Raw genomic sequence first — 141,921 nt, forward strand, 5'->3', positions numbered from 1 at the left:
AAAATTAAACCATACACTTCACTAAATTTTCCTTTAAATTTTTTACACGGTTACGTCATCCCTAAATCCTAATACTTATTTGCTATTCAGCTAGTGTTCAATGTACGGAGCCTCACACGATTTGTTTTAATATTCAGTGTCACAATTAGTGTCGGAGTACCTACCTTGTGGAGTTAACTGAATGGGCGTTGGCACTTATGAGGCCTTGATGTGAATGACTGGACTAACGTACTTGCTATATGTACACTATAGGTACCTATATACATAGGCTTTGACCTCTTTATATTGTTCTTAGTATTAAAGAGCACCGGTAATATGTTTTTGCAGGACATTATTTTATAATAACGTGCTTTAATATTGCTAATATTTAATAAAGCTGACGTGGGATATTTTATAATTATTATAACTATAGTGTTATTTGCGTTAACTTCATAATTATATATGAAAAACATAAACAAGTATGAAAACGTCTATAACTATAAACCATAATACTCAATCCACTATAATTATTGAGTAGTTTCAGGATCCTATCGCGTTCCTTGTTATAAACGTAATTTACTTGATAATTTATTATGTAGGCGCTTTCCATTACTTGTAACCAAAGATGATGGCATGTAACGTATCCGCTTCGGTACACCGTCTAATTTAGAAACATGTAATTTGTGATGAAATTACAGATAGAGTTTCTCCAATTACGAGATTCTTTTCACACCCTCAATAAATTCCCCTTTCTGTGTTCATTAGCAGCATGCATCTTCCTACACGGGTTTGACAGCTTCAAACCAACGGAGAGTTGCATCTTAAATTATTAAAATTGGTTTTTATAAATAGCGCTATTGTTTGAATGAATTAATACATATATATTTACTTGCACATATATAATAATGTATAATGCAAATATCTTGATTCTAAAGGTAATAAATACAGTGGTACCTACAATGTGGTATACAACATTATCTGATATTCATTGTTATTTTAGTTCGGCCTTATATTGAAAAATAACCTCCGATTTAAATGCATAGTTACTATTTTAAGATCAGAATAAGAGCAAGAGCAGTGGTCGCGTTGGGAGTTAATTCGGATTTGTGGATTTTCGTCCCTCTATTTATAAACTCCTAAATGTAAGCAACACACGCCTATCATCAATTTTATTTAAATATATTTTGTAACATGAACATTTAATTTTTGTCTTGATTCAAATGTTTATGTGTTTAAAATAACAAGTTCTTCACAACCAATGGTAATCTTAATTGATAATCAGGACGATATAAATAATATTATTTGCTATTAGCATATTTACCTATTCATCTGTGTAATTATACGAATAACGGCTACCGAAAACAAATGCACTTGCTAATTAATTTATTATGCACATAATAAAACACTTATCACTCTTATAATATATAGCACTGATGACCTCACTAATTAACTGATTAACATTTTCGTACACAAATATGACTCCTCTCTTTGAGCTAAAAATCAAAACTAAACGTGAATTTCTTGAAAAGCCACACTGTTATTTTTATAGAGCATTAGTGTATTCAATGTCACAGCTATTGTAAAATTATATTACCCTATAAACGATGCCCCTATTGATATTTTAACAACCCTTTTTTCATAAAAGTATGTAGATTTTTTATCAAAACTTTTTGCTTTAGTTTTTGCGTAACCACAGTTACAAAATAACGACTTGGTCATTATTAGGTTCGGCGACACGGTGTAAAAAAGAGTTAAAAGAAAATGGTCAGTTTGTTACTTTAGTTTAAAGTAATTACCTATATACTTAACATTTTTACTTTTGAACTACATATTTCTGTAATTTGGAGTATAATAATTAGAAGTTAAATGATATGATTTCGACCTCGGTATTATGTTTGTTTATGAAGAAATAGGTACCTAATTGCTTCCGTAATTAAAAAATTAGGTAGGCAATAATTAAGGTCATAATTTATGTATTATGTAGGTACATAATGATTATATTAACTTGTTACCTACCAAACTTAATTAAAACCAATTTTAATCTTTCTTTTAAGTTAAGTATATAAGAATATTATCTACTTAAACAGTTTATTAGTTTAGATTTTTTTTCTGTTGATACGGTCTATGTAAGGTAAAAAAAATACCTACCTAAAAGGTTTAAATATATGTACTTACCTAAATATTTTATGAATTAGATAGGTACTTAAAAAATTTTGTACGTTTCATGATACCATAATATTATAATTTCGTAAATAATTACCTAAAGTCATTCTGGTAGTAAGTACAGTTTATAAAAAAAACTCTATATAAAAAATGTATAACAGGAATGTCTCATAAGCGGGACAAGAAGTGAAGAGGGAGGGGAATGAAAATGTGAATGTGTGCGTTGAGTGTTAACAGTTCCACTATTCGATACAAGATGGCGCTAAAAGACTTGTAAAAACAAACAGTTGTAGCTTACGGTAAGTTGAAAATTATGAAATTATAACTAACTGTAAATGCATAAATTAAAATAAAGAATATAAACTATCTTTAATGAACTCATATTAAAAAAAGAATCTTAATAATAATCCGGAAAAAGTGTAGAAAGTGCTGCCACAGTAATGGTGGATTACGTCGGAACTAAAACAATTTTAATCAAGTTGTAAAGCTTATGTGGCGTCTTTTGTCAAAGTGTATTAGAACGTACGCAACACACAATAAGAAATATTCTCGCATGAAGGTATTGTTCACTAATATCCTTTTCATGGAAAGTTGTATTTTAATGTTAACATACCTTTTATGATCCTGTAAATTGTTTTCGCGTCTCTAGGTTGCGATACAATACATAAAGTAATTAGTTCGAAAGTTTAAATACTGTTCTGAGAAACTTTATAAGTAGGTATGTATAATTTAATAAAAACAAACTTTCAAGCACTTGTAGGTACTTTTGTTACTGAATATAGTCAATGAGAGCATTTATGATTTTATTAAATATGCAGTAAGCTACAATCAAATACAGGTAGTAAATGTATAGGCATATTATGTGCTTACCTACTCTTATAATTAATCCATACTAATATTATAAATGCGAAAGTAACTCTGTCTGTCTGTCTGTTACTCAATCACGCCTTAACTACTGAACAAATTTGCATGAAATTTGGTATAGAGATATTTTGATACCCGAGAAAGGACATAGGCTTCTTTTTACTCCGGGACCTAGGATAGGTTTTATCCCGGAAATCCCACGGGAACGGAATCCTGCGCGGGCGAAGCCGCGGGCAGAAAGCTAGTGCATAATATATTTATCTGTTAATCCATACTAATATTATAAATGCGAAAGTAACTCTGTCTGTCTGTCTGTTACTCAATCACGCCTTAACTACTGAACCAATTTGCATGAAATTTGGTATAGAGATATTTTGATACCCGAGATTTAGTCATACTCTAGGTAGAGAACTCTTAGATTTAATCAGGGTTGCAAAAAACAGTAAATTATGAGAAAAAACATGTTTTTTTTGTTTTTTTGGTTTTGTTCAATGTTTTATGTTTTATTCTATGTTTTTTTCTTTGTACTTTTACTGTGTTTTATTCATGTTTAAAACATTGATTAATATGTTTTAATCACCCATAGGCTTTATGTTTTTTGGACGCGATTACAGTCAGCGATGACCGCGATTGCAATCACTCATGTCCGTAGGTAGGGACGCGCCCAATATTATCGTGCGCGCGATATTATCTAATACAGAGCATATTCTTTCCCGTTTAATGAGTACTTATCTTCTTATGAAGTATGCATTGGAAGTGCACCCACTAACATGGTAGCAATCACTTAAGGGGAAATTAATTAATTTCGGACATGAATTATCTAGCATGCCAACTGCATGCTGCAGTTGCTTCCTCTGCAGGAGTAGAAAGACTTTTTTTCTACATTTGGGTTGGTACAGTCCAGATTAAGAAATCGTTTACCAAATGAAAAAACCGCGAAACTTGTTTCAGTTTTTAAAAATATGAATATAAAAATACAATCTCCCAGAGTGGCCAAAATTTAGAGCATTTGGAGGAATCCTAAATAAATAAATAAATAAATAATCCTTATTAGTTGACTAAGTATTATGTTAAATAATTATAATAATGTTAAAATTAAAGTTTTTTATTTGAAATGTTTAATTTAACTTATTAGCTGACTGACTACCTAATCTATAGTTTTAATAAAATAGATATGCAGAAGAAAATGGGAAAACGTTTTTTTCCATCTAAGCCTCTTATGTTCACAGAAATATATTAAACAAATACAATTTAATTAAACCTCAACTATATTATTACTGAAAGATTTAATTAAATAGGGTAGTACTTAGTTATACTAGGACGATGTTATAGTTTGGCAAAGTTTCAGCTAAATTTGGGTCAGTCAATCGCCACCATTCAAACTATGAGACACTCAGGGCTCCCATAAACCAACGTGATTTCATATCATTGTATATCAGATTGTGAACATTAATAAACAGCATCACAAAATATAATTTCTATTAAAAACACATTATAAGCGAAGACTTCGTTAAATTATTATTATTTGGAGAGATTATTACTAAGATATTTTTAAATTTTGAAATTCACAACCAATTTTCACAAATAAGTAATATTCTTTTATTTATATACCTACACCTAGATAGAGAAAAGAAAATATCAAAGAAAGCATAAGGTGAGTAACACTGTGGAGATCTAAAAACGATTACTCATTGTGGCGTGATTATTTTAATTGAACTGCATCTAGATATACTGAAAAGAGAGTATATTAGCTCGGATATTGAACTAATTAATAATTTCTAAATGTAATTGAAGCAAGTGCAAGAAATGGAGAGACTTTTATGAGTCAATTACCTATTTAATAAATCGTCTGTGTGTTGCAGACCGGAAAATTTATTCTTAGAAGTATTGAAAAAGTAGAAAATAGTGAAAATGGTTTAAGTTTATACACAATTATTATAGTTTGACTTATAACTTTGTACGATTGTCTACTTACAGATTGATAAGGACTTAATATTATATACCTAAAGCTGAGAATAATATTCTTTGAGATGGTCTGTTTTATAATGTCTGGTGTCTAATAAATAAGCCCTACGAGCTTCTATAAGTGTATACTAAAGCAAAAATTAATTATGAAACCTGAAACTGTGTTAGATTTTTTGATACAGCTAACGATTAAAAAAATCCACCAAACCTGTGGACCACTACGAGATAGATGTTGCAACAACAAATGTAAATAAAAAAATAAATGTACCTAGCATATTTGTTAGGATATAAATGGTAAGTTGTCACGCATCCAGAAAATATTAGTGTGCTATATGATATAAATTATTAATGCACTAATTATAATGTTATGGATTACGTATAAACGGGTCCTCTACACTTAACCAATTTTCCATAATCCTAGGACTAAGATTTTCCATAATAAGGTCCAGATCCGTCTAAAAATAAGTACCTATCTAGTTATGTATATTATAATATAGCTAAGATTTTAATCTTTGATATATCATGATTTGACCATTTTTACATAACATTCCGTTAATAAAGATAATTTTAATTTTGAATTAGATTTTTTCATCTTCCATTTAACAAAAGAAAGAAAAAATAAGTTCTGCTGATAGAGAGACACTTCAGATGAAGAAGACATCTTTATTGATATACCTACAATAAATATATAATACCTAAGCTAGCTTAGTACCTACCTAACTCACTACTTATTCTTGCATCAATTCCTAGTTAGAACCGAATAAGATATTTTCCTATCTAATAAGCTTTGTTCTAATGTTATAAAACTAATGGTCATCATCAGATCTGTGAAAACAAAAAATGCAAAAAAAATAACCAAAGATTGAATAAAATAGAATTCTAAAATTCAAGTTATATATCTAATAAATAATATGAGTTTCACAATAATTATTATGATACCTAAGCTTATATGCTGAGCCAAGGTTTGAATAAAATCCGCTAATAGGTAATCTATACTGATATTATAAAGCTGAGTTTGTTTGTTTGAACGCGCTAATCTCGGGAACTACTGGTCCGATTTGAAAAATTATTTCGGTGTTAGATAGCTCATTTATCGAGGAAGGTATAGGCTATACGTCATCACGCTACGACCAACAGGAGTGGAGCCACGGGGGTGAAACCGCGCGGAGCAGCTAGTAATATATAAAATGAAAACCGATAGTTTATTTTCCATTACTGACCTATATAAAACAGACAAAACGCATGTAACGAAAAACGCTCTCGTAGAGTTTTTTTTACAATACGTATGACATAACTTATAATGCCCACAAAAGCTTTATTTCACTTTATAGTTCAGGGTACATCGCCCATTTTTGCAAGTGACTACTATCAAGCTAATTTTCCGTTTGTAGCTTTATTTTGATGAGACGCCCAATAATTTCGTGTACGAAAGTCTCGATTGTGGTAGCTAACAGAGATAACAAGGATAAAAATTTTTGATTTGATGGTTCTCAAATATTTATTTATTTATTTAATTTAGACATACCAACAGAGTACACATGAAAATTATCACAATTAAAACTAAACAACTATCGAATATTATTATGATGTATACACCAATTACAGGTATGCACAAGAAAACTTATAATATAATTACGTTACTGTTGTTTTAAGTGCTTAAATAAATTTAATTACAAGAATAGAAAAAATAAATCGTTAATAAAACATAATTTCTTCTACTGAATTTTTGTGCAAAACAAGAAATTTGTAATTTTTTTGCGAAAAACTATAATTGAATCAAAATTTATGTCTATTATACCACCCAGCGACTTACATAGGTCATTAAAAGTACTACATATGCGAGTTACTGGAGAGTTTCTACCAACATTATTACGACAATTTGGAAGGTCAAAAACTTTGAAAACAGGATAACGTGGTAATTTATTTATTTATAACTAACTTTAATATATTTATTACTAACTGAATTTTTTTTTGTTCATTCTCAAGATAATTACCTAAATTATTCGAAAAAATATTTGTCCTACAAAATCTATGGTTTGTTCAAAGAGTCCCCCTTTCCAAAGTGTATCGATAACGAGGTCATCATAAATGATTACTAACAAGCTGATTTTTTTGTTTTCACTTAGTTAATGTTTATATAATTCAACAGACATATTGTCCTACACATTGCGTAATAAATATTTGAGAACCATCAAATCAAAAAATTTTATCCTTGTTATCTCTGTTAGCTACCTACCTCAATCGAGAGTTTCGTACACGAAATTATTCGGTGTCTCATCAAAATAAAGCTACAAACGGAAAATCAGCTTGATAGTATCTAGTCACTTGCAAAAATGGGCGATGTATCCTGAACTATTAGTAGGTAGGTACCTACTTGAAAATATATGTCGAGAAGAAACTTGCCTGTCAATAATCCTACGAAGCCTCAATATCGGCCAGTCAATAAAAATAATCTCACATTTACACTCTAATCCCATACCGACCTAATCTAAAATATAAGGTATAAAATAAATTTGGAGAGACATTTCTTTAATATTACCTAGTTATATCATTTTCGGAATAAAAGAGACGAAAGAAAAATTTATAAGTAGAATGTACAATGTACATAATAGATAAAAATATATTTTAAGATTAGTGCTAATTAAGACGTTACTTAACCATTAACATAATCATTAATTATCTTAATATATTATATTAACAGATAAAATTCTTTATATTATAAAAAAACTCTACCTCACGTTTTTTCTATGACTGGGATAATAGGTATATAAATTATTATTCTTACTGAATACCAGTTATAGTCATAATTACCTATTACTGATCATAAAAATATAATAGTCGAATGAAAGAATCATTAATTTTATGTAGGTAAATATTCTAGACAAAATTTTATTATAGGTAATTACAAGCAATATGTCATTGACAGTAGGGTTGAAGGGTTATATAATACTAGCGGTCCGCCCCAGCCTCACCCGTGGTACATATTTCGCAATAAAAGGTAGCCTATGTCCTTTCTCGGGTAACAAAATATCTCCATACCAAATTTCATGCAAATTGGTTCAGTAGTTTAGGTGTGATTGAGTAACAGACAGACAGACAGAGTTACTTTCGCATTTATAATATTAGTAGGGATAAGATACAGAAACACAATAAATTCTAACATACTAATAACATTTCAGTAATAGGTAGGTAATATATTAATCTGAAAATTGTAATGCTGTTCAATAACTTTAAGATAAGTAGGTATGTAGAGCTGATTTCCGATTGATTCTGAGTAATCAGTTTTTGACATCATCTTAAAAAAATAGTGGAAAATGTATCTAGCTACATCATTATTTTTTTTATTTTCAGTAGATAGAGTACCTACCTAGGAGACAATGTTTGTTTGTAGGAACAACAAAAAAGGTATGAAAATACGTAGTACGTATACCTAATATTTTAAATGTACGTATAATATGTTTCACAAAATAATACATATAGGTAGGTATACTTTTAATAAGATTTTTAAATAGTTTTCCCAATGAATGTAATGAAATCCATCGAAACCATCAATGACATGAGGTAGGCAGGTATGTATGTATTTTATTTTCATTCCCTAAAGGAGTTATTAAAGTTCTTCAGGTAAGGGTAACTATTTTTAAATTTTCACTGTTTAAAATTTTACCCTTCCGACTGTTTACCACATCTTTGAATTCCAGTATACCTACATATTATTGTTTAATATATATTAATACAGATGATCTTAAAATTATAAATGGTAAAATAAATATTGTAATTCAATTGGAATCTTACTATGTATTTAGAGAATATTATTTTCAATTTTTTTATAGGTTGACAAAATCCAGAGGATAATCTAGATAGAGTTACAATGACTTGTTAAAAAAACGGTAGATAAAAACGCATGAAACAGATGTAGATGTAGAGTAGGTTATACCTTTATTTCCTTATTTATATTTTTAATTATTGATCTTACAAAACAACGTCTTTGTTATTAATTTTTTGTTCATACTCTTGTGATTCACTGAGACTCGTCTTTTTAATATTATGAGTTATAATATTAATACGAGTAGGTAAGTATGTAAAGGCAATTATGGTAAGTTTAATCCTTATTACAGTTATACAAAGAAACCAAAATTACCATATCTAGATTGAACCAATAATAAATATAATTTATATCATAATATCATACACTTTAATGACTCTAGGCTCTACAACAACACTTATAGGTGACTTTGATTAAATGAAAAATTATTTTATTAGGTATATAGAGCAAAATCGTTGCATTTTTATACTGTTTTTTTGGTGAAGGTTCCAAAAAAGAACCTTTTGAAAAATAATAAAGACATCCTAATTGAATTGTAGGTAGGTAACTACCTATATAATCATAGAAGTTAATTTAGAAAATTAATTATTATCTTAGAACAATACTGAGAAATATAACAATGATTGTATAAAAATGTAGAGCACTGTAGAACATTTGTGTAATAATTGTATTTATTAACATACTTATACCTAGGTAGTAAGTCATGTGACTAAGAAGTTAGCCTATTATTGCTTAAATAAAGAAATATATTATTATTTACCTATGTTAAGCAAAATATGTCACCTACCTAGACTACCTTACTAATAAGAATAATATGCTAGAAATTAGAAAACATATTTTTTACTAATAAAATTACCACCATAGATAATATTTATCAAAAATAAGCACTGACTCTACAAATAAAAAATCTGGGTATAATATAATAAGCCTAGTAGATAAGGTAGGCTGTCCCAAAATAATACGTCCTGTGCCTGAATAAAAATGTAGTTTTTTTTTAATTACTTAAACCTTTATCTTTAAGATACATAAAAGTACCTACCTACTGTACCTTTTATTACATAAACTGATACAGACATTATTTTATCAAAACAAGAATATTATAAAAATGTACGTCTCCCAGGTTATAAAAGAACGAAATGATCAACTTAACTGCACGCTCCGCCTTTTTCATCATGGTGGTACTACTACCTTTTTAACATATCATACAAACTGACAAAACTAACACACATACCTTTATCGGCTTCAGAACGAGATATCTATATGAAATCTTACATGTATCAAACAGAGATACGGTATAATGCTAGAAAGAGATAGTTATATTTCTTAGTGCATTTCACTGGATGAGATATTCTAAACTCGGCGTGACGCAGTTTCAATGCAACTGCACCTCTATTACCTGAGCAAAAGAGTTGTATTTAGATTGTGTTTTGACGTTTGCTTGACATGTGAGGGCTGAAGAGAAAAGATTGGATATATGATTTACGTTGAAGTTAAATAAGGATGGAATACGAGGAGACTACACGGCCAGTCCATATAATATTTCAGATGCATATAAAAAGATGGCGCTAGATGTGCCGTTTGAAAGAAAGTTTTGGGAGAGCAGAGATGTAGAGTTTTAATATATTAGGTATTTCAATATTAGACAGAAGGTTTAATAAATATAAAATTCATATTCTAAGTTACATAATACATATAAATACTTATATAGGTACTTTCAAGTAATAAAATTGGTATCCGACATCCGTTATGTTATTGATTGAAGTATCTACTAACTAGGAAGTTTTAATTTAATTATGACTTTTCTTCTTTGAAAGTGTATTTTATAAACGGCTGCATCTGAACTTTAAAAAAATTGACTCTTTAAGTAACTCATAATTAGCTTTGTATGTATTTTATATCACCTACTTCTATCAGATATTTACCTACTTAGATATTAGATATTATTAGTTAAGTAGAATAATGGATCTATGAATGAAATAATGTTAGTAATCGCCACATAGTTTAGTATGTACCTATTAAGTTCTAATCTGAATCTAAAGTAACAGATACCTATTGGTAAATTTTTATTGACTAGGTATATGAAACGGTATTGCCTAGGTAGGCGTAGGTATATTTAAAGCGTGGATGTCAGAGCTTTAAGTTGTAAAACAATAATTATTAAATGAAATCACATGAATCAAAACATTGAACAATTAAATAATCTAGAAGGCCTGTACATATATCACTAATATACCTACCTAGGTATTAGGTAGGTACCTATTCTTACTGGGTATCATTCATTGCCTGTTATTTGTCGTATACCTTTTTTTTAAAGATATGATAGAGCTGTAGATTTATATTTTAGGAAATGATTGTTAATTTTGTGAAGTTAGTAACTTCTTAGGATTTTAAATCAACGCTTTCAAAGTTGACGTCTAGTTTAAGTTATTGAATAGATATGTACATAATGAGTTTATCTTGATTGCAGAATCATGTCAACGCGTAAAGCCGTATCAGGTTCCGTAGCAGAATGAAAGAGATAATGAGATTCAATGTCATTTCAATGTAAAATATATTCAAATTCACCACTTACTTTGAAAGGCGCGGGCGTGGAAACGTCAAATCGGTGACATCGCGTGAGCGAGCACGGCGGCGCGGGAACTCGAACGCGCGAAAATGAAAAACCGCGGGTTTTCCGACGAAAAACACATAATTTCACACAAAAAAACAACGCCATATTTCGGTAAAAGTACGGAGCGATCTGAGATGTGTCGTCCGTGGCCGCGTTCGCATCTAAACGGCCCGAGTTTTATGTTAGATTACAGACGTAACTTTTATAGATCCTCGGTGCTATATAACGCGGTGGGCGTGTTTAGGGGACAGTGGACCTTACGTGGTAATGTTAAGGAGTAGATTGGTGTGGGGGTTGTAGTGCACGGGTGTCATTAAATGTCGCGCGACGAGGGGCGAGGCGGGTGGAGGTGTGTGGGTAAAGTTTTGGGTATTGATTGAATATGAGACGGATTAGTCACTAATGATCAACAATTGGCTGGCGCGAGTCTTAATTGATACGGTGTGCGGTGTGACGGAGGGATCGTTGCTCTCAGTTATTTATACTTATTTACATAATTTTTGTGAGGGTGCCTATATTTGAACTCTGTTTCATTAATTTTAACTATTGAAAAGGCACCTATGCTATTAAATTGAAGTAATATGCATGTTTATATCATACTTATACTTCTGTATGGTTCTTTTTAACAAAACTAAACTAAACTTTTGATATAAGGTATTTTGATGAATGAAGAGACTAATTAAAAGAAGAGATTAATATGCAACCGATTTCATTTTTAGTACCTAAGTATTTAAAAGTAGGTATATTGAACAATTAAAAGCATAGGTACCTACTTATATTGATATTCGTCTAGTTACTGTAGTAGGTAAATAAATGAACTGAAAAAGCTTAACGGTATTGATAACAATCTTGTTATCATTATTACTAAGTTCAGAAATACCTACTTGCAACTTATGACTAAAATAGAAAAAAAAACTCAAGCATGTCTTGATATATTTATTGTTAAGGGGGGTTAGGCGGTCAGCGAAAATTCAGCTATTCGGACCTGAGGTAAGCGGTGAGGGGGTCCGCGTTTAGTATGGAATCAACGTGCTCGAAACTAAAAATCGTAAGCGCCATTTTCATTTTTATAAGAAAGTGAATATTTAGTAGGTATTTTCTAAATCTAAAACAGTCACGAAATCGAGAAGGTAAATACCTATGTATTTGTGATTTTATACGAATTATTATCGTAAAATACGGTTGTAATGAGCATTTATATGATATTTTAGAGGTAACTTCAGGATTTTTTTTATCGAGCAAAATTTTTCCAATCGTGTTTTGGAAACAGTCATTCCATCACACATAGGTACGTTCTGTAATACATATTAGAAATTTCAGTGCGAAAAAACTTCAATATTTTTAATTATAGCTCATAGAAAACAGTCCATTTTGCCGTGTTCACATATCTACTAAGGGCCCTTAATAAAGGTAGGTAAACACAATATGTGACCAACACACATCTAAAAGGTAAGTGTACATCATTTCTATCATTTCTATAAGACTTCTGACTCTAAAAGTACTACAAAATACCTAGGTACCAAATCCATTGTTGTCTAGATGTAGGTACTGAACCACCCAGGCGCATTTTACTATCGCATTACAATTACAGCTTTTTGTCACAACAAAAAAGCTTAGGAAAAGTTGGCAAAACATTTGTTAAAGCAGTTATAAAAATAAGTTATAATTAATAAACAGTTGGGTCGATATCATAATTTTTATCAGTAACTGCCTATTGGATATTAAATGAAGTAGGTATGTATCTACGATATTCAAGAAAAAAATATGTAACATATTATGTCACTTACCATATACAGGAATTATTATATAATTTTTTTATGTTGGTAAATTAAGGTAGGTATTTGAAAAAAGCTGATCAAATTTTGATTTTAAATATATTTTTACACACATGTACCTACATATACCTAAGTAGTAACTAGTAACGTTCTTTAACCCGCGGGCGGCAATGGAATGTGAAAATATGTACATATATGCATGTCAAAAGGAAAGTTTTTTTTGGTCTATTTAAATAATATTTAATGAATATATCTAATATATCTATTAATGGGTTTAAAAGGACTACTTAGCGAGGATTAAACTTTATTGAATTGTATTACCTATAGTCAATATACCTACCTAAGTGCCCTTACGCACTAGCGGTTAACCGCGGGGGCGGCTAACCGCACGGTTAGCCGCTTTCCCATTTTAAATATGCAACCGCTTATGATTGTACGCACTAATCATAAAAGCGGTTGCATATTAAAATGGGACCGCGCGTTTAGCCGCCCCCGCGGTTAACCGCTAGTGCGTAAGGGCACTTATAGTACATACCTAAGGTACCTACAGACAAAATTGTTAAATTTAAGTATAGGTAAACTACCTATATGGTTTATTTAATATGTCCGGCTAGTTTTTATAAGACGAAGCCTTCTCAATACAAGCTTGATATCTTATTACAACTGACCACACGCATTTCAACCTCTTGTATTCGATATTTCCGCCTAACAAAAAATAAATAAACTTTAATCGCAGTACAAGACCAGTTTTAGAAGATATTTATTTTCAAATCTCATGTGTCTCTTACATACAAGTCATTAATTGAACAGAAAAAAAGGTAAAAGTCATTAGACTTTAGTCTATAGGTATGTTATGTAGACATTTTACTTGGCAATTGGCAGGTTCGTGTATCTCTGCACTACACTATTTTTATTTTATAAATAAAATTGCATATGACCTGCATTTAAAAAGTAATGCAGAAAATGTACCTAATCCACATAATCATTTCGATGTCTTGGATTTAGGTACCTATGCATTTCTCATTTGTTTCACTGATCGATTTTAAGAAAATATAGAAGCATTTATTTTTTGGAAATAATAGTTAACAAAAGATATTCAAATATGATGCCTTATTCTATCAAAACATGTCTATAAGCTTGTCTAATTCTGAGCATTAATTTAATCTCGGTCTTAGGAATGTTCAAACTTAACCCTTGCAAGACAAAGGGAAGTTACCGCAGAGCATTAAAAGGTCTTAAGGTTTGCGCAGTTTCCCGGCTTTTGCCAAAAACAAAGCCAGTCGGGAGGCATGGGAGGTAGTAACAGTTTTACGATCGGATGTTCAGCGGGCGCATGCGTGCTGCAAGCGAGCTAGATATTTGCATTGGGTAATTGATACATTACCGTCTGATATTAGACAAGTATTTCGGAGCGGTATGGACTATGTAATAAGCTATATGTTAAATGTATAATGTAATGTGTTTTTTTTATATCATTGTCTCATGTAGGTACATTACCTACATGAGACAATGATATAAAAAAAACATAGAAATATAGTGTAGATAACAACTAGGTACTTTAAATATCCAATTCTCCTTTCAAAAAATTAATGATGCCATCCCCTTTTGTTTGATTTACAAAGTTCGTGTATTTAGACAGTACTTTAATAAAACATTCGATTATAGTTTGCTATAACTCACAATAAAAACAATTGAGGAACGCCGCATAGAGCAATGCCGCGTTACTATTATGCTCTAGGGGGCAATTATATGGAGGTTGTATAAAGATGAATCAATGCTATAAATAATATCACGCATGAAATGTTTATGTAAAGTAATAACGCGCATCAATGTTGATTCATAAATGTATATAGTTCATTTCGAAAATAAACGTAGAATCTAGTCTCTTTTAAAGTTTAGAGGCGCTATCAGAGTTGAAACATAACATAGTATAAATGGCATATTGTAGTTAAGCCAAAAGCTAAAGCATGTATTGTGTAAGTAAGTCAAACCTACAATATAAAACAGAACATAGGCAAGTGGGCGATGCACTCCAAACAACATTGTAGCAACGAGAGTGCGTGGTAAATTCTCAACTTTATTTTAATTTCAACCGATCATTTGACATAAAACCGATACAGAGTGGGCATTCGATTATCTATATGTACTTACAAAGAATATTAAACTACAATTTATCACAGTGAAGCAACCGAATACATTGACAAAACGAGGAAAGAGATTCAACTGACCTTAAGTTAGGTATAAACATTGAATGTGACTCGACTTATACAGACAATTTAAGAGACAACTCAGATACAGTCAGCCATACATGCAACAATCTTGCAAGCATCGATATAGATTTTATATTCCCGTTGATATTAAAATTTTTAATATAAAAACTGTTTACTTGCTTCTTTAATCGCGCCGTGTGCAAATAAGAGGTTTTATTGGGCTGAGTTTATCTGTGTAAAATTTAAATGTAGGTATCCACTTGGGAAAAATGAATAAATTCCTTTAGATTGTATTAAAGATCTTATAAAGCTTCTGTAATATAAACAATTAGAGTCATTTTATAGACATTAAAAGCAAAATGATATTCAATAGAATTACATAGATATCGATTTTATACAGAAATATCTTACCTACCAACTCTATACACGTAGTAGAGATTATGATGCAAGATATAAAAAATGAAGTTAAAATTTATCGGTAGCTGTTTGTAATTTACATAATATTTAAATGTAAATCATGATTTAATTAACAGATTAACTTCAATTAATATGCAAATTGCCCTCGGAGTTTTATATCTACATACTCAATCGCAATGCAACTTTGTAAGAAATAAATGAAATCAAATATTTACGAAGTCTGCAGGTGTACGTGTTATCTTACGTGTATCTTAAGGCTCTACTTTGATTTTCTTGGCTGTATAAACGAGAATAAAATGTAAATGAATAATACGAATACCTACGTCCTACACGTTTACAAGATAAATTTTATAGTCAAAGTAACATACCTGTACTTAAGTACAAAATGTAAACCTTAGGTTTGTAAAATTGTATTTTACAATACCTAGCTGCTCCCCATATTTATCTAAGTAGCTTATCATGGCCCATCCCATTGGCTATGGGTTTTAAAAACATGTATGGGTTTTGTTAGATATCCACCTATTATTTTAAATTCAATTCCCATAATAATTCTGATAAAGAAATCAAAAAGCTTACCAAAGATCAAACTTCACACTACTGAAAAATCACTGAACATGTAAACCATGTAGGTATATAACTTTCATTTCAAACTTCATATTTTACACAAAACTACACAAATACTTCACAAAACATGCCACCGGTGTTACTTACAAACAACAAATACGATGTCTGTTGAAACTCCAGTATTGTTAGCCCAAGTTAGTCTATTTGCATGAAAATGACAGCGAGCCCTGCGACGTGAAACAAAAACAACACCGTGCGACTTTCCAAACTCTTTGTGTATTGTAAAATTTGCATATTTATCGTCGACTTGAAAGTTTAGGATTACTGCGCTTTGTCAGTCAACCGTAGGTAGGTACTCCTACGCTTTAACTATACTAAACCCGTGATTTATCTGCTTTATTTAGTGCTCTATACTGCAACAATTCTATTAGTTAAACCAATGTGACGAAATTTGTTTTACTTCATAATTTCAGTTAAGTATGGGTTACTGAGGCCTATGTCCAGCAGTGGACAAACATGGGCTGTTAATGATGATGATGACGATGATGATGGGTTACAATGTTAAAAAAGGATTTTTTTTAATGTATAGGTATACAATAATAATAAAAAAATAAGACATTATTTTGTATTTTTAACGTAGATACCTAGTAAATGGAAGGTATAGACATGTTGGGTCAATTTTCGGATTTTTAAATAGTCTAGGTAACAGTAGTTATTAATTATTATAAGTGAGAGAATTAATTCAAGATTAAATAGGAAAATAAATGCTGGTTTATATATGAATATTGAATAAGAGGTACAAAATATTTTAAATACAGTCATAATATGTTGGTACCGACAACTAAAGAGATTTGACTATGCAGGGACATAAAATATGTCTAGGTTCGTAAAATTGTAAAGTCATATAAAATCGAATTCGTATCGAGGTCTGATCAATTTTTATTGATCGGTATATGAAATTTGAATCTTCAAATAATATAAAGTAAATATAGGTAGACTAATTATTACTACATAATATATATAAAGAATGTTTGAAGAGGTTAACAAACAAAGTATTTTGTGGACTACGGAATCTAGCATTAGATTATAACTAACTAGGTATAGGTAAGTTCGACCTCTCTATAAGCGGATCGACTCATTTCATATACTTAATCATTTAATCATAATAATTTGTCTGACCTTATGTCGTAATCCAATTATTAACATTAAATTATAAACCCAACTATACTTACCGTTTAATCTGAAATGATAAATACAATATCTACCGGTAAATGTAAATAATAAATAGATATAATAATAAATAGGTAAAAATAATGTAATAAATAGGTATATTTTATTCGAAAACAATGCGTTTTTAAACTTTTCAAAGCAAATATTTATTTCAATAAAAATTGATCAGACCTCGATACGGATTCGATTTTATATGACTTTACAATTTTACGAACCTAGACATATTTTATGTCCCTGCATAGTCAAATCTCTAGTTGTACCTATGACTGTTAGTATTTAAAATATTTTGTACCTCTTTTATATGAAAATTTTAATTTAAGGATTTTATTGAGATAGCACATAACTGTTTCCTTTTAAGTAAGTAAATAGATTAATAAATTATTAAATTCTATGCATTTCTCGATTATTATTATCACAAGCGATAATCGACTAGTTTTATATAAAATGTAGGTGAAATATCTGAACCCGCCTTTCGATGGTCATTGGTCAATACCCTTTGTTATGTTAATAAGAGAAACTCAAAATTCATTCCTTGGCCTGTCGATATTTATCAATACAGAGACAATCTCGTAAGATTATCTGCTCCGGGTCGTTTTACCCGATACAACAACCAAATGTATTGTTGAAGATCAAGTTTATATAATAAGCTTAAAATTTCGATCCGAAAATTTATGGACGTCTATTTTATATACTTACACGTACCTACTCAGAGAAGAAAAGTATCTATATAAATATAATGTAAGGAAACTGTGATTTCATGAAAAAGCTTAGCGAGTTTTAGGTATTTTCTTGTTATTGAAAAGGAATAATTCGCAAAGGAATACTATAGAGACGTACCTATTACCATCTATTTTATGTGTGTATATCCTAACACAATGAACGGTATACCCACTAGGTACAATCTATTTATTCCAAAATTTCAATGACAAATTGTATCAATTATTATTGTCTATATATATACTCGCTACAATTTATTGGGAAATTTTAAAATAGTAGTACATTAATCCATTTGTTGCATTCAAGTATCATAATATGATACTTTTATTATAACTATAGTAAATCGAATTATTAATACATTCATTAACTAAATATTACTAAATAGATTTATTTAGTAATTTATTTATTAAAATTACTAAATAAATTTATTTACAGAGCTTTTTCGGCTTTAGCTTTTTTTATATATCTAATATAGGCATTTAGCGTCGACAGCTCTACATAATATTCGGAAGCTTCCTGACTATAATAATTATAATGTCCTCAAACCTTGTTGCTTTATCAATCCTCAATTCATAAAACCTCACTTCAGTTAATTGAAGCTATAAACAATCTATTGAGTAATTAATTCTCATTGCAAAATATATGCTTGATAAATTATGATAGTTATTAAGTTACAAGGTAAGGTAGGTATCTGGTTAAATCTATTTGAAAAACACAACACATATACATTTTATAGGAATTCGAATTCTGTCTACATTACCTATAAAACATTATTGGGACTTTAGTACATAATTTATCTACTTGGTTTGGGACAAATATGCTAATGAGATCTCAATAAGGAAAGCTTTGTGTGACTACAAAAGGATTTGGAATCTGTCAATGGTCTGTTGTGATACTTGGCCCTTGTTATGTTAATTTAGTGAAAGCTTGTCTGATTCTATAGGATATGAAGGACTGATTTTATCTTTTAGTTATTTGAGAATGAAAAAAAGCTGTGCCAGCAATAATAATATAGTACGAAATATATCTAGTAATAAAAAATGTTAGTAGATATTCGACAGTATTTATGACACAATTATTATAAGCTTTAAAATATATTACTATTCAGTTAAATAGGTTATAATTATAATCAAAAAAGTCATTTAAATCTACGATTTCGTTAAACATAGCCTAAGCCGTTAGTAGGTAAGTATTTGTTTTGTAAACATACTCACAATGAATAGCTATATGTATCTTTAGGTATATGATGCGTCAACAGTTTAGAATAAAGTCTGGCAAGGCTAAAAGTTACCTAACCGGTCTCCAAAGTGCACTCGTCTTCACAACTTCAGTATCACTTAGTCACGCTTGCTGAAATGACGTACTTACGACTCTACATAAGATAAAGTACATTAAAGTCGGCTTATTCAAGATTAAATAACCGTCAAATTACTTAACATATTTAAGTACTAATCTTAATTTAAAAATAAAAATCTAGTCAAGTAGAGACTGTATTTTTTTTTTTTTTTTTTTTTTTTATTTATAATAAGGTACCTTACAGCTAGTGATACAATTTTTGAGATGAATTAATACTAAGCTACGCCAATTAAAAGGTACACCAATAGGTAGTGAAATAAAATATGTATGTGAACAAAGACTAATTATAAGAATTTTACAAAATATGAATATTACTTAGGGGATTTGAATTTTTTGAAGGTAAGCATTGATCAAGCCCAATAAGTATTTATAAAGAAAGAAAATGTTATAAATATCTACAAATTCATAATAAATTAAAACCAATTTAATGTAATATTAAGTAAGACCTGGTTAGTAGGATGTGATTGTGTGTGTGAGTGTGTGTGTGAAAGTGCATGTATGAGAATGTGTGAGTGTAATAGCAGTGAGTGTAAAATGCTAATTTATTATATTATTATGTGAGCTGAGATTCAGTATTGATTAATTGTAAGATTTGCTTTTTAAAACTAGTACGTGATAAATAGAAGGGATCCACAGAAGAGAATTTTTTATTATAAATGTCCGGGAGCCTGTGGAATGGTGACATTTTTAGATAATTAGTTGATGTAGCCGGCACGTGGAATAGGCGTGTGTGGCGAGTACGCTGTGTGGGTACAAGATACTTTATATTTTCCAACGCTGTGGAATAGTCAAACTTGTTGTTCACAATATCGTATAACAACATAATATCTATTATATCTCTTCTATCCTCCAAAGTATTTAACCCATAGTGGGAGCAAGACTGTTCATAATTCAACGAATATTGTTTTGTTTTATAATTCATTTTAAATTGTTTGAAATTAAGATTGGAAAAAATGTGTATTTAACAAAGAGTTTAAATTATTTGATTACGTAAAAATGTATTGATGAATAGTTTAGGTACTCTGAAAAACTGACAAAAAGAGTTGACAACTAAAGCTTATGGCATTCTATGCATTTGAACACATGTAGCTGCGCTTCACTTTCGATTTGTAGAGCCTCTTCAATGACAGCTAACGGATTTACAATAGTACAACTACTTAGTAAAGTTTACTTACGTAGCTCGAACGATGCATTGTATCAACAAGTAGCGGGGCACGTCTCGGAATACCGGTACCACAACACAACAGCTTACGCTACAAATATCCTTCCGTCTTGTCACTATCACTTGCGTATCTACGCTCGCGAATGCGAACTGATTTTTTCTCACGTAACAGCCCATTAAAGTCGGCGATTTCTATCTCGCTCGACACCGCGTCGATATTAAGACGCGAGACAAAGAAAGGTTGCGGTTTATAGGTTGTTGATAGAATTGGTATCCGCTTCGTAACGTACCGACGCGACGGCGTGTTGCATATTTTCGCGATGTGACCTTGTATGTGCATCTATATTCAGACTATTTCCTTATAGCTGTAACCTCACCTTACGCGTCATTTCAATTTTAAAATAATTTTAAAAAGTGTGACTTAATCGTATAGTAATTATTAAACTTAAATGGTGACTTAAACTTAAACTTAAATGGTAAATATGATTTATATTTTTAAGTTTAGGTACGAAAACTAGGACTTAGAACTAAGTATGAATATGTCGACATAATATAAGTCGATTACTTTTGTATCAAATACCTATGGCATACTTTAAAATTTTACACATACGCAGATGGGAAAAACATCCACCAACATGCACAGTTGCAACAACAACATTAACAAAAATTTGGCATAAGAAAATTGAATTCAACGTACTTACAAGGTCACATCGCGCGGCACAATACCACCAAAAGATGTTTAGGAAATATAGGCGTCGCCAGAGCGCAGCCGTACATCTTACGTTATATGGGCTCTGCCAGCATTGGAGAGCAGACCATCAAACGGTGGCACGCTCCCCGACGTGCCGCAGGGGTGCAAGGGGAAGGGATTTTACGAATTCTTTTATTGTTTGCTATACAAACACCATCGTTTGGCACACCCATGCGAGCTTTCGAACGATACGGTGGCAAATATTGAATGATACAATTAATGATATTTTTAATATCCATAATGAACCATTGATACCTACTAGCGGAAATTATATTTTATAATGAGAAATAAAAAAAAATAAAAAAAAAATACAATTAATTAAAAGATTTGTTTAAAAAATTTACTGCACAGCTAAAAAGCTCTACATACTTCTGTTGTATCTACCACACTTCGTCAGTCGTCTTAGTCAGTTTTATCATGAAACAGAATATTACGTGAAGCATGTTCTGTAACTAAAACTATTTACTAATTACTATTAGGTACCTAGGTACCGCTTAAAAAGACCTGAAGGCATCACCAAACCTTTTACGACAATTTATAGATGACGTTTTATGCTCGAAAAATCTTTGTTAAACGTTAAGGTAGGTTTCTTCAATGAAATGTAACCTATATGGTAAAATAGGTGTAGGTATTTTATTACACACTTATTGATATTTCAGCTCAGCGCCTTTCTGATATAATAAATCGAGATCCCAAGTACTTCGCTGACAAGCGTTTTATTTACAGGCAAATTGAATCCTTGGTTACGCGCCAAGAGGAAACTCTTTCATATACTTATTCATCACTCGGGAGTGCGGAGTGAGGAGATTCGATTTGCCTAATAGCTGCAAGGGTGGCTCACTCAATTACGTAGAGTGAGCTGAGGTGTCCCGTAACACTCAGTGCGTAATTACATTATCTGATAAACTTTTACAGCTCGGCATTCTTGAATTTGTTTAGTTTTCTAAGATTGTGAATGCCTATAGGTCTTTATACTAACAGTTATCTAGGTGGTATTCCAAAAACTCTTTATCACTCTGCATTGTGTGTTTTATAAGATACTAACTACATAAATATAAAACGAAATCATATTGAAAGTGGTTCTATAGAGACAATATTATCTTACAATATGGTACGTGAGTAGGTGTAGGTAGGTAATAATTATTACCATAATAATTATAAGTGTATTCCCATAGCGAGAAGTGTATTGGGAATTTATAACCTTATAAATTTAAAATCCAATTCTTAACTACAAATTTGTGATTTATAAGTGTAAAATTACAATACCTACTTACATACAGAAAAGATTTGGTTGAATAAGGTGTCAATTGCGTGTAAATGTGATAATTAGTTATGTAAACACATAAGATAACAAATCATAAAATATGTGCTCTATTAGCACTGTACCTGACCTTTCTTATCCATGCATTCAAATCACACTGAAATGTCATGATTATTACTGTTGCTATTCAAGTTGGAACGTATAGGTAGTTGCCTTAAAAGCTTAAAGAATTCGTTTATAAATAAGACAAAAAATCAATTTTATATACTCAAGTTACATTGTTGCATTAAATATCACTGCTTAAGATGTCAGTATCACATGTAGGTCTAGACTTGTAAAATATCAACTACATTTTACGATTATAATCAGGCTATTGGCGCAGATTAACTAGGAAGGTGGTATGTTATGCTTCACCAATCGCAATGCTCACGTAGTGAGAGTAACAGGAGTTCATCCAGTTTTCCTTGACCCGTGCTATTCTGATACTTCACACAGCATTCGTCCCATTATTACAATATAAGGGGAGGTGTAAAGGATCTTTAACAATGGTAAGAAATATAAAGTTGTTTCGGTCGGGTTCATTTATATGCTAATTGGCGTGGAGGCGGCTTATTTCAGAACCGGTAGAGCGATAGAGCGCAGTCGCCTGCCGTATTTATAGTACTTAGGTTACTTTGTAAGTTTGTAATGTATTCAGGTTTTAAATAATACCTACGTATCATGTGTTTGCAGTAATATATGTACTAGTAGTAAAAAAATTGTTTGTAAACCGATAAATTATATTTACCTAGAGTAGTATGAAGGTAAAACATTTTTAATAAAGTTAGCATTGAAATAAATTTAAATTAAGGGATATTTTTTTCGAATTGAGCATGTTATTTATGTAAATTTATAATTATATTATTAATCTTTACCTTCCTAAAGAAAGAAAACTTTTGTATTTAAATCAATTTTAAAAGCTGTCCACTAGATGGCATGGTAACAAAATTGTAAATATCATTATAAAAATGAGCTCAAAATTAATCAAATTAAAAAAGTAGTTTTTTTATATTTCTATGCATCTATGCCAATATGCATAAAAGTTAGAAAATACATTTTATATAAGGATTACATTACAAATTAAGAATTACCTGAACTCTAGCTAAAATGTAGAGATGACTTACACAATATTTTGTAAGGGAAAATAATCGACTAATCATGCTCTTTTATTTATTACACAAAATTTTGTAAAGTACATGAAAATAACCTTTCAATGAAATGTAACTTTTGGTTCGAGATGAACAAAGCAACGTAGATGGCGCTAGTGCCGGAATTGTTTAGAATTTAGATTAATACCTATAGGAACCAATATTTCTGTAAAAACTAGGAATCCATAAATAGTTAGTTTATTAGTAGTATCATAAGTATATTCATTAATAAGTATTCGATGATTCATACATATATAAGAAAATATTTTTTCCTTTCACACCTCTTCATATTTAACATTATCCTTCAGTAAAAGAAAACAAGTTTGTCCATTAGTGTAATGATATTCATTTTTATAGCTTCTATTATTCGTATTCCTTTATTAACTTTCTTTTAAACCTAAGTAGGTACCTATATGTAATAAGCAAAACGAATTTTTTAAATATTGAACATTTAAAAAATTCGTTATCAAAGAAACTCACTCAAAGAAAATACCTAGGTACCCACCTAACTAGCTATCTCCAAATAGAAGAAATTTAAAAAATCGATTATATCTGATACCTACCATAATAAAAAAAAATTATTATAATATTTTATAGGTAGATACCTTATAGATACTATTAGCTAATAAGGTAAACTAAAAAATAGTTCATTATACCTATAGATACAAATAGGTGCTGAATCTAGTAATTGCGAAACTTTTGAATAGAAGGATCTACCGCATTAATTTTGAAGACATAGACCTAATTTACGAAATACCCTAGTTTGCAATAGGTAACAATGATATCAATTTTCATCTCCATTTCTATTGCTGATGTAGTTATGTATTATAACGATACACGATACAGTTGAACAAGTGAAGGCTCGAAAAATTATAAAATTGATATTATTTGTCAAAGCATTATATTGTCATATTCACAGGTTTTAGAGAATACCTAAAAGAGAGAGAAAAAAATAAGTTGGAGAAATTAATAAAAATAAGTAAATCTGTTGGGTAAATTAGATGTTTTAGTTTCATGCTATAAACAAGTTTTCATCTCTATTAAAATTTGACAAAAAAGAAATAACTAAATCAAATCTACCTACTGATATTGAAACTTGAATGATCCAAGGATATTTTCAGTTAGGTGGGTACCTCCTTCTACATTCGTAGATACCTATCTATTTGTTTCCATAGGTTACAAACTCAATAGTGCCTATTAAAATTCTACTGCTGATGTAAAATCGACCAATGAAACATAATTAATCGTAATATTCATTAAATTGGTGATTTTGCCCATTTAAGAATAAGATCTTTCGCAATTGTTAGAAACTTTCATGCCCATTCCCTTTAATTAATTGCTATAAATAATACCTACTTACCATCTAATTATATTGAAGTTAATATTTGAAACAGAAGCTTACCTACCTACCTATTAACTTTTGACTTATAACAAAAAATGAAAAAAAAATGCAATTTTTCTTTATGCATAGAAAAGAAGGTTTAAACTACCAAGTACCAAGTAGGTACATATCAATATTTTATTGCAAAAAAGGATTACGGATCTTTTGTACAGCTAGTACCTACCTATCTTACTTTATAATTTATATGATGATCATCAATATAAATTATACTTTAAATTGAGTAGGTATCTATTGATAAGGATAAATAAAACATTTCTGTAAACTCAGAATAACTGGGACACCGCAGACAACACAGAAATAAAATAAGCCAAGACACGACGAAATATTTATTTTTTTCCCTTTCATACATTCTTTTTCTAAATTCGTCAAAAACTGTCGAGAGCACATTCATTTTAATTATACTTACATCGTTACTGAATAAAACTTCACACTTCATGCGTGATGTTTAAATAACTAAATTAATTAATTTATCTGTACAATGTTTATTTCGAGACCTTTATTAGTTATAATAAGAAGAAAATATTATGTTACTATCAGAAATTTCTACTGAAGTTACAGTTTGAAATATATGGAGCTTATAATTAAGAGAGCCTGAAAAGCAATTATTTTTTGTTAAGTTTTTTTGTCAAATTCCATAAAAGAAATAGGTAAGTACTTTGCCAACGTTCTATACGATTATTTTTTTAATTTTTGTGAACACATTCATAGATAAAGATAAATATGCAGGGTATGTGTTGTAATTATTTCCAATAGTTTATAGAAAGGTATTCATTCACAGGTATAAATTGCTTTTCAGGAACGAGACCTCTGTTAATATTAATTTTAATACGAAGATAAGACCGCACCTTTGTCTCTATTTGAATTTGCTTCAATCATTTTAACACAAATTATTTCGATTATCAGAAGAAAATTTTCACAATTAATATAGTTATAGCTGTTCTCTGGTTTATAGTCCATAAGATTTGAGTTTCACACAAAATAATAATATGCGAATCTCATTTTTATGGTAAAAATGATTCTAAATAAAATGGTGTGCTCTTATCGTATTAGCTGCAGGTCGACACATAAATAAGCAGAGATGCGTTGCGCTTATGTAGAAATTCGGTTACCTAGACGAGGTCGCCATTTTGTACAAAACACCTAATCATCTAAATTATTACAGAACAATAAAGATTTAGCGATCTACTAGGTTTACGATAGAACATTTATTACACAGATATACGATAAAATAGGAAAGATGTACGAATAAGTAGCTAAATAGTAACATGACAATTTAAGACTGGTATGACTTTATTCATATCACTATCAATGAATATTTTATATCGATACTTACATTAGAATATTTTCAAATAACTGTACAAAGTACACCTACGTTTTCACGATTTTATTCGATGTACGAAAAGACGAAACTTATTTATGACAATAGTATTAAAAAGACTGTTTACATAAATTCGTATATAAATAAATAATAAAATATTTAACTAAAACAAAAAAATATATAAGCAATAGATCGGCTTAAGCGAACAGTACAATGAGTCAATAGAGGACAATAGTAATGCACTTGCCCATATTACCTAATTAAATTGATTACAACATCAACTTCAATATTTTCAAATAACAGTAACTTAATTTATATATCTACTGGAACTGAGTTAAAGCTTTGTCAGAAATCCATAATTTAAATAACAAAATGAGATAAGAAATTAAACAGTAATAAATATTTGATCATAATTAGGTATATATGCTTTTCATAATAGCTTAATTTATGAGAGAATAATAACCATTCTTTTAAAATTTTAAGTATTACGATGCACTTATTTCCCTACATGGCTGCTCTCTTATATTTAACTCTACGTCCAAAGAACACGTCGCAAAAATATTAATAACTGCCACCAAAGCAACCCGAGTAATTCAACAATTTGGTAACGAAAATAAATGTAACTGATTAGGTCTTAAACACTTTCCAAACAGCGTTAAGAATACAACAATAAAGCAGTCTCACAAAAATATTTTACAAATTTATTTTAATAGATAAACTATCTAGAAATCATAATTCATGAGCTGAAAATATTATTTGCATTATAGATACTTAAATAAACTTTAAAATACATCTGTATTACACTATATTCTATCAATATCAGGAATCGTAACTACTACTCATACACTTAGTCTGCTTAAAATTACAAGAACATTTCGTAATTAATACTATACACAAATCGACAACACAATGATTATCTTACTATGAGATTCTCTGGGACTCGCGGCGCACCGGCACCGGTCCGGCGAAGCGTCCGTTTTACGTAAACCACGGTACAGCTCAATCGCAATATCTATTCGGGTAACAAGCGCTGGACGTCAATCCTCTTAAGTACGACCATCAAACACAACACACTCGAGTCAATCGGAACTTGGCCTTCCTCGGATTTAGCTGGCTATACCGTGATGAAGGGGGTAAGTCCCAGAGAAGGGCGCGGGTCACTGATGGTGTTTGGCGGGCGCCGCGTGGTGCAGCGCCACATGGTGCGGCGCGTGGTGGTGGCCGGCGTGGTGGTTGTGGTTGTTGGCGTTCGAATTGTTGTTATTGTTTTGGGCCGCCTGTGCCGCCTGCCTCTGCGAATTCTTCTTATTTTTCATTCGTCTGTTCTGGAACCATATTTTCACCTGCCTCTCAGTAAGATTCAAATTTCGTGCCAGTTCCCACCTCTTCTGCTTCGAGACGTAAGCGTTGAACAGGAACTCTTTTTCTAGTTCCAAAGTTTGGAACTTTGAGTATGGTTTGCGCTTTTTCCGGACGGTCACTTGACCTGTCCAGTCCAAGGGATTTGATGAGCCACAGCCTACTCCAACACCGACTGACATCGACAGCGATCCTGCACAGAGAAAATTGAATTAAATATTTTGTTTTTAATTAAAATGTTCTTTGTAGTTAAATATCAAATCGTGCCTACTAAATATGAAGTATAACACGATCACCACTAATATTTGAATGAGCCATTTCTATGCAATGGTGACAAATAAAATTGAATGCTCATTAGATTTTCATATAGCGTGATTGATTACCACAAGCGGTCCTTTTGATGAGATCACTAACTATAACTTTGTATGCGACCGCCAACCTCCTCGATATTCGATGCAGGCAAACTGCACCATTTCCTATTATTCAAACGGTACTATATGTGAGCGTTGTGAAATAGATGCCTCATTGTCTAACAAATGAATGCTTATGCTCTGTCGTAAGAACCTTCACAAGAAACGTCCAATTATTTATTTAACTCCGACGTCTTAGTGGGTTTCAATCATATTTGACACACTTTAAACTCGTTAAACAATTAAATTAATAAAGGAAACTAATAAAATATGTTACTTGTTACTTTACGTGTTAGGTAACGCTTAGAAACAATACATTATCGTTTATAAGTTATGTTGCTATAATTTATCATTGTAAATGTTATTTTGCGATTGTCTAATAATCCATTTAATGTATTTACATGTTTCGCATTTTATGTATTGGCGTAATTTGACGAAAGAATTAGATAAGAACTATTATTTTTGCGTCATAGATTTGCCTACATTACTCAGTTGGTATTTTATTTTACCTACCTATACGAAAACAATGAGCAGTGGTGGCTCAGTGGTGAGACCTCGGACTTCGAATCGATAAGTCCGTGGTTCGAGACCAGGCGAGCGCGCAGGAAATAAATTGATTTTTCAATTTATCTGCGCATGTTGTAACATCACCACTGCTCGAACGGTGAAGGAAAACATCGTGAGGAAACCGACATGTCGAAGAATTAAAAAGTTCGACGACATGTGTCATCCGCCAACACGCACTTGGCCAGCGCGGTGGATTATGGCCTGTACCCTCATAGGAGGCCCGTGTCCCAGCAGTGGGAACGTATATGGGCTGATGATGATGATGATACGAAAACTGCTCCAAAAGGATTTTGAAAAAGACTACCTGCTCGACACGTAGGTACTTGTGAAGTTATTGCATTATTAACCTTTAGACTTTATACGTATGCACTTAAAGTATATTATGGCAAGACTAAAGAACTTCATTGACATTTTTGTATTTAAATTTCGTTGATTCTTATAATATGTCATGTATTAGTGTAAAAGTGAGGAATTCACTTTAGAGCTACTTGTAGATTTAATTTTCTGTATTGACATTTTTCATAATTTATGGAAAACGAAATGGCATAAAATACAAGCAAGTAAAATAATTCGATCTGAAACGCGGTCATATGAATTTAGCAAAAGTAGGACAAGGCATAATTTAGCAAACGCTGGTACATCCAGTTGTGGTGTTTCCACGAACAATACAATTGTTTAAAGGGAACATAATGACAAGTTGAGTTGTCAATTAAGAGGGGATAGGTAGCGATCATCGGTAATAAAAGTGCGGGTTCCGTTCGCCCATAAAAGTTACCTACCCGACCGCGGGCTCAGCGATCTTGTGAGAACTTGTCAAACGTCAAACTTTTTCCTTAATGCAAAGCCACAAGGTTGAAAATCATTCACAGTGCCTTCAACTGTTATGACTTTCTGAAATTTTAGGTTAAGTGTCAAGAATTCGCGATTTTAAACAAGATGAATTTAGTTTTATATCTGAATTAAAGCGTCACTTTATCTGTGTATTGTTCGACCTTCAATGATAAGTTGTTATTACGAACGAGGAACTAATTTGTTAAAACATTGTTATGAATTTGATATTCATGCCCAATTTGATGTTTTTAAAACCGTAAAATTAGATAAATGCTGATAAATTGCAATTCTTTAAATAGCAAAGGACGGCAAACGTCAATGCTTTTAATTGATTTAAAGCTGGCTATATGATATTTTTATAACAATTAGGTACAATAATATGACAGTTAAACTAAAATGAAACTACACTAATGAGAGTCATTCTTCACTTTGTACAAAGTCATAAATGTTCAAATCAAAGTCAATGTCAACCTCAGGTGGGCCGTTTGGCCGTAAACATACAATCATAAAGTGACGTGAACACCTCGTATAACTTTTTCAACAATTGTTTCCTTTTAATGGGCCATTATATGCACGTTTTACGCAAAATTATGTCAAGTTACACGTCTGCTGTAACAGAGGCGCGATAAACTCATCTTTATAGTTAGTCAGCAATCGAAAGTAAAGCAAACTGTATAGCGTGTACAAACGTTTTATTACTATAATTGACCGTTGTTTTCTAATTACTACTACATTTTCGGGGACGAAACCGGTGTTGTGGCATGCCAAATTAGTAACGGTTTATGATATCATAAAACTGATTGACAAGAAGGGAATAAATCTCGAACGTTTTGAATAGAATGCATCGGTCCCGTCCATTCTAAGATATGGTTTTATAGCCTCATCAGCTTCTAATCTATTTATTGAAGCACAATGTTTGGTTTATTGCTAAACACCATTTATTGTCTTACGCTCAGGTATCGTGTTCATTTATTAGTTATACTATACCTACCTACTTTTTTATTGGCGTCTTATTTTACGTAAAGTTTAATTTATTGTCGGTAGTATAGCGCCGTTTTACATTGCCTATAAAACGGTGCTTACGGTTCGTTTTTAAACATTTGTAGCACGTGTTTCGTTCATTCATCAAATTTATGGTGCTGTGTGGGAAAATGTTTTTATTGGTTGATTCTTTTGGTATTTAAACTATTTTATCATTATTGGTATGCGACCTACTATTTATATGAATTATGCTGATTTTTCTTTATTTTTTGCAAATGATTTGACTGTAAGAGTGCTAATTATTGAAGCTTAAAAAATGTTTATGCGCTATTTTAAGCATATTGATAATAAGGGTCACAATCATTTACAATCTACTCAGAGCAACGATCACTGCGCTATACGCCATTTTACATTATGAGTGCAGCAAATGCAACGATAGCTGTGTCGCACTCTTGCAACGCAGTGATAATACACTCCCACAAGCACGATTGCCACGCGCCTGTGAGCGTGAGTCACGCAAACATCTTTAAAGCGTTGTTGCTGTGTGCGTGTGTACACCGCCCTCTAGTGGCAAAAGGAGTACAACTTTACGTGTAGAGGGGTCAAGGTTGACAAATCCACTAAAATGATTATTTCAAAAGAAAAAAATCATCTTCACTCCATCATCAAAAAACAATAAAATCTTTTTTTTTATATAACTATAAAAATTAAACAGCTCTGCACAACAATTAAGCAGTATGTATTTAAAATAGATGTCGAACTTAAGGCCGTGTACGCGGTCCGTGCGCTGTTTGGCTCAAATATGTGATTTTCCAAACCAGATTGTCCATCAACCACTTATCTTACAAACATATGAATAACTAATAATTTTAGGAAATGTTATTGTCTATATAGTTAGTTAAGAGTTTATTTCAATTAATACAGTATTTGTGAATACCATCAACATAACTGAGCCGATGATTACTTGATTTCACTTTTAGTGTCAATTTCGAAGCTAAAAATATCTGAAATTGCTGACAGATCTAACACACATTTTTTTTTAACTTACTGCAAAAATCCTTATTAAAATAGTTAGTTAAAAGATTTTTTTATTTTGGACTCCTAACTTACGAAATTAAAATCCGAACAATGTGAATTTTTTTAGAAATTATAGTCGACAAAATGATTATTTTCACCAAGATATTTGACTTAGTTGAATATAATTTATACATATTGCAATAAAAGAACGTCTTACTTATAAGATAAAATTTTAAAAATCAACTAAGGTACCTCTATTATTTTTCTACAATTTTTTTTAAAGTACTATAAAACACTGCGCGCGACCCGAATAAAATCAGTCGGCAGCGAGCCTTTCCAGAGAGAGGACATGTTGCTCGGCGCTCTCCTGTGGACGTATGCTGTTCATAGTAAAAGGATAGCGCAAGCCGCGATCTATCGTAATAGATCGCGGAGATTTTGACTTGCGTTAAATTGAATAAGCCCTCTTAACACTCGTATCTATTCGTATACAGGTATTTGTTTACAAATTAAAGAATGTTTTGGCTGCACATGTTCAGGGCGATATGTTAGTTAAAAGATTACAAACATGATGTGAGGCGAACTAACGTCAGAAAACGTGACTGTAAATTCGACATCAGACGAAATAAAACGATAAATAAATAGAATAAATGTAATTACTAACCTGGTAATGCACTAGGAGGCGGATAAGGTGCACTCGATACTGTGTCAGGTGCATAGTTACGTAGGCCATAAGCATCATGTGAGAACCCGGATGCTTCTGAAACGGCAGCTCGGCGCTCTTCTCCCCCAACGTAGGACAGAGGCTGGTCTCCTCGCGGAGCGCCATATGGATAGTTCCAACAAGGTTGTGAGAAGCCCTGATGACAACCATCGGCATAAGGCTTGTACTCTCCACCGCTCGCCGGCCAAAATGGCAAAGCAGATTTGCGCTCTCTTTCAACCGGGAGGTTATAATACGTAGGACCAGCTGGATACTGGTGCTCGAAGGAGGCAGCTGCATCAGGCGGGTAACCCCACGACTGCTGAGCGTGTCGTATGACGCCCGGTTCGGGTTCATATCTTTTGGCTGGTATATGCAGAGGTTGTGGTGGGTTCGAACCCACGGAGGCCGGGGACGCACTGGAAGCAGAGGGCGGAGCCGCAGCTGGGGCCGCTGGAGGCGAGCCGCCTGGTGGTGACGGGTGCGGCTCCTCGTAGAGCGTGCCGCCGACACCGTTCATCATGGTCCACCAGGCTGGCCCGGCGGAGTGCCCGGAGGCGGGCGCTGGCGACGCGGCAGCCGCGTCGCAGGGCGCGCCGAGGCCCCCGACATGGTTGTCAGGGTACAGGGTGGCGGCCGGGCAAGCCACGGGGGAGCAGGAAAGGAGGCCGGCAGTTCACGCGCGCCGCGGGCACATCGCAGCACGCGCACACGCGACCACAGAACAGCGGCACATGAAAGTCAAAACGCGGTTCCCAATTTAGCCAGGCGACCGGACGAAAAACGACCGCAACGGTCTGAAATACTACTCGAGCTAACTGGAAAACTATAGGAACGACGCACGTCAATGTTATGACGAGCTCCTGCAGCTGTAACCTTATAGAAATAAAGTCCAAATAACACTTCAACGTATGTTAATTAATTTAATAATATCTATGATTATTACTTCTTATTGGAAAAGTTCATAGGAAGTTAAAAAAGTTCGTATTAGACACTAGTTGCGAAGTAGTTTACAGCGAAGTAAATTTTATGAAGTCACGAGTGTATCGTAAGGTGTCCGCGTGAACAGAGAATAAAATATACGCGAGGCGCGCGATCAGCAGCGCGGTCGAGCGCGGAGTGGCGGCGCGCGGCGGTGTGCGACGCTGGGAGCACACAGGCGCACGCCGAAACTCCATCTAGTAGCGGGCGGCTGAAGCGAGCGTTATTCTTTCTCTACGCCCGCCCGCCCGCGACTCACATTCCGTTCGTACATCGACTAATCAAATATTCCTTTTTTCTCGATTTGATATTTTCTTTATATTTTTAAAACAATTACAATATTTTATTATATTATTTTATTTAAGAAAAAAAAACGAAATATCAGAATAAATTATAAATATAATCATGGTTTTATAAAAATTATATAGATATATTATTAAATGCAATATACGACGAATTTTATAAGTAAGTATTTAATTTAATAAACTACCTATTAGACATTAGTGTAAAAAGAATTGAAAATGATCACATTCGACGTCAATGTTCCTGCTCTACGTAGGTAGAGTTGTCACTATCTACTGGGTGCGGACGCGGGTGCGTAGTAAAGCGATTAATGGAAGCAAAATAGCCATAAACTGCCGTTTAACCAAACTGCAAGCGTCACTCGACCATCGTCGAGTTACCATCAATAAAAAACGCGAGACTTTATGACGGCGACTCACTCACGTTTTATTGTGAATATAAACTTAATTTTATCGTCTGTTAATTTCACCACGAACAATCCTAGACTGTAGACATATTAAAATTATAATTATAATCTGTGTCAATGGCAAGGTCGCGGTCTCTGACTCATATTTTTTACTACTTTGGTGTACTATCTTATAACTTTCACTTACGATGCAATCATTATCATAACTTCCAAGTTTCCTACTATTATACTATCTTTATCCCTACCCTTACATATTATTAGTCGTAATTACAAGGTATCCACGTGGCTTAATAAATTCGACCTTACGAGCGTCAAAATAATTCGTAAGACACCTCCCCTCAACACCGTACAACCCTCATTGAAATACCAAAGAGAAACGAACAATGTAGGACACCCAATAAATCGGCTTGCAATATTTCACACCTATACAAAATGCATGTTCTGTTTACACAAGAAACAGCTATAAAATATGTCAACTTAACAAAGGAAAAACATACATAACAAGCTAAGTAATGTTATAACTCTTATTACTCTTGTACGTGGATTCTTTCAACACATTATGATAATTGTAACCGCCTTGTCAAAATAATATATGTGATCGGGTCAAAGAATTAATTTCCCACACTTAGCGAATGAATAAAAACAATTATATGGTTACAACAATACTTAAACGACTAAGTAAAAACGTACATTGGCTATTCGTATGGATATCCGTGAACTTTAATTTAAAAGGTTAACATTTTACGACGATATCAGTAAATGTAAACGATAGCTGTAGAAAATTTTGATAAATTAGAAATAATTATTAAATTCTATGAATATTATATAGAAGGGGTAACCCCATGCTTCTATTTATATCTAAAATTGACGATTTAATGTAAATGTTTTATTACTTACAACCCAGTGTGAGCATATAGCTTTCGTGAATAGTAAACAGAAGGCGACGTTATCGTAATTTAATCTATGCGCAGATGAGGCCGAGTACAGACGCGTTGAATGACAGACACAAACATAGGAACAAGTGCGCCTGAGCCGCGCCCGTCTATAAATATTTACGTTAGGAAATTCTCCAGGCCAATGGTCGGTGCGCTGCAAGTAAATAAGAACGCTCTCTTATCTGTACATTTGCGTATGAAATTCATGTACCGTGTAAATATATTAACTACACGATTCAAAGAGCAATACTATGCGTCTCTAAATGAAGCATGAACTTTTTAATCTAAATACAAATGGATTTAATATTAAAAAGCATATTACCTGAAACCATTTAGTAGTATCGAGATTATTAGATATTAAACGCCTGCATGTGTGCGTAAATGATTATTAAAAATCAGGGCGCAATTTAAAAACTCGTTGCACTCATTGTGCATTAATTTCTGTTTAACAACCTTTCTCTTATCACTACATAATATCATAAATTCATGGTTTATGTACCTACCTACCCTAGATCTTGTTATTTATCGACCAGCCTACATGATCTCCGAGATTAAATTGTGTCTAAATTATTTAAATTGTTACGTGATATTTGGACTTCATTTCTAGGAAAGCTTTTATGGTGGGTAATACAGATAAGTCAAAAATGAATTTTAGCTATATTATTTGAAAATTTAGTATTATCTAATGTTATATTAAAAATGTTTATTCAATCAAAATATCATACATTTCCTTCTATGGTTAGATAAGAGTCAATTTTTAATTATCATCTCAAGGTTTTTACTATGTCATGAGTTCACGACCAAGTCAAACAAACACCATTGCCAAGATAAAATTTATCGTGGCTTAGAAGAGTTATTTATTCTCTTTTTCATATAATTTACTGTGATGAAATACATTTAAATGTCTACGATAGATTTATCACGTAGCATATTTTAAACTACAGAATATTTTATTATTTAAACCTTTTATCAAAAATATATTTACGCAACATAACACAACGAGAGTAAAAACATGACTCTACATTTATATTTCTCAATATTTCCAACTATATTATCTCCTATGATTACATAGAATCCATTATTTTATTAACATATTTCCTATATACATTATATACACCCACATTTAGCATATATTAATGTATAATTATATTATTTCACAATATTCACCTTGTCGTAAACTAGCTAGCGACGTCTGCGTGAACGGGCACTGTAACCTGTAAGCAAAATGTTAAACACAAAGTTATAAACAAGATAACTATTTATATACGAATAAATTTTTAGTCCATAGACATAAACATTTGTTTTTCTAATATTACTTAATTGTTCAAATGTATTTAAATTATAGTTCGCTACATAATAATAATACATAGTTACGCAATATATAGAGTACCATAGATTTAAATAAAGCTCTTAGGGAATATTGGTTAAAAAAAACAATGTGTGTTCTGTATGTATTAAATAAATTTTGAAATCAATATGTAATACGTAATAAGGTTAAAAGTAGAGCGTTTTAAATATACTCATAGTTACAGAAAGGTGAACACATGCCGGTCTATTTCGAGATGCCGTACTCCACCCATCACTCGCATTGACAAAGCCCTGCGATTCCCTATTTTATTTGTTGGCCTTACTTCGATACGAATATAAATAAATCCTTTCTAAGTCATTCGATACGGCGGAAAGTCACGAAGTTTACATAAAATAGGTGATTTGCGCCGAATGCCACGGTTTTTTCCAACCGTCATCGGGGTGTGGAACGCACCAACCCACTTATATTTGATCGAAAAAATATGTTTACAGGATTTTTTCTTTAACGATCAAGAGACTTGGACGTGTTAGCGATCGTAAATTCTGTTTTGTGTTTTGTAACAATTACCCGTGTTTCCGTAGAGCTTGATTTTAAACAGATTTTCACGTGCTTCGAAAATAAATGGCTCTATGATTAATGATCTTCCTATATACCTTTTGTTTACTGAGTAACTATTACATAAACTGAGGTAAGTTAAAGGTCCAATGTTTATTTTACAAGAATACCAATTTCTACAAAACAACCTTGTCTACAAGTTCAATTTTGAAGCTCTACATAATGTAAACTTTGTTATCGACCTTTCAATTCTATATGCCACAGCCACGCTCCTATCACGATCGTAGTCTAAAGTATTTTTTTGTTATTTTGATTCAAGTATGGGTAAATAGCAGCATAACTATGGCACGGAGCACTCGACGCGACATTTACGACTCAATTCCAAAGCAAAGGCAGCCGCAGCCGGCGACTATTTTCATTACCAATTTAATTAGATCTATCGCCATCGCTACGTTAAAAGAAAAGCTGCACGATATTGAAGGGTCTTCTTACATTGGATGTATAGAAAGGTTCAATGGTGTGGTGACAGGACGAGTTTGGATGCACATATGCCTGTCTGTTCTCGTTATCTTAACAATTATTTTTGTTTTCTACAAAACGCTCCCACGCTTATACAAAATGATATTTTAATATTGTACCTTCTGTTATAATACTATCGGCTATCATAAGAATGTAATCAATACGTTTGCGCAAATTTGAATATTGCGAATAACACGGGATGATATATCGTGGCGTAAACAGATCTGTTTACGTAACATAAAGACATATTAACAATAACAGTAGGAGGGGAGTGTGAGACTGTCCGAGAGTTTAATGGCGCGAAAACTGACTGGATCATATCCCTGAGTTTACGACATGAAAGCAAACGGCCGATTCATTTGCAATTCTAACTGCGATTTAGCAACGGTTCAACGGCGATCTTCCTACAAACATCACAAACGAATTTAATATTGAACATTATTCCTGAAACCAGACACAAGATATTTGGACTCTATCGTAGCGAGTACCTACTCCGAGAATTCCCGCGTAGCAAATATTTTACTACGATGTGATATGATTATATCATTATGTGTATTGATTCATGCGATTAGTTTATCCACAGATTAGTTCCACCGCATTTTTCATGAATAAAAATATTTTTTTTATTATAGAGTCCAACGAATTAACATATACATATCGTAACGTATATCTTAATTCATTCGACTCGACATACCTACCTGATAGCTTGTCGTAATATAATTTATATCTTATTTGAATAATAAAGTAGATGCAATGAATTATTTAATAGCAAAAGCCATCGACCACCTAATGTATACGAGCGCAGAAATGAAATTTCCCATCGGAACTCCTTCGATCACTTACCTACCAGATTAGGTTCTACGCACTTGACGCACATACTAAGCCATGTGTTACTCGGTGGTCTAGCCAATCTGTATTCGATTCACTCATGCAGCTGATATTATCGTCAAGGACAAGATTTGTGATTCGTTCGATCGCCCGGAATAGATCATCCGTTCGATATACGAGTCAACTGATGAATTAGAATGTCAGTTTTTAATATTATACTACAGTGAATATATTTTCATGTGAATAACCCAATTTCAAGCAACAATACCAAATCAATAATCCAAAAATTAAATTTTACAGTGAATGCTAAATATATAACTAGGTAGGTCGTATCCTTACTAGAAATAATGTATCTTTTTATAAAAAAAAACTTGTTTACCTAATTATCCTTCTATATAATAATATATTTTATTAATACCGGAGCTATTTGTGTAATTTAACAATTAATATGCTGATTTATTAATATTTGTCTGACTCGTTCATGCACGACGATGTGATTAAAATGTCCCCGTCGACATTACAATCGCTACAATGTTGTGTGACTTTTTGTATATAATTTGCTCGGCGATAAATTAAAGCATTAAATTAACATGCCGCGGCAAACATAAACAGTATAATGGTACCCTTTCAAACCATAATTTCCTTAAGATATTAACCATGTGATACAATAAGTTCCATGTCTTACAGAGGGACGGCTTTTTGTCACACATGATTAATATACAAGCGTAGTTGTTATATACAAGTTTTACCTATAAAGACATGCACGTATTCCTCATTCAGATTTTACGTGCATTTTAAAGTAGGTATATAAAAGGTCTTTAACCTTAAAACACACATATAAAGTAAATTTTAAGGCGTAATCCTAACGTAATAAAAATGCAAAAAAAGCACAAACTTGACAACGAGCACACGTCTTCTCATGCACATTTTATGCATTTCGTGCTTCTACCTGACCGTTTTATATCCACAGTACAAATACTCGTGTGAACAAAATATTCGTTGACATATTTTAATATCGTCCCAAGTTTTGCAATAAAAACGAATAAATTTGGAAAAGGGAAGTGAAGGAAAGTAATAGTTCACCACAAATTGAAATATGTACGCGCTGCGTGTTTCATGCAAATAAACTACCTATTTTTATTGCTAAAGGAAAGTTGTAGCATGTTTGTAATCTCCATACTATTTTATTTTGTTTATGTATTCAATATTTATATGTATTAAGCAATACAAGTAATAAATTGCCCCAATTATTGTTTTCCAAAAAACGTGTTCATATTATACGCATCCCGATCAACTGTCTAGATAAATATGAAGCCATAACAGAAAGCAAAATAAAAATAAAATATCAAATCCAAACCTTAGTATCATGTTCTGTGTGGCGTCGTCGCCTCACCTGTTAGTAAGGGCCGACCGCGAGGCTCACCGCGCTCGAACCTTACCCCCTACACGTCTGGAACAAAAAAACACCATAGTAAGCTTATTTATTATATAAATCATATGAAATAAATGGTAGAAATGAGGTCGAAACTCGTTAATTTATAAAAGCTTTTCAAATGTAGAGAGTATAGACACATTAGGTACGTCGTTTACGTATTAGCGTCATACATGCCGACAGTTTGGAAAATAATTTTCGTAACAGAAGCTAAGTATAAGAATAACTGAACCGAAATGTCAAAATATTTTACTTAAATAGTAAAAAAAAAAAAATATTAGAATAATAGTTTATTCTAGATAATGTCAAATCTACAAACCTACAAACATAACTGTAACTTTGTTATATAACTATTGAAATAAATTAAACAAATTTTACAATATATGACGTTACAATATTGTAAACAATGATTCCTTTAGTTCGTTCTTAAAAAGCCTACACAGTAGGTACACAGTTAATACTCATTTATAACCAAGACGCTATTTCACTAGTAACTGTTTAAAAGGGTTACTCATTATTTGCGACATTGTATTTAATGGAATACATAACAAGACACGGTTGTTTTATTTTTTCTTTAAGTTACAATGGTAAGTATCCATATTATTGAAATTAATACGTCGGTAACCTAAATATATATTATATTACCTATATTATAAGATCTAGACAGGGAAAAACAACTTTATAAGTTTAACATACCAACAATATATATATTTGAATCATTTCGGTGTTTTAACTAGGTATATTAATAATGTTTAAAATAGTTCATGTCTTCTTACAAAGATTCTGTTGGGGTGAAGTAATTTTAAGAACTGGTGGGGCACGATATTTATCTGATTCTTCAACACAGATTATTGTATCTGTGGGGTAATTATAGAGTGGGTTATGAATACGTGGTGATATGACTGTATGATTATTTTTAAAATATGAAGCGAGATAGATGTCATAATCACAAGAAATAGGACTATTTTAAGCTCGTCTTCGTATGACGGTGGCAGATGAAACGTGAAGATTTCATGCTGTTAATGGTAAATATATAATAAGATATAGGTATATTATACCTATAACTGATTGTTAAATAATACGTAATTTATAAAATTGTATACTTTATAGATTAATTGTTTGAATAAATAGGATCGTTTTAAACTTCCTTACCATTTTACAATACATTCCAAACGCTTCGTAAAAAATGAAGTGAATTTAAAGAGGGTCGTAGAAAACTCAAGAAATCTCAGTAATAAATGCACACGAGAGCTGAATTTATTTTATCGTTTGTTCCACTCAAGGAATAAGACTGTCAAGCATTCCCAATATTTTCTCGTAATTTGTCTTCGTATTTTTTCGTTGTGGTCATAAAATATTTACGGGGTTTCAATGAATACAGGAGTGGTGAGGTACACGGTTTCCACTTCAGTAAATTAATTTATGTCCCGAAGAAAATATTATTGTTTACAATCTTTATTTTGTAATCTAAGTTTACAATATACTTAATCAAGGGAAAGCGGTTGTCAAATAATAATTAGAATAATATGCATTTATTTTACACCTACATGGTAAAATAATTGTGTGACTGAAGTGACTGAAATTTTACCACTAGCATTTGTTTCAATCGGGATTATATATGTATTTGAATGGAAAAGGTTTCATAAAAGTAAATAAATTGTATATGATGAGTCATAGAAATGAAACCATAGAGAATGATAAATGGCTCCACGTCAGTATGTAGCGAATTGCATCCTTATTTGGGTACATAATACATTGCACTTGAAGGTTTCGAAGAACTGCAGTATCAAGGATCTTGCAAGTCGTTACAGATGCAACGATGTGCTTTTAGATAGCGTTTAGCCTCGCCTCGACCATAATAAATTAGACAGGTTGTTGACTGCGATAAACCGTGCCTACATGTTATATATGTTCTTGACAACATAATAAGGTATTTACTATAGCAGAACCATTTCATGCAAACCACCACTTATACACATCCTGACTTGTTAGCTCGCATTAAAATAATGAAGACAACTCATTACAAAATACATTGTTAGTGGTCGAGCTTTGTGATCAGTCAGATCGAGAATAATAGGTATTAGGTGAAATAATACCTAGGTACTCATTAATCACTATAACTTGTCCATGCTCCTATTATAATAAAAAAGCGAAAGTTTATTACCTACTATGTAACTAATCTACACGGTTATGAGAATAATTATTGTAGAATGTAGTCTATAATAATCACACCTACACGAAATAGTATTTTCTTTATTAATAATTGTAAATAATGAGAATAACAATAATAGTTAAAAAGATCATTATTTAATAATATGGAGCGCTATAGTTAGGTAGGTACATATTTTGTTAATTAATCCTTAATATATTAACCCATACCGACATGTAATTTCTCGCTATTTCATACTATTTTAAAAGCTTATGCGAATTTCTTATGCACATATTAAATGAAATTAAGCAATTTGTTCTGTGAGCCAAGATACCTTAATATTTATTTTGGCGAGTGCAAAAGTGCATTACGTGAAGTTTTTATGGAGTTGAATGTCATATTTAGGGGGCGGAGATAAATGCATCTCTTTGTTTTGCAGGTTTATGTCCGAGTTTATTACGACGTCGCTATGTAACCGCTCGCTGATCTTTATATTTACATAGAAGTAAATGCTATAAAAATCCAGAACATGCTGTCTTTTAAACGAACAAATTATAATATAGGTTCGTTAAATAAAATATTTTATTATCTACATTTTATCCTATAGGTATTACTAATCAGGAAATAGGTATTTCAATACATGTGCCACACATATTGTTTCTATTGGCCTAACTTTCAAATGTGCAAAGTAATTTCTCTTTATGGAAACACATTAATTATACCTATAAACAGTTTTCTAAATTTTATTTATGAAACTGTTTTATTAGGTACGTAGATATGTAGCCAACTTGGCATACATTTCGAAATTTAATTTTCAGTGAATGCGAAACCCAAGAAATTGCATTATATCGGTTATTGCACATTGCAATATGAGATAAGCAGGGAGGGAATTTGACCGCCCGCTACGTTTCAATATATTCTGACGACATGTGTCCACGAGTGGTTTTGTACACTTTTATTAAAACAACTCACTTTGTTTATTTTGGTTTATATAATTAGATAGTAGATATTCCTTGTTATTATTTTGATCACGTATGTTTATTGCCTTGCATAGATATATATAAAATAATATTGCGTATAATATTTTTTATGAGTTAATGACAGAAAGTAGGTATAAACAAAATATGTGATTTACATTCTAATAAGAATTAAAACGAAGAAGAACAATTAAGAAACATACACTATTTATTAAATGGGAGCATTCACAGAAATCTTAAATTATCTCACCACCATGGCTTGTGTGAAAAAATCTTGTTACGTTGGTTACATCTGGCCTGAAAATGATTTTAGCCGCGCTCCTAATTCTGCTACATTTGCGATGAGCTTAACAAGAACGAGCGAGCGGCGCGCTTTTCATCTCAGAAGCGCAACATTTACATTTTCGTCTCATTTATTTGCTATTTCGGGCCAACTCAGCCCTCCCCTCCCCTCGCACACCCTCGACCTCCCTACAATGAATAAGTCTTTCCGTGCGTCAGACGAGAGTAAAAACGGAATTGGGAAGGAACGCTCTATAAAGTCTAATTAACTTTGAAGTGAAGGCACAAATGTAAGGAAATATAAAAAGGTCCGTCGGAGAGATGAATTTACAACGAAGCTTCCTCACAAATTCTTGTACACAACACAAATTAGACAGGCAACAATGAACATCCTTTTAAATAAAAATAAATCTTGTTAATAAATAAACGTAAATCAAAACGACAATATTCATTTAGCTGACGCTTGCTAAAAAAGGAAGCGGGGGACGTGATAGGAATTTAATGCATTTCTGTTTATATTGAGATATTTTCAAAGAAAAAACCCTACGTTGTTATTCAGCCGTCGTCTCATATAAAAGTAATGTATCCCTTTTGTCTCGGGGCGGCTCCCGTTTCCTAATAGAAATTATTATATTGCCACCCCCTTGCTTGTCATTCGCGGCCTACCTTTTAGCAGGAAGCAACTGTTTTTCGTGATTCAACTATAAATTCGACCATTGAGTCACTTTTTAAAATCATCAAGCTTCCAAACTATAATGGCATAATTAAAGATTACAAAAAAACATAATATGTAGAAAGCACATACCTACCTACCTACCTAACCACTGTAATTTGTAACAAAACACAAACAATGAGATTAGGTGAAAGTATCTTGAAGTAGGTAGGTAGGTATATACGAACCCATAAGGGCATACCTAAGCATAGGTAGTTGTTCCTACAGGTAATTTTATACCTGTATATATTTTATTCATTTTCACTTCTAAATTTACCTTCGTACAGGTATCTAATATACTTAAATAGGTATACTTAAATAGGTATATATTTTACAATATATTCTACAAATTACTTCAATATCTGAATGTTACCTACATATATTTTTATGTTGCGCGCACCACTCGGGCCAGATTTCTGATAGAAAAACGAGTGAGGCCCACACCGCCCCCGAATATAAATCGCCTTGTTATATTTTCCGGGACATTGGGATTCATGGAGTTTGTGAGCCCTGACGACAAGCTTCTGCGAGAATAGCTACGTTTCCATATATTAACGTCAGACTTTTTTTCTATTATTTATGATAAGAAAATTTATCAGTTGCAAATTAGAATAAAATTTGCTTTTCATATTCATTAATTTTCATTAGGTACTTCTTTTAATTAATATTCACGTTCTGTTTTATCATTGCGAAGACATTGTCCACCATTGCCCCAAAATATTATTCAGAAATATACCTAATGCAAATACAAACATCGTCAAAATATGCATTTCAATGTATTTCTTCCCTCTTTAGGCGAGGGTGCTTAATAGCCCTTATTTCGTCCATCTCCTTTGTAATTATAATGCAAAATTATTTCATAAATATACAGCATTGAAATAAGAAATGTTTGTTTTTTTTTTTCGGATTAGGTAAACGTAACATAAAGTCTAGGTTTACCTGCATTATACCTTATTTTGGTAAAATAATAATAACAGTATCTTAATTATGTTATAACCCATTACCCATTAATTAAATATTATAGTGAGGTGCCAACAACTCAGATTGCTTTTAATCCTGTCAAGTAAGTTAAAAACAAGTTCTTTCGTTGAAATTAAGAAATAACAATTTGCATTTAAATTAGATCGTCGTTTTTCTATTAGGTAGGTTAGAAAACAACGACTTCAACACATTTGAATACATTTTTAAACGTAGTTAGTGGGTATACTTCTACATTTTTTCTATTAACATAGACTCTAACAGTGGGCATAGCTACATTATTGTGTTTTGAACTGACTTTATTACAATGTAGGTAGCTTATAATCCATACAAAATCGTTCCATATTATTCGATGTTTTAAAATAATACAGAATAGGACTTTGGGCAAAAGTAATTTTGAATGACAATGAGTTGATAGCGGGTTACAAATGAACAAAGAAAGGTACAAAGGACGGTTACGCAACACGACAAAGGGTGAAAGGCTCTATGAATATGAATGAATTGCTTGGCGAAATTGGGCCACATTTCAACTTTCCCATTTTTTGCCGACATTGTGACCTATTGTTTACAATTTATCTGGAACAATCTGAAGAACAGACATTGCAAAAAAATGGATAAAGATTGTTGAATACAAATAAAAGTATTCGGTCACTTTTAAGAATTTCATTCCATTTTATTCACCAACTTAATTGGAATAAAAACAAATAGAACAACAAAAAGTGTCATCGCCGCATCTACAAAATTAACGACACTATTTAGTTTAAATGTTTTATAATAGATAACATTCAGCCAGCTCCCTAGTGTGAGAAAATCATTTCAGTAGAAAGTTTTACTGCCGCTTTTGTGATTCTCCGGGCGCCTAATTTTCTCGATTTTCCCAGTTCCCTCGACCGTTTGGACTGGGTATTTATTAAACGGCCGGGTAAGGGCGTAACTTTGTGCGGACCGCAAACTAAGCCCGGCTATGCTCTTCTAAATGAAGATTTGGCTTAATATCGAGTGTACGTTGAAACGTATGTGTTGTTACTTGTAGCCACTGAATATATTTCTAGTTAGCAAAATATTTTTTTTTGTTCAACTGTTATTATCTATTTAAATAGCTTTTTGTTAAAAACAGTTCGTAAATATAAATAAATACGGCATTATTCTCATATTTTTAAACTCTATCTTTACCTATCTAAGTATATTATTGGTAAGCAGTATTAGATAGAGAGTAATCTGTAAAACAACTATAGATTATATATACCTACTTACAAAATATATTAGCTGTTAGTTAGAGAACTGTGTATTTGAATGATAAATGAGAGTTATGAATAAAGTTTTAATTTACCTATCAAAATAGCCCATCTTTCAAAACAAAGGATAACTTCTAATAGAGCATATATAAATAGTTATACAAGAATATCGCATCCATAGCTTCCAACTCGCCGGAAACCTTATCTCAACTCAACTTAAACAACTTACATCGTACAACTTTCGTCATAACGAATCCCGGGATATGTTTTGAAAGCTCTACACTAATCTCGATTTACTCACGTCCAAATAAAGTATAAATTCCAATGAGCTACATAGGTGGATACAGCCTTTTTAAAAAGGCATATAAGCTGAGCTAGATACGTCTACATAAGTATAGAAGTTTCAGTTTGTATAAAACTTAAACCGACCGCATTATAATCTTATAAGTCCACATTCACTTCAGACCAATGATAAAAAATAACTAGATGAGCAGGTGCTTAATTACACTAGTTATTATATGTAAAATAATGTTCAGCGATAAAATTAATATCTATTTGATGTTATCATTATAAATTTATAATTTTAGCTATCTAAATATACCTACCTATTTAAATACATGCTACTGTGATTAAGATTTTCGTAGTAGCAACGTCTTTTGTATAAATTGGGCTGATATATTATGAATGTTGAAAAAAACGATTTAATTCATAAAAATACGAGACAGACGATTGTCAGATATGTTTGCGGAGGGCAAATGTGCCGAATCGCTGAGCGAGTACGACGATCGTAAATCGTCGAACCGCCGGCGGATGAAAATAAGCGAGCGACACGATTCACTTGGAATCACAAACAATACTGTCTGTTCTTGTTTATTTTGCTTTGCTGGATATATGATTGTTTTTATACGTTTTAAGACTTGAATGAATCAGTGATAGCCTTGTTGCCATTCCTAAATGATACCTATATATTATAATTAATTTAGTAATTTGTGTCTCTATTGACGTCTCTACATGAAAAAAAATAATAAAGACGTTTTACTTTGTTTAAGAGGAAAAACATGTTTATAAAAAAATTTAAGCTTAATATTAATTATTAAGTATTTAAAATATTATTGACATCTAAAAAAATATAGCTTAATTCTTACAACTACGGAAAATAAAATTGGTTTTATACAATTACGAAATTTAATGAGTTTTATGGCATAAAAAACGAAATCTCTTGCAAATTTGTATTTTCCAATTTAATTCCACACATAAAAACACAGGTGTTTTAAACAAAATACGTTATATCGATTACGTTCAAAATGACATTGGATTATAAAAATGCAATAATCATAATCCGTAAGAAGTAATCAAATTTCACCGTTATGTTATTAAGATAAGGTGGATATTAGGTTGTCAGGTTGGTCGATTAGTTTGAAAAGCTCCAATCGTGCCGGTTCGGACGCGCGGCTTTTATAAATACACCGTGCGGCAACCATGTTGCCTTGCGCGCCAATCACAGAGCATCCCGGTGAGATGGAGCATGGCGGATACCTATGGGCATTATCACTCCCTATTATTATATCAGATCAAAGGATGGCCGTCTGGATTCGGCTTGGACCACAATCAAGAATTTTAAAATGCACTGAGGTCAACGGCGACACTCAACGATCATTTTACGGTGTTTACAGAGAGGAAACATGGATTTCGTTTCAAATTTATTTTTAATTCACATCAATTGAAAAATTCTGTATCAGAATTGAGACATGTTGAAAATAAGTTATATTTCTTAGCTATGAAAACATAGTTTATGTAAAATACTAGAATGTAGAGACTCTCATTAATAGATCTAATATAATATTACGTTGTAGAGTTTTGAAAAAGTTTTGTTATATTATTCTTAGGCTGTACCTACAATAATACAAATGTCTCAAATAAATGAATTTATTTGCTATTGACCCATTTGTACGTTTAACAAGCGAGCAGAATTTTAAACGTCCACAACTGGTTTTAATGAATTAGGTGTTAACTACTTACTCATGTATCGATAGAGCTAGTTTAATAGTTGTCTAATGACAAGATAACGAGTCGAGTATGAGTGCAAGTAGATATTTACATTTAAACGAGCTTGATAAGTCTGTGACTGAAATATGGTAACAGATGTTTAGGGTGAACGACCCTCAGTACACTCCCGCGGCCCGCCCGCTCGTCCGTGATTTATACATGCGCCTACGCAGCTTGTAATCGATGTCGAGGAAAATTTCTTAATTTGGTAAGAGTAATGGTCCCTGCGGTAAATGAAGTCATTAACTGAGGTAATTAATTGAATCTGTTTGTAATGTTACGATATACAATATAACGCGGGCACCTTTTTAATTTTATATCGAAGCTCACTGCGATCTGCATTATCATAAACTGTCATTAAAATTTTAAATACAGCCTAAAATTCTTTGAAAAATTTTACCTCTCTTAATATAGCTCTTTTATTCAAGAATAATGCGGTAGTTAAGAAGATAAGTAAGGAAAATATAAAAGAGAAAAATTCCTTCCTTTGTTTCCATCGCGTTATTATTTGGACGATTTAATAGACAGGTTGGAGGGCCGTGGATTGCTCGAGGTGATTTAAGAAAATTACATTATAAAAAGTAAAAAACGAATGGCTAGGGTGGGCGCGGCGTCTCTCAAAGACATTATTATAAATTTACCAATTTAAATTCAAATATGAGCTCGTCCATCCGATGCTCGAATCGAATTGTATTATGATCAAATATCTCATATTTCGAACCCATTGTTGTTGTTAGGTATTTTATATAATACCCGTGCTACTTGTATAAATTGTAAGTTTAAATGAAAACACGGTCTTTAAACAACAATATGCTAGTCAGTATTATTTACGTTTTACTACCGTCTATTCTCAAATTGGAAAGAAAACACGAGTCGAATCTACGAGTAACTGAAGTTAAACAGTAAAAACTTTCTTTGTTACCCGATACTATCGGTAACTCCTCGAACTTAATTCTCATTTCAGAGGAAAACTGCGAACGAAGGGTTAAATGACATTTACGAGACCCAATATCTACCTTTACCTACATTACTTTAGATTAACGTTATATTAAAACATGGCAGCTGGATTAATTTGATCAAAATCGTGGGCGGTATGAAAACTTTTTAAATTAAAGTCAGATACGGTTAACGCTGGTAGATTTAATCTTTATTCGGAATATTAATATTCGTTTTATAACTTTTTGTGGGTTTGCGTTATGTAAGTTTATTTTAGGAATTTCCTAATGTATTGGAAAATAACGTATCAAATATCTACCAGTTTCCATTACTTATAGAACATCATGGGATTTTACAATAGGGAAAATAAGTATTTGTTTTTTTACCGAAATTCACAGGAAAGACGAAGTTTTTTAAGTAACTACTTCTAATAGATACTTTTACAGTTAACTGTTTTAAGGAGTTTCTTAACTTTATTCTTTTTTTTATATAGCTACCTATATTCCCTAGTTAGTTATGAACATACAACATAATTTAAAAAACTAAATGTATTTTAAATTCAAGACTCTACATTTTGCTTTACCAAAGATTTTACGTTATATGAGCACAGCTAAAGCGGCGTTAAATTATAAGTCTGATTCCGAGCTCCGGGTTGCAATTACGAAATATCCAAGCGATCCAATTAAAACGTTTATCCGCAGAATTCCGCAGGCAAGGAAACTTTCCAAGATTCCTTCATCCACGCTTCGTCGGCTAATGACTTCGGAATTCTTAAGATATCTCTCACTCGCAATGTCACTCGCTCTACGGCACGTTGTTATAGCACTTATATCGATGTAGGTTATTACATTTTTATCGTACAATATTATTACATGAGTATTTACATGCATAGAATCAATTAGTTATATGTACGCCTTTATCAGTCTACATCCTGTAGTGTCGTTTAGTTTTAATCGATTTATGGATAAGAAAATTATTCAGAACAATTTTGCGTATCTTGTTCATAATTACCCTGTGCATATGGTAGGTATAAATTATTCAAATAATGAGATGTAAACATGGAAAAACTGACTTAACGATGTTCTATGAAAGTAAACAAATGGTTTGGACTAAGTAAAAGGATAAGGAAAGTAAAGCTATTGCGGTGAGAGGGGCCATTATCCTAAACGCAGAGCGCTCGGCACGCATCCACCATATTTAACTAAGAGTAATATAAAACAATATGAGTGTATCGCTTAAGAGTTCGCTACATAAAGCTCGCCCCGAGAATAAATGGATTACTTATGTCCGCGGTGCTCCATCTAGCGGGGGGCTTCCGAACTGTATGAGTTATTGTTATTGCGTGGATTTCCCCGCTTCCGATGTGTTGCCACTTACGCCCCTATCGTGAGGAAACTCGTAAAAATCTGAACGTCTTATTAAATTGATTACATTTACAAATGTGTACAAAAAGGTATCTACCAGTAAAAAAGCATTTAAATCATGTAAGTATCAATCCTATACTTTCAAATTATACCTACATATAAGTAGGTATAAGTATTCAAATGAAATAGATTGTAACTCTATAGGCTATAGACTAGACTATAGTATATATTCTCATTTGTAGATCGTGCCCTAGATTTATGATTATATTGAAGTTAAAGTACCTACAAGCCGTTATGTTTGTAAAATAATCTATTCTGGGAGAGTGATAGTAAGGTCTTATTAGTGCGAGGCCGTAAACCCTTCGTTACAAACGCGTATTTCATTGAGAACATTAGAACACCCGCGTAGACGCTACTGCATCAAGATAGTTAAATGCTTACATTGATCATTGTACTGATATCACTCAACTACTGCTCATATAAGGGATCTTCAAGATAGTGCGAATAAAAACATACATAATGATACGATAAATCAATGTAAAACAAATCTACAAATATAAGTAATATATTATCTAGTTACCTAATGGTAAGCGCACGCGAGCTCTATTTATTGTCGTTTTAATAGCGCAGATTTAATTATGTTGTTGAAAATTTTCAAATAAATGTAGTCATGTCTGATATTTAATTACAACTAGCAAACCGGGCGAACTCCGTTTCGCCACCAGCCTTTTCTTTGCTATAAACCTCACGGAGCCCGAGACGTTTCCAATGAATGCAAAACCGTGGAAATCGGTTGGTGCGTTCTGGAGTTTTAGCGTCAGGAAGGAAAACCCGACTTATTTTTATATAGTTATATTATCCTACCTAGACGGGTAGGTTCTCTATGGTTACCTATTCGATTTATGACAGGAAAATTAATTATCTACCTATTTACAAAGAAAGAATTTTACCCATACCTACCTACTATTTAAAAAGGGTAAAAATTAAAAGAAATGCTTCATATAGATAAGTATTATGAAATATGAACACTGCAAAATAATAACATAAGTTTATCGACAGTGTTCTATTACATGTTTACCTTTTTTTTTTAACGTTGGGAAATGCATTTACGCATCCCCTTTGGCAGTTTTGCTGTCCAAGGGGGTATGTGGGACTCGCTGAAAGCCATACCCACTAAAACCCAACGGTGGCCGTCTTTCGCCCTGGGCGGCGGGGGTTAACAGCCAGGCCTTATACCCCCGCCGACCGTGTGGCGACTGCCGCTTCTTCGCGGCTCATCGACGCCCGGAAGTGTGCAATGGCCGCCAATATTGAATAATATCGCCGTCCATTTCCGGACCTAACCATCTTATGACGCGAGGGGATTCAGTTTTCTTGCCGCGAGCATAACTACAGTATGCGCGTATCTACGAAAACCTCCCCCCGTGTTTTTCCCTTAAGTGTTATGTTACGGCTGGCGCTGGTCATATAGACGTCTGCGCCTACCGGGTCTGCGCCGTCGCAGAGGGTCCGCCGCTGGGTCATTTTCCCGGGCCCTCTCTGCGTCCTCCTTCCTTTTCATTACCGTCGCACAGAACGTGACGACGGTCTTCCATGAATTGTCAGTTTCGTCCGTGACCATTGCCTCTACAAGAGCTTGTAGGGTAAGCTGGGTGTCTGCTCCCAGCAGGCTCTGGAGGGACCCACGTTCGACTGTCCAGGAAGGGCACTCCACCAGGGTGTGCAAAGCCGTATCTTGGAGGCTGCTACAGTGATGGCAGACGGGAGCCGGCTCACGACCTATCCTGTTCAGGTAGCTGCCGAAGCACCCGTGCCCAGACAGAACCTGCACCAGTCGGTAGTTGATCGACCCCCATCGCCTTTCCACCCATTCTCTGAGTACTGGTCTGATTGCATTCAGAGTCCAGGCCCCCACGCAAGACGAGTCTAGTTCTCGACGCCATCGGCGAAACACCGCGTCGCGAGCTTCCCGTTTCCATTCTTGGAGTGTTTCGAGAGGCAGGTTCTCGTCTCTCCCTCTTGCCTCAGCTCTGCGCCAGTAAACCTGTGAAAGGGCAGCGGCTTCAAGGTGCCAGGGTGCCGTTCCGGCGATGACGCAAACCGCATCGTAGGAGACGGTACGGTACGCCCTAGCAACTCTTAAGGCTACCACTCGTTGTGCCCGCCGTAGTACGATTGTATTGCGCGTCAGCAGTTTGTCCGCCCATATCGGACACCCGTACAATGCTTGTGATCGCACAACACCAGCGAAAAGTCGGCGACACCCCCAACTCGGCCCTCCAATATTTGGCATAATGCGGCAGAGAGCCGCTGCCGTGGTGCCGAGCTTGGTGGCCAGTGCCGAAAAGTGAGCTTGGAATGTCCATCGCGAATCGAGCACCAGACCAAGGTATTTCAGTCTGGGCCCAATTCGGATGGGCACTCCACTCACTACAATCTCTTCCCCCGGTGGTGGGGCCCTCCGGTGGCCATGGAAGCATATAGCCTCAGATTTTTCGAGGGCTACTTTTAGACCGAGACTTTTGATTCGGCCGACCACCTGTGCCACTCCAGCTGTGGCTCGGAGACGCGCCTCCCTGAAATCTCGGCCCGTGGATACCACTAGGGTGTCATCGGCGTAGCAAATAGCGCAAACTCCTTGCGGCAGCTCTCCTCGTAGTACGTGGTTATATCCGATGTTCCACAGAAGAGGCCCCAATACAGAGCCCTGTGGAACACCGCATGCAACTCTGTGACTACCCCAGCCGCCTTGCCTTTGAAAGGTAATTTGACGCCCACAGAGATAAGAACCGATAATACGGCGTAGATACGGCGGTAGTTGGTGTCGGGCTAGGCCGTCTAAAATTTTGTCCCAAGGCAGGGTGTTAAAAGCATTGGAAATATCCAATGATATTGCCACTGCTACCCCACCTTGGGAGACGGATCCTTCACAGATGTCTCGCAATCGAGCTATTGCATCCACTGTAGAGCGTCCCTGCCTAAAACCAAATTGCGATTCCTGCAGATCTGGTCCTATCTGTGACAGGTGGGTCTGAATGCGGCTGGAGATTATGCGCTCGAAAAGCTTGCCGGCTTCATCAAGCAGGACGATCGGCCTATATGCTGATGGTGAATCTGCTGGTTTGCCACTCTTCTTTAACAGAACTAGGCGCCCCGTTTTCCAACGCTCTGGAAATCTACCGATCTTAAGGCATTCTGTTAAAAGATCGCAGAAGCGCTGATCCAATCCATGAGACAAGGCATGGGACCATACTCTACCGTGCACTCCATCCGGGCCCGGGGCGGTAGTCTTCCTTTTCAGACGGTCTACTGCTGCATTCAATTCGGCTAAGGACACGTCCGGAATGGGTTCGCAGGTCAGCTCTTCTTGATCAACGCTTCCGACTCGACTTGCAAGATCAGTTGCATTTTGTCTATGACCTGGAAATAGGGTTGTCACCACCTTTTGAAGCAGCGCTGGCTCCAACGTAGATGTTAGCGGTGGGGCCCAGGGACGCAGCTTATTCATTACCAGCCTGTAAGGGCGTCCCCAGGGATTCAGGTTCAGCGTGTCCATCAATTCAGCCCAGGCTCTTTCCTTCGCGACCGCAATGGCATCTCTGAGAGCCTTTTTGGCATCCTGATACATGGTATATCGTTCAGTCTCCTCAGTAGTTGAATAATCCGCACGCCTCCTCCTTCGCCTATATTTGGTATATCGGCGTCTCGCGGTTACACAGGCTAATCGGAGCCGCGCATGTTCCGTCGACCACCAGTAAACTTTGTTATGTGGGAGATATCTTTTCAGTCTAGACATTGCGGCATCCGATATTTGCCGCATTGTCTCGGCAAACCATTCCGCTTCTGTATCTACGTTTTTAGCGTCAGGTTTTGGACACCACGCCCTGATTAAAGACGCTAATTCTAGCAGGTTTCTATCTAGGCTTTTAAGGGACCATCTCGGATTGGTCTCGACAGGAGCATGGTTTGTGTTCCTAGCAACGCCTGTCGTAGGGAGAACCTCGAATCTGATGTATTTGTGATCAGATAGGGTCTCAACCTCCGACAGGACCCGCCAACCTTGGACACGACAGGCAAGAGAGGGACTCGCGAAAGTCACGTCTACCACTGAGCCTCCCCGCATTCGCACACATGTGTTTTCGGTGCCTTGGTTGAGCGGAACCAGATTTTGGGCCGCGAGCCATTCTACTAGGACATCTCCACGGGCATCCGAGGCAGAAGAACCCCAAGCCACAGACTTAGCGTTGAGGTCTCCAGCAACGATGATTTTATGAGGGCGGCCCCATTGAATCAGGGAGCCCACTTCTCCCAAAAACGCTTCAAACTCAGGAAGCGTTTTATTAGGTGAGAAGTATGTGCCGATAACAACCGTGTCGATGAGCCTAACAGCCACGCAACCGTGACCCTTCACCTGTGCGCGAACCGGAGGTGATCCCTCCGCCTGTGTCATCACTATGGCAGCTACTTCATCGAGGTCTCCGATCCAATTATCACGCCCGCTGGGTACAGCGTAGGGTTCCGATAATATTGCAAGGTGTATTGACCACTGTGCCAGGCTCTGGATCAATAAGTCCTGAGCCCTGGCACAGTGATTAAGATTTGATTGCAGGAAGCGTAGAGCCATGCTATACTGTAGTGGTTTCCATAGTCTCCATATTATTTGATGCTTCTGTCTGGGAGCCCGCAGTAGGTTTTATGGGCCTCTTTTTGGGCCCCTTGTCCGCTGAGCAGCCGTTGCCGCCTAAGCGATGGTCTGCTTTCCTGCCAGCAGCCGCGCATACTGTGCAGTTGGGCTTAGCGGTACAACTGGCGGCTTTATGGTCTGGCTGCCCGCAGCGGTAGCACAGCTGGCTGCGGTCACATTCCGCAACACAACGGTTAGCAACGTGACCAACTTCTAGGCAGCGAAAGCAACGTAGCTCCCGTGGTTTTTGCACCCTTACCCTCGCCGCAACCCATCCAACGAGGAAACGTGCCTCGCTGACTTTTTTGGCCGCTGTTACAGGGCAGTTTACCCAGGCTGCGTACAATCCGGTTTTGTCCTTTTTTATCTGACTCACTCTTATCTGTTCAGCCGAGCATTCACCTTTTTTGACTATGGCTTCCTTCAGGTCGTTCGCTGTTATAGACGCATCTAGACCTGACACCCGTAGATCCGCCATTTTTACGGGCCTAGAGACTTTGATATTTTTGTCCTTAAATAGGGTCTTCAGTTTAACCGATAGCAGATCAGCCTTCTCGTCGCTTCCCGGTCCAGAAATCTGTATGATTGTGGCTCCCGTGACCGCTTGGCGAAATTTCACACATTCGATTCCGGATTCCTTCAAGTCTATTTTGGATCTCGCCTCTTGGATAGCTGTAGCATACGTTACACCGCTGGTCTGGGCCTCGGATGGAATTGTCAGAACGACTGCCGCGGACCTCGGAGCCCTTAGCTTAGGTTGTGCTGACTGGGGGTGTTGAGACGCTTTTCGCGATTCCACCGTGTGCTTAGTGAGCCCGGCCTGCTGCACTTTGTTTGCACTCGCTCTGCCCCTCTTTGCAACAACTGACCATCCCTCCTCAGAGCAGGTGGCTGCAGGCACAGCAGGGGATTCCACGTCAAGATGCGTGGAGACCACCACCGCGGGGGAGATATCAGGGACCGGTTCTTCCATCTGTTTTTCGTTACCTAATCCTTTTCCCTTCTTCTTCTTCTTCTTCTTGTCTCCCTTCTTTTTCTCCTTAGTTTCTTTGTTCTTCGTCCCATCTTGGGTCATTATGGTTTTAGTTCCCCTTAGTTTTGGTCTCGTATCCTCTGAGGCTTCAGAGCAACTTTCCTGTCGAATATCAGCGATCCGGCTACCTCGTCTATCCGCCGCAGTAGACGGGCGGGATCGCGATTGCGGATTTGGTTGAGGCACTAAGTTATTAAACCGTGCATCGATCAGATCTCCCAGTAGACGGATCATCCTGGCTTCGAAGTCCTGCGGCAACTCCGCTGCTTGTGCAGAGGCAACCGGGCCCCGTTGCATGAGCAGTCGCATTTCTCGCATCTCACTTTGGAGAAAGTCAAGCCTTATGCGCAAACGCTCATTTTCTGCACGAAGCGCACTTGTTTCGTCAGTTAACGTCCTAAAAGCAAGGGAATCGGCATCTTCTCTAATTGCCCTAGCAGCGTTTCTCAGATCGGCTACATAGGTCGTCTTTAGGCGATTGGACGCTTTGGCGATCTGTTCTACGGTCGCCAGATTAACTTCGATCCTTTTCCGTAGATCTTCGGTCGCTGTGTTTGTGTTCGCGCCAGTCGTCTGCAACTCTACGGCGGGTGAACGCACAGGTTTTGGCTCTGGATCTCCTGAGCCTGCTGCTCTGTGTTCTACTTCCTCTTGGCTATCCTTTTCTGCCCTGTGCGCCTTGCGCAGGCCTGTCCGAGGTTTTCTTCCAGACGAAGATGGGATGGAAGTGTCACTAGAGCTTCCATCATCCAACCGAGAACGTTTTCGACATCGCCAAAAACGTGACTCCTTATTCGGGGTACATAGAGCCTCCCGGCGAACCATGGGGCTCATAGTAGTTTGTGAATTGATGCTCGCCATAGAGTGGGGAGAGTCCGACTCTGCGGCCGCATCTGTTACCGCATAAGAGCGGTTGACAGTTCCACCGGCAGCTGTGGTAGGTGTTGGGGTAGCGCCTGTCACACGTTCCAACACAACATTACACCTTTTAATCGCCGATTCTCTCGGCATATCGCCTTCTACTTCAAGTTGGGGTTTCATATTGTACTTGGTAAGTTCCCACGAGCATGGGGGATGTATACGGTCCGCCCGGGAGGTGCCCCCTGCTCCCGGGTAACCCTATTACGCCCCGGAGGACGGGCGGTATCCGGGGGTTGGCCGCTCCGACTTGATCCACTCGCCAAGCCACCTGCCACCCGGCGGGAGGCAGGAATTCGACGCCGCGCTTTGGCCCCGGGGGGCGCCCCAACGCCGAATTGGAGGGGTTTTTTCTGAGGTCACCTTCCTCTTGGGCCGGCCGATTAAGGCAAGCCCCCTGGTCTCTAACGTGCCGCTAGACATGACAACGTCGCACGTTAGAGGTAACAGTTTGCCCGGCGGAGGGCCAAAGCCCCAATGCCCAGCAAGGGACATCCTCCCGCTGAGCCCGCCGCGCCGCGGTTCACCAACCGCCATCCATCGCTGTGTTGCAGCCGTTGGTCTCCAAGGACCTTCTTCAATGATGCCAATGGCATTCCGTCAAACGTCAAATAGCCGCATCCCGTATAGTTTTATGAAAAACAAATCGGGAGCGGCACTTGTCTATTCCATATTAGCTTCCCCAAGATGCTGGTTTGCAACCCAGGTACTAAGCCCCCCCGCCACGACAAGGCTTGGAAAAATGGGGGGGATTACATGTTTACCTACCTATAAGTAATTGTCTCCATAAAAACGTTTAAAGAACGGCAGATAATGGGTAATTTGTTCATACGTGGGAATTAACTTGCCGTGAAGTAAAATCATAAACTTGAAGCGAAGTCCGTATCAGTTTTTAATAAGATTATATATCCGAGACCACACAGGATGCCACAAGACTGGTTACTTTAACTTGATAATTCAATTCAAACATCCATTAAGATGCCATAAAACTGACTTTGGTATTATTTCTTTTAATGCTAGCTCGCTTGTGATACTCGACTCTATGATGAAAAACTTAGGTATACGCAAGTAGATAAAACGCAATACCTCATAGATAACTAATGCTAGAGGTATCCTTAATTAGGTCCATAGGGAAGGATATCTACATTTAAAGTCAATAAAATGGAAAACATTTTACCATTACCACTACATTAAATTGCAGGTGTACAACGTACACCTGAATAAGTAATTTATACTTATATAATTTCCACCGTACTATTCATAGGCATATAATTTAATCTTTTAGTACCTTCCTAGATATCCAAGTTTAAAATTATAGGTTATACGAGGATATAATACTGTCAGTAATTATAAAAATTTAAATAAACCTGATGGCACATTTTTTTTTTTAATTTTTTAAGTGGGGAAATCTTGCCTAAGATACCCACGGCTCCCGGGGAAGGAGCTCCATTATGTCGGATTCCTACCGACTAAAGCCCACCGAGTACCTACCAACGCGCTGCTTTAGATGGCATGCGGGTAAGTACACATTCGCCATCTTCCGCATGAACCTGATGGCACCTAATTTATGTTTTTATTAAAACTATCTTCAATTTTTAAATAAGAAAACTCTCTCTTGGAAATTGTGGGGATAATTTATTATTCCCACAGTAGATAATTGCCTAATAAACACATAGGTATTTTAAAAAATGATGATTAAACCGTTTAATGCGGTAATCCTCTGTAATCCGGTATAGAAAATTTGATCTCTAATTTTATAATTACATATATCAAAAATATCAATCGTTAATTCATTTACTTTACCATTTCCTACAGAACGCCGCTCGCCTCCGGTTTTTTACCCTTGAGTAAAACGTTTGAACCAGCGCCAATTTAAAACACACGCACGCACTCTGTTTATTTTATTACTGGATTTTAAAAGCAACATTAAATTATTAGTCAAAGCTATCATTTTAAACACAACACAACTGCATTAAATCTAACGGCGTACTGACTCTTTGCAGCTTTCTCTTTACTAGCAAAAAACTAATTTGAATTTTAATAGAGAATTAGGTCAGAATTCTTTTCTAAGAATCGTACGCACAATATGAACAAACATAAACCATGTTTTAAGAAAATATGTATACCTACATATGTATGTTTATAAAAATAAATCTTGAATAAAACAAGAAAATTAGTAAATACGCACCAGTGAATGCTGAGACAGTGATTATCTATATAATATATGATAAGAAATATTATTATATTTACCTAAATTGAAAACTATATGAAGTAAGCTCGTAATTAGTAGTTAGTTATTCTTAGAAGTAGGTACTCGTAATTGGTCAGAGTGAAGGATATATATTGCTTACAATTGATTAGAGTATTTTTTATTACTTTAGTGGCCACATACCTAATTTGATGTTTTGACGTAGAAAAGTAAGAATTGCAATGTATCTACTGTGTGCTTATAATTGTAAATAAAATTTAAACACATTTAAACTGTGACTTTTAAAAAAGTACATCTGTGTAAATTGACTTAAAAAAACTAATTTTTATATTAGGTAGTACCTGTAGGTTAGCTCTACATATGGCTAATTTTATTTATTTTACCTGTGAACCTAGTAAATACTTATCAAAATAATATTGGTATATTGTGTTATATTATAATAAAACTTTAAGCTCCGTGTTCTCAAAATTTAAAGTAAGTACGTTAAGAATAATGGTCCTTATACAAATATTTGCTACAGCGCCACCTTGCGTGTACCACTTGAACTTCTATGATTAAATTTAGTCCTGCGAGCTTTTTGGAGCTTTCATTCGCATAATACATTGATGCTTTCTTTTTATTTAAATTAATATACTTTCAATTACGTTGTTTTTAAAACACCTTCATAACAAAAAGCGCATTTATGAAAAAAGGAATAATTTTAAGTGTAGTAACTTACTTTATTTTTAAATGAAGAACCCATTTCAATTTTATATAGGTAATATAATAAAATAATATATCTATATAAATCAACAACATTTCAATTTATGGCTTGGTAAAAAAAGTCATTTATTTAATCTTAACTACTGCTTCTACAAAATAAATAGGTATTTCAAAGCTAACAGACAAAACAATTTTAAATATAAAATATTTACGTTAATTTATCTCAATCTCATTTATAGTGTAGCAAGTGTAGCAATGTAGCATAGTAAACCCTTAAAGTTTGGTTTCAACGCCATCTCCTTAAAAGTTAGGGAACTAAAATCATTCGGGACGGCATCAGAGAATGTAAACATTTGTTCTAATTTATTATTTTTGAGATTAGTTATTACCATGCGCTTAGTAAACAATGAGGAAAGGAAATTCCCTTGGGGCCGAGTTGATTCACCGTTCGTGACGGTCCTCGTACGCAGTGCGTAGCAAAATACGCGTTCGTATTCGGTCGGTCTAGCTATGAACGGTTTTATGAATTTCCATACATATGACAAGCGCGACTGACGTACGACAGCTCTGCAACCAGCCCTAGCCTCCAAATTATTTGGATGCAAAAATACGTATCATAACATGAAAAAAAGACAGCAAATACATTTTCCCATATTTGAAATATTAAAGTAGGTTATATTTTACATCAATTTTTAAAACTCAAAATGAATAAAAAATATTTTCAAAGTATAATGGAGATACCGTTTTCATATTTTGTAATACTACTTAATAAAATAAATATTTTATAATGGAAAAATTAATTAAAATCAATCCCTCAGGCCTCAACATTTTTGGGGGCCGAGTCACCTTCGTCCGTAGGAGTATACCCGGAGTATGGATTCCCTACACGTGGCCCCTGGGTGGTGCTAATCAGGTGACATGGTGGGAGACAATCGTCGCGGCTATAAAGACCACCCATCAGCTGAAGCCGTGTCGCCAAGCGTCCGCGTTCCGACACGATGAAGCTGATGTAGCCCATGTGAAGACGGGTCGAATCAGTTGCGCTTATACAACCTGGACGATTTGACGCACACTTATGTTGTTGCACCTGGAGACTAGTCATGGAGGGTAGCGGGATCCGAGGCACGGTTCACCGCTGGCCGACCGCTAGTCAGTAGGGGGCCCAAGTAGCGTGCTAGCCACATGTGAAAGGCTGCCCCGCCAACTAGCGAAAAATCCCAAGATGCGCCATAGTGCCGGTTGGCGACCGGACGAGAGGGCCCTATGGACATCGTTGGGGGGGCTCGGGCGTCCCCGCAGTCTCCAGACTAGTCCCCATCAGTGTAGCTTCTGAGTGTTCGTCTCAGGTCTAGAAGTATAGCGCCTCGATTTACTGCCGTCTTCACACCTACTTCACTCTTTAAATTTTATGAAAAAAGCAAGGTACAAGAATAAAGTTGTACAGCGGCAGCACTCCCTCTCGCTGAAAGTAGACCTCACTAACATCAGAGGTCTACACTCCAATCTCGCTGCAGTCCATTTCCACCTCGAGACTCAAACTCCTTGTATCTTGTTCCTCACGGAGACGCAGATAAGATGTCCGTCTGATCAGGCGTACCTAACGTATCCCGGCTACACCCTGGAGCATAACTTTAAAGCTCGGTCAGGTGTGTGCGCGTACGTACGTGACGACATCTGCTGTCGGCGTCTCCGTTACCTTGAAGACCCCCATTTCTCTGTACTATGGATGCTGGTGGACACAGGCCTAGAGAAACTCATCTATGCTTGTGTCTACCGAGCGCACAGCGGTGACAAGGAGACTATCAGGCTCACAGAGTACCTAAGTGAGGCGGCGGATGCTGCTCAACACAAATACCCTTCCGCTCAGCTAGTGCTTCTGGGGGATTTTAATGCCCATCACCAGGAGTGGCTATACCCATACCAGTGCACTGACCTTGCTGGGAGAGAGACGCGTAAACTTGCTATAGCGTTAAATCTCACCCAGCTGGTTCAAGGAGCGACGCGGGTTCCCGATGTTGAGAGCCATACAGCCAATTGCTTGGACCTTCTGCTGACAACTGATCCAGACCGTTACTCCGTGGCGATTTCAGCGCCGCTTGGCAGCTCCGACCACTGTCTGGTGAAATCTGTATCTGTCTACTCGCCGCCCGATCCCAGTCCCAGGGGCTCTCGGCGCGTGTGGCGATACAAGTCAGCAGATTGGGACGAGATGCGTTCTTTCTTTGCATCTTATCCCTGGCGGCCTGTCTGCTTTTCTTCTGAAGACCCTTCAACCTGTGCGGATGCTGTGACTGATGTGCTGCGGCAGGGAATGGAGTACTATATTCCATTCTCCGATGTGGCCACGTCCAGCAAAGCTCAACCCTGGTTCAGAGCCGAATGTAGACGCGCTGAAGCGCTGAAACATGAAGCATATCTGGCCTGGGCTGATGCTCGACACCGCAAGGCCAAGGACGTATCTGAGAAGAAGAAAGCCTTCAACCGGGCCGCCAAGTCCTGCAAAAAGGCTCTACGGAAAGCTCGATTTGACCACGTTAGCCGTATAGGGAACAAACTGGCTTCTTACCCCTCTGGTAGTAAAGCGTTTTGGTCCCTGGCAAAGTCGGTTGAATCGAATTTCTGCCGCCCCTCACTTCCTCCACTGCTGAAACCGGATGGGTCGCTGGCTCACACTGCCGCAGAGAAAGCGAACCTACTTGCTACTCTGTTCGCAGAAAATTCACGTCTAGATCCCGCAAGCGCCAAACCTCCCAGTCTACCTGGATGCGAGGTGAGCATGCCAGAAATTCGCATCCGTCAGACTGAGGTTCTTAAAACGCTGCGAAATCTTGACGTGAATAAAGCTAGTGGCCCTGATGGGATTCCAGCCATAGTGCTAAAAACCTGTGCGCCTGAGCTCGCTCCTGTCTTGACACGCCTCTTTCGCCTTTCGATGATGACTGGAAAAGTACCAAAATCATGGAAACTTGCCAACGTGCAGCCTGTGCCCAAAAAAGGCAGTCGTGCCGACCCCTCCAATTATAGGCCAATTTCAGTCACGTCCATACTCTGCAAGACTATGGAGCGTGTACTGAACAGCAGGCTAATGGCACACCTAGAAGCAAACGATCTACTCAGTGACCGCCAATACGGATTCCGCCGAAATCGGTCCACTGGGGATCTTCTAGCGTATGCCACCTACATCTGGAGTGAGGCCATAGAGAATCATGGTGAAGCGCTTGCAGTCTCCCTTGATATCTCGAAGGCCTTCGATAGGGTCTGGCATGATAGCCTTATTGGCAAGCTTCCATCGTACGGTCTGCCTACCGGTTTTTGCGCATGGATCTCAGATTTCCTGAGTGATCGGTCGATTCGAGTAGTCGTCGATGGTTGCTCGTCCGACCAATTGGCTATTAATGCCGGGGTCCCTCAGGGATCAGTTCTCTCCGCAACACTATTCCTGCTACACATAAACGATCTGCTGAAACCCGGTATCTATGGGTACGCAGACGATAGCACTGTTGTGGAGAGATACGCATCCAACGCGAGAGCCAGTTCGGCACAAATCCAGTCTCTACGGGAGGCGATGGTCGAACGCATGAACTTGTCCTTACAGGCAGTCTCCGAGTGGGGCGAAGCCAATCTGGTCAAGTTCAATGCGACCAAGACCCAGGCGTGTCTATTCACCGCTAAACGGAGTCCATTCAACCTGACTCCGTCCTTCCAAAGTGTATCCATACCGATAACTGACCACCTCGAGCTTCTTGGTATCACCTTGACGCCTACTCTCAATTTTGGTTCATACATTGAATCAAAAGCCCAAGTAGCCTCAAAAAAGCTCGGTATACTGGCGAAGGTGAGGCAGTATTTCAGTCCGGGACAGTTGCTCAATCTCTATCAAGCCCAGGTCCGATCGTGTATTGAATACTGCTCTCACCTCTGGGATGGTTCTGCCAAGTACCAGCTGGAGGCGCTTGAGGCGATAGAGAGGCGCGCCAAGAGGCTAATAAACGACGATGAGCTAGTAGGCAAAAAACTCCAGAGCCTCGCTCATCGCCGCAGAGTGGCCAGTTTAGCGGTTTTTTATCGGATACACTTTGGTGAGTGCGCTGCGGAATTGCACGATTTAATTCCGCCATCCCCGTTTTTCCATCGATCGTCGAGGCGCACAGACTCTAGGCATCGCCATATGGTGGACGTTCCATGTACCCGAACAAAGCGGTTCGGATCGACATTCTTCATTCGAACCGCGAGGGACTGGAACATGCTTCCTGAGTCTGTGTTCCCCGACGAGTACAATATGGAGGTCTTCAAGAGGAGAGTGAACAGGTACATTCTAGGGTAGCGCGCTCCATCTTAGGCCACATCTCAGCTTACCATCAGGCGAGATCGTGGCCAAGCGCTCCCCTATTGTACTGTAAAAAAAAAAAAAAAAAAAAAAAAAAAAAAAAAATACCTATTGAGATACAATAGTGAAATTATTTTGGTACCTACATAATATTATATTATACCAAGATATAATTTATTATAAGATAGAAATCATTCGTCGTTTTTTTTATACAAAAGAACCAAAAGTTTTGTATACCTGAACTCAGAGCCGTCCCAAATATTACAAAATGTAACGCACACACGTTTAAAGTTTCAGTGTGTGTTTATAAGACGTGATGCTATACTTGTTCCGAGGCGGCGCCATATTTGTTTATCATCTATCTCTTTTACTCGTGTGTGAAATTACATTGGTTGGTGAGATAGATATTATAACATTATCTCTTTTTCGTAATTGGTAAAAGCTCAAGTTCAAGAAGGGGAATGAAAATTTAAAAGCTCTACATTTTACCGTGTTTATATTATTGCACTTATATTTTTTTTTTCACAAAATTTTGGTTTTCCTTCAGGAATTGAAAATTGCTTGTTTTTATCGTAATAATAAAAAATATAAAAAAATATAGCCTAATGAAAAGTTCTAGTCCCTTCATAGTTACTTAATACATTACATATGGTCTATTTGATATACCTATACTACCTAAAAAAATTTTCTACTTACCCAAAAATTAACACGTGTATGAGTTAATTTGCTTGTCCCTTTTACACCATCTTGAAAAGATCTGAAACAAAAAAGTCTCCGATAAAGTTTAACTGATATTCCATGCCAAGATCCAAAATTTTTTTGTTAACTGATTAATTTATAACCAAGAAACATTATTATTTTATACTAGCTTCCGCCCGCGACTCCGTCCGCGCGGATGTCGGTCTTCGCGTGGATGGTTTATTTATCAATTTTGAGTACCTCTGACAATAACATCTTATAAATATCTATTGGACCCAATTCCCAAATACGGCTAGGCCTATAATAATACGCAACGAATGTTCGCGGTTCTACGGAACAACGTCTATGGATAAAACTGAAAAATTAAGATATTTTTTTTCTACGTATTTTTCCAGGATAAAAAGTATCCTATTTTACGCCCAGGACAATAAGGTATAATTATACCAAGTTTCATCGAAATCGAACCGCTAGTTTTCACGTGATGCCTTCACATACAGACAGACAGACAGACAGACAGACAAAAATTTTTTTAATCACATATTTGGGTTTGGTATCGATCCAGTAACACCCCCTGCTATTTATTTTTCAATATTTTCAATGTACAGAATTGACCCTTCTACAGATTTATTATATGTATAGATCAGTGTGGATATGGAAACAATCTAAAAAGATGATAAGTACCTATAAACTTTTGTAATATGAAGTTATAAATAGTTTATTATGGTCGCGTTTCAATTCTATAAAGTTCATATCTCTACATAACCACAGGCCGCTCTATCTAATACTTATGTAGGTAGGTATATTAGTCTCGCTATAGATGAGATAGGCGTAATTTATATACGTAGCTATCTCGTTACTCAGATATCCTATATAAAAGCAGGTATACACGGCTACATAGACACCAGATACTAGACATAAATTAACTCTAGACTGCACTAACCGGGGATATTTACAACCACAGCGCAAGATAATCTTTACTAAGTGCACATTTTACTGTCTTCGCGAGACCTCAGACACTACTCCGCTTTATGGTAAGTTAAGCAAATATTAATGGCGGCGGATTTATGGCTGCACTCAATTACTATGCTTTTGTTTTAAATTCATAAATATTGGTAGCTCAGGATAATAACCGTTTTGTTTTATTTGAACGGTTGCACTGGAGTCTGGACACAGATGGATTTATTTCGGAGGATAGCTACTTGAAAGCGACAATTACTACAAAATCTATATTTTACGCTACCGTAATACCTACTTGACTAATAACACCATATGGTATGAATAACTTGAAATAATGAAACATTAAATGATGGAAAGTATCCTTATATTGTTAATATCGAAAGTAAAATTTTAGTTGTAGGTAGGTATGTAGTTTCTAATCAAACTACATCACCTACCTGAGTTGGATTGCAAACCTCGAGGAAGTTGAGAGCTCTCATCCAGAGAAAATAATATCAAAATTACTTTTAGAAAAAGGTTTTACGAAAGCATGACAAGATAAACAAAATTCAGATCTCAGATGAATTTAGACGCTTACCTATGTATCTAAGCGTCTTTGCCTAGATCTTCATTTCTGATCAAACAAAATCAATACATAATCTGTACAGTTTTATAATTTGTCCAAGATAATCGCCGTCATTGCACTAGCAAGTTATTAGTCGATAAAATTTAATTAACAACATATTTGCGGAGGTCAAGACCACGAGCACGACGAAGCGAGAGCACTCGTCCATACTCATGATTGATACGCAATAAACTCAATTTATTACTATACCGCTATAAACGCGATACTGAATGCCTAATCATCTATTAATCGCAATTTAACGCATCGACACTGTCAAATAATACTAAGGAGCGAGCAATAAAAATTTATTGCGTCATGAGGAGCGGTTTCCACTTTCACGCTTTTAAATTGTCTTCCTTGTAGATATTTTCCTTTGAATATACCTAGATAGGTATGCGGTAAACAAAAAATCTTAATGTAGATGTCTATGTATGATAGGTAAACTAAGGTTAAAAAAATAATAAATCAAAGATCAAAATAATTAAAAATAATCGATAAAGTCATATGACAATATAATTTAAAGCATTGTAAGATGCAATAAATTAAGCCAGCTACATAAATTATACATTTTAAAGAGTCGATTATTATTTGCGTAGCATGAAAAATCAATTAAAACACGGAAAATGTAATAAATTCCAATAAGAACCACGAAAGTGACATACAGAACCATTACGGCAGCGATTGTTTCATTGTTTATCGAATAAAATTTATAGTGCTTGCAGGTTTATGAGAGAACTATAGCCGGTCGATGACCTTTAAATCACCTGATTACGCTTTTTTAATGACTTTGCGGCGTATTTATTAATATTTCATTATACCTATATACCTAGGTACCGATAGCTTTTGATTGCTCGATTGGGTACTTTACCGTAACTTTTATAGTAGAGCTCTGAAATTTAATGGTTCTGTTGCGATAATAATATAAGTTTCTCGTTATTTATAAACTTAATCATTGCATTAAATTAATTAAAAATATATTTCTTAAAAAAAAACATGGCTTGAAGGTACGCCTGTTTAAACTAACTTATCGCTATGTCGCTACCGTGGAACTATTAAATAGGAAAACCTCGTCACCAAAGTAACAGCGACGGAATGTGGAAGTGTAACCTAAATACAAGAATAGTCCAAGGAAGACACAATCCGTTCCATTCAAAGGCTCAAGTCTTAGCCCAAACACCGGTTGTTTAGTGATGTTGTAAATCAAATCATCAATTATCGACAAGCGTTTACACTCGTGACGCCGCCATGTAAACAATCCGAACATTAAAACTGCTACCTACATTTAACGAGTATTCAATTTGGGGGAAAATCGATTTTATTCGCTCGATTTCTAATCGATTTATGAATAAAATTGCTCGTAGACGCTACGGCCTACGTATGGTAAACGCAGGCTGAATTTTAGACTAGGAATTGGTTACAGCCGCTGCCACAGTTTAGTTTATAGTTTTGACTTTTCTTTACAGTTATGAAAAAATACTGAACTTCAAAACTCACCAATCCTCTATATCCTGTCGAAGTCTATATATTATTAATTAAACTAAAGGAAACTGAATAACGGAAAATCACTGTTATGTAAAAGGCAATAAACGGCACTTGAGTATCCAATTAAAATAATGTGTGAGAAAGTCCTCACTGCACTGCAGTGTATCGTTTAAAGTCGTCATCTAAACTGAAGTCATGCTAGTCCACAATTGTTACATATTTATGCCGCTAACAAAACACTAACAAATTGATATGTTTATCTACAAAGGACAATAAATTCATTCGTCCCCGGCCCACCCTTTAGTGAGGGGATCCACCCTTCTGATTAAAAAAATTGCAAAATATTACATAAATAATAAAAAAGCCAGTCTTCCCCTGGTTCTTTTGTGATAGATATAATTTTGGCTAACTCATAGTTCCGAGGAAATGGTCTGTAATGCTTAGAAAATTTAAAGGCCATACATTATTCATGACTTGTGTTCAGGCGATGTTTCCTGGCGAAAGGAAAATGGTCCGTATTTTATTAGGTCATTTTTTACCCGCGTCTCTCTAATATTCTAGGTATTCGTATTGTTTACGAATAATACATTTTATTATATTATTTAACACATCTTTAAATGAGATCATTTTTTTATGCAATGTTTATGAGAACAAAAATCTAAGTAAGCTTTTCTATTGAACTCGAGTTATTTAAAGAAGTTTATAATAGAATAAATACTTCCCGCAATATATCTTAATATTCCCTCCGTTTTATGAACCTTTATTATTATTAACAATGCCAATAAAATTCAAATCTTTTATCCCTATTTGTACGTTTTAATTTCGGGTTTGATAGCTTTATGGGAAAAGTTATAATGGTTTGAGTGTGTAACACTTTCGTGAAATAAATAGACTCGAGAGACTTGTAAAATCTAGTAAATGGAAACGATAAATTATACCGTTAGGTACTTTTACGAATAGAAGGTTTAATTAAAACACATCCGTTGTCTGAGAAGTACAGTAATATAATACCTAGGTAGAAGGTATAACTAGACATGGCGTAGAGGGCATTAATTTTTTTTTTTTTTTATTTGTCTGTCAATACGTTTAACGTTATTGCGACTAAAAGTTAAACTTGAAACTTTGATAAATATAAGCTTAATGTACCTACCTATGATAATTATTATTATAAGTAATATCGTTTCTGTTAACAATATTTTCACTTGAAGAGTGAAAAAGTCATATGCATTAATAGAGAACCCTTAGAGAACCTTTCTCAAATGATAGAAAATAAGCATCGAATTACTTATATTTTAATTATAATCGACATGAATAATAATTTAACATATTGTTAACCTACAGCAAAAATACTTCAATACATTATTTTAAAACATTTATATTTTGTGCTCAAAGGTTCAACTATACGAAACGCGGCAGTTGCCTTTCATTAAAGCATTTCGAATGCCCTCCAGCGATTCGAAACACGTTCAGCGTCCACGGATGGCCCTGTCTCTAAATTTAAACAGCATTTTTTCTTCCCAGTTAGTTGGAGCACTAATTCTGTATGTTTACGACTCTGTCCGCCAGATCAACCCGTTCCAGATACCGCTCCCACGCCGCGAATGTCCCTTCGCGAGACGTGGGCGGCGCGAGCGTTGCTTTATATAAAATATGTGTACCTATGTTGCCATATCGTAAAGTTGATAAAAAAAGGCTTTTTGTTTCGAGTTTCGGACGTTCTTATTTCAAAATGTAGAAATGTTTGAGATGTAAATGTTCTCGGTTTAGTATATTATGTATAGCTTACGGCTAAATAAATAATTAAGAATATTATTAAGTCGACTTTGATTATTAAGAAAAAGACATTTTTTAACAAATTGACAGTGCTACTTGATCAAAGAAATTAAAAAAGGTAAAAAGATTCAAGAGATAATGCAAAATAAAAAGCTATGATTTGCAATATTATATTCACGAAAACATATCTATTATAGAGTTCAAACTAACTAGTCCATGTTACAAAGTTATCACATGCTAAAATATAATCTTATAAACAGTGTACAAAGCATAAAACAATTTGATGTATTTTAAACGGGCAGTAAAAATATTACTACAGCAATAGACTTCGGAAGTAATAATCGCAAAAACAAAAGTGTAAGTCAATGAAACTTGAACTGTAGATCATAATCACGCTGTAAATCGGCCACGAGTCTAGCAATCGTACTGGTAAGTTATTCGTTATAAATCCAAACTTTTATGTACCACTAAACTGTTTTATTGGATATTAACACGTGTTGAATGAGTAAAAGACTAAAACATTTGTAGAAAACACCGATCATTAACATATGAGTGTGATGAATTACTATTCAAATAACTCCACATTATAGTTTGGTAGTAAAGAGCATATATCATTTTTATATGTTTATGAATGAAATTATTGTAATTACGTACTCAAGTCGTTATTATTATTTAATAATAGTATAAAATTTATTAACGAGCGAATTGAATTTATGACACAACTCAACGTTTTATTTGGGCAAGTTTATCTTATCTGAATTACAATTAATCTTAGCTATTTTAACAGCTTTATTAAGCATTTTTGGAATTTTTATATCTTAAGCAATTGTAATAATACAAAATTTAGCAAATGCTTTATTTAAACAGTGCCTAAATTGTACATTATTTATATATCCTATTAATATAATTAGTAAGATGCTCTACAATAAAATAAACTGTAACTAAAGTTCAATTTCATGAAAAGACTAAATGATTTTGAAACAATAAATTCTTCAAATTAGGCATAGTCAAATAATTAATTTAATTTAGTCGTTAATAAACATAATAAAAGATTTTATGGTAACATTGTTTGAAATCACAATCAAACAGCGAAATTAGTGTTACTTAACACGGCATCAAATTAACATTAATAACCGGCATAAATCAATTATTCGTTTCAAACATTCATCGACTTTTAAATCGTAATAAAATGTACAAACGGCAGTCAATTTATTTATTGCCTTAAAGTTGTAAAACGATATTATACGCCATTATGACGTGTGTTATTGGCATTTATTTCAACCATTTTACCATCAATGACCGCTTAATATATAAGCAATTGTTTTACGAGACATTTACTACGATCGATTAAAAATTTTTACCTATAGGTACTTACTAATGTTTGAAGCATTGTAAATACTTACTCAGTACATCGCTCTTTACTATGCAATATTTATACGCAATAGGTACATACTTACGGAAGAAACTAAGGAAATAAGCGGATACAAAGTTCACGCATTACAAAACGCCTTAGGTACTTACAGTCATATAAGCAACAATGTGCTCCAATATACCACATGCGACGGACCGTATAAAGTTCTTGATTTATTTATTACTCGCTCGAAATGTCAACAATTGAATGCTTTAAAAGTGAAACGGAAAGGATTGAAAGGGTGTCCGAGCTTTGTGCCTTCCCTGTTATGCAAATCAGTACGCTGAAACCGAAAGTGTTGTTCCCCGCTAACAATAGGGTATCTTGCGTAACCTTTTCATAAATTATCGATACGCATTAGGCAAATTACTGATTCCTTTGTGTACAACGTCTAACCAAAAAAAAAACTCGTTCCAGTGAAACAATAAATACAATTATTACACTAGGCATTCTGATTCATGATCGTCTGATTTGCATAATGTAACCTTTTTCGGTAAAATATTTTGAGTTTTGTGGGAAACGAAAGCCATTTCGTTTTCAAACTGTCTCCAATTTGCATAGCAATGATAGTTTTGAGGCAACAGTGTACCGATGTGGGTGCGTGATTTTCTGCTATGATCAACATTTACGTTGCCATAAGATATACGAGTGTTTTACATATATTTTGTGAGTGCGGTACAGTTTGTACAGATTTGTATTCAAACTTGTTCGTGTTATGCCATAGTTATATTTTACTGTCGCGACTCACGATATAGGGGAAAAGTGGAGTCAATTTGTTTATCGGTTATAGCTAAGCGACGACAGCCGATGACGCGGTATCAGCTCTATGTAAAGCCGATCTACATGTAAGTGTCACCTTTAATGCCCCATTTATAGCTTTTTGGTTGCGTTGAGTTAGTGGCGACAACACTATAACGTAACACGTAAAAAATCAATAAAATATATACAGGGTCTTCGCTTGAAAGATTTTTACGTCATCGTAGCCCACTAACACTCAGTTACATCATAAAAGATAGATCCTTAAGAATAAGAAAATTAAGATATATAATTCTGATAAAGACGTTTATCTGGTTTTCCACTGAGAATGTCAACCGCAATAGGTCGGTCACAAGATGGCGGCGTAACCACACGGAGCGCTCATCAGGGAGATTGTCATAAAATAGAAACAGTCCGGATCACGGGCTGTCCGGACATGATTACTATGAATCATCATAAATCACTCCCGCAGAGACCCGCAGGCTAGCTCTAATTGCGTTGGATCTAAGTAATAAATCAAACAATTCGGGTGCGGGCACATTTTTTGTTATAGCACAATGTCGGCTTTATATCATAAATTTTCTCTGAAATTTTCGAGATTAATGTCGTGGCTTAGCTTTAATTTCAGAATACCTTGTTTTATATAATGTTATCATCCAAGTTCGCATAATACTAAAGTATTAAATAAGTTCTAAATGTTTAGGCATATTATAAACTTAGGTATGTAGGATAGGATAAAAATTGCTTGTGGAAAATTTGCTCTACATCATGCGAGACTTCATTACAATTTTTATGTAATTCATTTAAATCTTCTACATATACTTAATACATATTATCAACTTATACACATTAAACAATATCCTTTGACAGTCTTTTACAATTTACATACCTATTCCGGATTGTATACAACTTGTTAATTAGATAGGTAGGTACATAAAATATATGAAGTTTATATGTAAATCGCAATTTTATTTATGAGGCCAGACATTTATTCTTATCTACGTTGGCCTTTGACAAAGACCAAGTCTACATATTTATAAATATATTAATATTCAATTAGGGCGTATCGAGTAACCTTTTAGGTTAAATTATAGTATCACAGATTTTCATATTGTTTAAATAAAAATCTACATTCGTGTATTTGCAGTTTGCATTAAACAGATTAAAGAATTATTTGAATAGGTACCTAACAAAAACGAATCGCTAGGTTTTATATTATAGAGCCGTTATTCTCAAAAGAGATTGTATTTAGTATCAATCAAGTAAAACAAATTTACTCAGGAAGAAGCAATTTTCGCGCGCCGACCACATCTGATGAATTAATCCATCGTAATTGAGCCTCGCTGAGAAAGCAATAAATGACTATTGACTTTGCCAATAAACCCCTCAATTAATACCTTCTGTACCTAGAATGGACCATCACAGCTTCATTTCCTCTTGTATCTTGTATGTACTTAAGATGTTGTTTATTTTATCCACTCTTATGAAATTGAGTGTTGCTTTCACTTAATATATCTATAATTAATAGTATTTATATACAACCGCTCGTAGAATAATGCTCAACATAATATAATCTCTATCTCAAGTACATGTTGTATTCATGCAAATATTAAACGTTTACTTGTAGCCTTAGGTATTATAAATATTATGTACCATCTAAAAGTAAAATTTCTTTTACATGTTCTTTGTGTGTTGTATATTCATTGTAACAGTATAAAGATCACATTTTCTTTGCCGTTCCTTTGAGACCGTATTTTAGGCGAGCTATTATCTTTCGGTGAAGTCATTCGCCAACAACGCCCTCGAACCATAAATAAGTTTGGCATTTTAAGAACCTAGCCTAGAATTTTACGTGCATTGGCAAATACTTAGGTACCTACAACGCGACAATAAACCCTTCGGATTCCTGAACGTAGTAAACAATTACAATTCGCCTTCGCAAATTAAACTTTAAACCTATTTAATAGCGGTTTAAAATCGCATGTGGGGCAAGAAGCATGTGCTTGCAACCTCGCAGCCAACAATGGCGACTCACGATTCAAAAACAGATTTATGATCGGCCACGATAACGGGCTTGCGATAAAAATTTTGCCGTTTCAAGGAGCACGTATACCTACGTAGTAAGGTAGGTACATAGCAGATCGCACACGACTCCGTTCATACTGACGAGCAAAATTCATGCGAACGTGTAACACGAACCGATTTAGTAGGTAGTGCACTCACGAATTTCAGTCGTGGATATTTAACAATTAATAGCTTTTAGGATATAGTTTATAGTCACGATTGCGTAGCATGCATGATATAGGTATTATAATGCGTAAAACTGGACTGTGATTCTGACTGTGGCACACGGATAATTCTCATGTCAGTTTATTCGTTCCATATACCTAGGTATTTATTCATTATATTATTAATAATGTATGCTATCATGAAAATTATTATTTTAGTTCATCAAACAGCTATATGCGCTTCATCTCATAATATATAATTATTCAAAACTATTGGTATTATTTCATATATTAATAATAGGTTGTTCTTTTTTCTCGTGTTCAACCACTTCAAAAGTAGACATACCTTTGCCTCTTCAACAATAAATTATAATGGAAATTATCATACGAATTCTACAATCTTTATGATATTTTATAATATTCTATTCATGTATTAATTTATATTTGAAAAAACAATTTACAGCTACTTAAAATACTTGTTATGTATAGTACCTATACATAAAACAAAAACTATACTCACATAAAATTTGTAAATCTCCTTAAAGTATAACACAGAACCATACTTGAGTCATAACTAGGTATGTAAAGAGGTTATTAACATGCTCTTACGCTCTTGAAAACCAATGTCTATGGAGCACTGATAAGGGAGCCAATAGCGTCGATTATACAACCGAAAAGTATTTCTATCTTTAGAAATTTTATTTCGAATCGTATTTCGAAGTTATTGTAATGATAATGCCGCCATCTTGAACCGGCGTACGCGCCTGAGCGCCGCGAGCACCGCGAAATTACAGGCGAGCGCGCACCAACGCCTGGCGTATAAAAATAAAATAAACTTAAAACAACGTCATATTGTGCACGTGTGAGTGAGCCGGTATTTATTTATAGGCTAGTAGCTATGTAAATAACGAACATCCAAGCTCAAGCTGCGTTTCTTGTGGTTTGCGAAACGTCTTAATTCGATGTCTCCAACCATTTCGTAGCTATGTAAATTTCTTAAAAACTATCTAGTCGAATCTATTTAAATTCATACAACATTTTTTCACATTTTTCTATTTAAAATATATTTGTGTAATTTGTTTAAATAGTTATTGGGTTAACGATTAATTCCCCTCTTCACTCTACAACTCTACGATTTTCAAACACAAAGTAATTCTTGTTTCGGAAGCTTTTACGATCTACATTTTCTTCAGTTTAACTTGGTCAAATTGTTATTATATTGTAAATAATAAAAAAAGTTTAAGTCCATGTAGGATAGGTATGATTATTCCAGATATGATCATCTTGTGTATATAATACCTCCTATACCTACATATATTTCCACTGAATATTCTAAATGTAATTTTTGTAATCCTCAACCATTTAACAAACGTTATAACCTGCTAGAGTGTTATAAAGGCGAATAATTCATCGTATAATAAGAAAGCTTTGTAAGGCCCAACGCAAACTCACGCTTTACGGGATTAAGGCAAGCGAGATATTGCGATATTTCAGTGAGCGCACGGCCGGTCGACGACCCGCGTTCTGAGCCCAAAGTCGTTCGAGCTTTCAGGGCTGCGTATCCCTTGCAAACTATATACAACACGTATTCTTTGAAGTATGTAGTAAAATAACTTATATAAAATACAGAAATATAATGATACCTAGAGTAAAATAAATATTTTTAGTAAGGTAGGTAGGTACCTACTACCTACAATTTATAAATATGAATATTGTATTAGATATATACTACTAAGTACCTATAGCAGTTTTCAATAAACATTTTTTTATTTTTAATTTTTACGTATAAATTATGAGACCAATGAGAACAGCAAGTACCTTCTTGGCTTTAGTTACCATAAAACTCGTATGACAGGCTACATAAGCACACGACTATATTTTAAATTATGACAACCTGTTTATGGCCCACTAGATAATCCAGTTAGTGTTCCATTCTATTAAATCGAAGGAGCAAAAATCCTGAATAAAAGATTAACGATAGGTACACGTCGTTGTACAGTTTTTGATAGCCCTGACCAACTCGTCCGGTTTTTAATTTTACTCTGCAGCTGACAGACGCCTGTATAAACACACCCTAACCATACAGGAGGTAACGTAGCCAGCTCCGACAGAAATATCGACAAATACCAAATACCGACCACTTTGTTAGTCATAATTATTTTTACGTCTTTATTAAGCTTCTATTTCTGTAGTACCTACTAATTTATTCGTCATTGTTTAAGGAAAATTCATAAAACTTAATGGAATGACACATTTTACAGGTAGATTTCCAAATCATAAATGAAGCCATAAATTTTCTAAATAAATGACAGTTTTAAATTAAAATATTTGAATGGTTTTTATGTCTTCCTCAGCTTCTTAATTTTGGATCAAAAATAAGATACAAAAACTTTTGTTAGCCATTTATTCTGTCATGATAGAGATCGTGATCACGCAGCCATTTTTTCTTGTATTATCTTGTAAGAACGAAATAGTTATTCGTATAAATAAGGGCTCCCCTTCAGAGAAGAGTCATCCCCCGCCCCTTTGAAACAATAAATATGTCAGTGGAAGATATTACAAGACGTTAAGACGTTGGCTCCATCTTCGGGTAAATTATTACTCTGCAACTTTTCTGATGAGTTTCGTGTTGTACTAAATAACTTTTTACTTTTTATTACCTTGTTGGATTAAGCGTAGGTCTGTTTTTATTTTTGTAGGTGGTAAGACGGTACTTATAATTATAAGTTCGTATAGAAAAAGTAAAGTTTTATACTTATTACCTCGATACGATAGGAAGATGAGGTAATAATTTTAGATTTTAGATTTAGGAATCTACTATGAAGTAGTATAAGGATTAATTAAAATTTTCATTTAAACAGTTCTTAATAACTGTCACATTAAGTTTACAATTTAATGTGATAGAGAGAGTTACAGTAAATTGTAGAGCTATTTTAACTTAGGCAGTTAAAAATATTTACTATATTTTTTTGGTTTAATTAAAACACTTTAACCTAATTTCCTGATGTTAATATGTCAAGGAAAAAAATTTATATTTTTTTAAATATTATATATTTATAATACTTTAAGAAAACATACAATTGACGAACGCATGAAAAAGCAAACGTCCCACATTAAACAGCGCTGACAAAACAAAAGCTCTAAAAGACACATTGTAGACATGAACAAAGCAAACAAAATAATTTCCCGCAAAAAAATCAGGAAAAAGCGCGCTGGAGAAAAACAACGACCATAAAAGAAAGAGCAGAGTTGGCGGGAGAATGCGTCGTGCTCGCTCAGCGCCGCCATTGGTCCGTGGGGGCTCCCGCTCCCCACACCGACCCACGCGCCCGACCGGCGACCGTAACTCACTCTTCACTTGTTTTTACGGCAGCCATTTTGTGACGTTCGCTCGCGCGGCGACCCGCGCTAATCCATACACACACATACAAGCAAACCGGTAAAATTTGTCAATGTGTGCGTGGAACGAATGCTTTTTAGACACTTTTTAGAGGTACGTCGTTTGAAGGTTGGTAGCACTGGAATGTTGAATAAATTTTAAATATTTCTGTCTCTACATAGATATTTAACAATTATTTGAATGTTTCATTTTTAATCTGGTCTATGTACTTATTTGTACCGTATTTAGGTAATTGACTCACGAGTTGTGCTAAGTAGAACCTAGAAACTTAACAAAGGTAATCAAATAATGTTGTTTTGCCTATGACTTCTACGATCAACTATTGGTTCTACAAATATAGGTATTATTTATTAAAAATGTTAGTCTAAAATCGATATTAAAATATCGTGGAACACTGGGAGAATTATAAAAATAAAATAAAATTAGCTCTATATTTTAGGTTGGTAGAGAAATTAACATCTTATATTATTATAATATTCTCTATGTATCGTTGAGATATTATATAATATATTATGTATCATTGTTTTAATTATATAAGCTCAGAACAAGAAAACTAATACTAGAAATTTGAAAAATCAATTAATCTCATCTCCTAATTAATTAAGCTCTACCTACAAGAAAATTTATTTCTCTTACTTAAAACTAACGCACACTAATAGTAGAATTCCCATGATAAATTCTTAAAATATTTCTCATAAAATGAAACACTATTGTAGGTATCATTATCAGATTTATTTTTCATTTGGTTCACAACAAAAGTCGCTGATGAGGTAGTGAAATGGTTTTTATAGTGACCGTTTATAGCTGTAAAAGCGAAGTAGGGTTATAAACTAGACGATTGTAGCGATACAACCCTTGTGATAATGGTCTGGCTTCATTTTTGACCTCTACAATCGATTTATAGCATTTATTTTTATTAATTAAGTATACCTAATAAACATTAATCGCTTTTTGATTGACTTATATGACAGATATACTGCTATATTGATGGTAACATTCTTTTAATTAAATTAGTGAGTGCACTTCGCGTCCCACGCTCCCATTTAATTATTACAAGTTAATAAATAGCTTGTTTTTTCCAAGTTCTTATTAATATTTAACAAATTATTTAAATCCTTTCAGCGATTGGAATTATTTTTTTCATCTCAGAACGGCCAAAAGACCACAAAGCATATTATTGTTTATAATATTAACACTTGCACTCTATAGATAACAAAACAGAACAGGCTTTCTTTTACCAAAAATAGTGCTTGCTCCAAATAATGCAAATTACATTATAAACGAACAAAGGTACTTTAAAACCGAAGTATATATCCAAAAAACAATAATGAGTGGAACCAATTCTCGTAAACAAAACGTTAGCTGGTAACATTGTATTCGAATGAGTAATGTTCTAGTGATCACTACAATTAGCATAATAAGGCTAGCGTAAAATTGCGTGTAAAGCTTCAGCGATTCTTGTGCGAACAACTTTTAGTTTCTAATTTAAATAAAAACGGTTTTGAGTGAAGACCAATGGAAACTAAAAGTTGGACAGATTTTTATATACCTAATTACAAGGCAATACGCCAGTTATGAGTTTCACTTTATTAATTGCTAAATTTCAATTAAGTTAACATGACAATTTGTCATTATTAAAATTAAAGAAAAATTTTATAATAGGTATCTACATTAGAAGATCACTCAGTAAAGACTTTTAATATAATTATCTACAGTGTATATTATCACATTATTTAATCAGGAAAACAATCTTACTATACCAAAAGAAAGTAATCTTCATTTTAAAGTAGGTATTTGTTTTGTAGAGTATCTAAATGTAGAGCCATTACAATGCGATCCTATCATTAAATTTAATATCGATTTCACCTGAAAGATTGATGACTTTCTGAGCACCGTTCCCAAAATATAAGCTTGAGGGAAAAGTGGGAACATACGGAAAAGCACCATATGTTGCGATGAGCAAGGCAAAAGATGGAAGGAGTTCAGAAACGATCTGTTGAACGAAATTAAATCTTATTTCCAGGCAGTAAAGATGTATCGATTTATAATTTAGGCACCTTGCTGGTGGATAGGTCCACCTCGAAGGTGACATCCAAACTGTCGATACATTTCACAATTGTCGTAAACTCGAAGACGGAAGGGGAGCGCAATAAAATTATCATTTTATGCCGTTCGACGACTGAAATGACACGGGAATGCTGTAAAACTGATTTATTGGGTACATCCCGGGAGTCACATGCTGAATTTTTGAAGAGGTCTTTGTTTTAGACTGATATGTACGGATCGAGAATAAACAGTTAATAATATTTTTATATAAAATAACTATTATAGTAGGTAAGCTATGGTTGAATTGAGGAATTAAACCAGTGAATCATTATCGTTTCAGCATAGGTATTTAGCTTAAAATCAACCATAGCTTACCTACTATAATTTCATTGTAAAATAACAGCACAATATTAATCAAATAACAATTGCACACAGTATCTACCTATTCCTCAATTTAAATTTAAATATCCTACTTCCCTTCCATAGAAATACTAAATATTTAAGCCAACGCTAAAGAGTCGCTGAATAGCTTTTACGTAGAAAACCTTATTCAATTAAAGTAAAAGACTTATACGATCTTAGCACGTCTATATAATTCAGAATCTAACATACTGAGATTAAATTAGTTCCCGCAGAAACAGATGACGTCACGAATAGGCCACGATTGTCGTTTCGACAATTTGATTAAGACACCACTGGCCAATTTTATTACCCTGTATTTCCTGATTAGGCTCGCCGGTCTTTACCTTGTGGATATCACATAAAAGTGGATTAGATCGAGTCTAAATCTGTACCTTAAATATTTATAAACATGAGCAATCTCATGACGTGATTTTTCAATTTGAGTTATACGTACTGACCTATTCAATGACAAACATTTACACACACATTAACATTTAAATTTTTTTTTGTATAGGTAGGTAGGTAGGTATATAAAAAATCTGGGCAGCAAACATTTATATGTCTAGTTTAATGAATGAATTCGTAAATAAAATTTAATGGTGCTAAACAATAATTACTTTTTCCTTAATTCAAAGCTATTAACCTAAAACGTGTAGTACATACTATCTCATAACAATTTAAAATTAAATAAATGAATTCACAGACATTGACTTCTTCAAACGTTTTTAAATTTGTATGCAAATAAATATACGAGAGCAAATGCCTCAAACGCTAGATCGCGAAAATACGCATTAAAACAAACACTGCAGTAAAAATAAATCTAACTGCCTATAAAAATGCCATAACTATCACTTAACGCTATTGTACATGCGTTTTATCTCCACGGCAAACGAAATGCAGAAGCAACAATGTGTGCGCATCATTCACATGCATATTTGCTCTTATTTAATGCCTCATTTTGGCGCCAGCCCTAGCTCATAATTTCCTTTACCTATTTTAAAAAAGAATAAACTTTTTCGCACTGTCTGAATAAATTCAGGCCGTTCTTTTTACCTACTTACTGATATAAAATGTTTAAGAACATTTCGGTATACAAACTAAAAGCATAAACGAACTTATCATCAAGAATATATAGGATATCTATTTAATTGAACATTGTTGATACCCTTGTCCATAAGAACTCACCATACGAGTAAAAGCATTTACTGATACAAGATACGTATAAAATATTTATCTCACACCAAAGAGCTGCATGATAATAATGTAGAGAGTTTATTAGTCTTGCCGCGACACGTTATCGGCTTCAATTAAATATCATCTTTATTGGGAATCGCTGGAAACGCCCCGCGGTCACTACGATATTTGGTTTTATTTTTCATCTTGTAGGTACCCAACGGACATTATATGTATTTTATTTGACTTTAATCGCATACAATGTTAATCCGTACAAAAATTTTATACCTAGATATTAAACCGGATTTTCATAAAACAAAGATTACAGATTTAGACTCGATCTAATCCACTTTTATGTTAAACTGTCTTTAAAACATTTACCTATATCACCAGGAAATGAATTTGTAGAATGCGCCGCCTATATCCATGAATCTGAAACAAAAAAAAAGATTATCAAAACAAAACCCAACAATAACAGTATTAATAAATCACTACAAGCGAAAAGTCAAAACATTAAACTTTATTAATACTTTCTCAAATAAATCACAGACTAAAAAACTGTTGATACGATTATTTATTTATTCGCTAAGAAAGCATCATGAGCCATAAAAACTGAATGTGAGCGAACCCGCGGCCTCCGTAACAATGAATACGAAAAAAGCATGGAGCAAAACGGAGATCGCTTTTCTTCAATGGTTACTTTATATGCAAATTCTTCGCTATAAAACTTGGAACCCTTCTAGTATTATGTAGAGTGCGCAAGACTTGAATCCGATGTTTTATGTATTTGCGAATCGACGCTATTTTATTGGTATCGAATATCGATTTCGTTTCTTCGTTATCGTGAATTTGGAAGTAATACCTTAGTTATTTATATTATGTTATCTACGTTTTTATGGAATACATTAAGGTACAAGTTCAATCTTGTTAAAAATCATTTTCTTGGAGTTTCCCTTATTTCCTTATAAATTAATTGCTCCTGTATAGTGACTTACGGGTATAATCGCATAAATACGGATTAAATAATAACATCTAAAATGATTTTACGACTGAAGCTTTAATAAAAATCTCTTCAAACATTCCGAAATCGTGTATCATAATATAATAGAGGACGTTTATAATAACATATCTGGCTGCAATCGTAAACAATGTACCCAACTATCCAATTACTCTTCATATCTGTGTTTTGTTATTTGGAGACATTTTCTTCAAGCGAACCGATTGAATCTGTAAATTATTATACTTAATACCTGGGCTCGTTTTTTTCTCGATAATCTTGTAACTAGAAACGCGCTGGCTACACTATAAACTTCATAACTAACGGCCGCGCAGGGCCATATCGTATGTATATTATGAGCTTTTTCGTTTAAGCCCGAACATTCAACTGTAAAGTTAAGATAGCCATAAATAACAATATACTTTACAAATTCTCATCCGTGTTTTGTTTCTCATAGGGTGCATTTTGTTTTAACAATACTCGATAAGTAAAACGAAAAAAATCTAGCCACGATCCGCCTTTTGAATGTTTTACTTAATACCAAGGTGTGTAGATATAAAAAGTCACCTTATTTATACTAAGTAAGTATTTTATGTTCTTAAATTCTCCGGTGGAATGGGTTTGTGTGAACGTACCCACAGAAATGCCTTTTGTAGGTATCTAATTATTCCTAATAATAAAACAAAATTATCCGTAATTTACTCAATACGAACCTTTAAACGTTTTCTTGAAACAATTTACTGCCTCTGCCTTTTCCGTAGGAGTCCGAATTTTCATCATTGATATTTTATTTCATCGATTTCTTTTGGTAGCGTGTACCGATACTTTTAATTGTATATTTTAATAATAATAATTAATAAAATATTGATATTAATGATTCATCTTATAATCGTGAATGACTACTATAAATAATACTGAACTTTTATTGTTATCATAATAAAAGTCCTACGCAGATCTCGTAGCAATCGTAGCGTGGAACTTTAAAAGTAATAAATCAGTAAGTTCGTTCGTTCTCATTATGACAAAGTTGCACGAAACAACTAAATTACCAATTGGCTGCCTGTCTGGATGAATTATAGTAACATAAATTATTACAAGAGAGAGCAGTTAGTACACTAGGTATATATTATAGATATCTAGGTATTTGTCTGCTGAACTGTAAGCCTTATAATATGATATAATTACTATGGTATGAATTAATTATAATGTGGTATTAATAAGGCTTTTTATGTGACATATTTTTTTACAATATTTATATCTTATCCTAAAGGGTATTGACCAGATTCAGAATTATTCGAAAATTTAATGTTAACATGACATCATACGGCATGTTAATGGTATTCATGTTTTCGTAAGATGCATGAATGCATCGATTTCCAGTTTATTTAAAAAAAAATAGAATAAATTCAATTCTCGATATTCATTCATTTGCATTAAAATACTAATCGCAGAAACATTTAAATTTTAAATCAATTTACATCATTTGGAAACAGAATTAGATTTAGGTGTACAAAAATAGAGATGAGATTTTTTTATTTTTCCAATGTTTTATATGGAGCATAGTTATAATATGATTTCGTATAGGTATAGGAGCATTGGTCGTAACGTTCATCATTGAATAGCAGCGACATTTGGCTCGGTTGGGGCCGGGGTGGCACGATCGCATCTACGTTAGCAATTCTTTTGTGCACGCCCCGAATTGCCGACATAAAACTTCCAGACCAGCGCTGCTACGTGACATCTTCAGACTTTTTACTGTCCGCATCACTCGACAAAAGTTCTTATCAGGCACCATGAATTGTGCTCGTTTTTTCTTTGGCTCGAGCGGAATCGTAAAGTACCTTATTAAGGATGTCTTGAACAAATTCAAGAGGGAGCTGAAACTTTCGCAATCAATGTTTTTCAAGACTTGGGGCAAAGTTTTTTTCATCACGCACAGTAATGAAGGCCCCCGCGGTGGGATCTCGTAAAAACACCGTACAACTTAATAAATAAACTTGTATTCGTGAAGATTTATCACGAACCACATATTGCGATTCGTGACCGAGCCTCAGGCATGTTTTTACCGCACACGCGGGTATCGTTACATTAGTAAAAAATAGAGATATATCATAGACACGAACCGCCTCCTATGTGAGAAGTCTTTGTATGTAGTGATTTGACATTTCTTGGTAAAATATACCGCTACGTGAAGAATCTCAGGGCGCGGGAACAGGCGTTCCTTCTCGGAAATGATTTTCAAATAAAGATGTCTGTTCAAAATTTAATCTTGATTCTTTAAAACTAAATCTTTATAAAGTGACGTCTTCATCAATAAATCTAATATCATGTCCAAAAAACGTTTTTTCGTTATATTTTCACAAAATAGCAAAAGCGTATGTTAAATTCGGTTCACGTTCGTGCACAGGTGATGCGAAGTAAAGATACAGGTTGGATCAAGTTTTATTGTTATTTCCACTCTACGAATTGAATTTGAAACAAGCGAGAGGGGTTTCGGGATCGATACTAAACGTTAGTAAGCCCCTAGATGTACGGCTCTTGATTACTAAAGTATCGAGCTATCTGTAGTGAGGGTGGGAAACAAACCTACCCTTTCATTAATCGCTACACATAAAGGGTAGGTATTATATGTTTGGGTATACAATGGCTTAATTTGTTACTGTTGATGTTTTACTTTTTATTTATTGGTGTAAGTTAAATACTCTAAAAATAAAATCTTAATTTATTATTACTACTGACATGAAGCATTTGAAATTTAGCGCCATACCAGTAATAGCTCCATTTTAAGATATTACATGTTCTGTTTTATATCCTTTACTCTTTAAGCATTATAATGTAGCAGCCAAGAGAGAGAATGAAGCATTTAATAATATTTCAGGAAGTTTATGAATTTCCTTTAATTTTAATTTTGTTTTAGAGGCAGCTTCGCGGGTTGGGCTTACTCAGGCGCTATTATGTGAACCATTTTATCTTCAATGTAATCTTGTTAAGAGGGCCTCACCCCCCACCCCTCCACCGAACCCCGCTAACATCCTCCAAAGCAATAACGTTGAAATCCCCGGTTTTCGGGGCTTTGAGTAAGCCACGTTATTTGGATTCCGCGCGAAATTAGTATTTATTTACACCTATTAAAATTATATATAACACTTTCATTGCTGTAATACCTCGATGGAATTATTACATTTGATATAAATATGTCTTAAATACGTAGATAAGTTTTATATCTGCTTTGTTTCTTTTAATATCTGCAATCAATGAAGTCATGAAATCTGTACATTTATGATGCTGTCGAAGTTCTGTCATAAAGACAACTTTTCACAACAATATTGTTCAATCAATGAACATTTATCTTTTGTATATAAATTTGAACAAATCCATATAAATATAATGCCAGGTGGGCTGATAAGTAATTTTAAAATTCCGGAAGTAAACAATTGTTGTGGATGTGTCAACGATATAAAAACTGCTGCAGCGATCATTGCAGTGCTAGGAATTGTTAGTACCTTTCTATATTTCTCATATAAATCCGTTTACATTTTATCTCTAGGTATACTTTAGGAATACATAATTTTTTTCTAAACTAAATGTAATATTAGACCTATAAATTATAATATAACCAAAAATAAACCTCAAGTCCTCAACATCGGAGCTTTTTCAAATGAAGGCCCATTGCGGTTGTTTTTTTTTTGTAATGATAGTTAAATACGGAGCTACAACAGGTTAAATATTTGAAACAATGTCCCCGAATTTTATTGTTTAGAGTTGTAAAATAGGTAGAGGGTAGTGACTTTTCATAACAAACTGCTTTTCTTTTCCAACTAAAATGCGTAGTTTTTGTGAAAATCGAAAATGAAAATAATTTTTTTAAGGTTATTTTTCGCTTCGCTCGCTCGGCTCGTGCGGCAGTTCAAGAGTTAACCTAACACGCTCGTCGCTTCGCTCCTCGCTACCTATTTGAATACTAAAAAAAGTAAAAGTTAATCGTTTTTAAAAACTGAAGCAAAGTGAGATATAAAAATAACATTAAAATGTATCATTTATACTCTATGATAAGCTAGTATATTTGTATTGCTAATCTGTGATCTGCGTCATATTAACTAATCTGTGGCTTGTTGTAAATACAAATTATTGGAACGATTTTTGGCTACCTATATTAAATTGTTAAAATAATATTTTAACAAAAAAAATTGTAATATGTAAATAAAGTAATAGGTACATGAATATATTTAAAAATAATGCGTGTGAGTGGGATATTTAGACATTTTGATACTATAATGGCTTAAGATTTTACTTAAAGTTGCGTTTTTAGTACAAAAATAACCTTGAAAAATATCATTTTCAATTTCGATTTTCACAAAAACTACGCATTTTAGTTGGAAATGAAAAGCAGTTTGTTAAGAAAATCCACTACCAGCTATCGACTAAACAGCAAAAAATAATGAAATTCGGGGACATCGAATCAAATATGCAGCCCTACAACAATTTATACTTCTGTTTGAATTTAAATACCTACATAATTCGTGTCCCATTGTAATCTTAATATATATATAAATCTCGTGTTTGTCCTCAATGGACTCCTAAACCACTTAACCGATTATAATAAAATTCGCACACCATGTGCAGTTCGATCCAACTTGAGAGATAGGATAGTTTAAATGTCAAATCGTTTTAGAGAAAGTGGGCGAAGCCGCGGGTGGTAAGCTAGTAGTATATAAATTATAATGCACATATTTCAGGTGACAAGTCCGCTAGTGTCATGGGCGGTGGTTCGTCACGCATACGTGATCCGAGTGTCCTGTTTCGTGTCAGCAAGCTCTTCGCGACCAGATGTGGTTGATATCAACCTTAGTAATGTAGTGAGTATCCTGTATCACGCTACATTTATGTAAATATTCACTACTAGGATCGGCTTGTCTCAATTCATCCTCTTCGTTCTAAAAGCTCCCAACGGCCTTTCACAGCGAATACGTATAATTGCCGTAGAGACTAAGTATTCAGGAAGTAATCTGTGGTATTGCAGTGATACCTACATTAGACAAATATGTATTAGGTAGTTGTATCTGTGTATTACTAATGGCAGAAGAACGATGTAACATAATATAACCTGGTATCATACCATTAACAATTGTTCTTTAACCCAATGGCTGCAGTATTCAAGGAAAATACTTTGACACAATCCAAATGAAATAGATTAATCAGAATTCATAGACTATATAATTATTGTTATTTGTAACTCATATTCCTCTTGCAGATTTTAAAAATATCACATCTATAAAAATAACAATTTTCCAGCTTAGTTTTGGATTTGGTGCCAATGCTGGTCTCGGGCCATCCTGTTTAATCAAAAACTCAACAAAAGTACTGCGAGCTGATGAAGAAACAGAAAATAAAGATGATATGAAACATTCAGAGTTTGTGAAGACCGTGCGATGCGTCGGGTGGATTGTGCTGATCGCGGACTTTATATTTCTATTGCTGAGCATCAATTTGCTAATAAAGATGGCTACTGTAAGTAATAAGACTATAACAATACAATACACTAAAGGAAAAATTATTATAAATTACTTTAAAAGGTCAAAATGTGTTATCAATGTACCTAATATTAAGTAAATAGGCAAAAGCAAAAATGTAAAATTATCTACCTATATTGTAGGTACCTATAATCTTTATTTTCAAGGATATACAATTGTCTATCGTTAAATTTAAAAGTAAGTTAATTCTACTGTAAAAGCTTTTTGTTTCAGGGAAATGGTCAAATTGCAGCAAGATATTTTATATCATCCGGACTCATTTCAATAATAATGTCTTTTATCTACGGAATGCTCTATGTATCAGCTTGCGTTTATATGGGAGGTTCTTTTCCAGTTTTTGAATTCGTATTCGCGCTAGTTGATTTAATGAGTACGTTTTTTTATAAGATATACCTTAATTAAATCATATTAAGTATGTAGGTACTGATTGCAGTGTTATAACTTAATATTAAAGTACCTTATATATTAAACTCTTGCAGTTAGTTATCTGTGAACAAACCCATACCCATGAAAGCTTAATAAATTGTATCAACATTAAAATTATTAAGAGTTATCCATCTATTTATCATAATTAGGTACTTTTTATTTTATATTTATTATGATTTACAGCGTGGACATTCTGGCTCCATTTTTTAGTAGTAATGCATACTTATTCAAACCCTCGTCGACCAAGATTAACTGCTAGAGAACGGATTCGTAACTATCTACTGTCTCTGTATAAAAAACTACCTTCAATACCTAGGTAGGTATGTGTATATTTTTATTAATGTTTTTGTTGTTTTTCAGTGTGGTCCTACTTTTTAATAGTAGTGTATTCCTACAGACAGAAAGCATCATGAAGGAAAGTGGAAGGAAAGCTATTATACACATGATAAGTAAAACGCTTGAAGGAAAAACAGTGGTGCGCAGTTTTGTAATAAGTCTATTCAGTTCTAGATTTGTAATCGTGTATTTTGTATGAATGTAATAAATGTTTTAATCGTGAAATAAATTTGTTTCCTCTCATATCGTAACACATTTTGGTAACATTAAATAAAAAAGAATCTATGTATGATAAAAATAACTGCGTTAAAAACAACCGACTTCAAAAACGGAAAAGTAAGAAATAAAAAAGATTTGATATTATTAATTACTACATATTATTTTTATGTGCTATTTACTAAAAAGGTTTGATGTCGGTGCATGGGCTTAATACTAAGTGCTTAGTATTTGGCACCGACTTCAAACCTATTTAATAAATAGCACATAAAAATAATATGTAGTAATTAATAATATCAAATCTTTTTTATTTCTTACTTTTCCGTTTTTGAAGTCGGTTGTTTTTAACGCAGTTATTTTTATTTAATACTTTTTAGTGTATTTTTCAACACGAATCAAACGAGCCCAAACTCGATAAAGTTGAGTCAATATATTATTACTGAGTTCCTATGGCCACCTTCCGATTCCATCATCAGATCAGCTCCATGTCATGATAATGTTTCATCGCTATCCAATTTACATTCGTATACAAAATTTCAGCTCAATCGGTTACCGGGAAGTGAATCAAAGTTACTTGCTACATTGAAATTAAGTCATCGAGTATAGACAAAAATGCTCATAAAATAAAAACTACTAGGCCTAGCCGAATAAAATTTTTATGGGACCAATTCGACACCATCCCGCATCGAACAAAAAAAGAATCACGTAAATCGGTTCAGAAACCTCGGAGTAATCGGTGTACATACATAAAAAAAAAAAAAAAAAAAAAAATATATACCGGCCGAATTGATAACCTCCTCCTTTTTTTTGAAGTCGGTTAAAAAGCAATTAGAAGAAACAAGTCTTCTCCGATGCGTTCTTTCTGTATCAATACAAATCATAGGTAGGTATAATAATTATTTTTAATATTTATCTTTGTTTTAAGATGGCTGTTTGTAATTTTTAAAATTTAAATTTCAACTTATTATTTATTTCAAACTACCTTCGTACTTATATTTTTTATTTGTCAAATGCAGTTAAATGTTTACAAAATTTTGCTCCCATCTTTCTCGATAAGCACAGAAGAAATATGTAATACTTATTTATACTGTGCTATAAGTCATATTGAAATTGTCAATTTCAGCTTACTATTCGTACAATAATAATTATTTTGTACATTTATAATATTATGAATCATGAATCAGAGAAAGCTACGGTATTTTAATAATTAATGGGATATTTTTCAAAATGGTTACCGGTAGTCGATAGATTCAGTTATTGTACAAGAAATTTAAAGTGTTCATGTGTTCTAATTACCATAATAGGCATGGTAGGTACATTGTATGCATAAATAAATATTTTCTTGATGATTATGTATATGAAACATCTATTAATTGAGGTTTTCTTCTAGTTTACAAGCATGCATACAGCAGGAGTGCTCTGTAAGCCATTTTGTGAAGAACTCTACACTGTATCAAGTCCAATAAATATATCAGTAACTACATTCAGATGGATTCTATTCGTTTTTGAATTGATACTTATAACGAGCTGTTTTGCATTTTTGCTTGGTATTTTTTTGGTATGATATCAATAAGTTTTTCTGCTAGACTCTACATTTAATCGCATTTTTGTTAAGTTATTAATTCCATTTAAAGTTAATATCTGATATCTCAATCTATGATCTACTTAAAAGTATCAAAATGTGTTTTCAATAAGGACATTCAATGATTTCCAGGATGAACCTCTAACTGCGGATATTCTAATATTAAGTGCAATATTAACATCCGTGATATCCATACCATATTCAATTTTAATGTTAATCCAAGAACAAAATACTGAATGTCCATGGTTTTCTTCACAAATATTTCATCTTGTACTATATTTTATCAGTAAGTATATTTCTAAATGATGCCTTCTGTGTCTACAGAATAAAGTTGAAAATACCTTAATTTATTTTTTCTTACAGTGTGGTGTTACTTTGTAATCGTCATCAACTCTTATAGCGCCGAAATGTAGGCGATAATTTTAAAGTATCATTCAATTAAGAGATAAATAAATATTTAAAAATAAAGTTTTGGTTCTTTTTTTCATTTGTGATACAATTTAAATCCTTTTATTAATCCGTGAGAATAACAAAAAACACCAAGCGTCTGTTTTAAGAAAATTATACTTTATATCGTGATGTTAAAATTCTCAGCAATTAGGAGACCACACAGCAACAGACATGTGTATTTTATTAGTGCTACTTCAGAATCCACTTGTATAGTCTTACTACATGCTTACTATCTACAAAGCTCTTCATTCCTTCAAATATGCGCCTTTACCTATCTATATGCAGATAATAAGACTGTTAGAAATTCACTTTTTGTGTCCCCGCAAATGGAAAGTTATGTCTACGAAAAACTTTTACATAGTTTTAAATTAAACTTTAATTTTTAATGCTATAAGATAGTTAAGAATATGCTTAATTATTATAGTAGGTACAATGGGTTTTTCTTCGAAGGTTTTTCTATATTTTCTTGTTATTATTTATTCTTCTCTTAACGAAGAAAATGATATCAAATGATTTCTTACTAGCCTTTGAGTTTTTACTTTCCTTCTGTCAAATGTCAATAGATAATATCTAACAGTCAAAATACTGTCAATATAACAGAATTTTATATAGAATTGGAAATATACAGAGAATATTTTGGAATACATTTTTATGAGATAGTATTTTGATAATTAATATTATAACTCGCAATAATGGCGATTTTCGAACCCTTACCTTCAACAAATCAATGTTGTTTCTGTTTAAGTTTAAAAATTGGTTCAATACTGATTGCTTTGCATGGAATCGTAAGTTATTAAATCGGTTTCTATAAATAAAATATACATAATTATAAATATTATGATTTTGAATGAGTATACAGTAGCTATAAACAAACAATTATTATTTATAAAATTTTTCTCTACCTATTAAGGCCGTGTACGCGGTCCGTGCGCTGTTTGGCTCAAATATGTGATTTTCCAAACCAGATTGTCCATCAACCACTTATCTTACAAACATATGAATAACTAATAATTTTAGGAAATGTTATTGTCTATATAGTTAGTTAAGAGTTTATTTCAATTAATACAGTATTTGTGAATACCATCAACATAACTGAGCCGATGATTACTTGATTTCACTTTTAGTGTCAATTTCGAAGCTAAAAATATCTGAAATTGCTGACAGATCTAACACACATTTTTTTTTAACTTACTGCAAAAATCCTTATTAAAATAGTTAGTTAAAAGATTTTTTTATTTTGGACTCCTAACTTACGAAATTAAAATCCGAACAATGTGAATTTTTTTAGAAATTATAGTCGACAAAATGATTATTTTCACCAAGATATTTGACTTAGTTGAATATAATTTATACATATTGCAATAAAAGAACGTCTTACTTATAAGATAAAATTTTAAAAATCAACTAAGGTACCTCTATTATTTTTCTACAATTTTTTTTAAAGTACTATAAAACACTGCGCGCGACCCGAATAAAATCAGTCGGCAGCGAGCCTTTCCAGAGAGAGGACATGTTGCTCGGCGCTCTCCTGTGGACGTATGCTGTTCATAGTAAAAGGATAGCGCAAGCCGCGATCTATCGTAATAGATCGCGGAGATTTTGACTTGCGTTAAATTGAATAAGCCCTCTTAATGTTTCCTGATAAATAATCATGAAATCTCTTGAACTGTTAGCGAATGCCGATAGAATTATCTACTATCAGCATTCGCTAACAGTTCAGGAGATTTCATGATTATTTAAAGGTAATTAATTTATTTTGTAAAAGAACTGAGAATTTTCATTAATATAGGTATGTTTATTAATATATTCTTATTTCAGCTTTGCGCAGGCTATTCAGCAGTCCCAATTTTGAGTCCTGTTTGCGGTGAAAGTAACGAAATAATACCGTTATTGACAAAAATATTTGGTTATTTGCTTGGTGTTTCTGAAATACTTGTTTTCGTCACTAGTATTATTTTTCTTATTGGAATATTTATCGTAAGTTATACGTAAAAAATAAACAAAACCTTAAAAGATACTATCTAATATTCTGCATAGGTAGCACAACTTCAAAATTCATCCAATTTTATATTTTTCAGGATAAAAGGATAACAGCAACTCTATTTTTATATGCAATGACATTTTTTCTTTTAACAAGCATAGCATTTTTTGTGATGTGCTTAGTGGCTGTAAATTTAGATAGCCGCTGCCAAATGCACACCAATCTATTAATGCACGTTGTGAGCTTTTTAAGTAAGTTGCATTATTACATGAATTATATTACATTAATTAAATTGAAAAATTATAGCATGTATTTGTTACATTTAATTGCTTTCAGTTACATTTTACTTCATCGTAGTAGTAAAAAGTTACAGAGAAGAAATGTCGGATTAATAAAGGAATTTGGGTAAACCAGTGTCATTTTGTGCCACTTTGCATAAGAAAACCAACTCATTTTTTATTCCTGTGTACTACCAACATGACTTCATTGTTATAATCTTTAAGGAAAAACTGAATACTTAAATATTTTCACATAAATACCTTATAATATTATTTTATGTCTTAATAAAGTCCTGAAACACGATACAGAGTTTAATTTCGCAGCCAAAATTCCCCGTCGTGGTTTAATAAGGAGATATAAATTGAGCCGCTGTCTTTTGAAATTTAAGGCACGATATTAAGCTCGGTGCCTCGGCTTCGCGGATGGAAAATGTTAATTAAGGGGTCCCGTAGATTTGGTCAAAGAGCCCGCCCCACAATCATTAAGGCTGGGTCCTCGCATCAGCATAAATGTCACTCGCGGAGGTTTTAATTATCGCATTGGGCCCGACCCACCGCTGACTTGATCTCTTAAAAGGGTTACATTTGAATAAAACGAATTCTGAGCACCCTAATCTCATGCCTACTTCTAAACGATTCGATGCTTTTAGTCACCGACTTATTTTGATCGTTAGATACGAGTCTTAATGAACAGTGTTTTATGATTTTGTAGATTTAAGAGACCTACTATACTAATGTTGAATTCAGACTAATCAAGAATTGATAATACTGAATTACATGCCAATTTATTGCATGCTATTTCCTACTAACATTGAATAAATATAGGTAGAGCCGAGCCTATCACGCGCTATATATCTACTAACCTACCTAGGTATTGATAATTATGAATGTATTCAAAGTACACAAAAATACTCTTAAATGTCAGTATCTAGGTATACAATTTTCTCCAAAGCCAACCATAAATCTAAAGAAACTTCAACCGAAACATGAAAAGAAAATATCCAAGGAAAAACGGCTAGAGATTATTCGAAATTTTCTTAGAAATATAACCGTCACGTCTCCGTCCCGGCGGGGGCGTAAAAAGAAAAGTGTATAAAAGCAAAAAGAAAGTTACTTCCATGAGATAGCGTTTTCTCCGAAGGCACCGTTGTTGGCTTTTATTACGGAGAGCACGTGATGCGTACGACGATCTACTCTCTTAGGTATTGATACGGGCACAATATTCTTTTGTGCTATTCTACGACATATATGACCTTTAAGAAATATAGCTCCTTGGCTTTGGAATTATATAGGTACCTATAATTATCTGAGCATGTTTCATATAAATGCTCTATACTCGTTTGAATTCAAAGGTGAAATAGAGGAAAACTGTTATGAGTCATCGAGGCAATTAAAATATAATCGCTTAATCATTTGTGTAGATAAACGAACATTCATAATTAATTAGTAGTGGTACTACAGCAAATTTTAATGCATATCTATCACCGTTAATACAGTTAATACAGTTGTTTGCACATTTATTTGCAAAATTCCCACATAAGAACATTGGTTCTGAATTGGCCATACTCTAACTATATAAATTGGCATGCTAAATTTATGCATGTAATAAAAGCGAATAAAACATGTGTATATATGCGAATCCTTAAGATCAAAATACCTTTAGAGATTTTTGGATATTCATTCTGTTTGTACTTTTATTGGTAATATATTTTATCAATTATTTACGATTACATTTTGTATAACTGCATTGCCTTTCCGGTGTTCTTGTATAAGTACCTACTTGTAGCAGTACTTTTAACGATCAACAATCAATAATGGATGGTGTCATTTATACCTATAGGTATCAAGGTAACGTTATGTGGGTTTGGGTTTGAGCTGGGTACCTGTCTATATATCTACAATTTATACATCATACCTAGATAGGTAGGTAGTAGATATAAATAGGTAGTTAGCTAGCACAAAACTAGAATTTACTTCATATAAAATTACTTTATCACTACTAAATGTGTAATGACATACCTACTACTAGTAAATATATGTGCCTATTACTTTTTATACTACTATCTAGTATAAAAATTAAAAATGTATGTCAACAGACTACTATAGTAATTCAAAACAGATAATCAAATTGTATATACATTTATTATATTAATATCGTTTCTGTAAATTTTGTTTTTGTGTGCAATAAAGTGTTTTCTATTCTATTCTAAGTATTCTATTCTACTTTTTTAGACAATTATTATTCATGAAGAACCTAACTTATTAATAGTAGCTAGGTACGAGTATGTTTCATAAATATTTATTGCCTATTAAATAGGTAGGTACCTACTTATCATACAATAGGTTACTGAATCTAAAGTCTAAATAAAATTAAACCCGACGGCAGCGAGCCGACGGCTTTTGGTTTGAATCAGGATAAGGTACCTTAGTAGGTAGGTATGACTGCATAGTTAGGTAGCTGGTATTTAGAAAAATAAATATAACTATATGTAGGTATAACTTAGGGATTTTTTAGAATAAGTTTTGTAATTTATAATTCACAGCTATTTACCTGTAAATATAAGTAGAAAGGAGCCCCATATCCAATAAGCATCTGTAAGACCTAATTTCTAAAATATGATACTCTTATTTAGTACCTATTGTCAACATAAGCAAATAATTATTTATTTGTACCTAAGCAAGCAATACGTATTCCATTTGTAGAGACATATTTAAAAGTATAAAAATGTCTCTACCAATGGCTCTACATTCAAGAGCAAAATAAATAAATATTAAAAAATCAAATACATATTTAATGTTTTAAAGGTAGATCGGTATATCGTTTCTATAAGCTAGTATAATAGTCATGTATCTACCCAGCAAAATAAAAATTTAAATATACTGCCGTAAGTAATCACTAATCATATTTTTCACTCATACGTATGTATTGCACATGGGAGAATTTCGTATTCACTTACACAATTATAAAATAATTACAGTTCCCCACAAAGGGACGAAACTCAATTAAAATAAAATTAGCAGCGCCATCTCTATAATTATTACCAGGCTAAAGGAAATTGTGTTGGAAATGAGCATGCGCGAATCAAAAATGGCCGCCGATCAATAACAGTGTAGCCACCCTATTCCCCCTGTATAGAGGGAACCATCCAAAATGCGCAAAAATAATCCTTAATACTGTGGCGTAGGAGCAGATTTGGATTAAGCTGTTCCTAAATCTCGGTTAGATCTTTTGTTTGAGCCTATCTTGCTTACTATACGAATTTATTTATATAGGTTAGTTATCTACCTAAATCCCATACCGAAAGCTTTTACGTCTTTGGTCTCTAATTTGTAAAATCAAATGATTTTCGTTTTAGAATTGACTGTTTTTTGGATGAGTAGGTACCTATGTACAATTGTCATATTATGTGTATTGTATATTATGTTATATTATATTACACATTGTTTGTGATTTCGCTGTAGGTATACCTATAAGATATAACAAAATAAGTAGGTATATGACAAAAAAGACTACCAATGTATACCTATGATAGGTAAATGATAATATAAGTACTTACAAGTTAGGAATAAAGTTATGCTAAACAAATTTGGCATCTATGCAATCATTTTTTCTAGAGAAACAATAAGCACATAATATTACGTACCTAGTACCTATACCTACCTATTACAAAGCTTTCCTTCAATCCGGACAATACCTATAGTGTTGATAGATCGAGATTATTGTGCTTTATAGCTTGGAGAAAAATGGGTAACCAGTAGGTACCACCGCAAATCCCCCCAACGGTCCAGGCCTTGTCGCGGCGGAGGGGCTCAGTAGCTCAGAGTTATGGCCCTCTGAGTGAAGCGAAATTGGACCAGCGAGGGGCTGAACGGCTGGTTTAGAGTCGGGGAGATTCGACTGGCCCGACGGCCAGGGCTAGGTGTGGCCCAGCGGCCGCTGTGTGCGGCGTGGGATGGCGACCAGAGGTCGTGGCTTGGTGGACCCCGTGTCCACTAGGCAATGGTGGCGCTGAACGGCAGTCGGGGCTGGGAAGCCTCGACTGACCCGACGGCAGAGGTCCTGTTTGTGGACCAGAGAGGAGCCGGCTTTTATGCGGCGGTGGATGGCGGCCAGAGGTCGCGGCGCGGCGGGCTTGCTGGTTTAGCAAGCCACGCCGTGCAGCGGAGGGCGGGATCCCGACGCGTCATTGTGATGACGTGCGGAGACTCCTGCAGAGAGATGTGGGGCGGCGGCCGCTGTAAAACGCCCGTCTGCCAACTCGTAATCCGGTCCGTGGGGCAGGACCGAGGGCCGCCACCTCTGGTAAGGTGGGGGCTGCGAGGTTATCTCTATAAAAGTGCGCCGGAGGGTCCCCCGACGTGTATTTCACACATCGGAGGACCTTCCGGCGTGCACCCTCCGGCCGGACGGTGTTGGGGTCGGGGGATCGGGGGAACGCGGATGATGGAGCGGGGAAAGATCCATTGTCTGCGCGTTGGTGGCGTAAGCATTCGTTCCAGCAGCCGCCAGCGAGGGGGGTTCTAGTGGTGGGCCTGGAAACGGGCATCTGCTGGGCGGGACACGCGTTAGAGTCGTAACCGTTCCCGCAGTTCCGTCCAAAGCAGCGCGATGGAACAGAGTGGGGTTTTAGTCAGTAAAAATCCGACATAACCACGGCTCCATCGCCGGGAGCCGGGGGTATCTAAGAAGAATTCCCCACTATAAAAAAAAAAAAGGTACCGCAAATAGGTAGGTATGCCGCCGAATCATTTAAGGAAACAATAATTAGATATATTTTGAAACAATTAATTGCCTAATAAGTTAACCATGATTAATTGATTACCGACTCGGTATATAAAATAATTTAGAATATTAATAGATATAGGTACCTAGTGTTAACTATTGTATACCAATTAAAAAGATTTAAAAATATCAGAGGTGACTACTACTCTACTCTTGTGAACTCATATATCTACCTTCCTAGCTACTATTGGTATAGTCACTATAATCACTCAACTCAATCGCTATAACAATTTAGAAAACACTAATAGGACACACTTTTTTGTACAAAAACAGGATAACACAGATATTATTTTGTCCTACAGCTCTAGGTAGATCCTACCATTATATGATAGGTTGCCTTATGCCTAATATACAGGTGTAGGTATATTAAAAATAGGTATTTTGCTCACGATTTTACACCATGGTTATATCTAGGTACCTACCTACTGCTATCTATATGTAACAGGATGCTTTATAAAAGAGCATGGCTACATAACAAAAATTGTATTAGGTATCAAAATCCGTCCAGAACATTGTGTTAAAACAGACAAAAATTTAAAACGAATGTTTGCCTTTTGTTGCTTGTTTATTTATACCTAAGTAGGTACCTACCTACGTTTATATATAAAACATTCTGTGCTGATCTTGATCGCAACAAATTATCATTTGCTCAAAAATCGAATAGAAATACCTACATTTTTCAAATAAGTAAAAAATTGTGGGAATGAAATATAAAACACACACACATTGAAATATAAAAATTTTTGACACGAATTAAATTGTATCGGCCGCGGCCGCGGCAGTGAAATTTCAGTTATTTAGATAACTGCCCTCTAGCGGAAGAAGCTAAAACTATCGTTTGGATACAGTGCCATCTATGAGCAATAAGCGGTAGTATTATTCCCGTCAGACAATTTCTAAGGTCCCGTAAGTGGTGACATCTGTATTTTTATTAAAGAACTACTACAGCATTTAGTTTTCGTAAGTTATTGGTAACTAAATATTGCCATTGAATTTTCATAGATGTCAGTTTATACTTAAAATTAATTTCAATGAAATATTATTTTGATTATTGCTAAATTAAAATTAATGAATCGATGTTTGCCTACTATTAAAAATTCGGAATTATTTATTAGGTAGGTATTTGAAGTTTTTATTAATAATGTCATTTGAAAATTTAAAGTTTATAAAGGAGGTAAATTTGATAAAATATTATATTTACTTTACCTACCTTTAGCATCAATATTAAAAAAAAATATTCAAAATTAATTTTTAATTTAATTTTAGTATAATATCTACAAAACATTTTGCATTTCTGAACTGTAGGATAATGCAAGAGTACTGACCAACTGACTCTTGCATTGCTCTTGAACTGTCAAGGAGAATATAGTGAATAAAAAAAATAATTTTCATTCATTAAAAATCACTGTGAATGCAATGGAGTGCCGAAGATGTGTACTATCTGTGCTGTCATTGGTCGATTTGGACGCCATTTGTAAAGGGCCGGGTATAGGCCCCGCCTACGCACCGCCTTCTATTCTGCCATCTTTAAATCGAGGTTTCCCCATCTTGTTTCGGGGAGGTGTGGTGATAAACCGACTCAATTATGCATGCCTACGCTCGCAACCATTTTGTATGAAAGGAATGGATTCTACAATTCCTCTTAGTAATGATAGACACTATCGATGCTAGGAAGTGGGTAGTAAGGTTGACAGTAGGTACCTAGGTACCTATGTAGAATGTAGATATTAATTAATATGGAACGAAGGTGAAAAGGGACAAGGTACATACCTAAATGAATTTCTGAAGGAAACTATAAGTTTTATGTTAAAAAATATGTGATTCGTCTACTTATAATAATTAATATATTATTATAAACTAGTAAAAAAAAGACGTATGGGACTCGGGCACTGCCGCGGTAAAGCTAGCATAGCATGCCTTCAAGCCACACCTCCGTGCCCGTCGGAGTGGGGAGCGTGAGGTTTTTTCGTTACGAAATTTCTGGATTTGGTCCCCGCGCTCAAGGCCCGCGATAGAAGCTATGCAATAGCTTAGAAATAAAAAAAGTATCTAGGTACCTACCTACCGATAAATTTATTCGATTAACTAAGTTCTTTAATTAGGTAGGTATTATTTTAACGTACCTACCTAGACGTTACGATTTCTGATCATAATCAATAAAACTGTTAAAAATAAATTAAAAGTTAAAACATTACAGTTATTAGGAGATAACTATTTTATAGATACCTAATTACCTAAGTGAAATTGTAACTAGCTCCTGGACTATACAGTCCACGTTGCAGGCGGTCATAATTTGTGATAACACGTCACATAACACCACAACTACAATTTTACTGTCCATTTGTTATTTGTAAGCGTTTACGAGAAATAACAAGCCTTTAGAGCCGCTCACCCGATTTATTGACTCAAAAGTTCATAATGTTTGAAATTATTGGCGTTCAATTGGCCATTTGCCGCATCTTTATGTTTAAGTGCTAATTTGTTTCGTAATTACCTATGTAAATAGGTGAAACAGGGTGAAACGTTTATTTTATTGCATTTTACTGTTCTTTACTAACTTCATATTCGTAGTTAGTAAAGAACAGTACGTAGGTACCTAGGTACTTAGAAATCTATAAATTACTTACACACCATCCGCTCCAGCCTTATCAGTTATCATAGGTAGTAAAAATAATGTAGGTAAAATAGTTACCTACTAATAAGATAATAATAAGACCGCATTATAACAGGTAGGTTAGGTAATAGGTAGGTATATATTTATTATAAAAAAGCTTAATAGGTAAACACGTCACATCTATAGGTAGGTACCTACCTAATGGATAACTTGTGGTAAGAATCTTCACAAAGGAATCGCAATAGGTACCCACTTAGTTAGATACTTAGGTAGTAGGTACCTGTATGATTAAGAAATCCCTACAAGACCTACCTAGATGGAGATCCTCTGTAAGTAACGCAAGAACATACCCAGGTGCGGATTGTGGAAGCGATCATCAGTTGTTAGCTGTGGATATCCGCACTCGCATGAAATGCCCTAAGATAAAAAGACAAACCACCCACTCTAACATCACTGAATCTGTAACCTTTAAAGCCCAAATTGAGAATAAACTGCTGAAATATAACCCAGAATCACATCAAACCCCTGAAGTCCTATGGCAAAACCTTAAACGTTGCATTACAGAATCCTTAAAAGAACTCAGCCATAAACCACGCATTGCCAAAAAAGACTGGATATCAGATAAAACATGGGAAGTTATAAAGGAAAGGAAGGAATTAAAGAGTAGCGGAATAAACGAACAATCAAGACAGAAATACTCTGAGCTAAATCGCCAATTACAATTAATGTGTCGCAAAGATAAGAACCAATATTTCGACGAAATGTGCACAGAAATAGAATCGCATGCTAATAAATATCAAACAGCTGATCTCTTCAAGAAAATTAAACAGATAACGCGTAATTTTAAACCAAGTTCCTGGATAATTGACGACTCGGATGGTAACCCAATCTTTGACATTGGAAAAGCGGCCGAACGCTGGAGAGAGTATTGTGCTGATCTCTATGATGACAAGTCCTCGTCACCTCACCAAACCACGCTAACACTCGACTTAAGCGAACGTGAGCCAGATATTCTACTCTCTGAGGTTGAAGATGCTATTTGTAAATTAAAAAGGAACAAATCACCTGGATCAGACAATATTGCTGCAGAGACACTGAAAAGTTTGGGTACACATGGCATATCTGTAGTGCATAAAATATGTAATGCTATCTGGGAAACTTTAGAATGGCCCGTAGACTGGACACATTCATTAATACTTCCACTTCACAAGAAAGGTTCGGTTCGGGACTGTAATAACTACAGAACTATTGCTTTAATATCACACGCAAGCAAAATTATGCTTCATATCTTAAACAACCGTCTTAAATCATTTCTTGATCGACAAATACCACAAGAGCAGTCGGGTTTTGTAAAAGGCAAAGGTACGCGGGAAAAAATTGTCAATATTCGACAAATAATAGAAAAAACTTATGAGTATAATACCCCTGTAGTACTATGCTTCGTTGACTATCATAAGGCGTTTGATTGTGTTAAGTGGGCGAAATTGTGGGAGGTTCTATTCGAAATTGGGGTTCCCCATCACTTGGTGCTCTTAATAAAAAAGTTATATGAATCCAGCTATGGCACCGTAAAGCTAGACAACACTGAATCAAATAGCTTCAAATTTTATAAGGGCGTGCGTCAGGGATGTGTCATTTCACCAATTCTCTTTAACATATATGGAGAACTCATCATGCGTAAGACTCTAGAAGGCTGGCACGGGGGGATAAAACTCGGCGGTAATAAAATCTCTAACCTACGATATGCAGATGATACCACGCTTTTTGCATCTTCTGAAACCGAAATGGTCGACCTACTAGCCCGTCTAGAATCAGTCAGTAAAGATTATGGCTTGACCGTTAATAAAAGCAAAACCAAAATCATGATTGTGGACCGCCAAGACTGTCTTAACTCAAGGGAATTACTCAAAAACTATGAAATAGTAGAACAATTTCGATATCTTGGTTCCCTCATTAACAACACCAACAACTGTGAAGCTGAAATAAGACAACGCATTGGCATGGCAAAATCATCTATGACGCAGCTGACGAAGCTCTGGAAAGATAGGAATATAAGCAATCGGACGAAGACAAGAATCGTGCGGTCGTTGGTGTTCTCCATTTTTATATATGGAGCAGAATCCTGGACGCTGAAGGCGACGGACAGGAAGAGAATTGATGCCTTTGAGATGTGGTGTTGGCGTAAAATGTTGCGGATTCCGTGGACTGCTCGTAGAACCAACGTTTCAATACTGAAAGAATTACACCTAACAAATCAGCCACGTTTATCGACCATATGCCGTCAGCGAATGCTTCACTACTTTGGGCATATTTCACGCCGGAATCCCGACAATCTCGAGAAATTAATAATCACTGGTAAAGTTGAAGGCAAAAGGCTACGAGGAAGGAGTCCCAAGCGTTGGTCTGATCAGATTACCGAACACATGGACCTACCAATGAATACGGCGCTACATCTTGCCACGGACCGGACTCGATGGCGACAACTAATTAACGACCCTGGTGGTGGGAGTCACGATCCTCAGTAATGAGGGAACGACTACAGAGAGAGACAAGACCTACCTACAATATTCAATTTTCATAAAGACATGCATGTGGACTCTTTAATATCGACGATATGGAGGTAGGTAGGTACCTAGGTACCTATTAGCTACTTTTAACTTCTACCTGACTGATATACCTACCTACCTGCATTAAAAGAAAACTACATCCAATTTTGGTAATAAAGCGAACACTGAAATTGACTGATACAATAGCCAACACCCACAGGTGTAAAAAATTCATAGTAGGTAGGTATCTAAGTTATGCCAAGAATAAGGAAGAAACTTGTATAAACTTCGTCCTTCTGAAAATATTTAAAAGTTTCTACCTGATACAATCCTATACTCGTATTGGTACCTACACCTACATAGATATACCTATATCAGTGCTATAGCGGACAGCTCCACCGGCCTTAGTTTAATTTCCCGCTTAGTTAAGTTTACTGCGCGCCGCTGATTGGATATTGATTAGAACCACCGTTTCACTAGTAAATGGTGTTTTTTTCTAAAATAACATCGTACCACTACAAATTTACACTCACTACGCGATTGTAATTACCGATGTGAGCTTTACGACCCTTCTTGATTAAATAAAACATGGCATTAAATGGTTTTTAAATGGATTTTCTAATAGTACCTTGGTACCTATGCCGGTTTTTATGCTAACTGGTTTTGTTGCGATTTATATGTAAGATGTTATTATACCTTTTTATTAGCGTTTATCTTTAACGCAAGCTTTTCTTCCGTTGGTTAACTTTCAACGGAAACTTCTATAATTAAGTATTTTTCTACTGCAGAGGCATAGACAAGAAAGACTGCATAAGCTCTATCACGCAACGTCAATTGCAATAGTTTGTTTTTAATAGGTATTATGATTGTCATATTTTACTACAGTTATTAATTCAATTTAATTAATTCCATTATACCTATTATTTACGTATACAGAATATTATATTTTTAATTAAAAATAAATCAGTATAAGAGACACGAGTGAACTAATCGATTGGTGCACGGAAGTTCCCTTCTATAATTACCTTTAACGTTTACATAAGGCTGCAGTTTGTTATTAACATTCTACAGTCGAGGTAAAATTACTACCTATGCAAATTCTTATTAGGTACTAACGTACTTTAATTAAAAATAACACTCGTAATAATTGACTTCAATTATAATAATAGCTATGTTACTTTATTTAATTGAAGCCATACGTATTCTCATAATAAATAATTTAAACTAGGTACATAGGTAGGTACTTTTATTTGTTATGTCCCGCGATATTAAAATTAAAGTGTAATTATTAGCTTTGATTCATATTTTTTACGGTTTGTTCAACCTACTAACTAGGTAGGTACTTATGACAAATAATGTGATCTTCAAGCATCAAACATTTAGTTATTGCTATTATTATTTACCTATATATTATATATCGCATATTTAATTGAAGCATAGAATAATACATCACGATTATTACTTTGCGTAGAACTACCTAATACCAATCTTCTTTTCGTCTAGGTAGATACATACCCAAAATAAGCTTTTTCTTTATTTCAAAAATTTGAATGAATAATATTTTTAAATGAAATATTTTTCCAAAATCAATATCTAGGTAAACTTAACTTTTATAAGGCTTAGAATTTACTATGTAAATAAATACATAGTAAATTTTATTAGAGACGATTTATCTTATTGAGCTTTCGTATCTAGGTCGTTTATATTCAAAGTGCCTTCAAATGCGTCCATTTATGACCACCAATACAAATAAAGTATTAGTTTGTTATAAATCATTTAAATCTGTCTATCACGTTTCGCTAAATGAATAACATCCACCATAAAATCATATTAATGTAGCGTATATCTACCCACGTGCGTTGGGACCTACGCGCTTTTGTACTCGCTGTTTAAAAAGTTCTTAACTCTTTCAATATAAGGTTCAAAATTAAAGTTCTCCCTTAAGAAAGAAAACTAAAGACATAGTTTATTGCTCTTTATGTATCTCGATATAAAAGTAGACACCCAAGCAGTGGATTAAGAACAAGGAATTGCTTGCGCAACATTGAAGTCGTAAAGCGATTCCGGAGGTCAATTTTTAATTGTTTACGATTTGTTGTTATTACTGTTATATTTAATTGTAATTATATTGTACGTTACATCGGGATAAATAGGGAATTTACAAAAAATAAGCTCTATTATAGTGCGAGCTCTACAAGAGAGCTTTTAGAAGATATTCAGGCACATGCTAGGTTTGAGTCCAAAGGTTTCTTTTTTTAAATAAGTAGTAGGTCGGTTAGGTATTTAAGCGCAATGTGTTGATACGGAAAAAATAAAATCATAGGTACCTAGAGCATGCGGTAATTAGAAAAAAAATTCATTTAAAACTTTTAAAGAAAATATTAAGTTACTATTAAGTATTAACTGATATACACACACAGGGCGGGATTCGATTATTATTTTCTGTTCATTAAAAATTTTCAAAGAATTCCTAATTTGGTACCAAAGGTAAAGTTTGGTACCAAACTTACAAGAATTGTTATGAAGAAGAGGAAGCTCATAAAGAATTTCTCTAATTTCATAAAGAGCTTTCAATAACCCTGACAATAGTTTCAGGTCCGAAATAATCTCTATCTAACGTTTAAATCTGTCTTGTAAATAAATTTCGGTTTCACTTGAGGTAGGTGCCTGTGTAATAGCGCAATAAAATTAGAGATCCTATACAAAACTACTTAATAGGTATTTGTTACCCGTACATATACGTAAAAAGGCAAATATAAGTAACCTACTAAGATTTACTTAATATCTATGTGTGGCATGGTTCTAATGATAGGGTGGGTGATAAGCTTTATGTCTTACATCAATTAACCTTTAATATTTATATTGTAAAAATATGCACCGTCTGTTGCCTCGGATATAATGATTATTAGAATTGTTGTCATAAATGGTACGTACACAATAGAAAATAATATACTTAATACTTGATATAGGTAGGTACCTAATATTCTATAGCAATTAACACTTGTTAACAAAGTCTATATCCAACTATGTGTACAATGTACATGTCTAGGCATTAGGTATAACCTATATACCTACTCAGATGTTTTTTAACGTTAATAAAAGGTTGTTAGGAGAGAACAAAATATACGTAGTAAAAAATAAGAACTCTACAAGAGATTGATTAAGTATAAATTAACAATGTTAGATTAACTTAAAGTAAACCTTTCTGAAAATCCAATTGGGGGAATGGTATGAGACTGACTTATTTAGTCAAGCCGGTATAACAAAAGAAGCAAACAGCCCAATTAGCGTAACAATCTGAAATCATCTCGAATTATAACAAACCAACACGCACACACTACCCAAAGTTCCCGACGCATTGTTTTCCGAGAGCGATCCATGTTTGTTCCACAAACAGCGCGCTTGCGACTGAGCAATTATCACTTACCTGTGACACGCGATCACAACACTGCACAGATTTATAGTCGATAAACTAGTATCATCACTTTTACTGGTGTTATAAATTAATTACACTATTATGGTTCGAGCGCGTGGTGGCGCGGCCGGTCGCGGCGGCTTCGTTCGGCGGTATGCGCGACTAGGCGGGCGGAGCTACGAGCCGGGCCTCGACTCTGCGTACTGCAAGCGCGCGCCGATGTATCTGCCGGTGCCTGGCTCATCCCTCACATCTCCAATTCGACTCGCTTATCGCTTTTCCAAGGAGGGTGCCATTCTTGATGAATCAAGTGTTTGTTTGCAAAGCAAATGCGACTCGCATCGTTTTATTAAATTCGCTCTACAGTCGGGGTATTCGCTCTACATTGTTCATAGTAGGTACTTATATGTATGATTGTCAGCTTTGAGTGTTGAAAATTCACATTTTCCATTGTACTAAAACATGTTTGCGGTGATGTTTTAATTGTGTATAATTGTTTAAAAATAAAAGAATCGTTCACAAGGTAAATAAACTGTTTCAAAGTCACTATCAGCAATAAACATTCCCTCTAAGCTACAGTATCTATGCCGGCCATAATTAGCAGCACTTGATTCCGTTAGTTATAAAACTAATAAACAGCGTTCACTTACCCATCGTGGTCAAATTATTCTAATCTCGATCTGATAACATACTATGTAGAAAGCCGCCAACCCGACTGTGACTCCCTGTTCTATGGCGCTATAAACGCGCACGACCCGAATTACATGCTTATCATTGTTAAAAAAGATTTTCATTCATTATTTTCATTCGTTGTTCACGCTTTAGCACTGTTCGAAATTCTTTGTTTTATTAATTTTACTCTCAGCTCAGGAATAATAAAATCATAAACAAATATTTATTTATATAACACACCTTAAATTTTATAAAAATGGAGATCTATAAGTAGATGTTCTTGAGACTGATTGTCAATATGGCCACGGGTCATGCGATCAATTGTTTTCTTTTTTTGTTCTATAGCAACATATTGATCGATGTTTTATACAAACAAACATATAGGCTTACCAAAATTAAAGCATTAATTAAGTTATGTATTATTCAAAATGTTATAGCTACCTTGTACCTACATCTCAATTAAATTTTAACTTATGGATATAGCTTGGAAAAAAACCTAGACACTTTACCTTATCAATAAGATAATTTAACATTAACAAAGGAAACTAAAATTATGGCTCAGTTTATAAAAATAATTGTTATCTCTTTTTACCACAACAATAATTTTAGGTGTTTATTATCATTTAATGATGCGCTTTTGTTTTATGGTTTAATGATATACCGACCGTTCAGTGGATAGAATACCATTATATGACCTCTATTTAGTGATGTTTACATTATTCATATAGTTTATATTACACTTTGATCTTGAAAATATAACGGATGCAATTAGATATTGACAAAAACTAAGTCATCATATATATTTTGGATTAGTAAATGCACTTAATAAATTATCATTTGATAAGGTAATAAGTCGGTGGTCAGTCTACCATGATGTTTTATATTAATGAATTTAAGTTAATCCTACCTACCTTCTATGTAGGATATTACCTATGTCCATTAGTTTTCCAAAAACAATTAAATAATTAGAAATTGTTTATGTAGGTATCTTTAACGATAACATGTAGCATGTCTCTACCTACGATTTCTATAGAGAAAAAGAAATGGTTGAAATAAACGGTTTTCTTCGGACTGTGTTGTGTAGGTACCTACACAAAAAAAGCTTTTACAAACCACTAAAAATTTAAGGAAAATATTCATCACCTGCAAAATCACCTTATTAATTCCACGACACATCCTAGTCGTAAATAAAAGTTAAAAAACCTCTTACATAACCTTTATAGACAAACAAAGATAATGCCCTTTTCATAAAAAAAACATTATCGAACCGGAAAGGTAGGATAATTTATTATAAGCGTTGAGATTTCCTGAAGGTAACATAAATACTTAAAGGAAACGTGTAACGGTTCATGCAAAATTTCGTTAAACCCGTTACCGAGATGTATATTGTACACTTATACCTAGTTGTTAGGATATTGCAGAGTGGAGACTACACGTGCCACATTCCTTTGAATATTGACTCAAATCCCGCTTCGGCACAAACTTACTTGCGTTTTGTATCAACTGACAAAAAGTCACCGTGTGTTTTGTTCTTTATATTACCCATATTAATTATTAATCCTAGTGCATGCTAACAATAAAATATTAACATCAAATGCGGTCCATGTTATGCATTTTAATTAGATTTATTATTGCAATGAATACGCAGATTTATGTTGTTAGGTTGGACTGAAATTGCATCATAACTATTGAGTTTATAGGTTTATATTGCATTGGCACATAAACACTTTTTAAATTATGTACCTATTAGGTATACAAATTCTAAAGTTCTATACCTAAACGTATTTTTTATAAAACAAGAGAAGAACTTGGAAGAACTTTATTTTATGTATGTTGAATTTATTTAATAAGGGTTATTGTAAATTTGCCACAAAGTTAATTCGTCACCTAAAAAAGTATGTGTAAATTTGCCACACTTTTATTTTTTTGAAGTTAATTCGTCACGATTTAATATCAAGTATTGTAAATTCGTCACATCGATAATTTAAGTACAGATAGCAAAAAAATTAAACAATAAATTAATTTAAAATGTTTATTTCTTAATCAGTTTTAGATTTTCAACCTTACATGTAAAAAAATCACAGTCAAATTGGATGGCGATGGACTTTGTAAAAACATAAGGAAAAGCATAACAAAGTTAAATTTTGCTAAAAACCAAGGAACATCTATTTTGTATATGTTCTAAAAATTCACAGCAGTTATAAAGAGTATTACTTAAGAAATATCTAATATCTACATTATTCTACATAGGTAATGGTAAAAAATCACAGTTCTCTCTATAAATATTTTTAAAATGTAATGAAATGAGAGCGGCTCTATAACTAATTAGACCGCCTCCTTCGTACAGTGGTTGACGCGTGAGCGTAAAACCGAGGGGTCCTGGGTTCGATTCACGGTGGAGACGAAGAAAAAAAAAATGTCTCGGTCTGGCAGGACACAGAAGGCTGATCACCTACTTGTCCCTAAAGAAAATGGATCAGTGAAACAGATGTGTAATGCATCTGCCCCTTACCCCACTTGGGGACATGGGACTTCACTTCACTATAACTAATATTTATCACAATCGTATAAAAATAAGGATAAAATATTTTTCACCTATTTTGTATACAGGGTGTAAGGGACAGCCTCCCGAAAACTTTAACCATGGAATCATTCTGAGCAATTTTCTCAAAGAAAGCATATTGTGGAAATGAAAAAAAAAATTTCAACCTCCCATACAAAATTAGCATCTCACTCGAAAATTTTGTATGGGAAGCCGAATTTTTTTTTTTTCATTTCCGCAATATGGTTTCTTTGGGAAAGTTGCACAGAAAGATGACCTGAGTCCATGATCAAAGTTTTCGAAAGACTGTCACTTACACCCTGAATGTTCTAAAAATATACAACAGTTATAAAAAATATTACTTAACATCTATATTATTCTACATAGGTAATCGTAAAAATCACAGTTCTTTTTATACCTAAATATTTTTAAAATGCAATGAACTAAAAGCGGCTCTACAATATTTATAACAATCCTATAAAAATAAGGATAAAATATTATTCTTTTATTTTAACAAGTAAAGATATTGCTTACTTACTTACTTTACTTAAATCATATCCTATAATATTAGAAAAACACAAAGCAAATAAAAATCAAAACTCAAACAGACTAGCGCGTTTCATGATCATGACAATTAATAAATCACAGTTAAAATCACATTAATTATTTTTATAAGTCAACTTTCGTTTTCCATAAAAATAAAAGTTCTAATACATAAAAAATCATTTCAAACTTTTAAAAAGCGCAAATCAATTTGACTAAATAATGAATTTACCTTATGTTATTGATGAATTTACCTTATGTGAATGATGACTGTAATATTAAAATGTAAATCATTATATTGCTGGTTTCATCGCAGGCTGAAAGGTATAATTCACTTGCCTTGCTTGCTGGCGGTACTTTACTACTTGTGGCAAATTTACAATAACCCGAATATACCTGTGACGAACTTACACATACTTTTTAAGGCATGTGACGAATTTACTTTCAATGTATGGAGTTTTAAAAACGTGACGAATTAACTTTGTGGCAAATTTACAATAACCCAAATAAATAATACCTATTAAAATGTTATTAGTTGATAATTAGGTACATCAAAAAAGGTAGGTTTATACGATAAACCTTAAACTTTCTACGTAAGTACCTACCTGATTGATTAATGTTATATTAAATATTACCCTCAAAATTTCAAATATCTACATATAATTTGACATATTTTTATTACATTGAAAACCTTAAGTAATATAGGTTCCTAATGATTAGGAAAGTTATACCTATACCTGAAAAAGATGCAACTGTCCACTTTAAAAGAAAACTTATACCTAAGTATAAACCTTAGAAATTTTAAACCGGCTACTTTTTAACTTTATCTGCGTGATTTGCTCCAATTTCTTATTTGTTTAACGCTTGATACCTACTTTAGTTTTTACAAAAAAAAATCTGCAATAGTCGTCTTGTTATAATAAGTTACGTGAACTTCGTTGCTGACGCTCCCAGTCGCTAGGTATCGATATTGTAGAATGGCGCGGCTGTTTGTAAAGTGCGCCGCTAATTGCTGACGGCTTACAGCTGATATTACACCTCGGCGCAACCTTAAAAGTGAGCTGCGTCAATATTTTCATTATATGTATTTATGTATTTATTTTAAATGACGTCTAAACATTCATTAAATTTTTCGTTTTCTATCTCTTTGATTGAATAAGGATGGAGTTGTTGATTTTGGAGTAGGTACCTACTTATTTCATCAAAATGATCGAGTGTACCTACATGTTAACTATACCTATACATAATACTGACGACATTGCATCCAGATGAATTTCTCTTAAAACAGATAATAGGTATGAATCAATAGGGATAGAGTTAAGATAAGATAGGTAAAGACATGATAACTTCTTGATAACTCTATCTGGAGAAAATCAGAATAAAAGCTTGTTACCTACATAGTATAGTACAGTTTAGTTTGTTCAATAGGTACCTACTTGTTTCAATAGGTTACATTATTGTGTAGAAGATCAATTAGGTATTATGATCAATAATAACAACAATATATAATATGTAGAGCTATCAGATACAAGAATTATTTTATAGATACCTGGATAACTGGATTAAAAATTCTTAATAACATAGCATTCATTCATGAAATCCATAAATTGAATTTTACCTACGCGCGCTGTAATAAACAAATTTTCTGCTGTGCCTGTAAGTTTTAATCATAAACTCTACCTTGCACGTGAATTTGCTGATATTATGGATGATAATATGGAAGTAAGACTACAATAAAACCTACATTTACCAATAGGTATTGAATTATTGTCTAAAATTGTGTCAGTTAAAAATAGCACAGACAAACAAATATTGTGATGTAACATTCGCCTTTACCTATAATATTGTAGAGAGGTATTAATGTAGACTATATACTAGGTACCTACCACATCAAAAATACGTTCTCGGCATTCCGCTTCGAAGCGTGTTCCATATCAAGAATCCCGTAATCAATATAAATATGTAAACATAGTAACAATCAAAGTCCGCTATCTCAAGTGATTCCACACGAAGTGGATTGTTTTTCTTGGGACCCCGATTGGATTTATTTCAAGTTTTATGACGTCTCGCATCCCCGTCGTAAACTTTAATACCAACCTCGACTGGCTACTACTCTCTAGCTTTGGAATATTTTATTATTACGATAACGTTCGCCGGTTCGAATATGTGAGGTTAAATTTCACACAAAACTACGAGACGTATGTGTAAGTTGTTTCGTTTCATGTTCATTGATAAGCTTCACTGTTTTGACCACTTTTTAGGTAGGTGTTAGGCATAACAAGAACAAACCAGGTCATGGCTTTTATTGATTAGCATAATTTACCAGTAATCAGCCGTCAAAAAAGTTGTGCCCACTGCTTTTTGTTTTCACACCCGATTCGACACATCCGACGCGATCCTCTGTAAACAAAGAATAGTCGGCAAAAGGGTTGCTTAGAAAAAACAATCAATCCAGTAGCCTTTGTAAAAACTTCTTTTGCATACAGCAACGTAAATATTTATCTCAACAATATTGAAAAGGAAGCGTGACAAACAATCACAATATGCCCCCAGTTGGCTTTCACTTTCAATTTTTTTTGCTATTTTTAGGAAACCCTTCCATAAGGCTACTGTGTGCGATGCTCATTTGCATAATACCGTACAAAACAATAAAATGCGTGTTTATTTGAACGCGAAAAGTGAAAACGAAGTTCAAGGTGATCGCTAACATAAGTATTCAGTTGTTATTTCGATTTGTGATGCATAGCACGCGAGTGTTGTTTACTAGAGATTGTTTATAAAACATGAAAATACAATTTGATAATAATTTCAGTTCGTGAGGGCAATCACATTGGAGATAACGCTCAGTCCATTTAATGGGTTAGTTATGTGCGCACAATTAATGAAAGTAAGTAAGTTTGTATTTGTTTAATAAATTAAATACCGTAGTATTGTAAGTAAGTAGATATACTAGGTAACATATAACCACAATATATAGTATTACTGTGGTATTACCCTATAAAAGTATAGCGTGTTATACGCGTTTTGCTAATCAGAAAGGACGATAAGTTCCAATAATAATTCCTAAATATGTACATCAATTATATCAATTGTATAACCTCCTATAAATCGAATAGGTAAAAGACTGAACCTAAGATCAAGATAAAACGGAAGATTAATGTAGTTAAGCTGCCTATGGTATACCATTTAATCTACGCTGTAGGTACCCATCGAGTAGGCAGGTATGAGGCAAATCTCGTCGTGCTAGGAATTCCTATAATAGATTTCATCTTCGAACCAAAACAGGTATTTACAAATTAGGTATGCTATTTACAAATGACTTTCGATTATCAGATCAGCTGATAGAACGACATTGGCCTCGGTTTATGATGCCCACAATACTTCACAAATTAGTCAAACGTTAACTCGGGTTGAATTGCTCTTGGGTGCAATAAACGTTGAGCCGATCGTCCAAATGCAGTTTAAAAATTATTGATACAACAAATTGGCATTTAAGTCCTTTTATGAGAGATAAAATCTCGGTAATTTTTATATCTAAAGATACGCTCTTTTGCTATTGAAGGGCTGGATAGTGAAGATCTGTTAATAAGTCGTGCATACATGGTTTGTTTGCACAGTTTGTTACATCATTTTGGACCAGCTTAACGTTTCCAACTCTCAATGTTTAGTGTGCATGAGATTTAAGGACCGATATTTACAATCAAATATTTGATGATTGCTGTTATTTTTGAGCGGCGGCGTTTTTGTTTCACTTCGCAGTTACGCCAAGGTGTTACTGTCATATTAGACTTGTGATGTTTGCTAGCTCTTGTTTAACTTATCTCAGTATATCTTATTAAGACGCGTATTGCAAATAATTTCAAAAAGTTAGATATGTGCTTCAAAATATAATAATCTATGTAGGTTTACCAAAATAATGTCTGCCATCTGCAGAAATACCAAAATATGGTCTCATTGTCATTCATTTATTTTAATTATTGGTCCTTTTATCTATGTATAAAAATAACTACAATGTATTTATAAGAGGTAGACCAAAGTTAAGTGTTTGTTTTAAATTGTAATACAATATTCCGCGAATAATGCGAATAAATTAGCAGTTAAAAATTATAAAAACACGAGCTCATTACCTTCTTTTAAAAAAATCATATACATTGTTAATTAATGCTTGATATGAAGCATTACTAAACGAAGGAATTTAATTGTAAAGTTTTACTATAAAAATAACTCTTCTTAATTCACAAACCCGACTAAATTTTTTGATAGGGCTTACCTAAATCTTTAGTTCTATTTCTTGTATAGTATTATATTATCCGTGGTTCTGTGTTTTGTATTTTGTAGGAGGTAGGTATGATATGTATTTAAATGAGTGATTCTGAAATCTGATCGGATGATAATACCATTGAGGTAGGTATTTCACTTATTTAGTAACTTATTATCCAAATCAATTTGCTAACCATTCCTCCGTTCTGGTATTTGTTTTAATCAAATATCAATAACGTCTTTAATTAAAAATGAACGCTTTTACAGCCCTACTGAATTCGGTCAACGGCCCAAATAAGAACCATAAATGGTATTTAAATTCCACGTCAGCTGTGAGGTAGTTCCATAATAGATGCGGTTTGGTTTATAGCACTCATATATAACTGGCCGAAACCCGCACCTCGACCCTGTTAGTCCAATTTAAAACACTACAGAGTGAAGTCGATGTTTTATTTTGTTTTAATATTTGATTCTGTTTCTATTTTGTGCGAAATCAACCGCGACATCAGTACACGTAAGTTCATTCTACATATCTACTTGCATTAAGACTTGCATTCCACATAATGTGTTGCATATGACTATATTGTCACAAAAATTCTCCACGTAATATTCATATTGGTGCTATAGAATACATCTATCTATATACTTATTATATGTCAACATATTAATTATATAGATACTCCTAACTCTTTTAACTCTATAACTATCTCTATTCTCATTACATCGGTAGGTAATACTAACTAATTGGTTTGCTTTTGTTGACACAGCTGAAAATCTAAATTCCGTAATTGAAGAATAAGTAATATACTTACCTTTCTACTGTTGAAATTATTTTCAAAATCGTTTCAGGAAAATATTTGTGTGAAGAACATAGATGTTTGCTCTGTGTCTGGGTGTAGATTATTTATATAAGTATTTATTTAAAATATATGTATGTTTATCTGCCATCTGGTTTCCATAACACAAGCGAAAGCTTAGTATGAGATCAGATCGTGCCGTGTGTGAAAATTATCCTGAAATATTTATATATTTATATTAAGCTTCAAATCCTTACAAATGTACGTAACTTTAAAAATCAATCCCAGCTAGGTAAATAAATAATACATATAGCTGCAATAGATACTAAATAGAAAAGAAACTTTTTAAGAGAAGAGCTTGGTAGAGCTTCTGTAGGTATGTGTTTGTTGTTATATCTGAAATACTTTGTCAGATATTTTTTTTTAATACCACTTACTCTAATTGACTATTTTTAGGTATAGGTACATTAGTTAATCCAGCATAGTCAGCTATCTCTGAATTTTAACGTTTTTAGGATAGCTTTAAACTGACAACGTTATCTTAATAACTAGGTACTTACGATTAAGAAACTTAGCACTTATATAATTTTTAAATTTAAGGTAATAAAAGGATCCATTGATGATCTACGTAATTATATAGAAAATTGTCACTTAGGTTTCTTTAAAATTCTTCTGTCAAGCATCCGCGTCGGCCCTTCTTCAGACTTCTTTTAGGAGCGTTCTTGTAGGTACCGTCATAATATTATGTTAATAGTACCACTGGTTCTGAAAAGAGTTTCCACAGAGAAGATCCTGCTAGGTAGACCTTGTCAATTAAATTATTGTTCGTATACCTACTTATAAATAAAAACATCAAGTAGGTAGGTCCCTACAATAAATCTGCATCAACCATTGCATAGCAACGTCAAACTTTAAAAACCACAAACTTTTCTTAGCATCTGTTAGCACTCAAGCAAATCTTGACATAACAAAAAAAAGCTAAGTGCATTAGCGTGTACTTTAATGCCTTAATACCCCAGACATATCAACATTGTAACATTTTGTATTAAGTTGCAACTTTTTCTTGGTGTCCTGTGAGAAAAAAAAATGTTTGCATAAAATTATTATGTATAGTAGGTACCTACCTACTCTATGCATAGACAACTATGCACATTGTTTAGGCGCTATTTCATTCTACTACCTACTAGGACAAAGTTTTTAAGTGTGTCTTTATTGTGTATTTGTGTGTATTAAGTGATCGTAGTATTATCGGAGACAAACTTAAAATATATATTTACATTTGCATATAAATTGTATGACATAGCGTAAACTGTAATCAAATCGTACATTAATTGATCATAAGAATACTAAATACTCTAACACGAACGTAATAACTAATTAGCTGTCGCTATAAAGTTACATGTTTAATTTATAGCATAGTTTGAAATACCAACGAGTTTTCTATTTAAAATCCAGTGTATACCTATTTATAAATAATATTTATCAAGCGAGCCGGATCCTCTGCGGTATCTCGTTTTTAATCGGGGTGGGTATTTTTAAGTCGATAAATTTGGATGTCATTCCACATGTGTAGGTAAGATAAGAGTTGGGATCGTCCCCGCCTCCCCGTAAGCCGTCGTAAAATATTATCCTGATGACATTTATGGCCGCTTTGAAATAGGTACCGTGGTAACATTTCTTGAATGTTATGTGCCTATTATATAGCAAGAATGGATAGATATACATATAAGGTTAAAACGATGAGAGGTGTTTTTCTGTAGGTATAAGTTAAAATAACTAGATACTAGTATATAAATAAACTAACTAGTATATAAATGTAAAATGTCTGAACAGATCTACAAAATAAATATATAAACTTGAAAGAAATAGGTACGGAAGCTTTTAATGTCAACGCGTGCTCTATCTTTAAGCGTTTTTGAGTGAATATTGATAGACCGTTTCATTCAAAAATTGATTAATTTATCACCAATTTATATTGCTATACTTTATTGGTAGGTATATACTCTAATAACCTTTAGTGGGTCAATGAAAGTTAATCATAAAGCAGTTAAGACCGCGGACGTCAAATTAATGCGATGTAGGAAATGTTATAAAATTAGTACCAGATAGCTTTTAAATGACTGTTTAAATAATTATAATGAATTACCTGCTAAATGTGTTTTATAGCGTTTACATTCGCTCATGATTTATTTAACAGATGAAATAATAATACTTTTTTGCTTTCATAATTAATATTTATCTAAATATGCTCTTAGTGTCTAATGAATTTAATGTTTAGGTAGGTTACCTATAAATATTTGTCGAAACTTTTTTTTTAATTTAGAATTGTTTTTTGACCAACATACTCGTTTTTATACCTAAGTGGCTCGAAGCATGTATGAATTTCTATTTGGCTTAACATTTTAGATAAAATTCAAGCTGACAATGCTAGACATACCTATTCATATACATTTAATTAATATATGAGGGTTATTTTTTATCGGTCTATTCTCATAATGAAATACATTTTTTGTCTTTTAGTTTCACCTTCATAAAATAAATCAGAAGAACAAGTAAAAAATATAATAAATTGCGAATGAAAATCATCGACTACGGGTGCATTGATAGCTCTCCAATTCTTCATCATTACCCTCATAAAACTTCACTAATATCCCATAATACATTGCCCTCTATATCTTTATTAACAATTCTCTCGCCATAGATTCTTTTCAAAGCATTCACCAAATTTATGTCCAAAAGTTACGACGCCCTTACAACTTTCCTTTTATACAAAACTATCTTCTGAAACACTGTTTTCTTTATGCGATTTAATACGCTATATTTTCGTTAAGTGACTTCATAGGTGCGTACAATGTTGCGAATGACGGGAATAAAAAAAATCATGACGCATGTAAGTGCGAACATAATCCTCGTTCTATAGGTAGGCCGTTGGTGTAAATCAGACACGTCTCGTTTTTTGCTTTAAGTTTTACAGTAACTACATATTTTATTACCGGATTTATTAAAATACAAAACGGGTTACGGCATAATGAATAAATGCCAACATTGTAGGTATGTAATTTTTATAAACTAGTTTCGTCTCATCGGGCCTTATGTAGTAAACAAGTAGTATCTAAGTACCTATGTCAAGTTGAATATCCACAAAAAACGTACGTTCTATGCTGACGAGGGATGGACAGTGCAAAGATTTATCTATTCCAATATTCCACACAATTACCTTGGGTGAGAAAATATGGGAACCTGTCCCACTTTAAAATTCTTTCTGGCGACCAGATTCTTTTAAGATATTTGATGATAAAACGGCTTATAAATTAAGAGGCAACTATTAGCATGGCAATGACAGTATCAGGTATCGATGTAGTAGTAAGTAGTGCATTTGCAAGTTAATTTTATAAAACACTTCTCCTGGCTCATGTAAAATAAATTATCCATAAAAAATCCATTAGTTAGGTACCAGACGTGTACAAATCCCAACATTTATTTTCACGGACGATTTGTTTTCGAAAGATTGCAATAATGCAATAAAAATTAGTTTTGAATCATACAGAACAGCGTCCCACGACCGTTATCATCATAGCCGCAATAAACTCATTAAGCCTCATAACCGGCTAATCGAGCTTTCCAATCATGAAATTAAAATTACGTCCCCTTTATTGCTGGCCGTTACGAGCTGCGAAAAAAGGGGGCATAAATAAAAAAGGGAATATAAATAACACACCTTCAGGGCACGCTACGAAACTGAGGGTAGAGGCAGTCGTAAATTATTCGCTTATAGCCTCGCGAGCGATCAATACCATTCATTAAAGAAAAATGTATCTTAAAGGTACCTTAAACAGCTTTTGCGATTTAAGGAGATAAATAAAGTTGATTTAAACACGATTTCTGAACCGTTACGATGCGCTGGATAGTGGATACAGACTCGTTTCGACGGATTAATTTACTTACAAAATGTACTTACAAATATGAGGTAATTTAAATTAGCTAATTCCGCTTAATTATGTTTGAATAACTTATATTTTAAACCAAAACGTCTAGTATAAAATCTAATGAATGCGAAAGGAAAAATTTGCTTTAGAATATTGAAGCAACCTTAGATTTAAAGTATTATCCATATAGGTATAAAAACGATGTGAGCTGTATAAACTCACGAAGCTGAACAAGTTAAATTATGGATATGTTTTTGTAAAGCAGATGTGGCACAAGTTGGCCCCCTTGAGAGATTTTAGAGTTAAACCAATCTAAGTTCTTAATTCTACTGTTTAAAATAAACTGTAAGCGCCAACGTTTAGTTAACGCCATAGATAGTACCCAGGTACCTTATTTTCATATTGGAAATCGTTCATTAGTTACATAACTTACCTGCAATGAACTAATTCTTTAATTAAATGTTTTAGACTGCTAACCTGCTAGGTGAATGTCTCTACACCTTAATGTCTCTTTCAGGAATTTAGCTGAATAGACGCATCTTAGAGCTTTTTCATTTGAACCTACTTAGGTATATACCTAATCAGAAAATTTATTCAGGATGTGATTAACTAAAAATATATGGATTGAAAGTAGTTCCCTAAATGAGAATTTTTTCCCTAAATATCAAGATCTAATAATATTTAACCATCGATTAATCTTTTAATCAGAAAACCAGTAATAATATCAATGTGAATCAAAGTACAACAATAGAAAACTGTATTGTCTATGGCATAATGGAGGCACGTTAGTTATACAATTGAAACAAAGGTCGATGGCACGCTCCTCAATAAAGCTCTTTACAAATCTTGCAATTGTACCAATTAAGTCGAACAGTTGAAAGTGAAACTCACAAAACCGGGCGGCATCGGCACTCGGCAGTGCGCAGCGTTTTCGGTGGATTTACATATTTATTGGGGCACATTTTATGGCAGCAGAAAAAAGCTCGGGTCGTTTAATGGACAAAAAGGGTGGCTCCATGTATATTTATTTTGTCGCATCCTTTTTACGTGCAAAAGGACGTGGCTCTATATTTTTTCGGCACCAACGTGGCACATTTGGCGACGCTCTTTGCATAAAAATATTGGATCGTAAACTCTATCCCGTCTCACTCGACGAATCGGAGCGCATGTGTCGCTGGGAAAATATCGAAAATGATATCGAATACCGTTTTATGGACGAGTTACCATACGTTTTAAAATAATCAGGGATATGCGAATGACTTCATATTTATGCGCTATTTATATTTCATACTGCACCTGATACCTTTAAACGAATCATTTCTCAAACAAATTTGATTTCACTGCTCATTACTTATTTATTTTTTATTGCGCTGGAAGATTACAATAGAGCATTGACCCTTAGCAATATTTACCAGAGACATAAACACCAAGATTAACAGAGTAGATACTTTGCAGGACCCTGTTTAATATGAATGAAGAACGTTCAAAATTGTAGACATTACCTACTCTTAGCCATGCAAATCTAATCAAATAATTTCCCAAGTGACCAAACATCTTAGAACAAGAGGGCCGTTTCTATAATTGATAGCTCACAGTATAAATTACCTTCTCACATTACGATCAGCCTCAATCCAAATCAATACCGTTCTCTGTCGTTAATATATTTTGTTTAAGCTTATATTAAAATACTCTTAATTTATGATAGCTTGGATGAAATATCGTTTTCCTCACCATAATTTATACTTTACACATGTGATATGAGTTACGTTTTATTATTTTACAGCCTGGGTGGGCTGAAAGATTAAGGACTTTGTAAAAACTTTTTGCAAGTATTCGTTTTTCAATTCCAAGAACGATTATGTATTGTATCCAATATATTTTGCACAACCTTTTAAATATGGAGGTACGAAATTACATAGTACTTAGGTACTCATACCTATAGGTTGTAAAATCTAATTGATGCAAAGATTAAGACTCTGGAATAATTATTATACTCACTATCTTTTGGGTAGAAATGCAAATAGGTTATTTGCATAACTTTTGTAGATTTTATATCAATAAATACCTTTAGCTTATAGTTGTACATGGCATATTCGTGCCACATTAAAAGCGCAAAGCTTGTTTACAGTAGGTAGGTACACCTACTTATTGTATTGTGGCTGCTAAGCTGCTAGCTAAACAGTAACTTTGTTTCAAGTGTTCTGAACATCAAATTACAAACGGTCGACGTCACCAACGGAATGCACCCAGTAAATCATCAGTAGGGTTGTTAAACCAGCCTTTTAGTGCTCATGAGTGTTCCCGTAAGCCGTAAGTTGCTGTATAGTCCCTCATAAACTTGTAATTTTGTTGTAACTAAATCTATAGACCTATCCAACACGTGGTTTTATCTGAAATGCTTTCAAAGTGCTAAGATGCCTCATATCTGTTGTATTATGGTCCTTAAAAGAATTCTAAATAGATATATTACCCAATTTGATGGCTATTGACAATCGTAAAAATGTCTTTTCGATTTATTGTATTGACTAAAATCACATTATTTATATTTAAACGATAATCATATAACTAAAATATGATGGGATATAGTAGGTAATATTAGGTTTTCTATTTCAAAGTCATATAGTAGATACTTAGGTAGTTATCTCTTTATTCCATAATTATTTAGCTTCTCTACATTTTCACAGTGTGAAAGAGACAAAAAATCTAAATCAATATTCATTAATCAGCGGATTAGATACCCATTTTATTTTATTTACGAGCAAATCTAAAATGTACGGAATTTAATTTCATTAGGGGATTTAGTGACACCCGCTGCGTCGAAGCGGACAACTCGGCATATTTCACTCAGCTGTCAAGAGCCGACCAATCACAAACGAGGATCAGCCGTGCGTTCCAAGTTTAAAAATGGTGGAGATAATTTTATTGTATATTATTTTGTGACAGGTCGTTATTTTGAAATTTTATCGGTTCGTGCTTTCAATATTTTCTCAAGTGGTTCTTTGGTATCTGTTGCATCTTTAAAATGCTCTTATTTTTTATTCATATCTGTAATTTTATATTTTTTACTATGTATCTGTGTTGTTATAATGGGTTCAAGTGGGACAGTATTTAACTCCGGAGTAAAAACAACACTTGTATTAGCTACGTAGTCACGTAGATCTGTAGCATCTGTAGCGAAGATACTTATGTAGGTACCTACCGTATATTCTTTCGTAATACCTAGGTTCATAGTAAAAATATATTATATTTGTGAATCTTTTGGACATTAAAGTTGGTGTGATATTATTTACCCGGGTATTTCATATAAGAAAGCATAGAGTTTACTGGAGTTTACCGTACATATTTATTTTCTCCAGCAAAGTCAACTACTAAAAACTTCCATAAAACAACAATTTCGAACGGGCCATTTCGCACGGAAAACACAGCATCCTGGGGGGTAAGGGGGCAGTGGGGCGGACTAGGGGAACAACTGAAGCCTGCTGCTTTATGCCCCAGAATTACGACTTAGACGTTTCAAACAATAACTCTCCCCATAAATACGGGACCGATTTCTTCACGCGTCATAGATTCGTTTTTACTTAGGCCCGCCGAATTTTTTATCGCGAAACACAGGGTGACTTTATCGAAATACATTTTTAAAAGTATACAGTTAAACAATTTAACTTTCTTTATATGGATCAGGTACAAGTGTTCAAAACCCACAGGACATACAACTTACAAGTGTTCCAAACCCACAGTAGCCAACAGTCCAACACCAATCTCTGATTCTTTGTGTTCTCTAATCTACATTATAATATTTAGGTAGGTGCATTATAGAGTATAGACTAGTGATATTTTTTTGTATTATTAGATAGGTAGGTAGGTAGGTACCGAAATACCTGTCATCCACCTCCCTATTTTTAAGTTATTTTATTTATGAAATAGGTAGGTACTTATGATAATATCAAAGATAAAGATGCTTATACGCATAAGATCCACAATTCAAATCCACACGACTTCTAATCTAGATATATACGTAATAAAGTACACCCTAATAAAAGAGCGCGTTTTCACGAAGACCGTAAAAATATGTTAACGTTCACGTAGATAGGTAAAAATTTTGCTGGATCAAAACAGCTTTGGAGTAATACATATCTAGGTTAATTATTATAAGTAACTTAATTTGATCTAAAAGTTTATGGTCGATTTTTATTATTAATTCTGAATACTTAATTAATTAAGAAGCTTTACGTCTTCAGCTTCGCGAACGATTTATCTCCGCGAATGTAGATATTCTAAAGAAATAACCATGAGAATGAAATGTTTTACCCGCGGTAAAAAGTAGCATAGGTATTAGGTACTAATAGGTAGGTACTCTGCAATTTCGTACTAATAGGTAGGTACTCTGCAATTTCCTAACTAGGTAAATACAAATAAAAAAATCATAGGTATCATACCTAATGATTTTCAAATTTCTTCGTTTATTTTTCCAACAGTTTTCCTTTGATATTTAGTTTTTCACGACTACATACAATAATAAAAACTGTTTTCCGTGTTTAGAAACCTCATAACTTAATTAAGTAAAATCATAAATAATTATTTATGATCAGAATTAATAAAATTAAGCTGGCAAGCAAATCTATGCATAGATATTGTTTAATTTTGCCATATCCAAAAACATGCGATAAATCGAAATCTAACTTTTGTTATTAAAATAATAAATAATTGTATACTATTGATTACAAGTTACAACTAGGTTAGGGTTATACCCGATGCCCCCATGGGTAATTTGTTCCCCTTATTTATAAAATAAACAAAATATCCAGCTTATTTGATCGTGCTTCACAAACATTTGCGTGTTAGCCAAAGCACTATCAATATTATTGGGACGTGAGCTAATGTAATGGATTTATTTCTACCTGTCCCTATGCAATATTATCCATAATCATCTATATATTCTTTAAAAAAAGTATTCAATGTAATTATAATTTATAATAAAATTATACTGCCGGTTGGCTTGGTTGGTAGTGGCCCTGCCTTCCAAGCCAGAGGTCGTGGCTTCGATTCCCACCCGGGGCAAATATTTTTATGATGAACATCGATGTTTGCTATATGTATGGGTGTAAATTATCTAAGTATTTATTTAAATTTGCACAAACAAGCGAAAGCTGAGTACGGGATCAGATCGTTCCGTGTGTGAAAATTGTCCTGAAATATTTATTTATTTGTACAACATAATATGTAAATAATAAGGTTCAAGAATTTAATTCGTGACAAAACATTACCTATTTAATGGAATTGTATATACAGTTAAAAACCTTTGTCTGTATTAAATTAATATACATGTACAATCGTTTCATTATCTATTAGGTACATATATTATTTCCATAATTAAAAAAAAAATCATTCATCATAAGTATCCCATAATAAAATACACTCCACTTATCAAACTGTAGGGTTTACAAACACCGGCATAATCTCCACTTGCGACTTCGACCACAGGCGCCTAGGCTCCCCTCAATAAAGGTGGATTAATACTGCCAAAAGCCCAACTTACTTAATAAATATAAAAGCCTTCTCCGCCCGAGATCGTAAACCGCCCTCTGCGCTCAGCCAAGATTACTTACACCGTGTCCAGGGGAATAAAACCCCTGTATTTCGCAACACAAGCGACTTTTCTCGTTTCCTAAGGAAAGTTAAGGGACCATCATACATTGGACATGCTATTATCAGCTCTATGTAGATTGCTTCGTTCGCTTGCCTTGCTTTCTTTCAGATAAGGTTTTATGAGCGCTCGGTAGAAAGGATAATGTGCCTGTTTAAAGTAAAAGGGAGTTGTGTAAGCGTTCAAGTTTTGCGGTCAAAATTGATAAGAATTTATTTTGTTGAAATAAAATATTGCTTCAAGAAAATCGTTTTGAGATGTCCTTTAGTGAGAAGAATAAGAAATACTGAAATAGTCGTTGTAGATCGTAAATAATATTATCAGCATTATAATTTAAGTATAATGATTAGTTTGTGTTCATGGATGAATGTATTTAAGTATTGCACTATAGTGTGGTAGAACGACGAAACAATAGCTGATCGAATAGGTAAGTATGAAATCTGGTACAGAGAAAGGTCGTAGTCAAATAAGCACTTAGTACCTATATTAAGTACCTAGGCTTTGTCTTAGCATACACAGCTCTTTATTTTACCCTATTTATTGAATTCTAAAATACAAAATGAAAATAAAGTTTCGCATTATACGTACCATATATTCCCATATTATAGCCACGTCCTAAGGCCCGTCACATGGAGATAACAAAGTTGCAATAATTTATGACGGTACATTTTATTGCGAGCTCAGTTCGCACATGCGCCGCTTTCCTCTCGTAAATGTAACCCTTCCCGGTCGAAACGTATGCGTAATTTATTATACCTAATATATATTCTGAAAGGTTTCGGTTAATTGCAGAACCAGCTTCGTTGAATCCAAAACGAAAATTTCGTTGGCGAGTGTCGAGTGGGGATCGGTGCGACGGAGCTTATGCAACTTTAATTAAATAATTTATCAAAAGAGTTACCTACACTGTTATGTGCGTATGGGATTATAAAATTAAAGGTACTTTTATAAGGGAAATAAATGAACCTTAAGCTTTTATACGATAAATAAGTTTAAAATTAACTAGGTATGAATAGAAATCATTAATAAGATAAGCATCTACTTATTTGTAAAACTTGTTGAAATAAGTCAACAAGCTCTACATAGATGCTGAAAAAAATTAAATTGTTTCGTAATAACAAATTAACATTTTTTGTTATAAAAGACATTTCTTTAAACTTTTCCAGATAAAATTAACAATAAATTCTCATATTTGCCTACAGAACCATAAACATGAAACACACATTCAGAACCGCGCCGTGTAGTTTCAATTAATAAAACATTTTACGCTCATTTAAAGCAACTAAGTAGCTGTAGAGAAATCACCATAAAAATAACACTTAATTTCAGTTCGCAATTACGAGGCAGTTAAAGGGCTGGCTGGGACCCGACAGGGCCATTACATTACCTCACTTAACATATGAACTAGTATAGTTCTTACGCTCACAGCTCGTCGTTAACCGCTAAATGCTCTTACGCAGACTCTAACTTTATAGATTTCGCACAAGTGCCTAACTAGGCACCTAGCACAAGTGGTCTGAAACTATTCATGCTTAGGTATATAAAATGGGTACCTAAGTGGTAGGTGCCTCAGATAGTATAAAAATGTACAAACAAGCAAATATACATTTTTAGAAAGCTTTAATTTTTACATAATATACCGGGAAGGTACATTAAAATATTCTTCATAATTTTATTATACTGTCTACTTACATAAATTAGAAATACCTATGCTGCAAAGATATTATCTTGGTAAATTTCGATTATTTTCGATCATTTTATTGAGTTGAAACTAATAACTAACTAAAAGTTAAAACTAATAACTATGTATTTAATTTAATAGCATATAATTTTCTCTTTAGTGCCTACTCAATTTATATTACATCAATACATGGTATGAGTATTTCATTCATAAATATTTCAAGTGCTCAGTATGTAATTTATGTGTTAATAATATTAATTAATTAATGCAGACTTACCCGCATTATAAACAATCATTTAAGACGATAACAACTTTACCCCCCACCAACACAATTAAACTGAGTAATTAAACACACGTGTTTTTCATCAGTATTTATTTATTGCAATGATATGTGATGTGAAATTGCCTCTATGTCTTAATATAAATAATTACGATAGGTACAATAGGAATAAGGGTTTTAAATTTTCATTACAATCATTATTCAAAGTATAGGCCGCTATATAATTGTCTTTAGTTTAAATAATGAAATACCTACATACAGCTTGGTTTTTCTGATAAAATATAAAAGTTCATTATAGGTTGGCTTTACGTTTCATTCAAATTAAAATAAATAATTAACGATGAGTGATGTATCTAAACCAAAATTTACTGTGACTTGAAACTATGTATTTATATTTAAATAATTAGATTCCACAATTTATACATATCTTGGTAATTATAAGGTGCATAAGTATTTTTCATTTAGGTATAGATTACATTATAAATACTTCATATTAATAAAAATCTTATGGGTTCAATTAAACCCTGCCCATCATTATTTACCTAAATGATAACCAGTGTAATATTACTTAAATACCTATTTAATACCAGTAGAAACATGCTGAAATTTTTTAAACACTATACTAATTTAATGTTTCATGCTCTATAATATAAAATATATTTTGCAGAATACTGTATGGAAAAGCATCGATGATCGAGGAAGTTATCGCAAGCTGATGCCGTCGGCCGCCGGTAGCGAGCTTCGCCCAAAAGCGCCCATAGCTTTCTGTAACATTGAAATTATATCTTTAATGGAAGTAAGTGTTTGCTTTATTTTAACAATTATTCGTTTTGATTTTATTATGAATAATATAATATTTATATGGACACGCTAACCTTGCCATTATATAATTTAAATTAAATTAAGAAGTATTTCATAGAACACACAACAAAGGAAAGTAAGTTTGTATTTCGTAGGTAAACTTATAGGTACTGCAGGTACAAGTTAAAACTATTGTTTTATTACTAAATCATACATAATAATTATGAATGTAGATATTATATTTAATTTTCGATAACAGTAGGTAAATAGCAAGAGGTATAGCTAATTAATTACCATTCAATTCTACAGTTCAAAAAGCTTCTTCCGCATCTCAAAATGCGTTATTTATTGCAAGTTCCCAAAAAGTCGTCATTTTCACAGTTAAGTGAGACGGTGATAAATTCCAGCACATATTAGTGCGTCATACCTTAATGCGATCGAATGACGAAATGTAAGAGCCTTGATAACGAGGGCTATAAAGTTCTGTCGAGTCGCGGGGAATTTCACTTGAGTGCTTTCCAGGGGCTCGATTTGATAACGAATTTGGAATGTCGAATGGTATGCACGGCTTTCAAGCTGATATATACCTATTTATAAAGTCGCATTCTTCATTTCAAATTAATGTAGCGCGTTACGCGCCTACTTAATTTTATATGGGAAATTAAAAGTTCATTATTACCGAATTAATGACTGCAGAAACTTTTATTTAAATTTTATTTATTTTTTACGTGTAAAGTAAAAAGGAACCTACTGGATTCGTTCGATTACTTATATTTATTTTAGGTCAAATATAGAGCTAGTAGTTAAGTACCTACCTACCTACGTATCCAGTTCATAATACCTAATATATCAAGAGCTACGTACAAATGTTAATATTATACTTATGCAAGAATATTCCCATGGAAAATGTACATAGCTTCAACTCCAGTTTCAGAAGGTACCTACCTACGATTATACATCATGTGGTTGCATACCTACTGTAGCCTCAGTATAAATTTAATATTATACCTACTGTTCTCTAGCTTTGAATCTGTAGGGTGTTGGAGTCGCTACCTATAGGTACACATTAGCAAGTAATTTTCTCTAAAGAATCTCGAACCTAGGTAGAAATTTCAGTACCTGTCTGTTTTCCTATAATTACCTACTAGAAATACCTAGGTAGATCCTTTACAAAAAATCCAAGCTATTTTATCACACGTTTAAAAAATTAATTTACTTACCTAAGTATATAATAATACTAGTGGTCCGCCCCGGCTTCGCCCGTGGTACCTACATGTTTAAACTATCCTATCTCTCAAGTTGGATCGAACTGCACATGGTGTGCGAATTATATTATAATCGGTTAAGTGGTTTAGGAGTCCATTGAGGACAAACATTGTGACACGAGATTTATATATATTAAGATAAGATTATGTAGGTAGGTATTTATAAAAAAAAATATTTCAAAATTGTATCAAATCATTTTCTTCTATTCCAGATATACTATGGATATAAAACAACGGGGAGTGAATTTCCAAGATTTCACAAATCACAAAGGGAGAGTGACTTTAGCGCGTCCTTTGTTCCCGGCCTGCAAACTATGACGCATGTTGTCCCTCTCGCACAAGGATAAACCCATATCCGTCTCTTTCTCTCATTAAAATATGGCGGATGCTGCGTACCTCGGGGAGGCAAGCCGAACGGAATGAAGGGTGGACTGGGGTGAAGTGAAATGAAGCGAATTTTAGGATTTTCAGAGGGAGAATCAATATTTATAAAGGGCAAACTTCGTTTTAAATGTCGGATAGCAGAAAATTGTTTAGGTATTTAACTGTAAATGTATGATTTATTATTGTATTAGAAAATAATATTATCAATAAAAAATAATTAGTTAAGCTATTCTGTGATGTAGTAGGTACTTACCTACTTACTTTTTTCTCGACCTTTAGTCATAGTAGATAATGTTTTATAAACCATTCAATAAAATCTTTAAAATATGTTTGTGCTCGAAGTACCTACCTATATACTTAGAATAAGTAATGCAATACACTTCTGCAACTGTAGATACCTACCTTATCTCATCATGAAATGACCAATAAAAGCCTAGAACAATACTGTATTATACATTAAAAATAGAACCTTTAATTAAAGAAAGAACCTCCACTCTAAACCTCCTATCCAGGTACCGTTATCAGCTACGTGATAAAACCGTCCTCTAATCGCCGAGCTGAAGTAAAATAAACTCCTTCAGCTTTATTTAAACCTCACACGAAGAAAACTACCATTAATCCGTTGATTAGCAGTAGGGGGATTTAATTATTGCTGCTATGTAATTATCCACAACGCTAACGTTCGCAGAGTTATAGGCAACGTAATGGATCCTGACTATTTCCGCTAAGTAATGTATGAACATAAAACTTCTTCCAGCTATTGAAATAACTGTGCAATTGTGGAAGAATTAGTTTGACAAGTCTTAATTGAAAATGTCGATGATAATTGTGGGCTTCGAATTTAAATTTAGGTAAATGATTTCTTTTAATCTATTTTTAATTGTTATCATAATATTAGATGCGATTATATTAAGGTAGTTACCTACAATTAATTAATATGCCAACAATTTATTAATTTTTACTGAGAAACTAAGATACTTTCAAGCTAGGTAGGTACTTCAGGCACTTCGTTCATATCTGGATTTCTTATTTCTTATGAATCATAAAAATATCATTGTATCGAGAAGACAAAACAAATGAGTTTGACTATAGATAGATAGCTTCGTGACCCCTAAAGAGAAACAATAGAGATTACAATATTGAACTAGGTAGGTAGGTTTGTGCTAGGTTCTTATTAGAAAAGTTAAAGTACCCACTTTAGGTACCTACCTATCCCGAAACCGACTTAAAAAAAATAGTTTATTTACCCTTCTTAATTTCATACAATATGGAGTAGTAGGGACTAGGGCCCTCCTAGGTAGTAAGTTTAATATAAAACCTGTGTCAGGAGGACCCGCTCTTCCTTAACTTAAAATAGGTTATCTACCTACATGAGAAAAATAAACTGTTTATTTAACAAAATACTTATTAATAGTTAAGTGTGGAGTGTATGGGTGTGTGTGTAATGTGTGTGTGGGCGCATGTGTGCGGGTGCATGTGTGCGTGTGCATGTGTGCGTGTGTGGGTGTGTGTGTGTGTGTGTGTGTTTAGATTTGTCAGTTTATGTATGAGCACAAGTTTGTGAGTGAACGAATTTAATAGCGTATGACTATGATTAAATAAATACTAGGTAAATAGACTTAGTAACCTACCTACTATTATATAATAAATGCCTATAGCTGCTTTAATCTACACATGCCTAGGTACCTATATTTTAGAATTTCTACACATTGTAGTAGGTACCTACTTATAAGTTATATTAAATACCTTATACTTATAGGTACCTACCTAAGTAGGTATAGGAACTTATCTAAAAGAACAGTCTAAAAGTCTTTAATCTCTGCAACGGACTATACGCTTGATTTCATTTGTGTGCAATAGATGAAGCCTTTGTCGAATTGCCAAGGGTTCTCCCCTTTTGACCCCTGTTTTTGTATCGAGATAATTGCGTAGGAGGTCAAGCAAATATAGGTACCATTAATGCAATCCATTGAGATGAAATCACGTATCGTCTCTTGGGTTTATTTTACAGCACAAACATTGATTTGATTTATTAAAATATATCATGCACAAAGTACTACAATTATACTATAAACTTATAAAGTGTTGGTAGGTACCTAGGTAAGTTTAGTTCTTACTTACCTACTGAGAATTCATTACCTCTCAACAATCTGTGATTTACCTACCTAATTGATTTTTATGAAACGTTCATGTTCATGTTCGTAACCAGGTTAAGTAAGTATTGTAGGTAAATAATGAGGTAAATCACAACTATCACAAAGAATTTTTTTATTTAAATTGTGATTAGGTATTTGAATTATTTTAATGTACCTAAGTACCTAGTACTAGCTAGCTACCTACTAGTTAGGTATTATTCTGTGGTAGTACCTAGGTAGGTATACGATTAGGTAGGTACCTAATCGTATAACATACGAATACGAAATATAGGTATGATGCACGAAATACTACCTAGGGGCTGTCATTAATCACGTGAGGCTCGAAAGGGGGGGAGGGGTCCATCAAAAAATCACGAAATATCACCAGGGGGAGGGGGGGTAAAGTAATACATCACGTGTATTTATTTTTTCGGCAAGCGCGCGATACTCAACCGAAAAGGGGCGTTACATGTTACATTTTTAGTCAAACGCGTACCTACAACTTTTACGCATTTCTTTCATTATTTTTATGTCATTCAAAAATAAACTGCAATCTTTCTGTCTACCTATGAACGTTTAGTAAAGTAGTCTTTATTTTCTATAATAAAATTAGATGATACCTACCTACTTATACCAGTATTTTTTTATAAATAAAAAATAGATTCTTTGCAGGTACGAAAAAATACACGTGATATAGCCCCCCTATAGGGGGGAGGGGTAATCTTAAACCTCACCACGTATCACCAAGGGGGAAGGGGGGGTCAAAAAATGCCAAAAAAAACCTCACGTGATTAATGGATGGCCCCCTAGCTGTTAAGAGAAAATAATATACAGTTTTACCTGTGATCTACAACAGCTTAAGCCTTGTATCCCCTTGAGCATGCTCAAGTGGATTCAAGGCTTTAGAGGTGTACAAATTTTGGTAGTCTACACTGTACAGGATCATTATAGTATGGCACAAATTTTCCAAATTATCACTTTATTTTTTACAGCGCCATCTATGAGATATCTTAAATATATATTTCAACTTTAAAAAGCGCCATCTAGTATAAATCAGCAACAAACTTGTTATGTGATAAACGGCATCTATCGGAGAAGTTTAAAACAAATCTAAATTACCACAATCATGAAAGCATAGTAAACTTTAGGAATAGCGACAGATGACTCTAGATTGGGTCCATCATGGACCCAATCTAGAGTCATGTCATGTCCATGTAGATCATGGACCGTCCATGATCTACATGGACCCAATCTAGAAGATTATATTTAAATAGACCGTACACTTAATAATTATTCTGAATTAATACTACCTAATCTAAATAATTCTGTAATTTGATACAAAATGAACGGAAAAAAAGGAAATGATGCGGTGCGAATTATTTCCGCGCGAATATTTTGTGTACCTAATAGAAGTATACATAAATATTATTATGGTTATGTTGGATATAATATATAATTATATATCCGTAAAGCGCAAAATAATTCGGGCGTTTTGCGTGGTTTTGTTCAGTCGTGTCGCGAAACTATCAATTGAGAAGATCCATTCATTAGATCACACTTTTATTAGAGCTACACGGTAGTCGGTAGACGTACCTTGTTATTTAGATTTACTATGGTAGCGCTCTGTATACCTACTGTTTGTATAGTAACGGTCTACTGATATGATTCCCAAACACGAATAATGCCATCTATTGTTAGTTCTATGATCTTGAATGGGTTCAAAGATTTTTATTTAATTTGGTTAGATATTAATAGATGTCACTTTAACCAAATTGAAAAAAATTGCCAGTCATTTCACAAATCTCATGAAAATTTTATTTTTAGGTATAATATAATATTATCTATTATTATAATAAAACACAAGGTGTGGTGCAATGAATGAATATCCTGCTAACTGGAGGTAGAGTTAAGAAAAATGAATTTTGCGTTTATTAAAGAGTAAAGACCCTCGATTTTCGATAGGTACTACAGAAAAAAAAATTACACACTTTGTCCCTCTTTTTTTGGCATAGCATTCCTGGGAAGATGCCTTATGGAATATTATACCTCGATACGATAATTTAAAAGGGCGCTAATATAGGCGCACTATTTTTTTAACAAGCCTAGGTACCTACATTTTGAAATATGTAGGTACCTACCGAGTAGATAATATAAACTGCAGCTTTGCACGGTCCGCGGCTTCGCCCGCGTGTAAACTCAAACAAACTCAAACATTTATTTATTCAATTAGACTTCTTTTAGAAGCAATTTCGAATCGTCAATACCTACCTACATAGAAAACGATAAACGATTTTTAAACATTCTTCATTCCTTTCATTCTCCTGTTGGTCTTAGCCTGATTACCTACCTATACCTATATATAGCCTTCCTCAATTAATGGGATAACAACAAAAGAATTTTTCAAATCGAACCAGTAGGTACCTACCTACCTACCTAGTTCCTGAGATTAGCGCGTTGAAACAAACAAACAAACTCCTCAGCTTTATAGGTAATAGTTATTCTTATTAGTACCTAGTAAGATATGTCACCTATAAAGTAAGTAATGTAAGTAAATATTTCTGATACCTAACTTTTGTAATTCAAAATATTTCCTCACTTTACTTTTGAGTTGAACTTCTATATAGGTACCTACCTACCTATGTACGAATCGAACAAAATAGGTAGGTAGGTACCTACTTAACTAAAGACAACCATACGAAGTACCTACCTACCTACGAATACCATACCTAATCTCAAGAATATGTATTTGTATAATGCCCACAAACAAAACTAACTATATAAAAAGCTTTTAAAGCTAAGTTTATAGCTTTATTGTGGTTATAAATTATCGCAACAATAGACATGATTATCGGTGGCATTGTTAAATACCTACTACGCTATGGACAAAAGATGACCGCTGAAATAAATTTGGTTTGTAAAACAGGGATGGATTCTTCAATATAAATTAAAAAAGTATCGAAACAATTTTGAAATGAAATGAGATGAAATCATTTATTAGGTACACCACATTGACACATAAAACATAAGTAACAAAATTAAAAAAAAAAGAAAGAACAGAATGCAAAACAGAGAAAATAATAATAAATTTGTGTGGCGACCTAAATGGTGAGGCCCTCAGCATATGTCATGCCGACATGGTCGGCATGACATATGCCGACCATGTAACCATATAATTTTTAATTATTAGATATGCCTAGGTACCTACTTAGGTAGGTACCCAATGATGGGTAGGGGAGCGGGGGGCACGTTGTTACAGGGGTAAGAAGTTACACGCATTTTTTACCGGGATTTTAAACTCTTTGGTAGACGTAAGTGGCCTCATTTGTTTCCTTATAACATCGTGTGTTGCAAAAAAAGAATCAGTGACCCGCCGAGCAGCAAACTGTTAGGTTATGTGCACGTGTCTCGATTTCCATCAATTAAGTAACAAAATCTTTTACGAAATTTTTGATTCCTGCTGTCTATGTTTGTTATTCTCTTAATTCTTTTCACCTCGAACGTTCATAATGTATCGAGTTTTAATTTGTAATAGCGTTTTATTCTGCTATTGACATCCATCAATGGAGGCTTTAATTTTAATTAAAAAATATACCATGGGGCAGGTTGTTACAAATTTTCGGGGTAGGTTGTTACATGTAACAACTTGCCTCAGACCTTGTATTATCGTTCATCTCATTGACTATCATTTAGAAATTACTACGTACTACGTAATAGTACGTAGTACTAAGTACTACGTACTACGTAATAGTACGTAGTACTAAGTAGGTACTGCAGAATAAAACAAACGTTCGTAAAGCAAGCAAAATGTTTAATTTGAAAAGAAAATGTTAGATTTTAGTTTGACTGAAAAAAAAAGTTAAAAAAGTATAAATAATTTATTACATGTTGATATTTACTGACGAAGTTTTCTAATTCAGTAGGTAATAAAAAAGTGTTTTATAAAAGATTTTAGAAAGTTCCTGCCAAAGTTATGTGATTATTACTGTTAAAAAGTTGGAAAATTACGATATAGATAATATAATTGCTCATAAATGTTATAAGACTGTTCAAAATAGTCTCTTTTATTCATAACGTTTTGAAATAATAAAAAATAAATTATTTATTATTGTTCATTTTGTTTATTTACCTACTGTAACATCGTGCCCCGAAGCTGTAACAACTAGCCCCAAGTCAGGGGTAAGTTGTTCCAATTGACTTATTTCATTAATTCTCTATTATGGGAAAAATTACGTACCTAAGTTTTAATATTTTTCCAATGCTATTCTACTAGCCAAATAGACACACTAATGGTAAAAGCAATCAAATATAAACATTATTTGATAGCTTTTGTGATATTAATAATTATCTAAAAATTGTAACAACGTGCCCCCCGCTTCCCTAGGTAAGCAAAATATAACTTAACTGGTAAGTACCAACCTAATTATAACTTTTTAGAGTTTGAGACAAGAGTTTTCCATTTCTAAAAAAGAATCTAGGTACTTAGTAAGGTAGATTCTTTTTTCGCCCTAGTGTTCAAAGGAAAATCACATGGGAAAATGGGTAGAAATATTATGTTGATTAACTGTGTGTTATTATTTAGTATGTTCAGTTTATAAATTTACCAGTCCCACCCTGGCCTCAGATTTTGCGTAAGTATTTCTATTGTTGATCAAAATTCAATGAATGATTTTATTGATACCATACAAGAAGGGTTAACGATCGTAGTATGTAAACAAAAAAAATACGAAACGAGACATTCAGTTTACATTTTGACTTTTGAGGTGTGTGTAGGCGTGAGTGAAATGTGAAAACAAAAAATAGGGAAATTTTGCCGTGCGAGAAAGTGTAAATGTAGGTAAAGTCGTGAGTGAAAAAATTAAAATGTGTGCTGATTTTTATTATAAAAAATATGTGTCAACTTACCAAGGTAATAATCCTTTTAAAGTTTAAACACTTCGAAGTCACTTAAACAGCAGGTATGTGAGCTACTTAATTAACAACATTTTAAGCTTTTTCAAAATGAACAGCTCGAAATAACCAGAAAAATGGGTGGGCTTGTTATGTAGAGACGTGTCAGTCAACACAGTAAAAGGGATCGAAAGCGCATGTGGTCGCCATTACAAAGAAAGCACACTGCCGACGAATCAGCGAAGAGAATTTTGCCGCCATTGCGATAAAGGCGGGCTTTCACGTCAAACTTTTGATCGATGAAAGCTATCGTGAGCGTAGCACGTAGGTACGAAACGGGAAGGCTACGGAACGGAACATGAGAAAATAACTTTAGATAAGTATATACACGAGTATGAAATCAAATAGCTACAAATATTTCATCCTAGATTTAAATTACTTTCGAATGTCGGGTCACAATTTTTATATTGGAAACTGATAGGAAGTTTAAATAGGTGAATTAGGGGAACCTAACAAAAGCGTATTTAAAACAAAATTTTATACAATATTGTACCTCTCACAAATAATACCTACCTAAGAAATTAAATTAGTGTTCTAAAAAAATTTTATTAATATAATATACCTAGGTAGCTATTTTTGCGGTTACTCTTTAAAAATCAGCGAACGTAAGTACCTACTTAAACATTTTTAAATACCTACTTATACTACAGTAGGTATTTCAGAAATAGCGCCGATGAAAGCTCCCAGTCGGTTACTCTCTACCACAGAAGATACTTAGTAGAGCTAAACACGAGCTAAATGATATCTCTACCAAAAAATCTGACCTGACACTTCATCTTAGGTATACCTACAAGAAAAATAACTATGTAGGAATACACTAAATAAATAAATAAATACCTAATATTATAAAAATAAAAATTTAAATTTAAATTATTTATTTAATTATTACTTTTCAAGATTTTAAAGGTTCTATAGATTAGTATAAGTATATCTACTGTATAAGTACAGAGTAATAACTAGAACCTAGCTTGGTAATAGGCACAGAGCAAGTAATATAGGTAATAGGTAATACCAAGGGTAAATGGTAATATGTACCTATAATGGGATGTGTTATTTTTTGCCCGGTTCATTCCCGGATGGAATATTGATTTTTCAAAAATCCAATGATGCAGTTTTCGTTTTCATTAAAAATAAACCTCGGAACGGACTGCATCTTCAGCACTTTTATAACTATATTCCTCCTTAGTTGAAAAATTCACCTGAAGGTATTTAGTTATGCAGGCAAGTACCTAGCTTAGCGACGCGCGACGTTTGAATAGATTGTATGTAGGTAGGTATTATGGTTTATGCTTGTGCCGTTGTGGTCAAGAAAACATAGGTGATGAGATTGCTATAGTGACTCCTCAATGGGAATACGTTTACTACAGAATGCTTATATACCTATTTATTTTATACCTATTTATACCTAGGTACTTATCAATTTATTCCCTCCCAGTTGCTCCCAGTCGGTTTATCTCTACGGTCTACCACAGAATACATAATACCTAGTAGATCTCTACCAAAAAATCCAACCTCTAATATGTATTTCCTTTCGTTCTAAGAATAGGTACTTAAGTACAAATTAATACTTATTACTTATGTCCTATTCTGTAGGTAGGTTACCTTATTTTGATTTTTTTATATCCATTTTAGTTTGATCATTGTACCTTCTAGGTGGGTACCTAGTAATTGATATTATTAGTATTAGGTACCACAGATAGATAATAATATATGACCTATGTCACAGTATTACAATAGTGATATTACAATAGTCAATATAATATACTTACTTACTTATTGTACTAATACTGTGCGTCTGTGCCTATGTAGCATGGAATCTACCTAAGTAGGTATATTATGTAAGTATTTATAATTCATTTCATGTGAAAGTCACTTAAATTATTTCATTTCATGAAAACATATAGGTAGGTAATCTTTCTTAACAGGGTGCTGGGTGAAAACATTTATTATAGTACCTAAGTATATTTAAACACAATTAACAAAAAATATTCTCTGTGTAGGGTAGGGTATCTTTTAGTTAGACAACATATCTTATACTTAATATACCTATATATGTATTTAACAATAAAGAAGACGGTAGTGAGCAACACGTTCGTAGTAAAAATAAAAGAGCAATAAGGATCTTGCGATAAAAAGCGGACGCCCGTAAACTGTGTGTTGGGAGTGTAGGTATACCTATATTCTACTTTCAATTTATGGAGAGAGACTAGAATTTTATGTGTGACAATGCAGTATGTAGTTAGGTACTATAAACATACTTAACTACGATCTGTGCTTACTACAAAGTTTTTCTTGTTGACAATTATTTTTACATTGTTTCTAATGCAAGCTTCGAACTCGAGCTTACATGTAGGTAAGTATACCTACTCGGCCTCGCACTCGTTAGTAGAAAAAAACCTTACCTTCAAATACTTACTTAATATTGAAAATTTAGCCTAACTTTTCATCGAAGAATCTCAGATAAAATCATCACAATTTTTAGGTGTGTGGTTTTGTCTACATTCAGATGATGTAAAATATAGGTACTTATGTAAATATATTTCCATGTAAAAAAGGTAAGGTATGTAGGTACGTTTTCACCAAACTTCGTAACTAGTAAGGCACGATTAATTATTATTGTGAAATTTTGTTGATACGCTTGTCAAAATATTAACTAGGTACCTACTTATCTATTTAAGTAGGTATAGTAGGTACGTACTTATACCTCTCAGTTGAGTTATAGTTATGGGTACCATTGATATTATGCTCAGCATATAAAATAGGTAGGTACCTACTTATGTTCAAGGAGACAGTCAGACAGCATTTCTTGAAAATGAAGATGAAATTCTATTCAGTGTCAACTTCCATTAAGTTCTAGGTAGGTACTAGGTACCTACTACATTTTTGTTCGATATTTCTCATATAGGTTAAAATTAATACTTAAAGAAATGTGTATAAAATACCTATACATATATTATTTTGTTCTATGTATTTATGTCTATTACATTCACCGCTCCCTCTATTGTGAGGCCATATAAAATGTAATATCGGTGCCTGAACTGATTAGTTCTGCTTTACGTGATCCATCGTAAAAGACGCGTAAACCACTAATTTGAGATTTACGGTATCGTAAATCATGATTGTTTACTTGTATTGTGATAAGGGAATAAGGGAAGTACAATGGCAGTACTCATAAATCAAATTTTAATATAAATATTGTTATGTGGGTAGGCATAAATAATTCATTTAAATATTATCGATTCATAAGAAAGATATCTACCTACCACATCTGTATTATAAACCCTTATTCCTGGTAGCATCGACATGTTGAGAAGTTCAATATTATACAAGAACAACCGATATATACATAGGTACTTATGGCTATAACCATGGAACCATGGAACCCAGTTGCTATAAAAAATGTTGATCCATAAATTCTATCTGAATTCTGAAATAGAAAATGAAGCTTCTTATTATTCATAAGCTTGAAGAATAGAAAAATAGAATCCTAATAGAATACTTAGTAATGAATAAACTTTGGGATGTTTGGGAAAAATTATTATTTATAATTGCGTGATGAGCTCATGTGACAATTAATCAATAAATAAATTAACAAACAAAATAATTTGAGTTATAATTAAAAAAAATAATAAATAATTATTTAAAATATTACTAGTATTACGGTACTTAATAATGTTAGTAATAAATGACCTGCAATTATATTTGCAGTAATATCTACGAATAGCTAAAGTTCCAGGACGAATTAAATTATTATTATAATTATATTATTTCTAATTGTTTCATTTAAAACTTAGGATATAAAAGGCATTAGGATAGTTGGTGTTCCTTGAGGAATTATATGAATAAATACTTACATATACTTATATATGTTTTGTATTATTAATTCATCCAAATAATATAAATCTGATTCATAAGGATAAGATAAATATAAAGAAATAGTAAGATGACTTGTTCTGGTAAAAATATAAGGAAATAATCCTAAAAAAATATTGAAAAGAATATATGAAAATAATGAAATAAAAATGAAAGTTGATCCTTTATTATTTTTTATGTTAAGGGGCCATCCATTAATCACGTGACGTTTTTTCGTACCTGCAAAAAATCTAATTTTTATTTTAAAAAAAATGCTGGTATAAGTATCATCTAATTTTATTATAGAAAATTAAAGACTTCTTTAATAAACGTTTAGAGGTAGACAGAAAGATTGCAGTTTGTTTTTGAATGACATAAAAATAATGAAAGAAATGCGAAAAAGTTGTACGGGTTTGACTAAAAATAAATACATGTAACGCCGCTTTTCGGTTGAGTATCGCGCGCTTGCCGAAAAAATAAATACACGTGATATATTACTTTACCCCCCCCCCCCCCTGGTGATATTTCGTGATTTTATGATGGACCCCTCCCCCCCCTTTCGAGCCTCACGTGATTAATGGATAGCCCCTAAGTAAAATTTTAAATTCATTATGAAGATTTATAATTTCAAATTTTCAAAAAAAAAATGACGATTAGGTAATAATCAAAATGAAAAAGGGATAAATATTAAACCTAATATTGCTCTAATTCAATTATTAATTGATAAATTTAATAAATTTTTAGATGGATCAAAAATTGAAAATAAATTATTTATGTATCATAATCTAAGTGTATCATCTTTAGGTTTATAATATTAGGTAGTATAGATTGTATATTTTTGTAGGTAACTGTAGATTTAAATTTTTGAGGAAAATAAATCAGGTACCTACCCTAAGTATCTAGGTATTTGTTTTTTATACTAGGTATCTGGGCCGGCTGCTCCCCGCGGTTTTACCCGCGCTCGTGAATGAATTTTCTTTTGAATCCTGATTTTCCTGTGGGAATATCGGTATAAAAAATATCTTTAGTTACCTCCTTACAACAACAACTATCTGTCAGTGAAAGTACCGTCAAAATCGGTCCAGCCCTTATTGAGATTAGTCAGAACAAACAGACAGACAGACAAAAATTGTAAAAATTACTATTTTTTAGATAGGTATATGTAGGTACAGTGTATACTGTATACCTACATCCATATGCATTTATTACAAATCGGTTAATTCAATATTAAAAACACGACACTCAAATTTTATTATTGGTAGGTAGGTATAGTACCTAGATTTTGTCTACACATAGTTTGCCTTCAAGATAAAGATACAAGAAATACTCTTCTAACTAATAACTAATCAAGCTATTCTGTTTCTATCTCATCATCATTCAAATATGTAATACCTTGATTTACCGGAACATTTAATTTCTGCGTAGTACCTACCTACTATTATATATTCTGTGGTATAATGCAGAAATTCTACGTTAGTCAATATCAAATGTTCCATTGTATATTCTTACAGTGTACGCAATAAAATATCCCAAAACCATTTTATACCCCAAATCTAATTTCGTGTGACGTAAAATTTATGGCCGACTAGACCACTTGGCACGTAGCATAAAGCATTATGCAAGATGTGCAATTTTCTAGTCGATCTTTATTTCTTCTTTTATG

At 33.9% G+C, this 141,921-nt stretch overlaps 3 protein-coding genes across 5 annotated transcripts; 1 reads left to right on the plus strand and 2 right to left on the minus strand.

Moving 5' to 3' along the window:
- Positions 1–25,748: 25,748 nt before the first annotated feature.
- On the minus strand, positions 25,749–106,664 carry LOC123694993 (homeobox protein abdominal-B). Of its 3 annotated transcripts, XM_045640665.1 has the most exons (7): positions 106,542–106,664; positions 81,756–81,806; positions 65,140–65,200; positions 39,817–39,909; positions 36,416–36,462; positions 32,585–33,187; positions 25,749–28,307 (listed from the first exon to the last, which is right to left on the minus strand). In XM_045640665.1, the coding sequence occupies exons 4-7, from the start codon at positions 39,825–39,827 to the stop codon at positions 27,913–27,915; spliced, it is 1,056 nt and encodes a 351-aa protein (XP_045496621.1). In that variant the 5' UTR covers positions 39,828–39,909; positions 65,140–65,200; positions 81,756–81,806; positions 106,542–106,664; the 3' UTR covers positions 25,749–27,912. The 3 variants fall into 3 exon arrangements, with proteins under 3 accessions (XP_045496621.1, XP_045496622.1, XP_045496620.1); XM_045640666.1 differs by lacking the exons at positions 81,756–81,806; positions 106,542–106,664 and adding an exon at positions 74,874–75,123 and having other exon boundaries at positions 39,853–39,909; XM_045640664.1 differs by lacking the exons at positions 81,756–81,806; positions 106,542–106,664 and adding an exon at positions 74,874–75,123.
- Positions 55,196–57,328, minus strand: LOC123695199. Its single transcript, XM_045640964.1, has one exon. It carries the CDS (start codon positions 57,326–57,328, stop codon positions 55,196–55,198), a length of 2,133 nt encoding a protein of 710 aa, XP_045496920.1.
- Positions 85,747–88,748, plus strand: LOC123694994. The gene is made up of 5 exons (XM_045640667.1): positions 85,747–85,866; positions 87,108–87,227; positions 87,664–87,879; positions 88,116–88,272; positions 88,689–88,748. The coding sequence occupies exons 1-5, from the start codon at positions 85,759–85,761 to the stop codon at positions 88,739–88,741; spliced, it is 654 nt and encodes a 217-aa protein (XP_045496623.1). The 5' UTR covers positions 85,747–85,758; the 3' UTR covers positions 88,742–88,748.
- Positions 106,665–141,921: the final 35,257 nt, after the last annotated feature.

Source organism: Colias croceus, chromosome 10 (assembly GCF_905220415.1).
Source record: "Colias croceus chromosome 10, ilColCroc2.1".
Taxonomy (NCBI): domain Eukaryota; kingdom Metazoa; phylum Arthropoda; class Insecta; order Lepidoptera; family Pieridae; genus Colias; species Colias croceus.

Bases quoted from the DNA above. Each gene is read 5' to 3' on its own strand.
- LOC123694993 (XM_045640665.1), bottom strand. The intron at 33,188-36,415 runs GTGAATATTGTG...CCGCGTCGCCAG, and splicing joins GCTAGCTAGTTTACGACAAG to CGCCCGCCTCCGGGCACTCC. The intron at 28,308-32,584 runs GTTAGTAATTAC...TTCTCTGTGCAG, and splicing joins GCCTCCTAGTGCATTACCAG to GATCGCTGTCGATGTCAGTC.
- LOC123695199 (XM_045640964.1), bottom strand. From the start codon at position 57,328: ATGAAACCCCAACTTGAAGTAGAAGGCGATATGCCGAGAGAATCGGCG.
- LOC123694994 (XM_045640667.1), top strand. From the start codon at position 85,759: ATGCCAGGTGGGCTGATAAGTAATTTTAAAATTCCGGAAGTAAACAAT. The intron at 87,228-87,663 runs GTGAGTATCCTG...ACAATTTTCCAG, and splicing joins ATATCAACCTTAGTAATGTA to CTTAGTTTTGGATTTGGTGC. The intron at 87,880-88,115 runs GTAAGTAATAAG...TTTTTGTTTCAG, and splicing joins TGCTAATAAAGATGGCTACT to GGAAATGGTCAAATTGCAGC.